The 123533-nt window shown below is 36.7% G+C and overlaps 8 protein-coding genes across 9 annotated transcripts; all 8 read left to right on the top strand.

Annotated features, from left to right (window-relative positions):
• Positions 1-2012: 2012 nt before the first annotated feature.
• Positions 2013-4862, top strand: hoxc11a (homeobox C11a). The gene is made up of 2 exons (XM_067447194.1): positions 2013-2706; positions 4063-4862. The coding sequence occupies exons 1-2, from the start codon at positions 2013-2015 to the stop codon at positions 4293-4295; spliced, it is 927 nt and encodes a 308-aa protein (XP_067303295.1). The 3' UTR covers positions 4296-4862.
• Positions 4863-10574: 5712 nt separating this feature from the next.
• Positions 10575-13923, top strand: hoxc10a (homeobox C10a). Its single transcript, XM_067447192.1, has 2 exons — positions 10575-11514; positions 13175-13923. Exons 1-2 carry the CDS (start codon positions 10773-10775, stop codon positions 13447-13449), a joined length of 1017 nt encoding a protein of 338 aa, XP_067303293.1. The 5' UTR covers positions 10575-10772; the 3' UTR covers positions 13450-13923.
• A 7454-nt stretch (positions 13924-21377) lies between these two features.
• On the top strand, positions 21378-23692 carry hoxc9a (homeobox C9a). The gene is made up of 2 exons (XM_067447191.1): positions 21378-21973; positions 23046-23692. Exons 1-2 carry the CDS (start codon positions 21406-21408, stop codon positions 23288-23290), a joined length of 813 nt encoding a protein of 270 aa, XP_067303292.1. The 5' UTR covers positions 21378-21405; the 3' UTR covers positions 23291-23692.
• Positions 23693-27328: 3636 nt separating this feature from the next.
• hoxc8a (homeobox C8a) lies at positions 27329-30797 on the top strand. The gene is made up of 2 exons (XM_067447190.1): positions 27329-28009; positions 29222-30797. The coding sequence occupies exons 1-2, from the start codon at positions 27574-27576 to the stop codon at positions 29536-29538; spliced, it is 753 nt and encodes a 250-aa protein (XP_067303291.1). The 5' UTR covers positions 27329-27573; the 3' UTR covers positions 29539-30797.
• A 3906-nt stretch (positions 30798-34703) lies between these two features.
• LOC137078441 (homeobox protein Hox-C4a) lies at positions 34704-73092 on the top strand. 2 transcript variants are annotated; one of them, XM_067445719.1, is made up of 4 exons: positions 34704-35131; positions 52091-52142; positions 69992-70253; positions 71787-73092. In XM_067445719.1, the coding sequence occupies exons 1-4, from the start codon at positions 35073-35075 to the stop codon at positions 72233-72235; spliced, it is 822 nt and encodes a 273-aa protein (XP_067301820.1). In that variant the 5' UTR covers positions 34704-35072; the 3' UTR covers positions 72236-73092. The 2 variants fall into 2 exon arrangements, with proteins under 2 accessions (XP_067301820.1, XP_067301819.1); XM_067445718.1 differs by lacking the exons at positions 34704-35131; positions 52091-52142 and adding exons at positions 55865-56507; positions 57037-57403 and having other exon boundaries at positions 71787-71925.
• Positions 40553-43114, top strand: hoxc6a (homeobox C6a). Its single transcript, XM_067445722.1, has 2 exons — positions 40553-41442; positions 42033-43114. Exons 1-2 carry the CDS (start codon positions 41040-41042, stop codon positions 42332-42334), a joined length of 705 nt encoding a protein of 234 aa, XP_067301823.1. The 5' UTR covers positions 40553-41039; the 3' UTR covers positions 42335-43114.
• On the top strand, positions 44267-46648 carry hoxc5a (homeobox C5a). Its single transcript, XM_067445720.1, has 2 exons — positions 44267-44886; positions 45701-46648. The coding sequence occupies exons 1-2, from the start codon at positions 44397-44399 to the stop codon at positions 45913-45915; spliced, it is 705 nt and encodes a 234-aa protein (XP_067301821.1). The 5' UTR covers positions 44267-44396; the 3' UTR covers positions 45916-46648.
• Positions 73093-99921: 26829 nt separating the features above from the next.
• Positions 99922-106931, top strand: hoxc1a (homeobox C1a). The gene is made up of 2 exons (XM_067447189.1): positions 99922-100526; positions 104989-106931. The coding sequence occupies exons 1-2, from the start codon at positions 99956-99958 to the stop codon at positions 105336-105338; spliced, it is 921 nt and encodes a 306-aa protein (XP_067303290.1). The 5' UTR covers positions 99922-99955; the 3' UTR covers positions 105339-106931.
• The last annotated feature ends 16602 nt before the right edge of the window (positions 106932-123533 follow it).

Genomic DNA, 123533 nt, shown 5'->3' with positions numbered 1-123533 from the left:
TGAATGCAGCTTTCGTCAATCATTGTATTGCATATCTTACTAGTTAGATATTTCATTCTATGAGCCTTTTTAATTGTTTACCTTGTGTTTGTTTTCTGTAGAACAAAGCATTTCTTGCTTTTCCGCCGTTCGGCCTTTTATGGCGGCTGCAGTGAGAATTTTAGTGGTCAAATTCAAGTGCTGGGTCTGGGCAGCTGTCTGCTTTCTTTGTACTTGGTTGAAGGCATATTGCACACCAACCTTTTGTCAATTTTGAGAGGGCTCAGTTCAGAGAGGACTCATAAAGTCATTACCACATAGCTCTTACACAAATACGCAAGCAATCTAGCTTTATTTATTTTTTTAAATACAACTTATTTTTTTAGTTGCGGTGTGCAGTGCAAATTATAGGAATATTTTTCAACAATCGATCATAGTTTGTTAATATGGACACTGAAAAGCTGCTTTGAATAAATAATAGACCTATAAAATAATCCTTCTGAAGAGAAACTATTAAAAACAATTGGTATCATAAACAATTCTACATGTTATTAGTTTATACTCTGTGAAATGTTTCGATGACCGGTCAGTAAAGGTCTTCAGACATCTCCACATATCTTTAGGCCTACATAAAATTAAAAAAAACTAAATAAAAAAAAATCAATATTTTAAAATGAGTGCTACATACTGACTTCCGTTTATAATTATTGTTTATTTCGCGAATTAGATTGTTAAATAAATTTCAGATGATTAGCATGCTCTGCAGTGTTAGTATAGAGCGTTACTATGGATGTATATCTTCACCATTAAAATGAGTTTTAAATGAAAAGCATTATTTTTCATAAACACTTAGTATTTATCTGAATTCTGCAACAAAAAGAAAACATTTTTAGGCTTATTTTAATAGACGCTGGAGGGTGCATATTGAAACTGGATAGTATGTTTTTCCTTAAACAGATGCCTCTCATAAAATGGTCTGAGATTTAAAATATCCATGGGATCATTTTTAACGTACTTTGCACATGTTAAATGCCAAAACGTGTAGTGCTGGGTGTAAGGAAGGTCGAACACAATAGTATGTTGCACATAATTTTTATTTTATTTTATTCATTTGATAAAAGACAGTGTTTTACATTCACGAAATAGTCATTTTTTTATTATAAGTGGCATAGCATTTTAAGTTTAAGTTTCGTTGATTAAAACCAAGAGAAAAGTTTTCCCTCGGTTTAAAATTAAACCACACCTAAATACAAACATAAAGCATTAGCATTCATTTTGTGTTTATGCAAGCAATAACTGAAATCTCTGGGTGGATGTATCGTTCTCATCTAAAAAGGGGAAAAAAGACACTCACAAATGTTCTATTACTATATTCTAGAATTGGGTGGAGCTGACACGTGACATCTATAAGGCATATTTGCTTACTATATAATGTATAAATATATATGCTTTATATGTTTAACGCACATATATTTATATATAATATAAAATAGAATGTCATAAAAATTCGACAGTGCGCTAAAACTCGACATTTGAATATAAGCAGTGCAGCAATCAACACTATAATAAATCATACCAGCTATATTTAACAATCGTTTCTTTAAAGTTTTAATAGTTTTGTTACAAGCTAAAGTCATAGATTAGAACACGTATGTAAAATAAAACATATGATTGTGTTGCCTCAGACTCATAAAATCAGCGTTACTCAATACCTATACAGGCTCCGACACGTACACATAAATAGAAAATAATTATCTTCGTTCTTGCAAAAACAACAAACAAACAAAAGATGTTACTGTTTTACATGGTCTTGCACGATTTGAAAACTAATCGTTTGAATTTCACAGATCTTACCCAACTGAACCACTCCTACGCATCCATGTGTTCCAAATTGATATATGACAATATCTACTTTCGATCACGTGTTGCGGGGCGACTTAGACGGATTGCGCGTCATCTCGCCTTCCCAAATTTTCTCCTTCTGCAGCTCGAATCCAAAACATCATATCTGTAGCACGGACTACAGGAGAAAGATGTTTAACTCGGTTAATCTGGGCAACTTCTGCTCCCAGACGCGTAAAGACCGGACATCCGAGTTTGGGGACAGGACGGGCTGTGCCTCCAACATCTACCTCCCCAGCTGCACCTACTACGTTCCAGAATTTTCCGCCGTCTCTTCGTTCCTTCCACAGGGGCCCTCGCGACAAATCACATACCCCTATTCCACAAATCTATCTCAAGTGCAACCAGTGCGAGATGTTTCCTATGGTCTGGACCCGTCCAGCAAATGGCACCACAGAACCAACTATGCATCTTGCTACTCAGGAGAAGACCTGGTGCACAGAGACTGTCTTCCGCCATCCACCATGACAGAAATGCTCATGAAAAACGAGAGTGTGTACAGCCACCACCACCACCACCAGCATCATCCGAACTCTAGCCACCCTTCCTCCGGCTTCTACGCCGGCGTTGGGAAAAACAACGTGCTCCCTCAAGGTTTTGACCGCTTTTTTGAAACCGCTTATTGTAGCACGGACAATCAGTCAGAACATTGTTTACAAAAGAGCGAGATGAACAAATTAGAGACTTCGTCCCAACAACCCACAGCTGTTTCCGCAGCGCAGGAGCCGGAAAAGGACCCAGAAGATGAGGAGGAACATACCAATTCGGGCTCGTGCACTTCAGCAGCTACTAAGGACGGGAACGCAAGCAAGAGCAGCCATTCGAGTAGGTACCGAAGCTGTAAATGGGGAGAAAGGTTAAGGGACTAGCCCGGTGTTTTGTCGGTCAGATTTTATGTGGAGTTTTATAAGCATTCAAAGGATTTTATTATAACCTACAAAGCTCTTTCCTCCAACGAAAAGAATTTTTACGATGGGAAAGCGCTTTGAAAAAAGGGGATGTTATACACAGACGCTACTATCCCAGAGTCTGTGAAATTTTAAGAGCGCGCTATTGTGACAAATGCTAACTTTGATCATGAACTTGCGTTGAGCATTGCGAGGGATTTTCTCGTTTAGCTGTCGGGGGTAAAAACCAATTGGGCAGAACATTACTTTTGGCATACTGTGAATTTTGTTTTAGCAGCTCGAATGTAAACTAGCTAAATCCTTATTAGCTTTTAAACGTGCTGTGACTTGAGTTACCGTGGGGTTGATGTAGGCTATATAGTCAATGACCACAATGTTAATGCTTGCCCAGTGCTAATGGCTTATCTATCTATCTATCTATCTATCTATCTATCTATCTATCTATCTATCTATCTATCTATCTATCTATCTATCTATCTATCTATCTATCTATCTATCTATCTATCTATCTATCTATCTATCTATCTATCTATCTATCTATCTATCTATCTATCTATCTATCTTTCTTCTTTTTTGGAATGAAAGGTATGCCACAAAATATATCTTAAGGCCAATCAGAACTGTCGTAATTAGCTTTTCAAAAGAATTTTTAGATTTCTGCTATTTGTTTTTGCTGCGCTTCTCAAACTGCAAGTAGGTTATAGCTTGCAGAAGACAAACTGACATTCACGGCCATTTACAGGAGACAGTACCTCAGGCCCATAGTAAGATTCATTTGTTTGTATAATTAAAAATAACAAACAAAGAAACCTTTTACTGTCATATGTTCTATAATTTCTATAACGGCTTTATTAATTAACCCAATGTGATGCTAAAACAGGAAAAATGCATAGACCGATAAAAAAATAACTTCAAAATGTAACAAAGTTTTTTTTAATTCAAGAACTTTCGTTTGTTTAGGTTTTTACCAAGTGTGACATATTACTTTATTTATATATTATTACATATGTATATGTGTGTGTTGTTTTTTATCCACGGCTTTGGATATTATAGTTTTGCATCGGAGTGACATTACTTGTGTCTGTTTCCTCATATCAGTAATCTTAGATGCAATCCATGAGGCATGGTGACACTGGAGATTAAAAATTATCCTCTCGATAAAATAAAATAAAGATAAAAATGTTTTGTGCATTTTTGAACTCCTCATTCAGATTTTGCTGGAAAAAAGTTTTATACGGTAATCATTTAAGATGTTTTTTTTTATTATCCCAAGGTACCCCGCGAACAAGAAAGAAGAGATGTCCATACTCCAAGTTTCAGATTCGTGAACTGGAGCGAGAATTTTTCTTTAACGTTTACATCAACAAGGAGAAAAGGCTGCAGCTGTCCAGAATGTTAAACCTTACTGACAGACAAGTCAAAATATGGTTTCAGAATCGTAGAATGAAAGAAAAGAAATTAAGTAGAGATCGCCTACAGTATTTCTCTGGGAATCCATTGCTGTAATTGTTGAAAAGGCGTTGCCTATTATTTAATGTTTCTGCAAACTCAAATTACGTATTTCTAAATATCCCTATACATCTAATTAAAACATGAGAATGTTTGTTTTTCAAGGCCAGCAATAGTATTAAAAACTGTAACACTTATTTGAAGGTTAACATGATTGTAATGGCTGAAGCTGGGGACAAATAATGCTAATTTTCTTAGTGTCATTTAAAACTGGCATTTCTAGTTTGTGAATCGCAAACTAAAACGTACACTTCTCAAAAAATAGATCTTTTTCTAAATGTGTGACATGTCTCTTAAGTGAAATGTTTGAAATCTTCACTTTGACAATGGTCACAAAATAGCCTACTATAATATATTATAAAATTGTATCCTTTATCCTTTTATGATTGTATATATGTACATTAAAACATATACACTCGACTCTGGTTCAAATCTGGAGATGTCATACTTTTTTATGTTTTCACCATTTAGAACTGTGACTTGTACAATCTGTAATATTGTATTCCTTGTACAGAGATTATGCATTGTGCATTCGTGAATGTAAATATAATGTTATCTTGAGTAACCTCACCCTATCCCTGCTGCTATTTTTTTCTTTACATTGCCTTTGCAGCCTTGTGAGCTTTGTTGTTCGATTCTTTAAATTATTTGCTGTACGCTTTAAAGTTCTCATTTTTCGAAAGGATAGCTCAGCGATCCGAATTGGCCTGTGTACTATATATTAATAATAAAAAACGCGAATAAAGATAAACTGTTATATGTCAATTGTGACTTGATTTTAAAAACACACAAAGACACACAATACGGTGAAGTAAAACATTTTTTGGGAATGTGTATAACATCACTGCAGTCAAAAAAAGAGATCTGAGAGATGCAATAAACTGACCACTGCCAAGAAATGAAACCTCTCTCTCTCAATTCGTCGTCTCCCTTCCACACGTTCGTTCAAGTGTATTAATATTAAGCTGTATCTGTTGTGTTTCCAAATGAAAATGGCAAATATCAAAATATTCAACATTTACAGGTGTCTTATCAGAATATTAGGATCGTGTGTATTTGTCAAATACAAGTATTTCTCAAAAGTGAAAGGGATGCATGAAATTGCTCTTGAGCACGTCAAAAAATTTAGAGAGCATTTCAGCAACGTCTTTTAGTGCCTTCTAAATGGAATCGCCACTCTTGTAGTCTAGACACTGCAATAAAGTCAGAGCCCTAAATTGCCTTTTTTCTAACTTAATTGCACCGTCTGTTCGAGGGGAATTCTGTTCACTTCCGCAGTAAATAGTAAACAAGAAAGTCCGGCTGCTAAGACTAAAACTGAGATGTTTAAAAATGAACACTAATTGTCTATAGGTGCAAGAAACCTATATCAAATGATATCGCCAACATGGAAAGATCTGTTCAGAAGAAGCTGAGTTGCATGCATCTTGAAAACCCCACCAGAGGTGAGATGTTTATTTTGCGGGTCGGGGTAGCCTATTGCATGTTGTCCCCATGTGCAGTTTTATATGTGATCACACTACATGGATTTTGTCACAACATGTGGGCTCATAAGGCGTGCAAGTGTGCTGTTGGCACTTATGCGTATGAAGGAAAAGATATAATTAAAAGTTGTCTTTGAACTTCAATAATGTCAAGGCCTTCACCTTTAACCTATTGTAATAAAGCGGAATCAAGGAGCCCCTTTTGTCAGGAAACGTGGTGAACAGAACAGAACCAATCAGCGCAAGTGGGAAAGGACCAAGGAATGTCTAAGAAGCAACACTTTGACCTCTCACATTAAACTACAGCAGGTAACTTTTCCAGTTTTAGCACTCCCATTAAATACACTTTATTGTCTCTGTAAAATGTAATATTTTCATGCTTGAAATATTTTATGACATTTTGGCATGTTCTTGACTATTTAAGCTGGCTTGGTTGTGACTTTTCCCGGGTAACAGGAAATAGATTTCTGACATATTTAAAACAGAGATCGGAGTGTAGGCTTGATGCATTGATGCTTGAGCGTGAATAGATAACGGAGGCGAGGTCCCTTGCGCACTGAATTGGTGTACTGGTTTATTTCCGATGTTTAAACACAATTTACAGTATTAAAACACAACACATTCGTTCCTTTGTAAATTCCTAATGTAGTGACTTTACAATGTAGAGGATACATTGCCAGTGATCTTTCCTTGTAGAACTATGGGAGAGAAATGGCGGGCGGGTTGGGTGGGAGGGAGGGATTGGGGATAGCATAGCCAAGGATCAAGGCTGGAAGGCTTGTCTTCTTGTCACACCCACCAACCTTGGCCCTGGCTCAGTGACGTAGTTAATTTGCTGAATTCCATTCTCTTGCGTCGCCACACTGAGGAGCAGGAACTTGGACCGTCCACCTATCAAACGCCGGAGATAGTGTCGCCACAAAAACAAAAGCAATCCGCGCGTAGACTTATGAACAATGACTATAAAATCTGCATTTCGTTCCGTGGTTCGATTTAATTCATAAATGTGGCTTTCCAAAAGACATTGTTTTTGTTGTAAAACGTGTTCTGTTGTGAGGGTATGGTAATAATGCATATTAGAATGTAGTAATATCTGCAAAGCGGAAACTGGGCGAAATGGAACACTTTCGAATGCGCTCTTAGCTGGCAACAAGGAAAATGGCGGAGGTTTCAGAGGCAACAGCATAAAGACTGTGGACTGAGTTACCACTGGATGTAAATACAGCCTGGATTCAATTTTGCTTTTAAGTCACCAGAATGCAACAATCTATCCAAAACATATGATAACTAGTTTTACAAGGATAATTTAACATATTTGCATGAAATGTCAAAATAATGTCAAGTCTATTTTGTTAGGCCTATAACGTTAATTTGTTCCAATTGATAATTCCAATAACATAATGGGGGATACCATTTCGGAATGTTGGAAGTGACAACACATACCGTTTCCAATATGTGTGGTCTGAAAGATCGCCGTTTCCTTTAATTCGTACAGTTGCGGACTTTGGACAGAGCCTATTATCACTCATCGTGCTTATACTTACTTCCGCACTCCTATATGTGATGAAAAGCTGTAAATACAAGCGCCACTAGTGCCCACTAGTCATTTGTATGATCTTTCGTGATATTAAAATTTAATATAATGCTGATGTGCTTTCCGATTACCACTCTCTGATTTATAAATGTCTTTAAAATGTTACATGCATCAACCATAAATTTCCATAGACCTCTCCGCGTGGACGCCTGTTTGGTGAGGGGAAACGGTTAAAAAGCGGGTCGCTTTAAATTGGAAATATGTTTTATGGGTGGTGTTAGTTCCCAAACAGGCACGGAACACCCTACCTTGTTTTTACTCGTTTCAGGGCTAACAGACATACGTCAAGGCCTAAAACTGGATGCGTTGTTTCACTTTTCAACGTCGTTTTGACAACTTTTCTATGATATTTTAGCTCAATTTACAGCACAGTTGTTAAAGGCCTTTAAAAAAATATCAGAAATCAATACTTACTCCGAGACATTTATCTCTGCAGGGTTAAACATCCATCGAGAAGACTCAAATATCAAAATGTTATTATTTTAAGATATAGGAATATTAACACTTTATTTTAGGGTTTCATTCTCGCTATTAACTAGCTGATTATTAGCATGCACATCACTAGGATATTGGCTGTGTATTAGTTGCCTACTTATAAAGCACATATTAATGCCTTATTATGCATGACCACATTCTACATCCCTTAGTCGTACCAAATACCTCAACTTAAACGCAACAAAAACTACCTCATTGTTAATATGCAGCAAATTAGCAGTTTGAAGCAAAAGTCGTAGTTAGTAGGCCTATAGTGAAAATGTGCTCCCCCAGTGTTACCATATGGATATGAAAAACTGTGTTTGTTTTTTTTTCTTTTACAGTCTACACACTTTCTTCTTTTCTGAAATTAACCCGAGTGTTGTGAAATTCAATACTCAATTCAATCCCCAAAAGAAATGGGGATTAGCTTTTTCTGTTTAACAGTAACAGCTGCATGTCGACATTTAATAGTATCACAAACGTCTGTCGAGTGTTTGAGAATATATTCTTAAAAAGCCTCAGATCCTTCCCCTGTGTTCCTGTCGGCATGCACACGGACAAAAAGAGAAATGATCAGACTGCCCCAGACTGTTTATTTTTTATTTACAGTTGTTTTTGTTTTCATCCTATGAATAAGCTGTTTTGAAATAAGAGACAAAACAACATTTGCTCTCACTCTTTACTTACAATTACAAGACAATAACGTTACATATTTAAGTGGGCCGTAATATGCGACAGTTTAATAGAATATTTGTTGATGAACTCTTTTCAAGAAAGTAGGCTTTTGCTGCAAAAAACAAAAACAAAAAACCATTACATTTAAATAATACACATCCGCCCATAATGCATAATGTACAGGCATTTTTAATATTTTTGTTTTCATTGTTTAGAAATATAATAGCCTACTCATCAGAACATAATGTAATGTATTATATGGAACAATATTTAAATGTATAACTTCTGGAATACGTTTCCATTGTCACCACATCTGGAATCAGAAGGTCACTGCGCAAGTGGTTACAGCATGACCTGTAATTCATGAAGACAATTTATTTTACATTTCAAATCCGTATATTCAACATTGATCTGATATACTTGATATTATATGTCTGTATGCAATTATACAATACAAATTATACAAGTTGTTTTAAAGATTAAGACAATATCAGAATACTACTTTGATAAATAGCCTACATATTTTCAAACACAGGTTATTAATTCCTTTGAAGAATGTTCATTTAATTTAGAAATGTGTCTTAACAAATGCATTTATATAGGCTACGTAAAATATAATGTTAACAATATTGCCGTGCATAAAAATTAGATCATACAATATATTGAATCAACTCTATACGTTTATATTGTGTCATGAGAGCGTGCATTTGTTTGTCTTAAAAGTCTGGGTGATAGACAAGAGAACAGACCAATCACAACAAAGCCCCATGTCTCTAGCCGGGTCTGACCTCGTCGAGAAAGGCATTGGCCAGCAAACACAAGTCCAAGGGTTAATACAAATGTTTAAAATTATATAAATTATAGTAAGCAATACCAAAAATGACCCACACAGAGTACATAAAAATACGTAGGCTCATTTTTACCGGGCTTTCCGCGAGTGTATTTTCATTCCTAGTTGATTCGATACAGTTTGGTAAAACGGCAAAATAATGAAATTGTCGATCACGAAGTGCGCCACTTTACCTTTTCCCTATTCCCTATTTTGAAATGTAGGCTAAAATCGGAAAACATATTTATGTAGTGTGTATATTTTGTGAAGAATCAGAGGAAAAAAGGTAGAATCCAGAAAAAAAGATTAGCCGCCGTTTAACGAAATTATTTTTCAGGAAAATGTTACAAATAAAACCAGATTTATATGTAGTCTATTGGCCTATATAATTTAGTACAAATTTACTAAAATTTAATTTAAGAAAAAAATCAACACGCTTAATAAAACTCAAACTATAACTGGCTGTGAAAAACAATTGCATGTAAATCAATTTGAATTATTTTTAAGTTTTCTTTTTGCTTTTTATGCAACGTCGACGTTTACATTTGAGATGAAAAGCTAATTATCAACATCACAGCGACCACAACTAAATTGATGCTTTTCTTGATCGTTTCTGTACAATTTACAAATACAATGTTTGCTATATTTTTGCGGCTTGGATATTCTAAATAAACCCTCAGTTCCATATATTGCATAACGTCAAGTACGCAGAAAAAGATAATGGAAAAAACAAGCAGCACAAAAAACAAAACCAATATACAATAAAATCGTATATATGATTAATAACCTAGCTTGCTAATTAATCCCCCTAATAGATTTTGTAAAAGAGCGAAAACAACTAAGAATGCATAGTAGTGTGTGAAAATAGGAAATAGAAAGACCATGTGAACAATGGCATTATTCTATAAAATTGCAGAGCCTATATGTAGCCTACAGACTTTTATAAGTTTGTGGTAGGCTATTAGCCATTCTCTGTATTGACTAATCTTGTGAAATTTGCCTTTAATTGCAATGAAGTGTTTCGATTACTTGCCTCTCTTTCTCCCACCCTCTCTCCCTCTCTTTCTTTCTTTTGCAGACGCATAAGCCACGTAACTGTATATCTGAAGACGATTGTTCTTTGTTCAGTTGTTGGTTTCCTTGTCTGTAAAAATCGGCTAGATGGCGCCATTGCTCCATGCTGTACCCCGTATATTCAACAACTTGACCCCGGTGACGTCAAGACGGTCTGGCGCATCAAGGCCACTTTCAAAACCCTATTGGTCTGAAAATCACATGACAAAGCGCCTTGAATCCATAATTATGTTGCTGATATTTTTCGCCCCCCCAAAAGATGTCAGCGTCCTACTGTCCTTTTCCTCTTCGGCATAAAGGAGATTGTTTTGAATCAAAAGAAAAACAAGCCGAGTTGCAAAATGTCATGCCCGAACAACGTGGCAGCCAACAACACATTCCTGATGGACTCGTTGGTGGGAGGAACATCTCAGTACAGAGGTGAGAGCTATTCAACTAACTCTGGAATGTATATGCAAACGTCTGCAGAATATGGGTGCTCCATGATGGGTAGTTTTGGAATTGTTGGTACTCCTCTCTCCAAACGGGATGACCTGCAGCCGAGTGGGATGCATCTTAGCAGTTACCAGCACTCACATTACCTGTCGCAGCGGGACGCTTGGATCGCAGGCTCTAAAACTTACAGAGGCTCGCAACCTGTTGCCCAGCCTTTGCACCCATGTTCCTTTCCAGCCAGCAATGTGAAAGAGGAAGCGATCCCTTGTCTTTACCAGCCTGATATCGACAGCGTCAAAGAGTCCGCTGAGAAATCCACCTACATCCGTTTGGGAGACAATAACAGCCACCCGAATCAAAGCGCCGTCTCCACCCCCGATTATTTCCGACGGAGCCAGGTGTACGCCAGTGAAAGGGGCCACCATGGAGACGAGTTCGGCTCGGACTTTAACACAGTACCCAGAATATCCACGCCTGTTGAGGCACTAGTAGCAGATTCATATGTCAAAAGCAGCAAAGCAAGGCAGGACCCAGAAGACAAGGGAGGGAATGCGCAGGAAGACGGCATGGATCAGAGACAGGCTAGAAAAGAGGAGTGTGTCGCAAAAACAGACAGTTGTACAGATGATTCCGAAAGCGAATTGAAAGGTGATAACTAATTCTTCTCTCTCTCTTATCTCTCTCTCTCGGCCACATGCACACGCACACACATATACAATAACAGCGCGCTCCCTTCTATATACAACATGGGAACTGACAACCAAGTTGCACGTCAAAATAGAAGACCTTTTTTGTTGCACAGAACAAGACTGTTCAGGCCCTTTCTTAGAGGCCCAGATCTGTTTTTTTTTAACAGAACAGCTGTCAATAAAACAGTATCATGTGTACTTAAAATTGAAACGTTAACACCGTTAAAAAATATAGATATATATAAATGGGTCTTGGCATTGATGTAAACAGGATCACTGTACGATTAACACGCGGTGTTAAAGTGCGCTCTAAAACACATCCATCCAAGCACAGCATTACAAAACAAAACAGTACACACGAATCAATTAAATTAGATTTTTTTTTATTACACTCCAGTTGGTAGTTTAGCGACAGGCACATAGTTCTGCCCGCAATAGTGTAGAGAAGTGAAAATGACGTTTTCCCGCATGCTAAAGTAGGCCTATATATGGAAGTATCTTCTGTACTATTATTTTTTTTACAGGTTTAAATAAAGAATCACAAATGACGTTACTTGATGATAGTAAATATTTGTATAAAATATTGCTGACATTTAACGAAAAATCAATAGCCGTTTCAGTAAATTAGCCTAAGTTTATCTAAAATATTTTAAAAGTTTAATTAATTGGATATGTCTTGCGCTTATTTTTTAATGTTGTTTTTGTTTGTTGTCGTAATGAAATTACAGTTGTAATTAAATTAATGTGGTTAAATAAATAAATGTGTAACTGATGTAATAAGATACGACAAGAATTCTGACATCTTCCTTTATCTTATTGAGCTCTGCATAGCTCTCACCTATAGGTAAGTTACATTTATATATATATATATATATATATATATATATATATATATATATATATATATATATATATATATATATATATATATATATATATATATATATATATATATATATAATGTGCGTATATATATATAATGATAATGTATATATTCTTTGCTTGATTGCTTAATCCCAGTTATTAAAATGCTTAGTAAGTAGCCCCCGAAATTTTCTGAAATCTGCAGCAATAGCAAAGATTATAAATAATAAAAAATGTTTTGTTAATTCAATGAGATAAGTCAGCCACACATTAAAATAAATACGTTTTATGATACTTTATATTATTTGCGGAGTAGGCAATTGTATTGCTGTTTTTGTCTTGGTAGATGACGTTTCAATTAAAAATAATTGCAGGTCGGTGACCGACTTCAATCACACAGTTGAAATTGTGAAATTGGACAGAAATGTAGGTCCGTCCAAATAAGAACACAAATACAGATAATAATTTAAAAGGCAAAAAAGAACATAATTTCAGATATGTTAAATTGAGGGAAACGGCCTCATACGAAAAAGATTAAACTATTAAATCATAGACTTTTTAGTACAATACATTAGACAGTCATTTATTCTGAAGATCAATATGAAATCTAGATATGAATATTTTGTGGGAAATATTTTGTTAATCCAACTAAACTAAATAACATAGTCAAATGAGGACCTGCAGCGCCCTGGGCAATAGTCATCTTGCAGTCATACTCCGGCATAATTCATTTTCTCTCTTGTTTACTTGTGCAGATGAATCTAAATTGGAAAAAACGACGGGAAACTGGCTAAAAGCGAAAAGTGGACGAAAGAAGAGATGTCCCTACACAAAGCATCAGACACTTGAGCTGGAGAAGGAGTTCTTGTTCAACATGTACTTGACTCGAGAGCGCCGTCTGGAGATCAGCAAGAGTATCAACCTCACAGACAGACAGGTCAAGATCTGGTTCCAAAACAGAAGGATGAAGCTAAAGAAGCTCAACAGAGAAAGTCGCGTCCGAGAGCTAACAGGCTATAGCTTCAACTGAGGGCTTAAGAAACAGACAGAAACAGAAATAATCAAATGCATAGTCTCTCGCGTTCCCCACGTTCAGCCCCTCATTTTATCTTTTTTCTCTTTCATTTATCCCTTTTCATTCACAGACTCGCATACACACATAAAAATATTAAATAGCACTGGTCCATGACTTTCATTTCAAAGGAACTGGAACATCTTGCAAACAATATTACATTTAGTTAACAATTACACCCGAGCCTAATTTATCATTGTTGAATAATTGTAAATATGGCATTAGCGGAAGAAAAGGATGCTTGATGCAAATATTCGTGGCAGATTTGTCATTTTGCAAATCCTTAACTCAGAATATAAAAGCGAGATTTCTATTTGATGTCTTAGCTTAGTTTGTTTGCTGTCAGTGCGCTTGTCGTATACAATGCGCGCTCTGTATTTTGCATGCTTTGTTCTTGACGTGTATTTGTCAATTTGATGTTTAACTCGAGAGGCTGATGAATAAAACAGGGGGTGGGAAAATATTATGTCCTGGTATGTCCTTCCCCTTGCATATTTTCTCCTGTATTCTGTTGACAGAAATTTTGGGTGAAGATAGGGAAGAGAGGCAGAGGGAGAAAGTGCATAGCATTTTCAGTATGAGTGGGAGACCCATAACGTTGATTTAAATATTATCCAGGTGACCACAGTAAGTCAAGGTCATAAAATTGTAATGTCATGACGGTCCTGGAAAGCGCTGGGGGTGGATTTTATGATCTGCAAATATAATGTGCTGCTGCAGTAAAGATGCATTAAAAGGTGAGTGGAGGAGGGCTAATTCACATACTCGGGACTGCAATGTGCTGGCCTCACTGACGCGCTCTGCGGTCTGCCGGGCTGTTTTGGAACCAGGAACCTTTCATTATGGAGTTATGGAACGCTATGATACGATGGACTGAACACGGAAGAAGGAAAGAACTACAGCAGCGACGAATGAATGAGTGGATCCTATGATGAGCTACGCTAATCAGACCGTGTGCAGAACGTTCAAGGTAGGATAACGTTTTCCTTATTTCCCCCCCGATTGAGCTGAGGGAGGCTATTCTGGATACCCTCAAGCGTTGACATGGATAACAGCTTTGATTTGAGCGAATTTCTTGACAAGTCGACTTTGCTCTCTGTGCTTCTGACAGTTGTTGTTAAGAGAGTACTGTTGTGGATGTGCCTCATGCTTCTTCCAGACACAAGTTAAAGTTGTGGAGATCTTACATTATGGTGTTATAAATTAAGTTAAACTATTTGCAGTCCCTCTGAGGGACAGTTTAACTCTTTTTACTACACATTTATTTTCGTTATATAACGATTTGTCCACAGGTGCGTTAAGGTCTGGAAAAAACAAAAACAAAAAACAGGAAACTCTTTTTGATAGTCTCAATCTTGCTGAAGATCTATACTTATTTGCGTGATAGTAATTTGTCTGTGTGTAGACATTTTTGTCTTAGAAATAGCTATAGGCCTACTGGTTGATAGAAGTGTCAATTGGTGTTCATTTCGGTGTTAATTTTTAAGACTATAAGCCATGGCCTTTCAGACGTCGGCTACAGACGAGGTTTAATTAAATTAACGCTCGAGGCTATGAGGAATGGAATAAAATCCTTACTTATCTGTGCAGTTTGTTGTTTGTCTCCTCCTGTGGATAACGCCGTTACGCGCGGCTGGTGCGTGGTTTAGGTAGTTTCATGTTGTTGGGATTGGCTTCCTGGCTCGACAACAAGAAACTGCCTTGATTACGTCAGTTCGTCTTCATCAAGGGCGACAATTGCCGTTAAATTACACCCTGTGCAATGAAGTTTCCGCAAATGGCATTGTAAATGAACTGAACGATTATAGCCACAGCGGGCTCTTTTTCTCTTTTGCTCTCCTTTGTGTCTCGGGCTGTAAAAGAGAATTTAGACTCTCGGAGGGAGAAAGGACTGTTAACATCATGGGGCAAAGTTAGACTGTTCCTTATTATGGCTTATTCTTTTATTCAAATATATGGCCCAAAGTGTTTTAGCCACTTTTTAACGATAGCTGAGGGGGTAGCAAGACATTACAGACGAAACTGAATTTTTTGGACTGACGGATAAAGAAAAGGAGCTTTTTTCCAGCTATTAATTATAAAATAGCTGTGTATTTCTTTATAGTTAATTGTAATTGTGTTTGCGTATGTATGAGAATAATCACCTTTACAAATTTGATCAAATTTGATTTTGTACTCTAAGAAACGTGATCCAACAATTAGTCAATTAAATTGTTTTGAGTTAGTGCCACGTTACTTTACACCCAAATGTGGGCCAACCACACCTTTTTTTCTTTTTCTTTTTTTGTAAGCTGTAAACGACCTGGCTCAAATAGCAAAACTGAATTTGTAAGATACCGTTTAAATGAGCAGTAGCAGTGGTCAGTAGTAACAAAAACGCGTTGTCACAACAGACTTAATGTGACTATCCAAGGAAAGCAATGTTTGCCCTGTAGCTTTCGTGCACTATAAACACTAAACCTGTGTGGTTCCTTCAAGGAAATTTTTCAACTTTTAAACTCATCAGACCTTTCAAAAATTTCGTTACTTGAACCTATGTTTATTCTCCTATCTATCTATCTATCTATCTATCTATCTATCTATCTATCTATCTATCTATCTATCTATCTATCTATCTATCTATCTATCTATCTATCTATCTATCTGGTCGCAACTTGTTTGAAATGTATACTCATTATAATAATACTAAATTCTACAGGTATTACTACATGTGTGGTTATTAATAATTAAAACCGTTAGAATAATATGTTTTATTAGCTACAAAAAAGCAGTGAAAGAGAAGAAGAATTTAGGCAGTGAACGTGGCTTTTTCGGTTTTTTTTTCTTTGTTCTTTTTTTGTAGATTAGTTAAATGCTTTGAAGATGATGTCATTAGCATTTTTTTTTTTAAAGTTTTGAACACTTTTTATTAGCATTTTTTTAATCCGTCAAAATGTGTGGGTTACTCCCAATCAGCCAGCGGGAAATCTCAGTAGGCTATTTGTGCTGTGACTTTATTTACACTGTACAGTAAGGAGACAATGTCTCCTAAAACCATATAAACAATATGTGGAAATAATAGGCTAAATAATTTAAGGTAGTAGTTTTGGGAAAGTTGCTAGTTGTAAAGTTGGGAATCAGCGATTTGTCCTTTTTCCTGGGAGAGTAAAGTCTTTGGATTTCACCATATATGCTTGTTTTCTTAACCCCCTCCCCTCCCTTCAGCTGTTTTGCGACGGGAGGAGACAGTCTGGAATCCAAAGTCATTTTCATTCAGTTAAGTGAATGGGGTTCTCCTCTGGAATGCGTCACCAACAAAGAGTTTACAGCATGCGTAATAGCCCCACAGGACACTGCCGCCATAGCATGCGAATATAGCGGCAATATCCTCAAATAGCCTGAGGATTGGAAGACATCAAAACACATACTTCTGCTCAATAAATAAATACGGAATTAATGTAATATGCTGAATTGTTTGCAGGCAGTCAGAAGCATACTGTATGTGTGACACATTGTGCATTAGGCTTCTGTAGTAGCATTAGCAATGGCCTACCCCTGTGGTGAAGACATTTATGAGTAAGCATTTGAATAGATGTTCACACAGATACTGGGACGAAAATTTAACACAGACTATGGTTGCTGCTTAGTTTCCACTGGACTTGAATGAGGATATTGATTAGCTGTTGTATATTTGTTCTTGGATTTCAGATTTTGCATACACTGTTATATTGTATTTTCAGCTAATGAACCTAAAGTCCAGATTCAGTACACGTGGACAATTTGAACGAATGAATCCTTTAAAATTAATGTAGGTTTTATTTTTGTTATGTAGCTATACTGCATTCATGCTGTTAACCTGCATTTCGCTCTCATTCTCTGCGTTTTACGGAACGAGTTAGTAACAGGTTTGATTGCTGCTGGACCTAAATTGAGAGAGAATTTCTCATTCAAAGCAAGATACTTGGCTAAATAAAGGGATTTTACTCGCCTTTTTAACACACAGTATGAATTCATTGTAATGCCTCAAAATAATTTATTTCTATATTAGCTGGTGTTTTCTTTCGGTCAAGCAATTACTTATTAAGCTATATTATTTGAGCTAGTTTGCACTTTTGCTCTCCGGAAAAAAAACAAAAATATGATACTGTATGGTAGTGTTATGTCTACCAATTCTGATTACAATATGATGAGCTATGAACATTTTGCGTTATTATACTCTCTCGTAACATTACAAAGGCATCTAAACACAACATAGTAAACACGGACACTATTTTTGTATATAGGCTAGTCTTAAAGTTTTATAAAGTAAAGACATTAAACGAAACGTATAGTTTATGATGATGTTCACGTTGACCATGGCCCGCATAAAGTCGTTTAAATATAAAAACTAGAAGACTAAAAAAAGAAGAATGTATTTACAATATAACATATCGAAGTTATGTGTGGTGATTTTGAGAAGATACCAATCTTCTATACTGATAGCCGACCTCTGTCTTTTAACATTGTTGTGCGCTTTGGCGCTAGTAATGGGCCACATGTGGGTCTAGGTATATATTGCAATATTTAAACTATACTCAATATACTTCACTCCAAAAAATAAACAACACACACACACACACACACACACACACACACACACACACAAACATAAATGAATAAATAACAAATCTAGAGCTGGAAATAAATTAAGAAAAAATCAAATTGATTTTAAACTGACTTTTAGGTGTGTTTTTTTTTCAGCTATTATGCAGTATTAAAACAAATAATGAAGTCGATCAGAGAGTAGCCTAATTTTTAAAACAGACAGGAAGCTGGAGATTAATGTCGAGATATCTCCCCGTAAATCAAAGTGCATTAGCAATGATAATGCCGTGCTGTTGTCTGAGAAAGGAAAGTACTCTGATGTTTTTTAATGTCAACTTAATATCCATTTGGAGGATTAATTTAAGCTAATACACGAAAAGGGTTTTGGATATTCTGAAGCTACATTGTTTATTATAGTCACACGAGACTATGAAATGCATCATTGTAGGGTCATGGGTGAATAACTAGCTCCTTGTAGCTACCATATAAACAAGAAACATGTTCCGTAAAGTGCTATATTTGAGATATGCTATGACATATCAGTATCTTGTACATTTCAGTATCTTATAAAGATGTGTAAAAATCCTGTGATCTTCTAAATGCTAGGATGGATAGAAGAGTTTAGTGAGCTCGTATCCGCATGTGCAGTGTGCACCGCAGTCTCAGTTTTATCCTGCGTCACCCTACACAGTTTAAGTGCCAAGACTGCAGCGAATACTTTATTCTGCAGATTTGTGCACTGTTAAATCACAAGGTCTTTATCAATACAAGTGTAAATAAATGCGAGCAGATATAGCAAGCATCTCTCTTCGAGGTGTTTATATCTCCGTGTTCCACTGAGAGTGCGTAATAAAAGTGGTATTCTGTCTATATGAAACTGACTGATATAGGTGAAGAAGAAAAAAAACATCCTTGTTAATCACCGAATTATTGTTAACCTCTATATAGTTCATTTGCTATCACACCTGGCAGAAATTATAGATACAACTAGGACTTAAAGATTGCAATTCTAGTTAGAATTTTCAAAGACATTCATAGAACAGTCAAACAATTAAACAGGATTTATTTTTTTATTTTTCTTGATAATGCTTCATTTATTTAAAACAACAACAGCAACATTATATTACCAAACAAACAGCGTTATACATGTATCATTAACAACATTCGAACACCATAATAAGACATTGGTTTAGAAATAAACGACAGTGAGTAAACTGCGACTTTAGTATCAGGTACCACGCCCTCGGAAACACGACAAAGGCTTTTAAACTGCACCGAGCCAATGTTTTGATATGATACCGTTATTTACAAATGTGGTTGAAGAATGTTTTATAATATGTTGTTGGTTCTGTACATGCCACAATGTAATTATTCTAAGAATTAGATGCATTGAAACGCTGCAGCCTCCCATCAATGCAATAAATTATTTACACATAAGATTTTACTTTCATTTTGGTTCAGCGTATCTAAATCATATTGCTTCCGCAGTCTATTGCAAGAAGATGCAATCAGATCCACGACATAATCAAGCTGTCACGCCTTCCTATAAAACACAAAATGATTATAGAAAACGGCATAAAAACATACATTTAGTATATCTTGCTTTTATTTGATTTGAGTTATTTTGATGAATCAAGAACTTTAGTCGTTTTACAAATTAAAAGAGGAACGTAATGGGATTTAGTTTCACTTGGGGTCGAGTCGCAGTAAACAGTTTAATTAGCCTAATAGTATAACAGCCTAAAATGATTTAATAGTTATTTTTGTTGTAGTGTAAAATGAGGAGTCTGTATTACCCACGTAGCCTATTATTATTTGGTGTGTCTGTATTTTGATAATGTCTGGTGTTCCCAAAGAAAATAGGGCGGAAAAAAGCCTGACCTCATGTGGCCGGTTTCATACTGGGCCTAACACTGACAATGACTGCAGACCAAAATCAACATATTTCCCAATTTCGCAATACGCTTGGAAGAAAAACTAAATCTAAAATATAGCTAATTACTCGCATATTAACTATAAAATATTTAAAAGGTGTCATTGTCTACACGACAAGAATATGTTGTTAAAGTATTTCATAGATTTATGGAATTAAATAGACTAATGTGTTTTGCTTATGTGCAAGCCAATATTAATAATTCGAAATTACGAAACCAAATGAATCTAAATAAATATTTCAAATTGCTTTTATTTTTAGTAGGCTATAATTGTATTTTCTGTTAACACTACTATTTGCCTCGTATTACAACAACCAGAATTAAGTTAGAAAGAATCGCAAAAAAATACAAAATAAAAAACAAAAAAAGGTTAACGAAATGGAAGCCATATAGATTTAGCAAAACTTCTGTAGAATATGTTTTGCATTCGCCGTTTCAAAAATATTGCAATAAAATTACTATGAAAAGCTTTTTCAAACCTTTATCTTAATTTTAAGAGCTAAAGGAGTTTGTGAACAGTCCCTCGTCTTTCTTCTGTATATTCGACAGAGGTTTGATGAGACTTCTTTCACAAGGCTAGTGTTGGTTTTACGTTATAGCAGGAACTCAACTGCAGTTTTATTAACGACACGTTTATGAACAATCAAATGGTCCTCGTAAAAATTTATTGAAGGACATAAAAGCATGCACGACCACTTGACGAATATAGCCGCAGTTGTGGTGCGTTTTCAGGCGTCTTACTATTCCCACCGCCCCGATTTGTTTAAAACTCCTTTTTATGAGGGATATCCCAATTGTATTTATTTGAAACTAGTGGAAAATAGGACTTCAGTGCATAAAAACAACCCTCTAGACAGCACAACAGCCGTACATTTGTCAAAAATTATTCTATTGGGTCCTATCCAATTATATAGAATTAATAGTGAAGCTAAGAAAGAAATGTGCAACCGTTGTTTTCGTTTTTTTTTCTATTTGTTTTAATAAATAACATTTCTCAGTGAGGGATGCACAAGGCTAGCCACAGCACAGTAGCATTCGCTCGACAGAGATTGATTGCACCAACAAATAGTGCCATTTTTAAGACCGTTAACACACTATGATCTTCTGTAAGTCTACAAATAACTATCTACATTAATCGGTTGTATCATAATATATTAGAAAACGTATCATCATCATATATTTAGGCTTTATGCAAAAAACAACATTAGTATAAGCAACCTACTGCAAGCTCGAAGTGCATTGCTGTTCCAGGAGAACGCGCGCATTGATCTGGTGTGCAGTTTTTTCAGGGGGTAAATGCAATCACGTGTTCCTTAAGCGTCCAATCCCAGCTGGGGAAGCTTTCTGAAATAATTACCTGTCTTGATTGTTCTACGGTCAGATAAAAAAGTACACATACACTCCATATAATAATCGGATGCATGTAAAAGAGAAGGGAAACATCGCCATGTCGGCTACGGGTCCCATAAGTAATTATTATGTGGATTCCTTGATCAACCATGAAAGCGAGGATGTTCTGGCGACTCGTTTCACAGCCACTGGTCCGATATCCTCCAGCTCACGCCCGACGCCTTTGGTACCGGAATGCGCGGATTACCCGTCTTGCAGCTTTGCCCCGAAACCACCAGTCTTTACTACCTCGTGGGCCCCTGTTCACTCCCAATCGTCAGTGGTTTACCATCCATACACTCACCAACCTCACCTAGGCACAGACTCAAGGTACGTTCGCTCTTGGCTGGAGCCTATTCCCGGTACCGTGTCTTTTCCAGGATATGCAGGGAATAGCAGGCACTACGGGCTGAAGCCCGACACCTTCCAGGATCCCCGTACTGGGGACTGTTTGGGCTCGAACGGACGCACTTACACGGATTATCTCTACTGCTCCGCCGTCGACATTAGAGAAAAGCAGCAGAACACACCATCGCCTGAGACGGAGAGTCTGTCTTCCGGAAAGCACAAAGACGACAAGGCTGAATTAGACCCAAGTAAGTTAGTGCTATTCTTGTTTACAACCGGGTATGGGATGCTTCTCAGTTTATTGCGTTCGCTTGGCGGTTGGCTGTTGTCCGTCGTAAAACCAAGTTCTATACTCTTTCATCCTCTGTGCTGTTCTCGGCCGACTCAAGTCTGCTTTGGGGCTATCCATTGATGACAAACGCCATAGGATTGGGTTGTAAAACGAGCTATAAAAATGGTCTCCTAAAAAGCCAAGTCTGGCAAGGAAGGTAGCATGAGATGTTTACAAATAGCTGTATGCGATTATCATTAATACTAATAAGATACCGTTACATTACTGTGTTTTGTTTAATGTGGAAATTTGTCATTTTAGCCTGCCGTTGGTTCAACAACTCAGGCGTTTGGAAAAAGCAAGGATGCGTATTACGCTTTCAAATTAAGAATTCGTATACCTAATTTTGGGTTTCAACTGTAGGCTTATGCATTTTATTATGACCTAATAAAAAATAGTTAATAACTATTATGACTTGTTTTTAATTGTGCTTGTCATGGACTGTTACAACAGTCATATTTTTAAAATGTACAAATGGGAACTGGTGTTTTGAACTAGGCCTACTTAATTAAATATAATTTACGTTAAAAATAAAGCCTAGCATTTACCTCGAGAAACAGCACGTGGAATGTTCACAGTGCATTCACTGCATAGCAGAACTTTGAGCGTAGACTTGTGAAGGCTTGAGTCACAAGCCTTTGCTTTTTTATGGGCCTATAAAGCAAATAGGTACATTCACCAGTTTACAGCGCCATTTCTCTCCTAAGAGTTTGCGAAGCTATTTCAATTAGACAGAGATAGGGGGACTTCATATGAAATGACTTGGTATTTACACTTATTAAGCCTGACTATTTAATTGAAGATTAATCTTGCCAAAATGAGTAGTGTAGTTAGGTGCTACATTTCATAAATTGTAGTATAATGCATTATACACAAGTTATGGTTGTCATAATCAAGAAAGAAAAGACTTGCATCAATTATCATCTGTTTTGGACAGCGTATTTGTTTACAGCAGCACCTAATCACACTATTTATGCATTGTTTTTCAGATAATCCTGTGGCAAACTGGATCCATGCGCGCTCAACTCGAAAGAAGCGTTGTCCATACACCAAGTATCAAACACTCGAACTCGAAAAGGAATTTTTATTCAATATGTACCTCACAAGAGACCGGCGATATGAGGTAGCAAGGGTGCTGAACCTAACGGAGCGACAAGTCAAAATCTGGTTCCAGAACCGACGGATGAAGATGAAGAAAATGAACAAGGAAAAAAACGACAGTAAAGAACAATAGACCAAAAGTCATTAATCGGACACAGACTGAAGGAAAATCATCATTTAGCATCATCACGAGTCTTAACAGTTGCACCTTCGGCCTATTAAAGGAACATAGAAAGCGAATATTATCTTATATGGATATCCTTTTAAAGTATGATTTAATATAAGCGTAATTTTACCACCCTGGATTGAGTCATATTAGTATTATATGTAGTCTGGATTTACATAACGTTTCTTTACTCACAAAAACAAACAATGGCCCGAAGTTTCAGAAAGAAAATACTTGAACTACTTTATTTTCAATTTCCTAATTTATGCTCTCTACGTGGTTGTTTTTTTTTTCTATGCTTCCATTACTTGTAGATTTCAAAGCCGAGTATTTTATAAAGAATAACAATTCTGTAGTTAAATATATACGTGTTTGCGTCGATGTGATTAGTTTGTTTCTGATGTACCTGTTTGTGTATTTTACATTCTTTTAACTGTAAATGAGTTTCATCATAGATTGTAGATATATCCAAATATATACAACCATGTTAATATGACTTGTGTGTCTCATTTTATTCATTTGGCCGCACAATGAAGATATATTTGCAAAAGCCTTTCAGGAATTAGTTAAGTTTATGATATCCAGTTATTTGGCCTGCACATAGTGTTCTCACATAAAAAGTATCGAGGTTGGAGTAAGTACACAATGGCAAGGCCATTGTAAAGAGGTAGTTAATGTGACCGTCAAAATATCAAATTCACACATCCCACAATGAACAAATAGCGAAAAGCCTGTGGTAGGCCTCATCCAATGCCGTGCCTTATTTATATTGTCATATTTTGGTATTTAATCGCAAACCTGTTTCCAAGCACTTACAATATTTTTTAAATAAATTAAATGGCATATTTTAACTTTTGAATAAAAATATAAATATTTTAGTTATCATTATTGTTTAAAATTGTGCGTGCAATAGGGTAATATGACAATTTTCGCAGGGAAAATTATATATAGGCCTACTGATAACGTCCCAAAGCCACATAACACACAAATGTTTTATGGAAATGTCAACAACCTTGAGCAAATAAATAAAAATATCAATTACAACAATAATGCCTCTATATATTTTTTTTAATCTGGCCGAGTGGTTCCGTAAAGTTTCATTTTAAAAGTTATATAAGCTATGCGTTTTTGGGGTATGAACTTAAATTTAAATCTTTTAAAAGGACATGTCCTGTAATTTGAGAGCTCTTTATTTATGACTAAATTGTTTTAGTCGCCTTTGTATTCCCCCCCCCCCCCCCCCTCTTGTTTTAGGAATACGGTAACCGCAGGCGTAATCTTAAACACATCTGATGTTAATATTTTGTTCTTTTGCATAGGCGATACGAGCAGTAGGCCCTAGTTGTGGTATAGATAGGCTATAGCTAATTAAAGTTCATATGTTTAGCGTCCTACACTGGACTGAAATTGCCTTTTTGTGACCCTTAACAATACGAACAGGATGCGGTGATTTCAAAGCCCGATCGACCACGTTTCCGCCTTAGAACAAAAATGCTAGTTTTACAACCCTGTTGGAGCTTGGTGTTGTTTGTCTCAGATGCAGACGAACAAAGCCAACCTGGCTAACTGGCTAGACGTCTGGGCTAAATTACTTTATGGTTTAATGGACGTTGGTGGACCCTCTCAGAGTGTTTTGCAGAGCCATTTAGTGCTTTGGTCTAACTAGAGGCAAAAACATTTTGCAAAGACGCATTCAGAACTCACGCCAAGCCTTTAAACGACGTTAAACTGAAAAAGCTTAGTTTTCACTTAACACATGCTTGTAAAGCTAATTTACAGTGTCCGTACTGGTGTTGTACAACTTTAAATCATGTTTTCAGCACTGTTAAGTGTTATGTGTTTTCACAGTCCACATTTTCCTAGAGGCTAAAGGTACATTTAAATAGGCTTTTTGTCATTGTCCTAATTTATTTGGATCACTGTATGTTTTGTCAATGATAATTTGTCGATGATAATTTGTAAAAGTTACCCCTTAGCACACTAGATGGCGCTATTGGCTCACAGTTAATGCATTTTGGGTTGCTAAAGCCTGTAGTGTGCTACAAGAAAAGTGCTGAAAAAATGGCTCTCTGTTATTAATCACAATTATAGCTTTAAATAAAACAAAAAAAAATGTCAACAGACTAACGTAATAAACTTTACATGCACCATCTTGATCCTATTCTTAAAACTTTTTTTTATTATTATTTAGTATTTTTTATGTTGTCTCGAATGTAGGCCTACTACGGTGTTTTTTCACACACAAAACAGTGTCTGTCTGTCTGTCTGTCTGTGTCTTTTGTTTTGTCAAAATCCGTAACTCACTGATGCTTTTTAAAAGCACAGTGTCGGTTTTTATGCTGTTGTATATGCTGACATAATTTATTGAAGGCACTGGGAAATCGAGGCCGAATTTCGGTCTCTTGTGAGACCTGATTTACAAATGCCGTCGATATGCTTTCCATTTATTCCTTCATTTTTGGATACCTTTTTATTTTGATGCGGCATGTTTGTCTGTCTGTGTAACTTGTTTGATATTCTCACATATGGCGCTTTAAAGAGGACATTGATTTTATAATCAGGGCCTTCAGTTTAATTGTCCCTTTCAAACACTAGCCTACTTTTTTAAATACGTGTTAAATGTATGATCTTTGTTGTTATTATAAAAAAGATAATGATGATGATGATAATAATAATAATAATAATAATAATAATAATAATAATAATAATAATAATAATAAAATAGGCCTGTATTCGATTTTCTAAACGAAATGCATTTAACTTTTATTATTATTATTATTATTATTATTATTATTATTATTATTATTATTATTATTATTATTATATTATGCTATTATTATTATTCATAATCATCATCATAATCATCATCATCGTTACACAAAAAGCCTACTCATTTGTAACCATGTTCCTGTAACTGACACAATAACCCAGAATCTGCATCTTTATAGACTGTGAGATGTCTATAAATTTCCTGTGTGTGCCTTTCCCGTTTAGCAGCGAAGTGTAAAAATTGTCAAGTAACGACACAAAACCACATGCTCATATTTTGGGAAGGACTTTAAATGAGCAAAGCCGAAATAAACAACAAGCCATTAATGTGTCTAGTAAAATAACGGGACATCTATTGCGCAATTTTATTGTGTCAGTGCGGCAGATTTACAACTTTTTAGTATGGTTTAGGAGGGCCAAGTGAGGCTTGCGTGTTCAGCTTTCTCTCTCGCGCTCTCTTTCTGTGTGTGTGTTAGCAGTCAAACACAAATAATCAGAGTAGGCGTCACAATTACTCGTCATAAACTTTAAATATAGCAACAGCAGCAGGAATAATAATAATATTAATAATAATAATAAATATTTTCCATTATTATTATTGATCTGTGTTTTAGATGTTAGCCTATGCGGTGCCAATCGTTGTAGCCGCTTCTTAGCCTAATGTTCGTAATATTGAGTAATTTAGCCCTTGTGGGTTATGGCTTGATACACAACCTTTACAAATTATAATCAGAATAGATGTGTAATGGTCGGAGCATATATGGCCTTTTAAAAGAAAATTATATCGAGTTATATCACAAACGAAATACCAGACAAATTGTTTCAACGTGACCGCAGGACTAACCCATATACAGCCAAAATGAAGCTACCGTATAACCTGCGGATTTGTTGTAAAGAAGCCATCAAAAACTTCAGTGATTCATTCATTTAATACGTAGAGCCGTTTCTTCTTCTTCAATAAAACAAAAACAAAACACACACACACACACACACACACACACACACACACACACACACACGCACACAACTGTGTTTCCCCTTCAAGGTAGACGCCTGTGGACGCTTTGGAAAGATGAGGAGCCAAAGGGTGGGGTGTAGGGGACAAGGGGTGGGGGGTGAGGGGTCTCATTGTAGTGGGGGTGGCTGGTGGGAGGCAAAAAAAGTACGAGCTTGTGACTGAGCCGTCGGAGCTAGCCAGCTTTAACCTTAACACACATCCACCGTGCACGCCATGATTTGAGGTTGCAAAAGGAAAAGGCTGGCGATATAGAGAGAGAGAAAGAGAGAGAGAGAAAGAGAGAGAGAGAGACTAAGCGAGAGGATCTGAAGTGGGAGCTGCCTCAGATTGTCCGAAGGGGCAGCATTTCTCCATCTAGTTCCGGTTGCTCTGTCTGCGTTGCATGCCATTTGGAACGGCAACAATAGTTTGCCACCATTTAGAGAGGAGAATTTATTTTATCTCTTTTTAATGCTAGATAAACATGAGCTCTTATTTTGTTAACCCTCTTTTTTCCAAGTACAAAGGCGGCGAAACATTAGAGCCAACTTACTACGACTGCAGGTTTCCACAGAGCGTTGCCCGAAGCCACACGCTCGTGTACGGACATGGAGCAGCTGCGCCGGGGTTTCAACACCCGTCGCATCACGTACAGGACTTTTTCCATCACGGAACCACAGGTATCTCCAACCCTGGTTATCAACAGAACCCCTGTGCATTGGCATGTCACGGAGACGCTACGAAATTTTATGGATATGAAGCCCTTCCGAGGCAACCGCTTTATGGTACCCAGCAAGAGGCCAGTTTAGCGCAATACCCAGACTGTAAATCGTCCAATAGCACTAACCCTGGAGAAGGACAAGGCCACTTAAGTCAGACCTCCTCTCCGAGCCTCATGTTCCCATGGATGCGGCCTCACGGTTAGAACACTTACTATTTCACATTCTGTTCAATTACTGCGTGTGAGTTTGTCTGTGTGACTGCGTCAGTGTGTCAAGAGCGTACAGTGTTCATAAACAGGGATCAAAATACAGGTGGGTTATGCTTTTGCGAAACTGTACTTAATAGGCATTGCAGCGTTTCGTATTTGTTCACTTCACTGGACCAACACTGTGTATTTGTAAAAACGAATGTAGTAGTGTTTAAAATTGGCTAGATTGTGTAGAGACAGGGCTGGATGGATGTTATCTGAACTCTATCTAACGCCATAGTTAGAAATGATCACCTGTCTTAACCCCTTTATGATGACTAAAAGAACAGAGGGGAGATTTGTGATTGTAATGTGTAGTGGTAAACAATACTGGCAACATATAAAATAAAAAATCTGAAGGTCAATAGTTAGTCTAAAATAGTTTCAATATAAATTGTTGTCAGTCAAATTATATTCTAAAATAAATTGTACTAATTAAACTAATTACAGATTGCAAGTGTATTTGAAGCTGATTGAGAAGATCCATTTTTAAAACTACCTGGTAATGAATCTGAATGAGGAAAGGTTTTCAATCTATTTAGTTTGTTCGAGTAACAGATACTAATGACTGGCTGTGTGTGTGTGTGTGTGTGTGTGTGTGTGTGTGTGTGTGTTTGTCTGTCTGTCTGTCTGTCTGTCTGTCTGTCTGTCTGTGTGTGTGTGTGTGTGTGTGCGCGCGCGATTGTGTGTGTGTGCGCGCGCGCGCTCCCGCGCAATAGGTTATGTAGAATTATGTGCGTTAGTGACCTGAATTAAAGCTGCTGTTACTCAGACATAGAAACAACGCAATTATGGAATAAATCAATGTATTTAGATATGAACGCCATTGTATAGGCGTGAAAGTTAAATCCCCAATAAAACGGCAATGACTGCCCACAGTTGATAGCCTATAGTCTACCTGAATTTGCTCTGGACATTAGACTAAAGGGGCACACACAAAAATGATGTGTGTGTGTGTGTGTGTGTGTGTGTGTGTTTGGGGAAAAAAAGATATTTCGATTTGTAAACAATTCAACTGTGTTCATTTTTGTTTACACATTTAAATAGCCAGCAACACAAGTGTCCTTTATGCTTTTGTAACTACATCACATAAAATGTAAATAAAAAGAGAGTGAAGCAATGAAGACATGCAACTGATAGATATTTTTGTTTCACTCCAAAGCTCCAGGGAGACGCAATGGAAGGCAAACATACAGCCGTTACCAGACTCTTGAGCTGGAGAAAGAGTTCCTCTTCAACCCATACCTCACACGCAAGCGCCGCATTGAAGTGTCCCACGCGCTGAGCTTAACCGAACGGCAGGTGAAGATCTGGTTTCAGAATCGCCGAATGAAGTGGAAAAAAGAAAATAACAAAGACAAATTTCCGGGCCAGAGAGGAGAGGCTGAGGCAGAGGCCGAAGAAGAGGGCAACGAGGACGGTGAGGTGGAGGAAGGAGAAGACAAGGAAACGGAAGAGAAAGAGGAAAGCAAGGAGTGATTTTATGGTCTTTTTTTATGGTTATATGGCAGATTTTGAAGAGGTCTCGCGAATGGGCAAAGAAAGAGAAGACGCGCCAATTTTATTACAAACAGTTGGGTCAAAAAGTGAGAAAATCCCCCTCCATACAAAAGTACCCTGAAACCTGCCCAAAGAAAAAGAAGCATTTTTTTTTACCAACACACGAGGACTCTTACCATTAGCGAAAAGTGGATCTGTGTAGGCTATTTGACAAATTGACAAACAAACAGGAACACAATAAACCATCGTTTTTTAGGGGAATTTAAGAAGCATGATAAGCATATAAAGGAGTTTAACATTTATTTCATACTTAATGAGGATGCCTGGAGGATAAATATGACTAAGATGCAACCAATTAAAATACTGAAATAATTGCATCAACTTGTCACTTTTAAAAACGGTTGGTCTTGTATATAAAATCGAGCCACAATATGCTGACATTACAAATGAAATCGACAGAAGAATAGTTCGGTGTAACACTATTTCTGCAATCCGAATATGGCAATATTGCATTAGAGCTGTGTGTACTGAGAAAGGTGATGGCAAGTGTAGAAAATTCATTATGTATTACATACTTTATCGATTACTTAACTGTTCTTTATTGTTATTATATGTGAGGCTACAGTTTGTATTTTTTTTTATGTCTCACCAGAGATTGCAATCGTTTGAAAATCTCGAGAGAAGCTACCTAATCATGGGAAATTTGCAATATACATTTCTACCTAGAGATTTCATAGACTCTTGTTTTGTAGTATTAAACCTAAGTTATGTAATTTACCCTTTTAATCACTTATTATGATTATTGAGCTTTTTGAAGTCTTTGGAAGACACGAATAGCTCAAAGCCAATCTTAACTATGTTAAAAGATTGTATACCACGGCACTACCTAATAACAAAGTTTTGCTTGCAAGAATGAATTATTAATTTATTCTACATGCTGCTTTGTTGAAATTATTTAGACATTTCCCCCAACAACTTAAACTGCCTATAGAAAATGCACATTTATGTGTAGATTAACAAACACGTTAATTACTACCCTACCTTATCCAAGGGAAGAGAGTCATTTATCGTGCTGGTGTTATAGCGTAGATTTTGAATTGCACTGAGTATAACCTTCATGTACGTCTTGTAATATCTTGCTGTTATCAATATGCTCGTTTTACTTGTGTTCCTCGTGTGAATATAGACAAATTTGTGTGTGTCCACGCCATTGTTGAAATCAACAGAAGAATAAACAAGATGGCTCATTCTATCACGTCTCATTTATTTATTTATTTGCCTGAATGCACTTGTCGACAAGACAACTCAAGTTACAAAATACCAAAACCTGCTTCTTTTTCTTAGATACATGCTAAACACGACAAGACTTAATGCCTATGTATATAGTTCATGTCATTGAGGTGTCTGAAATGGCAAATGAAACCAACAATGCTCCACCATTATGATCTGTTTGTATAATCGAAAACTCTTCTAGCTTTGAAAGATTGTCTCCACATAACGAAAACCCAGTCTCTGTAGCAAACAATCAACGACGGACTTTAATGGTTTTATTGGGTTGATCTTTAAAATCCCTGTTTAATAGTACATTTTGTCCTATTTGTGCAAATAAATATCATGCCTTTATCGTTTAACCATTTTTTGGTTTTACTTAGCATGTCAAATTTCAACATGAACAAAATATTTTTTTCTCAGTTTCAATTATTCATGTTGTACAATTCTACCTCAATAACCATATCTGACACAAATATTTACGTCAGTACCAGTAACATTTCCAAATGATGGCACAGTGTATTATCTCTTGTCAAATGTAAAAAATCTCTTTAAAAGTAAATTTTGTTTTCTCTTGTTTTAAGAAAGATTTACTCACAGCAAAATAACAACACTGGGAAACATAAGCAGACAGGTCGCAGGTCTCGGCCTTGCTAGAAGACATTTAGAGGATCTGCTATATTAAATTACTGATATAGTTTATTGAAATCATTTAAATGTAGCCCATTTTCTCAACAATACTACTCTTTATACATTCTTATAATGAAGCCTACATTATTCCCTTGTCCAGCAAACAGACTCATTTGTTGTCCAAAAAGACATGAATCTTCCAGTGGTCGAGGATCTCTGTATTTTATACTTTTTACAACAATAACAAAAAACACAATTGAAAACCATAATTAGTGCAACTTTGGATGTTTACCGAAGACGCCTTTTGCGACACGCGAGCTTGAATATTGCCGATGTCAATGCCTGTCTTATTCAAAGACGAAAGGCATGAGCAATATTTACATGTGTCTTGCACTGCATTCTTTTAGCAGAAAACAAATCTGAGAGAATATGTTGTAGGAACGGGTTAGTAGCTTTACATTATGTGTTTAATGCAGGTTTATGATAAATGTATTAAAATATTACTAGCGCCATTAAAATCCTAGTGTGGCCTACCTTATGTGCGAGTGTTCAAAAGTGTTGTCTCTTTTACAACTTTTAATGGCAGGCCATAACAGTAGTCTAGTGCCCAATAAAGAAGCCGCAATTAGGTTGATGATGACATCACAAAGGCTAGGCTAATATAAACAGAATATGGACATAATAATAGAAAATCTATTATATATAGAAAAAATATTGTAAACACCAACGAGATTTATTGGGTAGAATATGCAAATAATTTTCAATTTACCAAACCACAACCAAGGCATTTCATGTGCAATATTTCTTTATTACGTTTGTAAAGTTTGTTGATTCAAACGATTATTAAAAATCGGGATCTTAAAACAGATAGGAATGATTAAAGTGTAGCTATACCTCTTAAGATATCGAGACAGGCAAGATACACGTATTCTGATACAATAATACTGATGTAAAGTGTTTTTATGCTTAGATTCGTGAACTTTTTTTTAGCGTTTGCATGTAGGCTATTGCCGCTGCTGATAATAATAACGTAATTGTTTATTTCACTCTCCTTTTGTTTTTGTGGTGTTGGATGGTCCCCTGTTGTAAAAAAAGAAATTTTAGTTAAGGCATAGACCTTTTCAGGAAGTTCCGGTGGTAGTGACAATTGCAGTGGTCATTGTCCATCCGCCTTGCCTTTGTATTGCACTGCTGTTACATTCCAAATGAGGCTTTACTATACCTGCAGTAAACTTTATTGGTGGTGTAAACCCGACAGTGTCGCATCCGGGCAGACGTTTTTGCCTTTTGATTTCTGTGCAGTGCAGACAGGCTAGAACAAGACAAGACACAGGGAAAGCGACGTGGACGTGGGACTGCTTTAAGTGTATGTATGCAAGGGTGCATGTATATGTTTGTGTGATACTTTATTTTATTTTTTGTACCTATTATAAGAGTGGAAGTTGTCATATTTGTACACATATTGACATTATTTGTTATGATTGTGCTATTAAATTAGGGGAAATAGTAGTGAAAAGGAACGAATTAAGGGGGAAAGTGTACCCGCTTGGCTGTTAGTATAAGTATTAGTGCATGCACTATTTTATTTTTTTTAATTATTATTATTATAAGAGTGCAGTATTCAATATGTGTACATCCATTTGCATTATGTTTGTATTTGTGGTGTGAAATAGGAGTAAAATAAATTAATTAAAGGAAAAAACTTGCACCGCTTATATAGAGTTCGTTAACTTGTGTCGATTGGTTTAGCCAAAAAATAATTTAGTTATGTATTATTGTCATAAAATAGCTTTGGCCATATTGTCTTGGTTTGGTTTGGGTTTTGCTCAGTTGCAACTGTTTCCATTCATTACATGTTACAAATAACTTTTTGAAGAATACCTCATGCAATTTTCTTATCAATTTGCCAATAATGATTCTGATACCTATCAATTAGGCTAACCAATCAAGATCATATAACGAATTTCGTTTAAAGAAAAAAAAAGACCAGCAAATACGTTGATACAGCGTTAACTATTGAAGAATAAGATGATGCTTTAGCAAAAAAAAAAAAAAAAACTTGCCTGCACCACAACACTGAACTGTACCTATCTGAACTTTGACATTTTTTAGACGTATTAGTGTTAAGCTTGAACATCACCGACTCAACAACATTGTTAAAAAAAATCTAATATGATTATTGATTCAATTATTTGATAAAGCAATTTTGTGTGACAGAGAGGAGTGTTAATTTAGCATTGGTTATCCAGGCATTTGACAACACAAGCAATCTAACTTTTACGGTTGTTTTAAAAAAGTTTTTTGTAAATACATATAATTAGAAATATGTGCAATATAGCATTATTTTTGTAAACTTTTTTTATTCACTTTTACAAGTGTCTCTATAGGCCTACACAATGATTAAGTACGAATGTAACTATGATGATTTTGTGAAATAAGACTTTGCTTTGCTCTTACAAATGCTTTTGACATGATCATGTGATTATTAAAAGGATTATAAAAAGGATAATTAAAAGGATTAAGGATTATTAAAAAAATCTGGATTATAAAAAGTGCCTGTTAGGAGAAAAATCTGTCTCCCAATTATTCTGAGTTATAATGCGTCCCGAACTGCTGCAGACATAAACACAACCAGCTTCGACCAGCCCAAAACAAAATCTCTGATGGGTCAAATGGGGTAAATATCATAATAGTTTGATCATGATTCAAACATATTTGCTGCATGAAGATTTTTACACATTTAAATATGACAATGTATACTTTCTCTTTTTTGTTGAAAATGTCATTGTGGGTAACAGGACAATGGGTATTTCCATTTTATATTTACACATTCTGATGAGCAAAATGGGCTTGCACATGTTTATTAACTTGCACCTAATAGGCTACAGTTTTGCCCATTATAGCCTATTTATTCTGTTTACAAATTTCATAACACCCAGTATCGAAAAATATTAATGGTATTATTAAGCTTTTAATAGTAACCTATTGGAGTAATTTGATTCGTTTTTCACAATATTCTATAACGAATATAAAACTGGTTTATAAGTGCCATCAACTTAGGACATAAAAAAGGGAAAAAGAAGGAAGAAAATTGGAAATGCGATCTTTGAGAGAGGGTGAAACGTAACACATTCCTAGTTGTTTAGAGGGGGAATTTACAGCTAAGTAATAAAAGTTTACGACTGAATACACGCGGTCATTGGTTGCGTCAGACCACGTGGTACTCACTCTATGAACATGAACTTTGTGCTGTTGTCTTCCACTGGATATCCCCATCTATCGACTTGCGAGCTCGCTGTGGTGTTGAAATGATCTTAGCACCAGATATTTTTCCCGTTTTCTGTTTACTCAATATCTCAGGCGGATTTTTACAACGCTCTATAATATAACACCATCTTGGCTCGTCTGCTTCATCGCTAGTAATGACTGACTGTCCTCAGACGTCGCCGCCTCCCCAGTCTCTTACCTATCTGATCCCCTAGAGGGGAAAACAGCATTGTTAGCTGGAGCTTTGAGGTGTTTAGCGTGTGTAAATATGATAATTTCTCCTCGAAAGATTAACATTTTTAAGAGTACGGGGGAATGGGATCTAGATCCTAGTGCCGTTGCCTAGCATGATGTGCTGCTATCGAACACCATCGAACGTGCGTCACACAGACAACAGTGAACGCTGGTAAGTAAAGATTCTACGCTGCTTATTGTCTTCTTAAAGATGTGTAGCTACACAATACACGGATATTTGACAGTACTGTATACGGATGTTCAAGGGGGGACATACAACATAAATGTAATTTTATTGTGTCGTTGCCTCTAATACTTATGGATTGTGAACGCACAGCCTCGTTGACAAGTGACTTGTGTTGTTGCTTTCTGGTAGCCTACTATTGTTGATTATTAATTGTCTCGGCGAAAATGAATGTACACTTTTTTAGTTTAGTTAAGTTGCCCAAGCGGGTGTGGTTTGGGGGTTAATTAGTTTACTTTCAAATAGTTAAATAGCCTACATGTTTTGTCAGGTATGTGTTTGATTGTAATTTGTGGTTATTTGATACTGATATAGCATACTGGATACTGGAGCCGACTAATATTTGCATTTTTTTCTTTACGAATGTTTTCGTAGTATAATAATAATGTGCAAATTAGAGAACACCCACGAATGTAAGGCCTTTTACAATTTTTATTTTATTTTTATAAAATATTGGTATTGGTAGTTATTGTCACATTTCCTTTCTGGATTGCATCATTGCTCGTTATTATATGTATATTATTATATATTATTATGTGTTTGTGTGTATATGTGTGTATATTATATATATATATATATATATATATATATATATATATATATATATATATATATATATATATATATATATATATATATGTATATGTGTGTGTGTGTATATATATATATATATATATACATATATATATACATATATATATACATATATATATACATATATACATATATATATATATATATATATATATATATATATATATATATATATATATATATATATATATATATATATATATATATATATATATATATATCACTAGAAAATGTGAAGTATTTACAAGTGAGATATTCATGAGTGAGAGAGCCTATATTTTGATAGACAGTGTTATAATGTAACAAGTCTCGTTAACTTGTATTCAAACTGATGTATTCTGGGTTGTGTCCGTCTGATGACAAACGGGTGTCGTAGGCTAATCATTTACACTTGCTCAACTACTCATATAAAGCGTAAACTGCTTGTGTTACATAGCAAACAACTGATTACACACTCTAGACACATCTTAATATTGGTTACGGAATCAGGATCAACATCAACAACAACGTCTCCCTCTACACACACACACACACACACACACACACACACACACACACACACACACACACACACACACACACACACACACACACACACACACACACACACACACACACACACAGAGTCATCCACCACTGTCGTTCCGTGGGACTAAATCAAACAACACTGCCACCTTGTGCCTGCTCCATATGCAAGGCATTATACAGAGCCTAAATCATCACATATAAAACCCAGATCTTAATGATCATGTGGGAATGTGCCTGGCATTTGCTGGTAATTATTTGTTAACTTTTAATTGCTAGAAATGCATCATAGATATATGTCAAAAGCATTGTTTTACTAGGGTTATCATTGCCTACAGGTTAATATTAATATGGCCTTCTAATTAGCAAAATATTTAAAGTAAAATATTTTTAATATTGTGTGGGGGGGGGGGGGGGCTCTTAGCAATTGATATTAATAATCAAAAATGTAAATAATAAAGTCATTTCAAAACACAAATACAGAAGCAGTCCGTCTACTTTTTAAAAATGTATTTATTAGTTTTATAGTTGTGAGACAGTATTGACAAACATGAAGCTTAAAATGTAATATCCAGTGAGTTATGTTATTATGGGGTAGCATGTTAATAAAATCCGTTGGTCCTCCACTGACCAAAAAAAAAAAAAAAACTGCGACCTTCCGTCATGGGCCTCTTGAAATCCACGTGCGGCTGGACTGGGGAGGGAAAAAAAGGTGTCAATATTAAAATAAGTTGTTATGAACTTGCAGCTGCTGGTAAGGACAAACTTTTTTTTAAATAATGGAACTGGAAAAGTTTTACTTAAGCTGTGTTTATTTGTGAAAGACGTGTATGGTGTATGAACAGTTTTTTTTTTCTATAAGGAAACAAATAATCTCTTACAGAGCTATGTTTGTATGAACTCATTTGCTCCATTTTTTAAAATCTGGATTGGTAATTTATTAAGGCTGAATGCTTCTGTGTGGGCTCGCATATGGTTCCTCGATGTGCATATGTGTATTTGTGTGTAAGTGAGAGAGAGAACGCCAGTGGAGGGCGGGGTTCTTCTACTGTGAGCCTCTGGATAATGCTTGTCTTTTGTTTGCCATTAAAATGGAGTCTATTCAACTAATCCTTATGCCTGTACGTATATAAGGTGCATGAGATTTATTCATTTGTGTATTGCAGTTATTCTTGACGTTAATAGCAAAGTTCTAAACAGGTTTGTGAAATTGACACATTTATTGCCATCTGACTATCATTTGTGTAAACTTTGGGCCAATCTCGTGTCTGCCACCGCTATTGCATTTGAATCATAGAAGGCATAATTCAGTTGCCACGAAAATGAAAACAAATTCCAGGCGAACTTTCAATTCCAAACATTTCCTTACAAGAACCGCAGGGCAATGTGAGTTCGCTCTACTTCAAAACGTCTTATTCATGGCGGTCATTACGCGGCCACATAATTTCACAGAATTTTCTTGTGCTAGTTAAAAACCATAATGCCCCTTCGGGTCGCGTGTTGTTATAAGTGCTTAGCTGCACATGAGAGCTCTGTTACAGCTGTCACGTTACTATTATGGATTTTGTTTTCGCATAGATACATCGACACAGATGACAGGGTAGGAAAGTTGGGCTTGGATAAGAAAGCTAGAAGACTCATCACTGGAATTTGCTATTGTGAACATCCGTTACAAATAAATAGGCCAATGATAACATTCATTTAACTCTGGAGAATGTGCAGACTATGCCATTACCGAGCATAGTTAGGATGTGCATAGCTTGCCTTTTTCCAGATCATCATATCACTTAAATTACGCATTAGAATAAGGACGATTTTGGCGGACGTTAGCGCGTAGTTTCGTCGAGTGTAAAGAGAATACAGGCCAAACGGGATGTCTATTTATTGCCTCTTCAAACGCTAAAACACAACCGTGCGATTTGTCTTAAGGGCTGCAATAAAACACTTAAAGCTCTTTCTCTCCAGTCACATCAACATACCAACTGCAGACTGAGTGTGGTGTGTTTTACTCGCTACTTCATTCACAAGACTGATGCTGTAAAATAGATCACGATATTAAAAATCTCCCATCAAAGGCTTTCAGTTCAAAGTCGTTGGAGCAATATTGAACATCAAAGAGTCAGATATATAGATACAACCTACATCTTAGAATGTGATCTAAATTCCGCCGAACTACACGCAAGATAGCCTAGTGAAAACAATTAAATGATTTAGGAATTGACAATGCATCTCTGATTTGTTTTCAGCATCGCGCTTTCCGGTTTCGAAATATTTTAGCTTATCCAGTGGCATAGCCTATTAGCTTAATAAAAATACAATTGAAATGTATATATTTTTCCAAATGTAATTAAAAATATAATTATTGTTGTGAAAATATTTCATTTCATATATTTGAACTGGCAACGGTTCAATTTCCACAATCTAAAATAGGCTATATGAATGAAATATGGGTAAAACGTGGTCGCATGCTTTTCACGCAATAAATATATTTTGTATTACTGTTATACATTACCTTTATAAGTTTCTTTTCACAGTATGCATGGTGTAATATTTTATAAATTAAAAGTAATAGGCTACGTTAAATTCCACACCGACATATTTTATTCATTTAGCGGCAATTCGTGTTTTTATTACTTTTATTGCAGACCGGTTAAAACTTCTAGGCTGCTGCTACTAGGCTACTACTACTACTACTATTATTATTATTATTATTATTATTATTATTATTATTATCAAAAATTATTATTATTATTATTATTATTATTATTATTATTATTATTATTATTATAAACATTAATGAATTAACTAAAAGATAAAAGATTATTAAATCATATTCGTAGCCGAAAACTGATCAAATAGCACTTACCATATTGATGTTTAGATACTCCTAGCAGAGATAGCCTATGCCTAGTAGACTGACTTAGTGTCGAACTCAAATATTGTCCAAAATATGACAAGCCATCAAAAACATGAATCCTTAATATTGATTATACAGAATACAAAGAAAAAGTGTATGCATTTAATCAATCGTTAAGCAGATTAGCCTGCTTTATAGCTGTTAAATGCCTTTTCTCACTGTCGTTCTGGAAGTAAATTTTACTGTTCTGTCAATCTCGTGTTTTGCGCACCTCTTTCTAAACCACTGTTTTTGGCCTCACACGTTCCGTCATGTGGCCTGCATTAAGGTCATGAAGCATACCCTAACCATTCGGTTAAAACTAGTCCTTTTCCCACTATTGATTCTTTAAACATGAAAATATATAAATTGATCATTCCATTAATATAGCTACAAGTATTTAATAAAGGGAAACAGTTATACGTGTATTGGTAATATCGTTAACAAATGTAAGAAATTGTGGGAAAAAAGGTTAATTTTATCCTTATTATTAAATGAATACAGTCAACAGAGTAGCTACTTAGTTTTATAAAGATGTCTCATAGCATTAATTTTTTATTCATAATCATTCTACATACACTAGAAAGTTAAATGCTAAAAACAATAGCAGCTTTCTGTCCACACGATAAGAGACTCGCTGCACAGCCCCCATACATTCAAAGGGGTAATTGCCTCAGAGCTGGAAGTCCTCAGTTGGGTTTGTGACTTTTATGGCACCAAGGCGCGTTTGACGCATTCTTTAGTAAGATGCCCCTTCCCCCCTCCTTACTCGGGTTCTTTTAACCATTGAAATTATCAATACATTACAAATGGGGAAAGGAAAAGAACAGACGTTTCCCCTTCAGCGCAATGAAAGCCCGAGGAAATGGAGATAGAGAAACAAACGTTATAGGGATATATTTACTGAATAACAAAAGAATAGTGTGGTCCTTTCACTTGGTGACTGACGATAATGCAGTGAAATATGTCTTAATATGATGTAACGTGTGATTTTATTATTATTATTTTTTTATTAGATTGTGATATACTAAATCTGCGTAGATAACGCGTGAAGAGCCCTTGGCAATTTTCCTATTTAAAACAGAGTTATATTAATCTAATTGTAACGGTTACAATTTTGTTAATCTACCCAGTAGTTGTAATTAAGTAGCTAATAAAGTTGTCCCGCCAAGAAGAGGTGAATATAGTTATGATTATTAGCCTATTGTCATATTATAAAATATAAAAATATAGGACATTAAGTCTACGTCAATGACAGTAAGCAACTGTAAAAACCCATCTTCCAAGTAATTACCTGAGATGAAAATTAGCTCATTGTAAAATGCATGATTCACGAGGATAAGTCTAGATTTACCTTCACAATACACGTGGAGAAGCTTTATATAGAACAGATCAACTCGCTGATTAATGCACAAAAAGACGTAATTTATTGTTCGTGTGAGTGCGTATTCTGTATTTGTGTGTGTGTTTACTTAAACTTTATCAACTGAAGCCACAAGGATAAGAAGCTACAAGCTCGATATTCCTCCGTACACAGCGCATTCAATTGGCTGAAAGTGGTCAGGTGACGCTGTCATATTGTCCTTCCATGAGCCAAGCCTTGGCTATAACACTTGCTTTGCGCGTCTTAACCGGAGACTGGAAATTAATATTATTGAAATCCTTCTGAAGTTCATTTGAAAGAGAGTTAGGAAAGCAGGCGGGAGACGTGTGTGTGTGACAGAAGGAAGCAGACCCCATAGCACAAAGAAAGAAAGTGTGAGATTAAGAGAGGGGAAATAAGATAGGAGGGTGAGTTGATGAGAGGGCGATAGGAAAGGTATGAATTCGTATTTCGCGAACCCGTCGCTCTCGTGCCATTTATCTGGTGGGCAAGAGGTTTTGCCCAACATGCCACTGAACACGACCACATATGATTCAGTCAGACATTTTTCGTCGTATGGCACAACAGTGACCCAAAATCGGATTTATGCGTCCCCCTTCTATTCACCTCAAGATAACGTTGTGTTTGGATCAAGTCGAGGACCGTACGAGTATGGATCTAACGTGTTTCTTCAAGATAAGGACGTGCTTCCCAGTTGCAGGCAAACTAGTATGGGACTCAGTGCGCAGAGCCACGTTGCCCAGGAGTACAACCTGGAACAAGCTCGTGCAGGAGCACAGGAACAGAAAGGGAACAACATTCAGATCTACCCGTGGATGCAGCGCATGAACTCGCACAGCGGTGAGTTTTTACAGCGACTTGGGACATACCCTGGTGGAATTGGTCTGTTTTACGATACGTCCTATCAACAGAGTAGCTACATTTTATGGCCCCATAAACCACTACTAAATCATCAGACTATAAAAGCCCCCTTTTCCAGAGAGGGAATCCCATTTGGCTACCTCCTTTAATCCTCGAGTGCCAAAATTATTTCAGAAACTTGTGCAATAAGTGTGAGCGCGTTAGAAAAATATACAACGAAAGGTACATTTTGAACCATTTTAAGAGCATGCACTACTATGTTAAAAATGTGACTGAACTCGTCCGAAAACACACGATTGCAAAGATGGTTGAAAGAAATGTTTAGGAACACTGAAATTCGAAAAAAAGTTTCGCGTTGCTTTGTGACTGTAATATGGGTTAAATGCTGCGTATATAGGCTAGGCTACATTCTTTTGTCAAATTGTTATATTAGTTACCTTATAAAAACTGCACTAAGTTGATTATTCCACCAGGATCCCAGACGTGTTTTATTTAGCATTTGATTAAGAATGTATCTGTGCAAATCTATAATCTGTGTTTAAATATATTTTCACTTTTCCCCACAACAGGAGTTGGGTACGGGTCAGACAGAAGAAGAGGTCGCCAGATTTACTCCAGATACCAAACGTTGGAACTGGAAAAAGAATTTCACTTCAATCGGTATTTAACCAGACGCAGACGCATCGAGATCGCCAACGCTCTGTGTCTAACCGAGCGCCAAATCAAAATCTGGTTCCAGAATAGGCGCATGAAATGGAAGAAAGAGACCAATCTAACTTCTACTGTACCGGGGACCGAGTCAACGGGTACTCCTCAAGACACCGAAAAGGAGACCGAGGAGGAAACCGAGGAAGCTAAAAAAAAAGATTAGGAAGTCCATTTGTCGTTCTCGAACGCCTGTTAACTGCAACGTAACTACCTAAACGGAGAATTTGCAAATATTAATGCATGGACTGTATACTCTGCTATTCCTTTTGACTGCCCCCTCCTCCTCCTCCGACCTGAACACCATACACAAGCTCTACTACCACCACCACACCACTAACATACCCACACGTAGAAGCAAATGGAGAGATTAAGAGAGAGAAAGACGCACATGTTATCCACCATAAAGCAATTCACTTCTCTTTGTATGGAAAATAGCTCCTTATTGGCTGCGTGATGACAATGCCACAGCTGAAATATTTGTGTGGTTCTAGTATTATCATGTTGCTATAGGCTAGTAGAAAATTACATTAGATGAAAAATGTATTCGAATTTGATTAGTAGGCTACGTCTCCAAACTATTAAGCCTCTAAACTGTACCCTAAGCATTCCAGAAGTGAAGGAAACTTCTTATATGCACATTCAGTTTTTTTGTGGATGCATATTTGTACAATAAAACAAACACTGACGGGATGAACTATACTACCTAAATCCTCAAATACATTTTCTTTACTTTTTTTCTTCTTTTTTTGTTAATGTTGCTTTTGCCCCGTCAGTGTTCTGTTGTTCTAAATGCCGCTGTACTGGCACATTAGTTATCGAGAGTACTTCAAAAAATACATTTCATCATACTTGTAGTTGTGTGCATATAAACTTGTCTTAAAGTGAGAATCACACCCATATGAAAACAAACATATACCTTGGTACGCAATTATATTGTTTGTGTAAACTGTGTATTATTTAATAAAATTCTTGAAAACGAAAACCTTGTCTTAATTTTGACTCCAGTTTTGCGCTCTTCGCGCATCATAAAGGGTTTTAGAATTGAGTAATCTTAGAAGACTTATACTACTCTTATTATTCGTATTGAAGCAGCTTTTATTTACGAAATTTTATTTAGGCCCGCATATTTGAGTTTGTGAGCAATTCAAATCCATATAACTAATTAAATGCACGGTTACATTGGAGTTTGGTGTATTGTTCGAATGTGTACTCCGATTAACTAAAGTTTAATCTACCCAATTATTTGAATGGAATAATGCAACCAAATTATTATTAATACCTAATGACTAAAGTATTTGATGACTTAGGCAAAGCTTTATTTTTTGAATGAAACTCCTCTATTTCATGACGGCGACAATGCTTAATTGAGAAAATTCTTCTAACCACATTTGCTTTGCATTTAGTGGCACAACTCTAAATTAGGTTTTGGGATGCCGCTTCAATGCACATACTACATTGACACAGTTAAGAGTCATATTATAATCATAATGGGGATTCATTTCGCAAATGAAAAAAGCAACACACCCACGAAATAATCAGAAACAATTAGGCTGAGAAAACATTACTTGTGAATCGGGAGAAAAACACGTAGTCTAACTAATGCGATAATCACGTACTCCATATTCTATTTATATCGCCTTGACATTTGATTTTTCATAACATCGTATCGCATAGGCGTGTGTGTGTGTGTGTGTGTGTGTGTGTGTGTGTGTGTGTGTGTGTGTGTGTGTGTGTGTGTGTGTGTGTGTGTGTGTGTGTGTGTGTGTGTGTGTGTGTGTGTGTGTGTGTGTGTGTGGCCGCTTTGTCCAGTATTAGACGCCAGATGACGCTCTTGTCTAACGGTCTCGCCCTTTTTAGCCCAGACCCTTAGATGATTTCCATACCGAGAAGTTATCGGACACGTTTCACTGTCTATCAATAACCTCCTGGGGATCAAGCCAATTTATGACTGGCCAAGAGCTGCACGTGATTCTATTTAAACATTCCATATTTGGGCATTGCACGTCGTATCAAGAAAAAAAGAAAATGATTTCCTCCACCTATAAATCCTGCTCTTTTTTAGGACAAGCCTAACGTCCTCTAGAAATACAAATAAAGTCTAATAAACAAATAAAACTTCTAAATAACTTATGTATACTTTATTAGCTGGTTCAATCTCTGTCGCGACCGGGTGCTTTTTGTGACTCTCTCTCTCTCTAAGGTTACTATATTGTTTTGGAAATAGAATGAGCTCATACGTTGGAAAGTCTTTTTCTAAGCAAACGCAAGACGCCTCCTCTTGTAGAATGCACACTTTTGGCAACTATGGAGCTCACTCTGAGTTCCACCAGTCCAATTACGCGTACGAAGGACTTGATCTCGGCGGATCCTTCAGTTCTCAAATCCCCTCCAACTCTTTGAGACGGGAGGCGATAAACACAACCGACCGTGCAAGGACCAGTGCAGCAGTCCAGCGAACACAGTCCTGTTCAGCTCTGGGCTCTCGTAGCTTCGTAAGCTCTCACGGGTACAACCCCCTCAGTCACGGACTGTTGAGCCAAAAAGCCGAGGGGAATATGGAAGTTATGGAGAAGCCCAGCGGCAAGAGCCGCACAGACGATATCAAAATGGAGACTACTTCAGCCATAAAGCAACAACAAACTAACTCGACTCAGCGTCAGAACCAGTCGCAGCCGCAGATATATCCGTGGATGACAAAGCTACACATGAGCCACGGTAAAGTTACGTTTAAAGTTTGTTTTAGAAGAGAGGGGAAACTGCACGCATCTCATCCTCGTCATTGCATCTCCTTCCTACGTTTTGTCGCTCCATATTTTTCCTCTTGAGTTTTATAGGCCAAACGCAGGAAATAATAAAACTAGCGGCCGTAAATTTTATGACAAAGGCATCTATTGCTCGTAAACCTGTCCTGTTACTGTGAAGAGGTGATCTCCGGTCAAATTTATGGAGAAATAATTGGTTAAGAAAAGCACAAAAAAAAGATTACATATAAATTTACGTATTGTTTCTTGCTTTAAGCATTTAAGGGAGTTTGCATGTTATTCGAGTAAAATGAGATTACGAGCGAATCATTGCATGCACATACTTTATCTGGCAGTAGCTATGGCTACTCATGTTTGCACCGCTGGAGTAGTAAAGCAAAGAACAAAAGTATAATGTCAGTTTGCTTCCTCTAAGTAGTGAGGCAATGTCTTTTTATTTGTATTTATTTATTTATTTTTGTGGGTCAGGGCATGTTAGGAAGCTCGTGGCCTTCACACATTTATGATTGTTTCATCACGTTTGTGTTATTTCTGTGCATGACACTTCCTAATTTCAGAATAAATAAATATTAGCGACACACCACCTGTCCACTGTTTTCATTTTGGCTTCCATAATGCTTGATGTATCCATATTACATTTTATGGATTGTGTTTGGTGGCAACCTCATCAGTGATAATGAAAATACATTTCATACTAATATGCATGAGGACGACAGTCGATACATTTTACATATAGGTAACCCAATATCTTTCTGATGCCACCTCAGAATCTGACGGTAAAAGGTCACGAACCAGTTACACCCGGTACCAGACTCTGGAGTTGGAGAAAGAGTTCCATTTCAACCGATACCTCACACGTCGCAGACGTATCGAGATTGCCAATAACCTCTGCTTGAACGAGCGGCAAATTAAAATTTGGTTCCAGAACCGTCGCATGAAGTGGAAGAAGGACTCAAAGTTGAAAGTGAAAGGAGGACTTTAAATAATGTGCTGCACGGCTTCAATTGAAACAGCCTGAAAATAAAGTCAATGCTAACGAAAACGACAAAGGATTTAAAAATAGATTTTGTTGTTGACAGCAGTTTATGTATTTCATTTGTCTACAATATCATGTTGTGTGAATATGTCCATATTTTCCATATTTATTGATAGTGCTCCCTCCCGAGGGGTGGTTATTTGAATAATGTATAAGCTTAAACTTTTTGAATGCTTTACTAAAATCACTTGTATCAATAACCATATACCAAGGCCTGCATCCAGTTACGTTGACTTAAATGTAAGTGCAAATAATGTGGTGCTGTGCTTGAACATTCATCAATCTCTCCATTGCATATTGAATTTTGATGGAACGTGTCTATTTATCCATTGTACTGTCTGTCGTAAATACATCTATAATACCCACACAAGGATGGTAAACCACACTTAATGATAATAATGCAACAAATGTAGTGTCATATTAAACGCTGTCTATCATATTGTCTGTCAGCCAGCAGCCAAATGGTAATTTAATCTTGAGGATTATGTCTATTGAAATACTGTGCAATCAGAACATTTTGCTCTTTAAAGGAATATGTTTTGGGGCTAATTTTACAGACAGGTACCTTGGTATTTCTTAATGTACACGCTCTTGATTTTTCTTTATGCATTCTGTAACGACTGTAAGGAGTGGCTTATTGATACCCCTCATACAAATACACGACCTACTTTTGTGTGAACCGCATTTGTATGATCCATTATTTTTGTTGATTCAAACCGTTTGTTTTCGAAGTTTCACTGTTAAGCCACAACTATATACTTTTCCAGTTAGTAATTAATTACAGTAACAAGACTGCCAAACATATGAGGAAGTTGTCAACTCTGGGGTAAAAGCATATTGTCCTTCATTGAGGTTTAGTTGTAAATGAACACGATGGAATGTAAGTGTCCATTTGTCTGTTAAAACAACATTGATAAAGAAAAGTATTTCTTAAAACATGCACTTTTTTCATTCATGGCCTGTTTGATAGCTCGTGTAAGAGAAGAAAACGTTCTGCGCGAAATAATATGATTTTGGTAAAATATTGGTGTATTAATCGAGGATCAAGTGTGCATGTGTATACTTCTAGTGATGAGACATGATTGAACTTTAACGCTCTGGTCACTTATTTACAGTAGCCCTTAAACGGAGGCACATAAAACTTTATGACCCCAATAAACTTTTACAGCACTTCCTCTCACCCATCAGACACTGACAACTGTTTCCTTTTTTAACAAATCGGCGGAAGTTTACACAAACATTTCAAAGTGACGTTTTGGTGTACAAAACCCTTACAAACAATAAGATGGTTTGCACATTTAATTAAATACTACGTGATACTAAATTATAAATAGGCGTTTTTTTCTTTCGTAAATTCATTGGAAATATGATACTAAACCATTCGACCTGCGTAAAGCATATACTTAAAGATGAAACCTTATTGTTGAAATTTGTCATTTAGATAAGGAGACATGATGTTAGCCAATGTGCGGAAATCACATAACCCAGGCCCATGTCAAACAAAGGACGTAAGAGCGTTGACTCGTGAACAAAATGCTAATTTTCGACTGACTTGTTCTACGCTTTGCTGTTGGTTTGACATATGATATAGTTTTCCTTTATGTATGCCTTCTTGGTGCTCTCGATGTATTTGAAAAGCTACCGAACATTTTAATCTCAATGTTTCTGAAGTTTATGAATGCTAACATTATATACACACACTAAGCTAAAAATAAAAACAGTCCGCTAGTCAATTTATATACTACTGTTTAAAAAGTGCTTTCATTTTAGAATCGTCTCACTCACCTATATTGGAGATTCAATGTAAATTTCCGTGCTTCTTTCAATTTCTAAACTCGCTATCTTGACCACATTGCGAGTTACTGTGGTTACTATGTTGCTTTTTACACAAACCCCTCTTTTTTTAGCTCTCTTGCCACGTATTTTGAAGTTTTGAGGGTTATTTATGCCAATTGCCCAAAGCAGGACCAGTGAGTGGTGCAGGGAGAGCACGTGGGGTCATTAAAGTGGGTTTTATGGCCTGCAAGACCTGACAAACCCTCAATATATTTACATCATATATAATGTTAACTGTCCGTAATCGCAGCTGTTGGCTAGTCTTATCTCTGAGAGAACGGCTTAGAGCCTGTTAGTGCAGGTTACTCGCGTCAGGGTCTGTAGAAGTTCGACTCTCCCAAATGGATCCCATGCGGTTGCAGTAAGTTAATAATCTTGTTTTCCTCCTTTTAATTAAATATGTACTTTTCTCCGCAACACCCTCGGGAATTAATCAAGGATGTAATTCAATAGTTCATGGAGAAATTGTGTCAAGTGGTTCGCAAATGTGTCCTCATCTGTTCAGTTTTGATCAATTTCAAAGTCTAGAATTATTGTTTTGGCAGCAGCTTCCAATCTAATTGTGCACATCATGACTCATGTATTTAAAAGCATTTTGTAAGCATCTTAAAAGGATTGTGCATGTATGAAGAGCTTTGCCTTGGAGAGTAATTATTGTTCACTTACATATTTGCGTTGTAGTGTTACAGAATGTGCATATATCAGTATACTGGTGTAAAATGCATATGTAGCCTATGTGTATGTTGTGGTAAAAGTGACGGTGAAGGACTGAGAAGCCAAGTAATCTTGTATTGGTTTGCAGATGAGAGCGCAGGACATAGATCTTTAGATCGGACATAATGTGGGGTCATGTGCAGGTCAGAGAAGATGTGGTGTTGTGTGGTGGGGTCATGTACAGGGCAGTGTGGATGGAAAGTCCCACCATTAACTAAACAAAAAACAAAATAAAATAAAAACTGAAATTACTCGCAAATGATTCAGTCCCATGAAAAAGAATACATTTTATACAAAGCAAATTACATTTTTTGACCACTGTTATTTGTCGGTTTTCAACACCGGATATTCAGTGGTTTTTATTTGACAGATGAGGCTCCACTTGACCATTATAATCATGGTATGAAAAGTTTAAGCCATATCTTGCTTTATGATGTTGTGCTTGGAAACAGAATAAGTCAGACTCTGTTCATCCACAATGTTCTCTTTAATCTGTGCACAGCGATCTTGGCTGAACAGGGACTCCACTGCCATCATCATATTCCGTTTCTATTTAGTGATGGCCTGTGATATATTCTTGGGGTTATTGAAAATTAAAAGAACCAATGCCTCAGTTTTGGCATTATGAACTAATCCATGCCCTTTTGCTGTGCAAAGGTAATGCATGTTTTTCAAAAATAATTATGAAAAAAAGAAAGGTTATTGACCTCGCAAACAGTTATAGGTGATGTTTTATGGTTTAATAAATATACATTTGAGTTGCAGATACAAATACAACTGTCTGCTGTATAAGGGTCTGAAATGTAGTATTTTTTTGCCATTCAGATTAGAAAAGAATCTTTGTTTCCAGTTGTAAGATGGCTTTATTTCCAAACTCTCAAGGGTTTTAATAAAGAAAACTGTGGATTTCGATTTGTGCTATAATTTTATGTCTTTAACCATTTCAGTTCTGTTTACACCGTTTTGAATATCATTCGAATGCCTTTCAAATGCCATTACTTCAGCAGAAAGTGAAAAAACACACCGTGACATGACATGACATGACTCTGAGATGTTAAGATATAATCTCAGATTTTCAAACATTTCACTAACAGCTTTGCAGTTTGCTCAGTCACTGCAATTTGTGGGGTCCAAACATTTATAGAAATCAATATGGTGTAAAATAAAGACATATTCATTGGTTCTGTCTTGTAAGTCTGCGTCTGGTTGCAAATACTGCTGAGTTGTAAATTCCATGGCTTGCCAAAGTTCTTTCCTCCAGGCTTACTGTTAAAGAAATGCTTTTTTTGTTTTCATTTTTTTTTTTATAAAGAAAAGTGGGAGGACAGTTTTAGCAGATATCAAAACAGTAACACCAGTTAGTTAAGTTGAAAAATGCTGACTTGCTTATACAAGCACTAAGTGTAGTCTAAATGTATCTTATGTGATAATCTAACATAAACGTTGGCCAAAACCAATCCATTGCTCGTAATCAATAATTACTGATGCGAATTATACACAAATGTATGAGTGTTCATAATATAGAATGCTACACAGCACTTGAAATACTACATTTTAGTTCAGTCATGCAATTACACAATCAATTTTATACAATAAAACAAATATAAAAGATATCCATGTCCGTTTTTTATCCCAGAAATCAGAAAATTCACTCCATCTATAGACAACTTTATTTAAGTTTTTTTTTTTACAGCTTTCCTCAAATTATATTGTGTTTATTTATGTGTTTGTTATTTATGTTCATTATTATAGGAAGAACAACAAAGCTGACAATGACACCATATTATGAATGTACTCCACAGGCTATATTACATCAAAGCAGAAAGTGTATAGATGATACCTGTTGATAACATTTTGGCTTGGCGCAAGGGCAGGTTTTACTCACTCAAGGTTGACTGAAGTGGATACAATTCCATATTGTATATGCTGACTAGAATAATCATCAGTGTAGTGCTAAATTTACAGCATTTTACATTGTAACATTTTTGTGGGGTATTGGAAATTGATTAGTCATTGAGAGAATAAATGGGTCGTGTGTGTGCATTGTGATGCAACCAACATCAAATTCACTATTGAAACACTTTCAGTAAAGGCCCAGTTAAGATTTATTTAATAACAATTGTTGTACCTGCGTGATGGTAAACGGCAAATTCAAATTAATTTGTTTTTGGCTTTTTTAATTAAAAATCATTTTAACTTCACAATTTCAGTGAATCAATATGTGCATCCTTTAATTTTATCACAAGTCTTTGAATACAGTGTCAAATGCATTAACTGCCAATAGGGGGCAATAGTTTTATATTGCTCTGTTTTCTTCTCTCTGAGTGCAGGTTACACTGGGTTCAACATATTCTTTTGTCATTTACCAGATCACTAATTGACTGGCCATACAAGGAATATGGCAGTAATTTCCTTCAAAGAAGGAATAAATGAGTTAGAAATGCATGCAATGCAAAGAAATGCTTTAGATGCTAGATTGTTAACAATCCACATTCTATTTGTAGAAGTTCCTGTTTAGACAATTACTTTAAAATATCCAATACAGAATCTTTATTCTTTATGCGGATAAACTTCTTCATTCAGCATTGGATGAGGTGAATGAATGGAAGAAAAAAAGGCAGTTGGTATTTGGACTAGTGGATACATTAATAAACCAATGTCTTGATTAGGATTTATTAAGAAAATGGATGGTCATGACAACAGCTGTTTTTGCTACAATGAAACGATAGTGTGTAATAGAAAATATTTAGACTGTAATCCAAGAATTGACTGAACACCATTTATATTTGTTTGATATTTTAGTGTTTAGATGTGTTGAGCCGAAACATAATTGTTGAACTGAGTATATATGTATTATGTTTCTCTTTCTGTGTAGCCTATATAATATTAAATTAATTAAATTACTCTTATATTTTTCCCTTGCTTTCGGTATTAATGTTAATATTCAGGTAAAAAACTCAAAACTCATTACAGCTCAATGACAAACAGTTGCTCAACACTGCATGTGAATTCACTGCACATATGCAAACTCTAGGGCTGTAAACCTGAAAGAAGCAAACATACCACTTTTTTTTTTTTTTTAACAATCCTGAATTGCCATGTTAACCTAGCCAAGTAATTCGTTTTAGGTCCTCTGTTGTTGCAAAAATAACTACATTCATCAAGGAAATAGTTCTGAAAATAACCTGTGCTAAATACATAGCCTTGTCCTACTTTAAAGGATCATGCCTCTGGACAGTTCATCCTCAATGAGAGACAAAGGGAAGTTGTACTAAAAACATTAAACATAATTAACAGTAAGGAATTGAAATGCAACTAACAGATTATTATGACTATTACTAAAGACATATGTATGCATTATTAGATATTTATAGCTTTTAACCAATTATATAAACTTCAGATATTCATTCATATATTGATATTAATTTTCAGTGTATTGAAAGAGTGCAAGATTTGCATCACCATATCTATATCAACCCCTTTACAGCGTTAAATGGGACATCCCTATACATACCTGGAAAGAAACATTTTTATTTATTTTTATTTTCTAAATGGCTTTCTTTCTTTTTAGCGCATGGGGGAATTATGAACTTGAGGGCAAGGTGGACCTCGTCGTTGTACTGGTAAGTCTACCGTTATTTTCTTTTTCCAGCTGTATATTCTTGTCCCATCTTGTTTCGCTGCGTATAAACACAGAGGGCAGTGTTCCCTGACAATAGGCGAACAACTACAGCACATGGCCATGTGTTCGAGGCAAGAGGTGTACGGTGTTAAAGATGTTTGTTGTGGGTCCAATAAGCTCTTACATAAATATATAATATATATTATATATATATATATATATATATATATATATATATATATATATATATATATATATATATATATATATATATATATATATATATAATATATAATATAATATATATATATATATATATATATATATATATAAATAAAATATATTTATATAAAATATATTTAATTAAATATAAATACTATTATTTAGTTGATTACATATCAAATATTTGCATACAATCTAACTGCATCTTTTTTTATATATAAATTAATGAACTACATCTACATATAAATTTGGTAATCCAGCGCCCCTTAACTGTTCTGAGCATTTTAAGGGTTGGTTGATTAATATAAAAGTGTAAATAAATATAAAGCATATATAAAAATATAATGTAAAAAGTAATGTAAAAAATAATGTAAAAAGAAAAAAAGCTTATATTATATATATATATATATATATATATATATATATATATATATATATATATATATATATATATATATATATATATATATATATATATAAATATAGGCCTACATACAATTTTGTTCGTAAAGCTTTTTTTCTTTTTACATTATTTTTTACATTACTTTTTACATATATATATATATATATAGTATAGTAACAAGCTTATCAAGCTTATATAGTATAGTAACAAGCTTAAATCAGACGTTAAACATGTCAGACTGCAAAAGAGAGGAAAAATAGCTAAAATTAGAAATGCCTTGTCCTTTTTATATTGTAGAACAGGTTAGGCGATATTTAAAAAATATTAACTAATTTAAAATGATTGTAAAGGTCAAACATGTTATACAATGTTATTCGTTTCAAGCATACAAACAATAGATCCTGGTTATGGACAGCTGACATATCCATATAGAATTTTCAAGTCAACCCTCTATCTGTCTGTCTATCTCTCCATCTCTCTATCTATCTCTCTATCTCTCTCTCTATCTCTCTCTCTATCTCTCTCTCTATCTATCTATCTCTCTATCTCTCTCTCTATCTCTCTCTCTATCTCTCTCTATCTCTCTCTCTATCTATCTATCTCTCTATCTATCTATCTATCTATCTATCTATCTATCTATCTATCTATCTATCTATCTATCTATCTATCTATCTATCTATCTATCTATCTATCTATCTATCTATCGTGTCTAGGGGGAATCACCTATACAAATGAATCATCAAGCAAATTCGCCGGCGGTTATAGCTTTTTGGAAGTCTCTACATTATAACTAGTTATTGAGCTGGTGCAGGATCCGAGGCCATTTATGTGCAGAGGGAATTCATCGCTTTTCGTTCATCAATAACTCCTTGGCAGTGAACTATTGGAACGAGTCGAACGCGAGGGGTGAAATGCGGGTCAGGCTGTCTAACTAATATTAAAATGCGTCCGCAACACTAGAGCAGTGCCGAGTGGGTGGATGGGGGCGGTTTCAGGCTGGTGGGGGTGGACAAAAAAATCCCTATCGCATCTGTAGGGTCTCGAAGTAAAATAAAAGGCTTGAGATAAGGCAAAACGGCTGTTTCATAGGATTTCGTTTGTTAAAGAGTTATGTCCTGTCGGTTTGTTTGGTTTTGTTATATTTAAGGGGGAAAATCTTATTTTTCTCTGGTGGTTTGAAAATTGGATTTGAAAATGGGCTCTGTTGCTTAGGCTATATATAGCCATATGTTTTCTTAAAAAGTTTTGCTTCTTAACTTAACCTGTTTTCCACTTTTTCTTTGCTTTGTTTATTTCATTGTTTATTTCGTATCTGTTTCCCGTTTAGATAGATAGCTAAACTGGAGAGAGAAATTCAGGGCACGGTCTTGCAGGTTACCGGGCGGTCATATGGTAATAACGTGCACAATAAACCCCAAGGAACAAAAGAAACTTATTTTTCATCAGTGCTGTCACGTGTCCGCTTTGTGAATGTTTGAGACGGAATATTCAAGTGGGTGCTTCTTTTCGAGATTTAATAGAATTGGATAGTAAAATTATTTCTCGTTTGTCCCTCTCATGCCCACTCACTCTTTCTTTTATGCTTTCGGTTTCATTTACTCTGCTTTTTGGAGTGTTTAGGGATGACATGAAAAATAAGAAAAAATTAGGGATGATAAGAAAAATAAGAAAAAGGCAGAACACGTCAAAACACATTTAACCTCAAAGAATAAAGTAATTATTTTTAAATTAATTCTGTTGTAGCATAACATAAATCATTTGTTTTTAAATGGAACTATTTGTTGTGTATGAGAGTCATTTAATTGAAAAGGCTAATAAATTAAGTTTTCAAACTAACTAATAAATAAAGCATTTACAAATCTTTAAAATGTTGTGTGTTAGTCTTACTACTAATGATTAAATCTCATCACCTCAGGTGTGTTGCCATATTTTTTTACGAGCAATTAAATAAATATACAAATATTTAAATTATAAATGAATCGAACATAATCAATTGCTTCCTTTTGTAAAACATTTTAATAATGGCAAACAAATAATACTCTACCTTTTTTTTTTTTTACTGATTCCCACTTCTGACCCTGTTAATTCTGACTAAACATTCTAGAATCCAGGCAAAAACCTCTTAACAGAAAATGATTTAGCCCTTTTCAAGATGATATTGAGGTCAAAGCCTACAACCTGCCTTACAGTTTGTACTTTGAATTCTGCTTTAAAAAAAAAAGAATTCAATAGCCTAGAAGAAAGGCCTCTCAGTAGTCGTCTATATGTACCCTGTAGAACCGAATTTGTGTCCAAAACATGAAAATCGCAAATACGTCTCTACAGGAATACATGGGCGACGTAAAAGCCACGAACGCCAAGTTGGGTTTGTATTCGTCTCGGTCCTGAGGCACGTGACTTTGCATGAAAGTCGTGTGTAGCCTACTTGCTACCATAAGGAGTTTGGAAAGAAAAGAAAAAAGTACTTCGGCTACATTTATTTAAAAAAAATAAAATAAAATAAATGTAGAAGCTCAAATATGAAATATCTCTGCCACCCAATGTTTTATTTAATATCTTAATTAAACACAGACTATGCTCTCCAATAGCTACATTTTCCCTGAGTTAATCGAATCACAAATAAACTCTAAAAACAGAATTTCTAACAGTTTTTATTGGTTCTGCTAGGCCTATTAATTATATATCATAACGACAAATAAGAATGAAAGAAGACTTTTTAATGGCATAAATGCGCTAAGAGATGTGATAAGGCTGTGATATTTCCCTCCACGTTTAAAAAAAAGTTTAAATGAGATACTTTTTATTTTATTTTACTACTAATAATAATAATAAGCCTATTTTTATTGTATATTTACATAAATGAATTAGTAAACCCCATATAGGTAAACACGCACATTTAACGGAGAAACCATAAAGTCCTTTGGCATGATACGAGAAGATTTGGCCATTGTGTATGTGTTAGAGAGAGTGGGGGGAGGGGGGTGTAAAGGAAAGAGAGAGAGAGAGAGAGAGAGAGAGAGAGAGAGAGAGAGAGAGAGAGAGAGAGAGAGAGAGAGAGAGAGAGAGAGAGAGAGAAGAAAAAGAGAGAGAGAGGGATAGAGAGACTGAGACTTCGCGGACAATGGCGGAAAATTGAAGGTATATTTGCAAAAGCTGTGGTTCCTTATCCGGGGACTACATCGCCCCATGCCATTGGGCCATCGTATCACGTGGTAAAAGTAACTTTACAGGGTTGCTCGCTAGTAGGAGGGCTTTATGGAGCAGAAAAACGACAAAGCTAGAAAAATTATTTTCCACTCCAGAAATTAATGATCATGAGCTCGTATTTGATGGACTCTAACTACATCGATCCGAAATTTCCTCCTTGCGAGGAATATTCGCAAAATAGCTACATTCCCGAACATAGCCCCGAATATTACAGCCGTGCAAGGGACAGTGGCTACCAGCATCACCACCAGGAGTTATACCCTCCGCGGGCAAGCTACCAGGAGCGTCAGTATAACTGTGCAAGCATCCCTGAGCCTGATACTCAAAGAGGACATGGACTTCCTCACGCGGGGCACCTGCTCGGAAAAGGGCAATCTGCCTCATGTGAGCCCCCACCGTTACCCCTGTCTCCTGCCACCCCTCCGGCTGCATCCTCCGCCTGCAATCAAGCCACCCCGGAGCATCCCAACAGCTCAGCCTCTGCCAAACAACCCGTGGTGTACCCATGGATGAAGAAAATTCACGTCAGCACCGGTAGGCAACTTGAGTGTATTTCTCTTAAGCACTATAAAGCTCGCCCCTCATCCTAACTCTCTCTCTCCGTCTGCCTCACTCCTTTTTACACTCATCCCCTGGCCAGCCTCTGCTACGATAGGATAGAAGCCTTTGAAATGGCACAATTGAGGCGGATTTACGACTAGGCATTGGTAATTACACCCACCATAAATTTTATAGCCGAGGTATACTCTGGGCAGTCGTATCACCATGTGGCTTCTCTTGTTATGAGTGTGCGAGAGAGTGAGGGAGATCTGGGACCAGAGGAAAAACTAAGCTTTATAATGTTGCATTAATAATTCAGTGCTGAGTCCAATGTGATTTTAGCCTTATTATAGAAAGCTAACTTTAAGATATTTTAGCCCACCCTCATTTGCTCTGTCGCCACCATTTCTCAATGAAAGACACGCTTGTTTACCCTATCCTTCCCTCGCTGCTTCTTTTCCTTTCTTTCCTATTCTACTCTTTTCTTTCTTCCTTCCTTTCCCTTTGCTTCTCCTCTTTCCAGTGAACTCTAGTTACAATGGAGCGGAACCCAAGCGGTCTAGAACTGCTTACACTCGCCAGCAAGTCTTAGAATTGGAGAAGGAATTCCACTATAATCGCTATTTAACACGGCGAAGACGTATCGAGATTGCTCATTCCTTGGTCCTCTCGGAGAGGCAAATCAAAATTTGGTTTCAGAACCGCAGGATGAAGTGGAAAAAAGACCATAGGCTGCCAAACACCAAAGTCAGATCCTCGTCCTCCACGGGCATTTCCTCCGGGTCCAACACAAGCTCCGCGGCTGGCGTTGTGGCGGCAGCTTCCACCACTAACACCATGTCAGCCTCCGAGGACCTCTCCGGACCCGAGCGTGCCGAGGATATTACAAGGTTATAAGAGAACTATTTCGAGGAGAGGAGAGAATGGAAGATCAAATGACTGATTATTTATAAAATATAATATATTTTGTTTTCGTAGGTATCTTGTGCGTAAAGGGGGTTCCTTTAAGTCCACAGTTATATAAAATGCATGTTATATAGCATGGATTATTGCGAATACCTATGGATTATTTTTTACGCGAAACAGGGTTTAATTTATCTAAAAACTGAATCGATATGATGAATTTTTTTTGTTTTGTTTTTTTGTTTTTTCCCAAGAGAAATGTTTTGGGCGAAGCAGGTTAAGGACATTTTATTCAAATGTTATTTGAGGGCCTTTCTTTGCCCAGCTGCCAAGGTGAAGTGCACAACGAATCTATTTATTTCTCACTTGAGAGAGCTGGTACGTTTTTTTGTACTGTAAATGAAAAAAAAAAAAAAAAAAAACACTATCGTGGGTATCGATAGAAAAAAATATCTTAAACGTATTTGTTTTCTTTAAAAGTAAATCATGCTGTGGGTTATCTGTCGTATGGAAAGGTTAAGAATTTAAATTATCATTTAGTTTTTGTTGTGATGGCGTTGTGTTTAGGCTATTAACAGCAGATTGTTGTGAGATGCAATAAAAACCAGTTTAGTGTATTTGTGCTAATTATATTGGTCAATAAAACGTAAGTGTCTATTAGTTTTACCTAGACTTGCGTGGGTGAATTTTATTAATATGCAATCTAGATTCAATTTCCGCGCAATAAATAGCCAGACGTTTTATTTATATTTTTTGACAGGGGCTGCAGAGACTTTCATTTTAGTCAAATGTATAGGCCCAAAAGTAAAATCAACCTTTCAATGCATTTAAAAATACACCAGTGGTGTCGATTGTGTTTGCAGCGTTCTTTAATGCAAGAAATTAATTAGCGTTGTAGATATTATGGCAGAAATAAAATGGCTCTCTCATATTTGAGGTGTGAGGGTTGTGTAGGGGTTAGTATGGGTTCTGTATACACATCACTTTCTCACCTATTCGATTAAAGTTGCACATAATTCGGGCCTTTTCAGAAGGGACCTTATCGCTCCTCATTCCAGAAGATTTATTTCTTTTTTCAACATGGCTAAAAATGTCTCTGAAAATCAATTCCAGTGTTTAAAAATGCCCTGCCCTGCGTTGCTTCTGTTTCTTTCCAGTGTTCATTTCAAGCGTTATCAAGCTGACAAACAGATTTAACCATTTCGTGTTATTTTAAAGAGAAACAAAATTGGATGATATTCAGATGTATCAAGAACGGATGTCGAACATATTTATAATGTTCGTTTAGCTGAATTTAAAGGAAATCTAATTTGTAATTCATTATTATTTAAAATGCATGCTAATTAATCTTGAACTATTCAAATGCAATAGAGAATCAATCAAACGACTCACCTTTACTACTAAAACATTGCAAAAATGCGTGTTGTGGGATAAATGTTTAAAAAGGCAAAGGCTCGGAAATCGCTCAATTATGTCCATATTATTTTTATTTAATTTTTTTAATGAAGCAATTTGCATATGGTGAAATATTACCCTATGTTTTTGAAAGTTCAGATTTAAGCCACTCCTCTTTGTGTGCCATATTGCTATTTTTAAAAAGTGGCGCTAGATCCTGTTCGAAGCAACGTCATCTCCAAAGCAGATAGGCTACTTGGAGCTATAGACACACAGGATCAAAATCTGCACGCTGTGGCCTTGCCAGTTAGCTACAATGCTGCATAGGACGCTACATGCAAATTAGCTTTACTTCTTTTGGAACGTTTTTGTATTTTTTTAAATTCACAAGAATATATTAGATTTTAAACATAAAAAAACACATCGTTTCTATTGAAATAAATTATTTTAAAAAACGTGCAGAAAATAAGGAATGTGTTTGATTAATTGTAAATCGGCATGACTTGAATGAAGATTACACAACGGCTTGCTAAGTGGGGGGCTGAGAAGCACAAAGGAGTGAGTCATTTTACACCATCAATCAAGTCCGGCAGCAATAGTCAATTGTACTATAATGTATTAAGTTGTACAGGCACTAAATAGTACACAAAAGCGTCACTGCAAAATATGTTTCAGCGGATAGTTTATCCAAACCTAAATGAGAAGAAAGGCACTGGCCATCGTCTCAGCCTGGCCATGACTTTGGAAGTCACTTGAAAAGAGTAGGTGCAGAACTGCACTCAGAGACCATTATGTGGCTAAACAGCAGAGAGAAATGAATGTGCACGCCTAAATCGTAGCATCCCGGCAGCCTCCTTCGAGATGCTGTCGCCTCCATGTCGCGAGGCTGAAAAGATACTTTATTGAAGTTTTTGGCAACTAAGAGAAGTCGAGTTCAATTTGGGGACACATTTTCTGTCCCATTAGTTTCATTTCAGCCGGGTCGGCCGACCTCTCCCACCCCTTGACCCCACTGGCTCTCTCAACGTGTACCTTCTGTGTGCACCCTCACAGGCTTCCTGGGGTTCCACCGGTGCCGTTGCTTTCATTGTGGGCTTTTGCTTATATTGATGTGGCGATAGAAGAAGGGCATCTGAATGTGGTTCTCCTTTGTTGCCTTGCACCGTATGACCTACGAGATCGGTGAACTCTAGGCCAAGGCTCTTATAACGTGCGACCTTGTAACTTTTTCGAGCTGTCATAGTGTTGGTCAGTCTTTAAGTCATGTTTCTACCGTTTACCTAAATGGAAAAAAAACACTCTGTTTTTGTTCTTAACAATTAAGGCAATGTAGCTGTACAATTAACATCTAAGAAACGTGCTTAAAATAGCTTTTTTATTGGCTTCTAACTTAATTGCAGGCTCTGTAACATCCAAACAGGCATGACAACTTTTAAAACACACACACACAAAAAAACTTGCTTCAACAGGAGTGGAATTTTGAGAATTCTTTCCTCTGAGGGGGAGCGCTGCTACTCCTGACTTACTGACTGACATTAAAATGCAGATGTAAAGCAACTTTTCGATTACTAAAATGCAAGCTAAAAGAAAAACGAGAACATGTTGTTGCACTAAACTATAAACCAAAAACTGTATTGTTCAGGGGACAAGGCGCGCATAGGAAATCATCGCACGTGGCTTCTTGTCAGCAAATAAACTTTCATACAGGTTTCAATTTTGCATGTATAAATATTTACTAGCTATACTGAGTAGGCTACTGTTATACCAAAAAAAAAAAAAAAAAAAATGTGCTGGCCCTTATAATTAACTTTTATTGTTGCAACCTAATTTAGTTGGTTGATTCAGTCGTATTCAATATTTTGTACTAAATAAATAACATTTAGATGAACTGATTAGAATAAAAAAAACAAAGCTTTTTTTCTTTTTTATAACGAGCGGTGGCTGTTCGGGGCAAACTTGCAGATAAAAAATTTTTATTTTAACTTTTTGGTTAATCGTTTTTAATGTCGTATTTAATGAAAAAGTTATCTTTAGACAAGGTACTTTAGTGTTCTGTGCTGCAATGCCATTTTAGTTACTGATAAGGTTACAAGCGAAAATCACGAATATGCTAACTTTTCTAAATATTTAGCAAAGTTGCCAAGACAGCTATTATAGGATTAGACATTTTCCCACAATATTTGTAATTTAATAAATCCATCGACAGTTGCAACACATAGGTTTTCTGCAATAACTCATAATTGATCCCAATAACTTAATGTATGCAGGATGAACAACACGACGCCAGCTTTTGCACTATAAGCCCTGTTTTTCAATAGTGTCAAATCACTATCTAAAATTCGTCTTATGTCGTGCATTATTTAATGATGGTTGTGTACCGTTTCCAAAACCAGCACAGAGGTCGTTTGCCATAAAATAAATGTACTACATTAAATAAATATAAAATCTACAATGTGGCAGAATAGAAAGAAAGAGTCGTCCTATCATAAATAAAATTCAAATTTCATATTTATAGGGAAATTGTTTAGTGTTATATTATGTGCATTTATATTATGTTGTATAAATAGATAGCCTACATAATTCCTTAAATAATTTTAAATATAAGTAGGCTGTTCAGTAGATATAATTATAGTATAATTAGATTAATATGAGCATTACCAGATGCGCCCTGGCAGTGAAACTAAAACACTATATTTGTTAACGGGAACAATGGAGGACTACAATGATGGCCATCCGCACCATAGTCAACTACAGCGTATAGGGAGGTGGGAATTTCTTCACATGCGTCCATAAATCAAAACGATGATTGAAAGTTTGCCCTGCGATACAAGTAGCGCGTGCCATACTGCACAATAACTGTTGTGTTTAGACCATTTTTTGAACCAGCCACTGTAGGAAGAAGAGGAGGAAGAGACAAGCAGGAAGAGCACGAAGATCATCACCTGTCTGCAGAAGCGTGCATTTACCAAGCGCCTGATCACAAATTGCTTCTTTAACTTATTTAATATTGAAATTTGTCGTCTGTAGACCGATATTGTTAGGTATTATGCAAAAAAAATGTAATCGTCTGAATACTGCAGGTAGAAGTGTTTATGCCTTTATTATTGTTTCATATTGGCTGAAGTTTGCAGTTCACAGTAATGCACATTATTTTACTGTCAGTTTTTTTTTTTTTTTTTTTTTTTGTAAACTGGGGCTGAATAGATTCTATTTATTACCTTGCATGTTACTGTTCTATGAGTGGTTTTAAGTTCAAGGTAACGAGGCTTTCGGGGAACATATACTTTAATATTAAAGTAGCCTATCCTTACATAGCACACGTGTAAGATTTCGAGCAACCAGTGCAGAAACAACTCTTCATTCACACGGGAAGTGAAGAATAACACTTTGCTTGTGTTTGTACTGAACCTGACACTGACCCGCTGTAAATCATACATGTTCCACTATATTAATTACTCCAGGAGACATCACACATAGAACAGATTATTGTTTCTGTCATAAAGAGACTATATATAGGTGAATTGTGCAAAGGCAGGACTTTTTAGCATTGTTGAGCAACTTTTGCCTTATTCGTTTATCTATTCTAATTTTTTCTGATACATTTCTTATTATAAGTTTTTCGCGTGCATATGATACGCACTTTTTAGGCAATTTATACGTACGAACCCCCCACCCCACCAGCCTAATCCTAGTCAAGAGCGTGCCATATGCACGCCATAAAGTGCGTATCATATGCACGCGAAAAACTGCGTAGCATTTGCACGGCAAAACTCATTTTGGAGTATACATTCCACGAGATTTCGCACTCGTACTATTGATAGCCTACACATTGCCACGAGATCGTGTTGGATTAGTCACATTATCTTTAATAAATTAACAATAGGGACCTTTACTCGGTAAATTAACCATAAGAAAATGATCACTAACACGATCTGATGTAGGCCTAAGCTACTGAAAGCGTTGTCATTTTGCCTTTTTATTTAAAAATGTTGTCAACTCCTTTTGTAAGATAAGTCTTCTCAAATCAATCTTAATTGGTATAGCTGTGAACATCGTAAAAATGTTTAGGTTTGAATCGGGGGGTTACCATGTTATTTTCCAGAAATGTGGCAGTTATATCCGCTCGACACAAACCTGTTTTTTTTAATGAGATAAACGTCATATGTGAGAGCCTAACCATGCCATTGACATCTGCATTTGTCAAATGCAATTTTTTTTTTAATTTTAAATTCTTTGAAATTTGTGCATGTTTTGTGCACATATACCCCCCCCCCGCCACCACCACACACACACATACACAACTATGCAAAACTGTGAGCGAAGAAGAGTGTCTGCATTGCGCTCAACATATCTCCATAATCTTTGTTCTGATTACTTGCCCCTTAACCTTTACACTCAATATGACCCCAAATGCTATGGCTAATGGCCACCCAAACTAAAGCAGACTGGGAGAGGAGACACACGACAAAAAAATAAAATGGTTAGATACTTGTCAAACCAGAATTCTATAAGGTATAGGCTAATCAAATGATTGTTCAAGTCTTCATGCCGGGGCAAAATTAAATTAGGCCTACCTAAAATATTTAATATGTCTGAATGAACCTAAATCGAAAGTAATTTTTACTCTTATGACTGGGTAGAAATAGCATTGTCAAGTAACTGCCCGTGGTCACTATTTAAATTGTAGGTTGTGATTTATTAGTAAGAAAGAGACGTTAGACTGTGCGGTCATTTTATCCTACACTGTAAAAAAAAGTGTTGGTTTTTGTTGGTTTAACTTAAAAAAGTAACCAACCTGGTTGCCTTAAAACTTTAAGTTGATTGAAATTAAAAATTTGAGTTGATACAATGAAGGAAATGTGTTTAATAAATAGAAACTCAAAATATTATTGTATCTGAACCACATAAAAAAATTGATAAATCATAAAAATAGCACAATTTGACATGTTTCACTGCATCATCGGAAATAAAACACAATTATCCAATATGTTTACAAAAGCTTTTAATAATCTTTTAATAAAGGTTGTCAAATCTCAAAAAATGTTCATTAACTCAAAATTTTGACTTCATGGAAATTAAAATTAAGGCAACCAGGTAACTTTTTTTCTCAATATTTTTTTACAGTGTACACCACCAATGTTTGTGCGCTCAAAATGATTTGTCTCAAAAACACTAGGCCTACTTAATTTCTACAATAAGCCTACTTTCCTAATGCAGTCACGCGCAAAGCATGCTGGGAACTCGATATCCACGAGAAAGCCCATGAGATTTGAGTGACCATGTGCTAAATGAGAACACGCCTTAACTCCAGATTAAGTGTCAAACAAACAATCATAAGTGGTAAATGAAGAAACCCCTTTAACGTCTTGGGGGCGTTTTGGGATTTCCCAAAGCAACGCACGCCTGAGTAGATTTTACGAATCCTTTTAGAATTACGGAATGTTTCCCCAAAGCATCATAAATAGTAACCTGGAAGTCGTCGTAGGAATCGGGGCACTAAGTGCATCGTTGAAGTCATGAAATCACCTACAGGACAACCACGAAATTACAGCTTGATAGCTTCAGCAACATATAGCGGAACAACACTTATATCAGGATATTATATATGTGCGTCTATCTATCTATCTATCTATCTATCTATCTATCTATCTATCTATCTATCTATCTATCTATCTATCTATCTATCTATCTATCTACATTGTAGGGAAAAATATAGTCAAGCTCGATGTATTTGAGTTTATTATAAAAATAGCCATATATATATATATATATATATATATATATATATATATATATATATATATATATATATATATATATATATATATATATATATATATATATATATATATACATACACACACATACATATGTATGTATATATACATATATATATCTATATCCATATATATAGGCTATTTTTATAATAAACTCAAATCGAGCTTGACTATTTTTCCCTACAAGAAACACAAAACTTTTTTTTTCTTTAAACCAAAACAAATGCAATATGAAAAAGCAACAAAAAAAAAAAAAAAAAAAAAGTAAATATAGCCTACATTTAAACGTTTAAAAATATACACGTGGATAATCCGTTGAGTTAATGAAATTATGAAATTTACGTTATTTAGGCATAAGTTTCTTGATGGGGACATGTACCCTACTGGTGAACGGTTGGGTGTTTGTTCAAAATCTTTGGTTCTGCATCACCTGCCTGTTGAACGGAGCACGGAAGTTCTAAGCACGATCTGCTTGCTGTTCGAAAAGAGGCGTTGCACACACAAGACGTAATTTGAAATTATTTGAACAGCGTGGGAAACCCATCGATATGTTTTTTATTGCTGGATTTTTTTAAAATAAATAAATATATATATATTAAAAAAAAATATATATATATATATATATAGTATATATTCATGCTGGATTACTCTGTTACGATAGATACGTGTCTTGATGAAAGAGATGAGTGATGATCGGTTCAAGTTGCCAGGCAACAAGCTATACTAGAGTCACTCACAGAATAGTAGCTAGAACATCCATTATCACTAAAAGTTCCTCATTTTACCGAGTTACCGATTGAAGTACAATGGGTATCCTTACATTTGTATTGAATTAAGCTGTAGTCTGTCTATAAAGTCTCGTTACAAAAAATAATCCATCGCATAGCCTATAATGGCACAGGGGCAGTTTGCTAATAATGCGAGACTGAGAAGGGTCATGAATGAAGGGCCACCTGTGAACATCTCCGTTCCTCTGTATCTGTTTGTCAGGCTTCCACAACTTATCTCTTTAGCTTTTATAAACGCTTAGGCCTACGTGAGATGTCATAATCAATATAGATATAAGAGCTAAAGGACACCTATGTCAGAGACTGTGCTCACAGACGTCAATGCAGGTCCCAAGGCACGTTTGCAACAAGATAGAATATTCGTCTGTAAAATCCATACTAATCATTCTCACAAACAAATAGCACATATACGTGGAGATAAATGTGCCGTTACCAAGACTCTCTGAAAAAAGTGTTAAAGCTCACCCAGTTAGCACATTTGAACTCACAAACAAACAATAAATAAATAGTTGAAAAGTTATAAATGCAGTTATATGAGTGCGTTATTTTCACTGTCATTTCACATTGGTTGACTTATAGCATAAAAGAAAGATTCCCTTGCTGCAACTGAGAAGTTCCCAGTGTCACGGTATAGATGTAGAATTGTGTATTGAGGCTTTTGTCCAGTCCTCCGGGGTGTCTGCAATGTGTCTAAACATATGCGGTCATGAGGAGGTCACTAGACGTGCTGCTGCGCCGCAATGATTAATGTCAACGGTTCTATAGAGAAATGGCATTCGTAGATGAACGTTTTTTGTACAACATGGTGAGTGGTTTAAACAGGCATGTACTGTCACTGAATATAAATTCTCGCAAAATACGGTAGATTACATTTTTTAAGTAAGCTAAATAAAGACAAGCTTGTTATTAAATCATTGCAATCACTAACTTTTTAGAGAATAATTCAGGTGTTTCGCTAAAACTACGCATTTCAACAAGAATGCAAATAAGATCTTCAAGTGAAAACCATTACTGTCAACAAGGCGGCTATAAAGAAATCATCATCTCACAGTATTCCTCTTTCAGGTTTCCTTTATATTTTACTTATAATGGACTGAATTCACCTGGCATGAATTGGCATGACTCTATCAAGTCGAGTTAATTTCAGGAATAGGCTACTTGAGAGTTCTTTCAAAATTTCACTCTTTTTATTTAGGTTCAGATTGTTTAGAAGATATAAAACAAGAAAGGCCATTTGTAGCCTTTATCTTTATAACCGACGTCCTCTGCTCATCAAAATCCTTTCCTGGATGTACTTTTATTTGTCCTAAAACAAATAAGAGCCCATTTGGGATATTAATGTTTATGGGGAAAAATAATCCATTACGCTGTGCAGAAACAATGAAAAGTTTATGATAATTTTATGAAATCCAAACAGTTTACTTGTGTGTTAAATTTCAATAAACATAGGCTAGCACATAGCACAGAAAAAGAAAGAAAGAAAGAAAGAAAGAAAGAAAGAAAGAAAGAAAGAAAGAAAGAAAGAAAGAAAGAAAGAAAGAATATTAAATAAAAATAAATAAATAAAATTTTCATAGAAACTTGTCTCCGCCAATATGGTTTTAAAATCTGGTGGTTCTCCAAAATTTTGGGTAATTTTCTCACCGATTGGAGTTATGGTAAAGACAGCTCTTGTCTCATTCTCGTTTTTATCCTCTTTAGGGAGCATATCTTTGCATGAAATGGTTAAAGCGATGTTATTATCGATGTTTTATGCATCTGTTTGTGTCAGCAACCACAAGAGCGCAGAAGGTAGGGAGGAATTATAAAAGGGTTGACACCCAGAGCGACCGGCGCGCTTTTGTGAGAGAAAGAAAAATGATTTATTGCCAGCAACGTGGTTCAAACAGAGTTCACTGAGAATTGTAGTGTACCGGCGGAGGCGCTGAGTTATGGTCTTGCTGAGCCACTACATCAAAGATTCCTTTTCAGATTTAGTGAATGGACCCAGCGGCATGAGACAAGGGAACAAACTTACTTTAATTAGAAAATTCCCAAGATCACAAGCGACTTTCAAACAATAAGGCAAGACTTTGAGATGTATGAAAGGCACAAGGGGACCCATAAAAACCTGCAGAATAATAATAATAATAAAAACTCTCCATAACCTCCACCAACACCACCAATTCCAAAAATATTAATAAAATAGAAAATGCATCGAAATAGTTTAAATAGCATTTATTGAATATCTAATTCATATGTGGTTATAGAATGAATACACTCGCATTCCCTGCACACTCGGGCGCAGTAATATTTCATGCTAATAGCGCTGCAGCTCGGCAGAAGCCGGACTTGTATATGCATAGTGAATGCTTCTATTTGACAAGGCTTGTGACAGCAATTCACTGAACTCAAAATAACAAATCGTTCTTTAAAAAAAAAAGAAAAGAAAAAAAAAAGATTGATTTTAGCGTTACAACCGGAGAGGATAGCTCCATGCCTCTTTAATTTTCTTATTTAATAAACAGTATATGCATGCTTATGATTTGACTAGTTTAACAGTTCAAAATGAAAGACAAGGCTTTTAAGTGGCTGTCATTATGCTGCCACTTTTCCTCGTCATTGTTTTAATGCAGTCCAAAGAGTGCGAAGATGGAGCTGACTATTATTTAAACACAAACCTGGCCATACTGGCTGGCCTTTCCTGGCGTCTTAGAAACTCCTTTAACGGTGTATCATTATAAACATTCCCTGAACAAAAACTATCCCTGCAGGAGAAAGAGAGTGAGTCGTGGAGGCTATCAGTCTTTGTCTTCGAAAATACGTCAGACATGTTATTGACAGTACTGAGTGTCTGAGTAAATACTCAAACAAGACACTGTGGAGAGTAAATGAAAAGGGACTAGTCCTTGGGTTTCAGTCCTTGTGCACAATTAATCACTTGTGCGAGACAACTGCTGTCCACATGCAGCTTATGTAAAGGAAGGGTGATGTCTTTTATGTTCATTTCAGTCTGGATATAGCTACTAACTTAGCCTACTTCAACCCAACTGCTTTATGTAGTAGCTATAATGTTATCGGCACGCAGTCGTTTTAATTAGCAATTGGCTAAACACGAATCCTACAGTGTAGATAGGTGTCTGAACAACAGCGACGGGGGCTGGTTGAGTGCCAAATAGACAGCGTTCCGTAAGACTCTCTTCATTCAGCCTGGCTAGGCTATATGACGTCAGAGAGGACAAAGACGAATTCTGTTGCGAAAACAAAGGTTGTGTGATCAATTTGTAATCATTTAAAATGACTTTAGAAACTTGTTGGAGTCGGGTAACTTGTTGTTTTTAAAAGACTACCGTTGCCCTAAAATGTCGTCCTTATACGCCAAATCTGGGCTGTCCCCACTTTGTTCATCAAGACAGTTTTAAATATTATTAGTAGGCTACTGCAGACGATCAACTTAAAAAAATAATGGGTTATCAGAGACTAGCAGATAACCACCTCAGCGACTTTTATTTTTAACAATCCCAGTTAATAAATAAAAAAACCTCCATCATTCCACTAAGATTTTTTTTGTCATGCATTGTCAGTACAGCAATGACAGTCAAAATCCCTTTGTTTGACCACACCCATTGATTCTCTTGACGTCTTTTTCAGTAAAAATGCGCAGAAATCAAAACACGTCTGGGAAGAAATAAATAGGCTAAAAACGCCATCAGTATTCGACATATCAAATGAACCTTTGTTGCAATTTCTTTCACACATCAGAAACGTTGTTTGTTAGCCTAACCCTTTTTGCAAAACAAAACGATGGAGAAAGACAAACATCACTTTATTTACAAAGTAGCATTGCTAAAGCACCTATAGGCTATATGACTGTTTGCGATGAATTGAAAAAGATAAAAAGTAGCTATATATATTTAAAAAACAATCTTAAGACACGTGGAGCTGTTACAACTGCAAACCGTTACATGAATAATAATTCTTTAACTAGAAGGCAAACATTTCGATTGTTCTTAAATACCTACCACAAGAGGACTGAAAAAATAGGCTACGTCAAGGTTTCAAATACTATAAGCTACTAAACATTGTCACGGAAATGAAGTCTGTATTCTGCAATCCATTGTGGTAAAACTAAGGAGACGCGATCCCAGACATGCATCTTTTCTCTGTCCACGTGAGTCTCCTACTCCCTCCCACCTCTCAATCACGCTCTCTGAACTCTTGTGAGCTCTGTAACAGGGTAATGTATGAGCCCTGCTCATGGCTTTTCGTCTGTCCACGGGATATCGAAATTGCAAAATAGTTGAAGAATGCAGAGGAAACTGGAATCGTCGTTTGGTTGCTTTCGAGCACTTTACAACTCAAACAGCGAGTGCGCGGAGCTATTGGAGGAGGCCATCACGTGACTACATTGTTTACCCTTGTTGGCAAACAATTAAAGACGCGAGTGAGCGTACTTTTATGTCTTAACATTGTGTTCAGTTACTCAATTACTCAACCCGGGTGATCAAGACGGTTAGAGATGCACAGTAGTTCGTTTAAGGAATTTCACATTAACAATGCATACTTGCGCAAGATATGTTGCAAAACATCTCATGTTTATTCTATGGAGCAAAATTTCTCCCCTTGTGCTCTACAGGAGAGCAGTTCTGCGTGGAGTCAACACGCCGAAGAAAATTCATCCAAACCTTATGAAGGCCATATTTGGAACTTTCAAAAACTCTCTCATAGCCAACATCCCTATTCATCCTCTGCTGATGTCAACTACCCTTCGAATGAAACGACAAACTCCCTGGACCGGGCGAATTCTGCGGAAAGAGACAAGAGATGCAAGAAGTACCCTTGGATGAGAGACACACATACACCTATAAACTTCAGCTCCATTAACGTCATGGAGTCAGGTGAGAAAGCTATTTTTTTGGAGTAAATGAGGTATATTGATTTTGTATTGCTTAGAAACTCTTAATCTAATCAGCTAGTCATATTTTAGTCGATAATGAATAACATCTGTGTCAAGTTTGGTTCTATGTAAACGTGATTCGTCAATTAGACACTGATGTCAATGACTGACATCATTGAGAAGTACAGTTATTAATCAATTATTAGTGTTTTCCTTCCTCCTCATATAGAAAATGAGCCTATAATTACAGGCAACATTTCAATCTTGACTAATAAAGATGGTGTTTATTTCTAGTAAATTCATGTAAGAATGTAAGAATTTAAATGAAAAATGAAAATAAAGATAATTTAAAATGAAAGATAATTTAAATGTTTTTATCAGTCTGGTCCATCAAGAACGCAAAAATTAAAGAGTCAACGATGAATGTGGAAAAAAAGGCTATGGAAAAAGAGTGGGGCAAATATAATCTATGCTTATTGCTCATTGACAAAAATACAGTTATATATTTTAAGTGTAAGGATTTGAGATGGTGTCTAACAGTATTATAATGCTTCACTGTGTGAAGAGAATTTCTAAGGAAAGTAATATTTTCTAGAGACCGCCAGTTGTTCTGTGAACTTGATTAAGTTTAAACTTTTACTAAGGAGCAGAATAATAAAAAAAAAAGTCTACAGTGGAAATTTTATATTGTCTGAGGCTATGCTTTTCTGGGTCACAGATAAAACTGTTTCACTTGTTTTAGCCCAAGCAAAATTCTAACATTCACACTAGTGAATAAGTTCTACAAAACATATACAATTATTAGTGAGATGATACAGGGAATATAATGTGGTGGGTGTCAGCTTACATGTACAGTAATGAAAAGATGGCACTGAGGTCACTACTTGAACAACTTTTTTGATAAGTACAATGGATTTAAAAAAAATACACACACAAATCATTAGGAATCTAACAGTAGAAATCACACTATATGGATAATTAACTTGGTGATTAGTCGACCACGTGTTCAGTGCTCTAAATTCTAAGGACACCGCTTTATCACTGGGGGTTTAAAACTGCCGCTGAGCATATTCAAAGATGTCATGTAACATTTTCATTATCATAGTTTAGGCTTCAGAGAGATTATGCATTTCAACATGGGCAAAGAAATAGTTCACCCAAAAATAAAAAAATTCTGTCATCATTTACTCACCCTCAAGTTGTTCCAATCTGTATGAATTTATTTCTTCTGCTGAACACAAAATATGATATTTTTAAGAATGTCTGTAACCAAACAGTGGAAGTCAATGGTGCCCCACAACTGTTCAGTTACCCATATTCTTCAAAATATCATCTTTTGTGTTCAGCTATTCATTTGATAGGTTTGGATCAAATTTAGGGTGAGTAAATGATGACAGAATAATCATTTTTGAGTGAACTATCCCTTTAATAAATGTAGGATGAGAGTTCTGTTCACTGTCTTAACCTGAGAATCAGCCTATTTTTGACAAATTTAGTGAACTTCAACACTTCTATCTATCTCCATGTTTTCCAGGTGATTCCAGGTACAGCAGTGGTGAAGCAGGAGTACGGGATAGCGGCTGTTCTAACAGTAAACGGGCACGTGCAGCATTCACCTCCGCCCAGCTGCTTGAGCTGGAGAAGGAGTTTCACTTCAGCGCTTACCTGTGCCGCCCACGGAGACTTGAAATGGCTGCGCTGCTGAAGCTCACTGACCGGCAGATTAAAATCTGGTTCCAAAACCGTCGCATGAAGTATAAGAAAGATCATAGGGAAAAGTCAATGGCAAAGACCTCTTCCTCCTGCCTGGAAAGAGGTAACCAGCCCTTTGTGATGAGTGGCAGAGCATTGGATACTCCAATGCCATTCAAATTACAGTACCACTACGAGAGACCATCAATGTCTGTAATGAGCTGTCCTCAGAGCCACTGGACTACAGGAAATCTGGAAACTAGGTCTTCTTCTTTCAGAATCCAACACTAAAGAATGATTCACATGATTACAGTGACCTCTGTCAACCTCTTTGATAACTGAAATACAAATTCTCCACAAAATATGTAGCTGTTCTGTTGCTGATCAGCTATGTTCACCATTGTAACTCTCTCTGACATGATTTATATATAAGGAAATTGAAGATTTATTGCCCCTAGATGATTTATATGAAGCGTTAACTTGGAAGAGTTCAATAACCAAGTTCGCTTTGAACCAGATTACATGTTATCAGCTTGTACATGGTAAATCAGAGTTAGTCTCCATTGTGCATAAACTGCTGTAGTAATATCTTTGCAAAGTGCTGAGATTTATTGCACACCGATGCAAGCCCACTTGTACAAGTTTATCTCTTGGGCACAGAAAATACTATTTTAAAAGGGCATTCAAGACTTTGAATGGTCATTAACATCCGCTCAACTTTTGCAAGTGCGCAGCATATTTTTATTGCTCTCAAAACAATTATATTTTTTCCAAGGCATGTGCTGAATCTTTTGTTGTTGATTATGGCCATGTTGAATCCAACTGACTTGTTCTCCTATTAACAATGCTCTGCTCCAAGTTAACTATGCACAATGGTTTTTTAACACTAGAATTGCTGGTCATTTAAAAACTGAATATGACTTACAAATGAATAAAGCAACAAAACAGGACTCATCCACTGTGTCACAATGTTATGTCAATCTCAGTGCTTTGATTTGTTTTTACCTATTCATGTAGACAAAAGTGTAAACATATTTTTAGTTCTTATACCACCTTTATTGTAACTTGGCCATATTGGTGTTCTGAAATTGAAAAGTGGTTGATATAAACTAATTAATCCCTCTGGGTAGTCAATAAAGGTGACTACATTGGATGTAAAATTACAATAATGTGATAATTCTGTTGTTTTTTAAAGATTTGTTTATTTCTTAGTTTGGTTAAAAAAAATAAAAAAAATATTAAGAACAACTAAGAGTGAATCTTAATTTAGCTTAAAAATGTTGTGAATTTTTCTTTGATACTTTTTGAATTAGGCAATAATGTACTTTGTATTCTTAATACATAACATTACATATATGCCTTCCTCCACCTCCGCCTCCCAACCTCACAACATTAATCATTTAGACAAGTCGCTCGCTCTCCCTCTCTCTCTCTCTCTCTCTCTCTCTCTCTCTAGCAGCTTCACAAGCGCTCAACCCGCTGGGCCTAATGACAGGCAGTGCACTTCTCTTCCAACCTTCCAACGCTTGTCTTCAGTATGGGAGCTGAAGCGCAACCAGAGAAAACAGATTTGGTTCTCATTTCTCCTAAAAACAGAGTACACTATTAAATTTGAGCAAAATTGGACTACAGCAATGTAACCGGTGAAGAAGCCAAGGCTTGTGGGCACCGCCCCTGGCAGGGTGGGCAATAACTCATTTTGATTAATTATGTTTAATTAGGACGTCTTCGTGTGTCATTTTATAAGCTAAGCACGGAACAGCAAAATCTACCTTTTCAAAAATATTAACTTCAGCTGAAATTTGAACTAATTGAGCAATTTCAGTTTGGCCAATCTCAGTCATTCTGCGTAAATCAATCTAGACCTAATATAATTAGTAGCCCAACTTAGTAACCTTGAGTGGTTTTCAACCCCATTCCTGGAGGGTTTCAGGACTATCGGCAACATAGCACAATTAATCATAGATTTAACTATATTCTCAACCTTGTTTCCGTTTATAGATTACAATGCAGCATTCGTAATCAAGAGGATGGAAATAGCCCTTTATTCCATTCATTCTGATTATAGGTACAAATGACTCTGTAATGAATTGTTGAGGCTAAATCTCAGATCTAAATAAATAATCGGATGCAGTAATTTGCAGATAAGTATGCAAACATATCTTTATACGAGTGGCCGCGAGAGAATGGAACACCGTCTGTGCTGTACTGCTGAACTTACCATTCATCACCACGTGGCACTGTTCCATATGCAAAATAGGAGTTGGCCTCCCGGTGGCCCCTTTAGTGCAACTAAACTGAATGTTGAGTGCTTTGCTGTATTTAAACTTGCAACTAACCTAGCCTTCTTGCTTAGTTACACAGAATATTACACTTCTAAACAGACAGACTAGTTTTCATAAATGATTAGGCTATCTAGTACATCTAAAAAAAAAAATTATTTATTTTTATATTATATATATATATATATATATATATATATATATATATATATATATATATATATATATATATATATATATATATATATATATTTTTTTTTTTTTTTTTTTTTTTTTTTTCCATTACACACAGACATATATTGCAAGTTATATTTCTTTTAATTTTGATGATTATAACTAGCCTGACAAGCCAGACCCACATCAAGATGTTTGGTCTGGAAACTCACCATTGACAGGGCTCAATCCGAGGGGCGGGATAAACGGTTGTTTTTCAAACTCCCTCTGCACGCGATAGGATAGCGCTACAACCAACCAGAGCAACGAAGGTGAAACAGAGCTTGTTGATAGATTAAACATTCGTCGGATGCGGTCAGCAAAACTCCGAACACATCTTCTCTTTTTAAGAATGACTTCAGTGCCGTTCTTTGTTCTTTTCTCAGAGAAACTCCAAGCCTTCCAGAGTCGCGGTCAGAGCTGATTCGAAAGACCGCCGTTCGCCATTTTCTGTTTTACTAGAAGCACTCAAACGCAACTCTGCCGTCGTCATTATGGCCCCGCCCACCGACTCTATACACGATGTGATTGGCCCGGCAAGAGTTAGGCGAATACAGCTCAGAAGGGTATTGAGAGTTGCTAGACGACAATCGCGGGCAGATTAAATTTGCTGCTGCTAGGGTGCGTCTAGATTTCCAGGCTAGATTATAAAAACAACTGACAACAATCAGAATTTAGTATTAGAATATTGTAAAAGGTTCAATATTGTGAAGACACCTGGTGACACACTAATCAATAAATTAGCTCAAAACACCTGAAAAGGCCTTTAAATGGTCTCAGTCTAGTTCTGTAGGCTACACAACCATGGGGAATTTTCAGTTGTCCAAAAGACGACCACTGACACCTTGAGGGCAAGACACAAAAGGTCATTGCAAAAGAGGCTGGCTGTTCACAGAGCTCTGTGTTCAAGCACATTAATAGATAGGCAAAGGGAAGGAAAAGATGTGGTAAAAATAAGTGCACAAACAATAGGGATAACCGCACCCTGGAAATTTGGGGGAGAATCACAAATAGTGGACTGCAGCTGGAGTCAGTGCTTCAAGAACCACTACGCACAGACTTGAGCTTGGAACATACTCTGCAAGAACAAAGAAATTTGTTTGTTTTCTCGAGGTGGCAAGAACAAGAACAAAGTTCGTTCTTGCCAGTACGTTCATAAAGCAGGTGCTGATCATCTCTCCAAATTAACCACGCCCACTTTAAATGTCTGACCAATCACACAATAGTTCTTGGACTACTACGTATTGAGTAATGTGCATGCTCATACTTTTCATTTTCATACTTTTCAGTTGGCCAAGATTTCTAAAAATCCTTTTTTGTATTGGTCTGAAGTAATAGTTCTAATTTTCTGAGATACTGAATTTTGGATTTTCCTTAGTTGTCAGTTCAAACATCAAAATTAAAATAAAAAAACATTTGATATATATCAGTGTGTAATGAATGAATATAATATACATGTTTCACTTTTTGAATGTAGTTAGTGAAATAAATGAACTTTTTTTATGATATTCTAATTATATGACCAGCATGTGTGTGTGTTTTATATATATATATATATATATATATATATATATATATATATATATATACATATATACACACACACCCACACGCACGTATGCACATACATACGCACGCACGCACTTGTTGAGGCACATGACTATTAACTAATTCAAAATTAATTCAAAACTCATAACCACAATTACATATTACTTAATTAGTTAATAGTCATGTGCCACAATAAGTCGTCATAATGACACCTTTGTAAATCATTAGCTAATTATTAATTAAAGCAAACAACAGGAAGTTGAAATGCATGGATTTGATCCGTTATGCTAATTAGCACGTTAATTTACATTATTAATAAATATATGTTAAGGAATTAATACATTATGACACATTTAACTAATAACAATTTAATGATTCCTTAATCTATTAATCATGTAGAATCTTCATTAGTTGATGATGCAGTAATCAATAATAAATGGGTTAGTTCACTATTTGTAATACATTAATTCATTATCTGAGCATTATTATGAATTGCTGCATTCTTGCCCGTATTGTAAATTGTTACCGAAAGAAATGGTATCTGTGAGGACTTTCAGTCAGGATTTAGACCATATCATAGTACTGAGAATGCTCTCATCAGAGTTACAAGTGATTTACTCTTATCATCTGATCGGTGTTGTATCTCTCTATTAGTGCTACTAGATCTTAGCGCTACATTCGATACTATCGACCACAATATTCTTTTTAATAGACTCGAAAATTATGTTGCCATTAGTTGAATTGCATTGGCATGGTTTAAATCGTACTTATCTGACTGTTATCAGTTTGTAGGAGTAAATGAAGAGATGTCACACCGATCACAAGTTCAGTATGGAGTACCGCAAGGCTCAGTGTTAAGACCGCTGCTCTTCACCCTGTATATGCTACCACTGGGAGATATCATTAGGAAGCATGGCGTTAGTTTTCATTGTTATGCTGATGATACTCAGCTCTATATTTCTTCACGTCCGGAAGAAATTTACCAATTCACAAGATTAACGGAATGCATAGCTGATATATAAAAAAATATATATTATTGGGGGGAAAAAAGAAAGAAAAAAAAAAACACTCATGCGTTCATGAGCTCAAGGCTAGATTATTGTAATTCCCTACATTGTAAAAGAAAATTGTTGGTTTTTGTTGGTTTAACTTAAAAAAAAGTAAGTAACCTGGTTGCCTTAAAATGTTGAGTTTATTGAAATTAAAAATTTCAGTTGATACAATGAGGAAATTTGTTTAATAAATAGAAACTCAAAATATTATTGTATCTAAACCACATAAAAAAATGGATAAATCATGAAATAGCACTATTTGGCATGTTTCACTGCATCATCAGAAATAAAACACACACAATTACACAATATGTTAACAAATAAATAATAATTAAATAATATTTTAATAAAGGTTGTCCAATCTCAAAAAATGTTCATTGTATCAACTCAAAATTTTAATTTCAATGAACTCAATTTTAAGGCAACCGGTAACTTTTTTTCTAAATATTTTTTTACAGTGTACTGGGTGGTTGCCCTGCTTGCTTAATAAACAAACACCAGCTGGTCCAAAACGCAGCAGCTCGAGTTCTTATAAGAACTAGGAAGTATGATCATATTAGCCCAATTTGGTCATCACTGCACTAGCTCCCTATTAAACATCGCATACATTTTAAAATCTTACTTATTACTTACAAAGCACTAAATGGTTTAGCTGCCAGTACTTAAGTGAGCTCAAACACATTATACTCCATCACGTCTATTGCGGTCTCAAAACTCTGGCCAGTTGATTAAACCTAATATCAAAATCAACTGCAGGCAGTCAATCCTTTTCCTATTTAACACAAACTCTGGAACAGTCTTCCTAGCATTGTTTGGGAAGCAGACACACTCTGTCAGTTTAAATCTAGACTAAAAACTCTACTATGGCCTATACATAGAATATTTTTAACTTGCATTAATCAATTGACTGATTGTTAGGCTGCATTAACTAGATCAGCTGGAACCAGGAATACATCCCATAACACCTGATGTACTCGTTACATCGTAAAAAGAATGGCATCTACGCTAATGTTAGTCTCTCTGTTTATCCCGAGGTTTACTGCAGTCGGCCGCATACAGGCCGTGTCCGGTTCGGATGGTGAGCCTGCGCCCAGACATGACCAGCAGATCACTGGAGTGTCTGCTGAGCACGTGTCAGTTGGGGTCTCCCCTGAATTTTATTCATCCTCAATAAACCTGTCTCTGGTGCGATGACTCAGATCTTTAAAATATTCTGCGTGCGCGCATACATAACCCTCAATCTATTCCCTGTGTTGATATCCTAGATAGACTGTTGATAGTAGATTAACTATAATGCCTAATGTGACCAGCAGAGGGAAATATCTAGGTAGGACGATGGGATAAAGTAACGTGAGGAAGAGAGGCAGGATGTTTTGGTGATGATGCATGCAATTGAGACAGAGCAGTCTGTCGCTGACCTAGGTGTGTGCGCGCCCGCCGATCTGTTTGTGACTTGTGTAGGTGAGTTTGTGTACACATGTATGTTTGAGTGTGTTTTAAGTACAATTACAAAGCAATTAATTTGTTTTGTTTAACTCTGAAACAATTTTCGAGTTGCGTTGTGGTAAAAATAGCAACGGGTAACGCCAGCTGATTGAGGAGTTCAACCACTCTACGTCATCAACCTAGAACGCAAACAAAATGGCGCCGCCCATGGTCCAAATATAAAATCGATTTTTTAAATAACGTAGATCTTTCATGGGTTTTCTACCACATAATTCAGTAAGAGACATCATTTATGTTATATTAAGCCATACAAGTCTCAACACCATGGGATCCCTTTAACATCGTATAAGGTATAAGATAACATGGTATAATCCTTTGTGGGGCTTGAAAGTGGTATAGTTGCGTAGGCTGTCAATGGAGAAACAGAAAGCTCTCAGATAAAAAAAATAAAATGAAAATAATAATAATAATTTGTATTTGTATTACAAAGATGAACGAAAGTCTTACAGGTTTGGAATGACATGAAGGGTGATTCATTAAATTAAATTTTTGCACTGCAAAATCCAATAGTTGTTCTTAGACTTTTTAATTAACTTTACTTAATGTCCAATAATTTGTTGAACTTACTTAAAAAAAAAATTGTAATCTGAACTATTTGCATGCTAATGCATTTGTTACTCAGAAATGCCAAGTAAACATTAATTGACTGGTTTGAGTACCATTTTGCCAAAAACAAAAAAACACACAAAAAAACATGGTGGATGGGCAAAAGGTTGAGGCGGGGCAATTCTAAATAGAATTTTCACTAATTTCCATTGTTCTTAGTTGCATTCACTCATTTTCCAGTAATCTTGAATGTTATTGAAAATATGGGATAGCATCACATAAGCTGACTTCATAAATGTATGTATATTTCCTAAAATTTCTCACCATAGAGTGTTCCCTTTGGTTGTGCATTTGGGACTTAACTAATATTACTTTAAGTCTCTTTCTATTGATGCAGCAATGCAACACAAAATCTGATTTCAAAGGAAGGGAAGCTATATATTATACATATACACACACTATATATATATATGGGCTGGCCAAGTTATCGCATTATTATCGCGTTAACGCATTAATTAATTAACGGCGACAATTATTTTATCGCGCATTAACGTAGTTTATTATTATATTGAAAGGGCGTATTATACAAACGAACCCCCTACCCCACCACCCTAAACCTACCAAAGCGCGTGTCATATACGCCATAAAGTGCGTATCATATGCACGCGAAAAACAGCGTATCATATGCACGCCAAAATGAGTTTTGGCGTATACATTCCACGTGTTCCAAGTGTTTTTCTATTATAACTGAATTTATTAATCAAATGAAAGAATTTAACATGAAAGATGATGCATACATTTAATACGATTTTTAAAAAATGGCCTTTATAAAATTAAATAACGCCCTGGGGTGAATATCACAAATATGCAGATTTAAGTCGGCCTATGTAAAAGCTGACAGAACACTGATGAGAATATAACTACAGAATCAATAGATGTATACCACCAATTTAATTTAATTTGATTAAATTAATGTTTAAGTTGATATTAACGAGAAATACTGTAACTGTTACCAACTTTTAACTGCTGTAAAAAGCACTTTATTTGTTTAAAGTGTTTGCAAACTATATGTTATTGCACTTTTGTTCATTTAGCAGCACTTTTGTATTCATTATTGAATTTTGCGCATACTGCGGTTAATCGCGGAAAATCATGCGATAATTCACGATTAAACATTTGAATCGTTGCCCTGCACTCATATATACATATACACACACACACACACACGCATAAATACATCCAAAATGTAATGGCAATTAATGATCTTTTAACATTTTATTGCTAACACTTATGACAAACTTTTAATTGTTGATATAATGCCTCTATATTTGTGACAATATCCAACAACTGACCATGGTTGAGTCAAACACAGACTTCAACATTCAGCATGCAAAACACAACATTAATGGTAACATTATTTTTTACACTTTATAAGACCATTACAAGTTCATTTGCTGTCATTATTTGGGTTATACTGACAAAAGACAGCAAATAAAATGGTAAAATAAAGCCAAAAATAATAAAACGTTACTTTTATGATTGCCCTGTGATTAATTTATTTGTGCTGCAATGCTTTCTGGGATTACACTTTCTCAGCTCACAGATAGAATTATGGCAACTTCAATGGTTTCAATGGTGAAGTAAGAACAACTTGATGCAAGTATAGGTGCTAAATTCTTAAGGGGGGGGGGGGTGCGGTTTCATGCATACTGAGCTTTTTACACTGTTAAAGACTTGGATTCCCATCCTAAACATAGACAAAGTTTCAAAAACTAATGTTGGACGTTTGATGGAGTATTTCTGTGTCAAACATACTCCTTCCGGTTTCTCACAAGTTTCGAAGAGTTTTTTTCGAGTATGGCTCGGCTTGACGTTACTGGGCCGTATGGGCTCTTCTCCCGGTAGGGTGCGTGCGCGTGTGACTAGAGCGAGAGAGGAAATGCACGCCCATAAACACTCCGCGCCGCGCTCCACTTTATTCCTATCTGTGACATCAAGCGACTTCAACGCTTCAGTACAGCAAGTCACTGCTGTCAGGACTTCACCAAATCATACCAAAGAAGTGTGTTTTTGACGGAGCGGTCCCAGCGATAAAGGTTCGGTCCTGCTTTGGAAGCAGACGGTGAGTAAAACTGCTTCAAATGTCTGTGCTGTTGGCTATCGTGAGTCAACATCAGTAAACGACACGATCGCGTGCTTCGTCATTCAAATGCGCTAACGGTTACTCCATTGCTGTTCTAGGTATAACGTTACACTAGTCTGACGTGCAAAACCGTTTTGCTTGCTACTGCTAAGGTTTAGTCGCATACAATAGTCCATAAACCGAATCATGTCCTCATAAACTGCGAGTAAAGACACACAAATGTTGACAGGCCATTAATACAGTACATACCACAGAGACGGACGTCCTGATGTTGCTGTTTCTCCTGTTCAATTTATTTCAGCGCGGATCATATATCTATTAGCTGAGCTCGATAGCTATGGGGTTCCTCCACGCTTGAGGACGTCATCACTTTACGTGCTCGTCATTCTTTAGCTCGGCCCAATCGATACGCCTCCAGGCGCTTGTTTTTTTCCGGAAAGACTCGGTACAGTCCATATTTCTTTTATAAATATAATAAAACTAAAGACTTTTCGGAGATATGAAGGATGCAATACTACTCTATAGGTACTCAAGATTGACTGAAACTGAGTGTTTCACCCCCCCTTTAACACTAAGTGTTAAGTACATTCATGTTAGGTGAACAACTAAAAATATGTGCACTTGAAGAAAATGTGGAAACCGATTAAGTAATAAATAAATGTGTTGAATGGAGTTCAGTTGTTGCTTTTTGTCTTCACTTATTTTATTAAGTTCAGCACTTGAGAATTTTAAGGCTTCCTATTCAGCATTGGTTTCCTAATATTTTCCTAGTAATGTGACCACTAATAACAAGTTAACACAACTAATAATTTTTAGCTAAGTATACTTCATTAACTGAAGTTTTCTGTACAAATTTTGCCAACAAATAAATAATACGCTATTTTATTTGAAAATTATGGCAATCAGTTTCCTCACTTTTTCTAATTAAAGTCAACTTATTACATTTTACAGTGTGGGTGAACCTTTTAATACATTTTGCATTTTTTTGAGAATTAGGAATATATGGATTTAAAAGAGCGTCCTACCCTACATTGGAGTAAATTGATAAAAATGGTCTCATTTTTCAGAAAAAACTCTAAATTTTAACACAGTGGTGGAATATTGCATATATTATATTGTATCTATTCACAATCTTATGATAAACATATATTAAAAAAATACATATTTTGATTTATTTTTTATAATTATATATAATTATGATTATATTTTTTATTTATTTAAAAATCTATATATATATATATTTTAAATCATTTTGGTCTCCAAGTTTTTTGGAAGTTTCTGTTGATTCTATATATTGGCACTAAACAGGGGAAAAAATCTCCTTGCAAATAAAAGTTATTGAGATTTATCTGACCAAAGTATCTAATAAGTCCTACTCATCTCCATTGACATAAACTGGCAACTAGGAAATAGAAAAGAAGGCTCCGCCTCTTCAACTTTGTAAAGGGAGATCTCGGGCTCTGATTGGTCTAGAATCATGATCCACAATGTAAACAGTTGAGATTCTCAGCTTTTCTCTGGCATGATGCAATGTGATGACATCATCAAAAATCATGGCTATCATCGACAATCAAAACTAGCAATAATAAGAGTATTTGTCTGCATCACGTTTTGATCTAGACATTGGTGACATATTACAGTGTCATTTGGCCATGCTTGCTCACAGACATGTAAAAATAGTCTCATTTTGAAGCAAACAACCTAAGGAACAAGCTGATATAGCGTTTGAGGCTAGTAGCTTTACAACGAGTTTGTGATCAGAACAAGAATATGACTCATGTGTTTGCTTGTCTTTAAAGGAGTCATTTCCATCTTTGTGTGATTCTTTTGATAATAAATTTACTAAATTATTGGATTGGTGAAATTAACTGCTCAGTGATATTTCTGAGGCCGATAGCTTTCATTTGATATAATGACTTGTCTATTTTAGGTGTGTTTGTGGTAGGCGTAGGTGTGTTTATTAAGAAAGCGGAGGTTCTAATCTTTCAAATGATACCACATATGTCTAGTTTTGTGGTGCACAAGTTATAGATTATTTAAAAAGATTATGATGATGCAATTTTGGACCCACGGGTGGGTCCAAGGGGGGGTGCAGAGCTGAAGTGGTTAATATAATATTAAAGAATATAGCAAGAGAAAAAGCCATACAAATAGCTGAAGTTCAAAGAGGAATGAGACGCTCACGCACTTATGATTAGACTGACCATTGAACAACATCAGCCCCAATTATTAAAATAGATATCCTGCAGTGTTATGGCGATTTAGCCACAGATGGCAAATCTGCCTGTAAACTAAGGATCAAGATCTAATTTAAAAATGGCACTGTATGAGCTTCAAGGTAAAGTGAACAGCTCAACGGCTCCACTACATTCCTAAATCCATCATTGAGCTCAGTATGTAATTAATTTGCAGAAAATCAGCTCCAGAGAAATTCCTCTTTGAGTGTTCAGGAGAAAAAAGATTTACTGTACTGACTTGAAGAGAAAAGAAGAGAGAGAGATAGATGGAGGCTGCGTTGGATTCTTTACATTCTTGTGTGCATGGGCTGACCAGCCATGATTTACGAGCACATTAAGGAGCATTACACGACCCCTGGCAAAGATCACAGAGGATGAGAGAGCTTGCTCTGACCACTCACACAATAAAAAGACCTATTTTTAAGCATTTAAAACCACACAGGGTGCACAACGCAAACTCTCCACATGACTGAATTGATCCAAAGCTGTCTTTGATATAATTCAAGTTCCTCTTCAACTTGATATATATGGGCTAACAATGACAGATATCCTTTGCTGATGCATAGAACATGTAAAGAAAAAAGAAAAAATTAAGCTATGATTATGTCACCAGTTTCTTAAAGTGATACTGCATGATATGAAGTTCTGCCCAATACCAGTCATTATATGGACAACAAATAATAAATGGCTAATATTAAAAATCTATATGAAATATTTGCGAAATCTAAAGTGAGTTTATGAATTATAGCTGAATCATTATAAAATAGTAATTAATTTTGAGATCTTATAAAGATTTCAATTTTAAATTGTAAGTGCTATTAAAGATAACATGAGGGTGATAAAAGTAATCTAAATGTAAAAAAAAAAAAATGAAATATACATTTTCAGCCTATACATATCCAGTGTAAACAATTTGTGATTCTAATTTTTGAAAACTGGTTTCTGTTTTAATTTATAATGCCGCTAAGTCTTAGATTTATTGGGAAATATAACAAAAAAGGTTAGTGTGTGGTGTCTTTATGAATACTAAGGTGATTTTATACACGAGTACACCAAGCCACACTTTCACACAGTTAGAGCAACCCATCAGCATCGATATCCCCATGAGGAAATCATCATTACAGCTATGCAACCTCATTATTGACATTAACTAATTACACTCATACACCTTGCAATTTTACCAGGCTAACTGGATATTGCTTTCTTTTTATTCGTATCTCAGTCCATTTCTTTTCATCTAAAGGTCAATTCTTCCAAATTCCCATTTTTTCCCCTTCAATGGGGTCACGCATTGATCCAAAGCCCTAACCTAGACTGAGTGCACTAACAGACTCCCATCAGTCGCTCATCATATTCACATCCCGATACAGCGCGGGGAATGAGATTACGGCATACGCTCCAAATAAGTTCATCCAGGGAATTTTTGAAAAATCGGCAGAAAAGCACCGCACAACACAGCCCACAGGACACCACACATACATCACATTCCAGATTTAGTTAGTAATCCCACAATCTAGTTAAGGATCTGGAAATTGGATCGAATCAATTAATTCTACAGTCAATTTGCATAAGAGATGGTCCACCGGCCATTAAAATTCACAATTTGTCTTCAAACATCTCATGGCCGACTACAATTTTAGAAATTAGAAGATACAACATTATTTATTATAATGAAATATAGGCCCTCTAACCAATTAAAAAGCAGAAGATCAACCTCTGTGACCACACTTTACCATACAGACTCTCATTAAGGATTTAAAAATGCTGGCCCTTATGCTTACATAGGTAATCACCACGTAGTAGATTCATAGTTCTCTTCCGAAGCATGAATCAATAGTCATTTAAAACGTTTTATTAAGTGGCTCAAACACAAGCTGTGCTCAGACCTCTTCTAATCATAAACAAGGTGCTGACTCTGTATGTGTGACCTTTGGCAAATCCAGTCCATTCTTTTCCATTAACCTTCCCAGCTTTGCCATTTCTCTCTCGCTCTTTGTCTCTCCGGGGGAGTTTTCCTCTCAGTCAAAGCCGCTCCTGGTGCTTGTTGCTTAGAGGGATTGTTAAGTATCAATTCCTAGTGTCACCTTTGTGGGTTTTATTTATTTGTCGGCCTGCTGGTATGGAACACAGCGCAGGCATCACTCAGGTAGATGGATTATAATTCACCTGCAAGCCCTCATCAATCTCCACAATTTGACTTCCTGCATCACGTACAACTGTTACTGTCATATTAAAGCACTGCATTATAAAGATCAATGGCTTTTTAAATACGCTCTAGCTAAAGGTGATTGGTGACATTAAATGGAGAGAAAAAAAGGCTGATACACAGATGAGAAGCCTCACAAACTTCATGAGGGTTTCCAACAAAACAATTACCATAACATACGCTCTGCTCAAATCAGGATTAATCAAATTGCATGTTTCCAACCTAATCAACACCTGATGATTTTCAGAAAAGTTGTTCCCAGGTCTGGACACCAAAGCAAAACATCTTCATATGGAGAAGTATTTCAAACAAGCTTTCTTTCGTTGTGCAATTGAGGAGAGGAGACATATGGCTGTGCAGTGACGAGTTTTCCTTCCTACCGACTGTTTAACCCTGCTAATGTGGCCCAGTAAGGAGCTCCGGAGGCACTGGAGACAGTGCAGCAGTCTACGCTCGTATGACAGATGGCTTATTGTCACTTTGTTTGGGCTGCTGCCTGCTGGGCTCAAGTAGGAAGCGAAGACCGGAAGCATTCGAATTCTTACAGCCATATACTACACTAAGCGAAGTACACGGGATAGATGCGGCGGAGACGTTTCTGCACATGCCTGCTGGGATCTCTGTGTGACTGTAAGAATCAGCAGTGCATCCCATTAACACACACCTGGTCACTATGTACTCTGTTTCTGTGCCAAAAAACAACAGTTTTGTTACAAGTGGTGACACTCCATATTGTTGTCTACTTGAAGATAATAAAATAAGCAGTTCATTAGAGAACACTAAGATTGACGCATTGAACGCATTAATTGCAAGTTTCTCTTCAACATGAAATACTTGGAACATTGATAGATATCCATGGTCAACGCATTTAAAAAAAAATAAAAAACTGAAGTGAAAAAAAGGGATATCAATGAATCTACATAAATTCTACTTTAAGGGGTACAGCAGCTTGTCACTGGGGCAGTACCCTTAAAATTACATCTTTGTATCTTTATTTACCACTAAAAGGTTAGCTACCAGAGGTGGACAAAGTACACAACTCCACTTCACTTACTTGAGTAACAGTAAAAGTACTACTGGTCAAAAAGTGAAAGTACAGAAGTATTTGTTTTCAAAAGTACTTAAGTATCAAAAGTAAATTTCTTTATCAACGCATTACTTTATCGTTGTTGTATAAATGCACATTATGCCACCATGGTTTTATCCAGCCAGTGATGCTCCATCTGACATACTAGCATACGACTTACTTAAACTAATTTAAGTACTTGTATAAAAGTTACAAAGCTGCTGTCACTTTAAGGCCAAAAGCACGGATCCAATACACTGATACACATCTGATACTCTCCCAACTGTTTACCTCCACTTAAGACATAATCAACTTTTTTATGTGAATACTCGAAAAAATGAGCATTTTGACATCAGTCTTCTTCCATTTTGCTATAAACTATAAATTAGTGTTTAAAAAACGCTGGGAAACCATTGAACTTCAAGTGACTCTACAAGAGTGATTCCTGAAAGGCGTTCTGCAAAAACCCAAACACCTTTCAAAGAAGAAAAAAAATCAATCCACTGAATTTCAAAGCTGCTACAGAAACGACTTTCGTCTTCGAAGACCTTGATAGAAATGTAGTGGATATTTCAAATGTAGTGAAGTTATAAGTTTCCAGAAAAAAATTATACTCAAGTAAAGCACAGATACTCAAAAAGTGTATTTAAGTACAGCACTCAAGTAAATGTACTTAATTACTGTCCACCTCTGGTAGCTACCATATTGCTACTTGTTGTCAAAGTGATCCTATTGACACAAAATCTATGAAAAAATATATGTTTTTGTAGTTTACACAGAGACGATAACGGTATAGTTTTCAAAATTTTACATTCTAAAGTTCCCAAAGCACTGCTGTCATAAATGAATGGCCAAAACAACAAAACAAAAAAAAATGTTGTCCATTTTTAGAAAATGGTGCTGTGTAGTACTAAGCAGGTACTAATATTCAACTGTTAAGCAGAAAGTATAGGTCTACTTCGTTTTTTTCAGTTTTGCCTTACTAAATGTACTTCTTTAGACTCGTATGCAGGTTCACAGGAATTCGATGCATGCTTATTTTGAGCAATCTCCTGCCACGGGTTACAACCCATGTAAATATTGCTAAAATAATGAAGTGCGGATGTGTGAACTGCGTGTACAAAGTATGCGCGGTTACAAAAGACAGGCGTCATGAGGAATCCTGTTGCCCTGTGAAACTGTGTCTGCTTAGGACCCCACGTGGTAGCGGTTTTAAATGCCTGATCAAAAGCTGTTATTGCGATCAAAAGCTGTAATACATTGTTTTGGACAAGGAATTGTTTAAAAATAAACTATGAATTCATTGGCATACTAAGTACACACAAACAACAATTATTTGAAATATGTAATATGTACATGCCTAACATGTAAATTATTTAAATTGATAAACTAAATAATACCAATACAAAATCATAACGTGTATAAACTAAGCTAATCGTGTAGCTGTATGCTATGAAAAAACACTAAGAATGAGATATGCTTGAATTCGCAACTTATAGCTTCAGTTATATACTGGTACTAGAATATGAAACATATGATTTGCAAAACGTTAAAGACTATTTTAACAATTTAAACAACAAAAACCAAAACGTAATTTTGTAAGATTGTAATCAGGCTAAATAATCGAAGAAAATAATCGCTCTGGGGTCCTAAGTACACTCTAATGACGAAATTTGCATCACGCCTTTAGAGGTTCAAAACAAAACTAAAACTAAAAAAAGGTACAATGATGTCCTTTTAAAGGCCCCATTGACAAGATGTTATACCCCTAAAATACATATGTGGGTCCAAAAAACCTGAATCTTTTCTTTATAAAAAAAAAAAAAAAAAAATTATTATAATGACAATTGATTAATGTAATTTTTAATTACTTGATATATACTATTGTTCAACATTTTAGGGTCATTAAAATGTTTGTGTAGGAAATGCTTTTATTCAGCAAGGACTGCAGAACTGAACTGCACTGTAATGTATATGAATATATATATGATCAATATGCTTGAACTCACTAAAATAAGCTATTTAAGTTATACAAGATTCAACTCATTTTAAAATAAAAAATAATTTAAGTTGAAATTACTTAAACATCCAAGTAGATTGTAGAAGGCAACATTTTTTATAATGTAATCAAAAGTGACAGTGTCATGCATTTATTATGATACGAAAAATTTATATTTCAAATAAATGCTGTTCTTTTAAATTTTCTATTCATTAAAAAATCCTGAAAAAATGGATAGTTTCCACAAAAATATTAAACAGCACAATTTTGATGATAAGACTTTCCTCAGCAAATCATCATATTAGAATGATTTCTGAAGGATCATGTGACACTGAAGACTGGAGGGATGATGCAGAAAATTCAGCTTTGATCACAGGAATAAATTACATTTTAAAATAGATTTTAAGTTGTAATATAATTTTACAGTATTACATTTCTACTGTATTTCTGATCAAAGAAATGCAAATAAATATATCTTTACTGAAAATGTTGTGGTGAAACTACTTTAATTGAATGGATTGCTTATCTGATTGCACATTACAAAGTACTGTGTACACACACACACACACACACATCATGCTATATGCAAATAACAGTTCACTTCAGTGGTAATGCTAATGGTGGGAAGCAAAATGTTCTGTTGAAAATTCTCTTTTCCCATATAGTGAATTATGTCTGAGATTTGCAGTTGCTCAATCCATGCGTCTCATCCATGATTGCTCACTCATGTGCAGACTGTATAGACGGAAGCTAAACCATGCGGGACTTTTGGATTAATTAACAAACAGAAGCATTTACACTTGACTGCATCTTGTACACATCTCTAACCGCCTACACCTCTCATATCGGTCTCAAATGCATCTTGCAAAGCACTTGGTTTTTAATGATTAGACTGATATTAGTAAAAACGCATTAAGTGACCAAGTCTAAAAACTCCCTAAAAGTGCTTGGTGTGCTCTGTTATCAAAGTCGTCTTGCTGCCGCTCGAGTAAAATGCACCACTGCAAGTTTAAACAATCACCTTGTCAGCAATGTGCTCAATCAATTACTGCTGTTGATGTTATCAATGGCTTCATCTTCCCTGTCGGTCTTCTATCACTCATTTTTTTTCTTTATTGCTCTCTCTAACTGCATCTCAGCCTTTCTTATTTGTCTGTCTATATAAATGTACTTTTTTTGTATTTGGCAGATGCTGTTATCCATTTGACACTACATTAAACATTTTCAGGTCATGCCATGGGAACTGAACCCATGACCTTGGAGTTGCTACTGCCATGCTCTACTGTTTGAGCTGCATTAATGCTTTCTATCCATCCATATGATCCATCCATATATTAAAATGATCGATTAATTACGAAGCATGCACACACAAAGCCGCCTCTCGGACAGCGGACAATCCAGAATTCAGTTCTCTTTAGCATCTTATTGCACCGTAACGGTTATATCAACCCGATCACACATAAATGCGTATAAATAGTACGAGTGTGCAATGTCGTGATGTATACGCCAAAATTCATTTTGGCGTGCATATGATACGCTGTTTTTCGCGTGCATATGATACGTACTTTATGGCGTATATATGACGCGCTTGGGTAGGTTTAGGGTAGCGGGGCGTATATATGACACGCGCTTGGGTAGGTTTAGGGTAGCGGCGCGTATACATGACACGCGCTTGGGTAGGTTTAGGGTGGTGGGGTGGGGGGTTCGTATGTATAATACGCCATAAAATGCGTCTCATATGCACGCGAAAAACAGCGTGCCATAGACACGCCAAAATGAGTTTTGGCGTATACATTCCACGACATTGCACACTCATACTATTATACGCATTTTTGTGAGAATACCCTGGTTATATAAACACATCTTGGTGGGTACTCATGTGAACACAGTCGTTTATGTCTTAAGTGAACGTAAACAGTTGGGAAAGAAATTGGATGTGTCAATAGAATCATTAAGTCTTAAAGTGACAAAAGCCTTATACAGCATACCTGCAGTCAAACAACGAAATACTTTTGTGGCTTCAATAGTATCAGATTTAATTCATGTGAAGACTGTACAGTTTCATTTTTACATAGTAGCACACTGAATAACATAGTTAAATAGATCCTATTGCCAAGTTAAGCAAAGAGTTTGTTGTATTTAAATTGTTTTTTGTTTTGTTTTTTGTTGTTGTGGTTTGTTTGTTTACATTGATGTTAAAGTGAATACTTTTTATGTAATGCTAATATACTGCGGTTAACTTTCAAAAGATGATGCTTTTTTAGAAAGAATGTGAAACATACAATATATTGGCAAACTACACAGTAGAAAATGGGGTTTTTGAATTTAACAACAAAAAAGGAGGGAAAAAACACAATTACCTCCCTACTGTGAGAAATTTAAGATAACAAAATAAAATATCTGATGTTCACAAGTAGAACTTAAATTAACTGAAAACTCTGCCCTGCTCAGAATGAGCTAAAGTCTCAGGAATGCAAACATTAGCTGGAACACTACACAGCTCAGATACAACAAAGTTAGCTGAAGCACACTTAACAGCTCAGATTGTTCTAAAGTAGGCTACTACACATCACGGTGGCCGAGGGAGCCCAACGCACTGCAATTGAAGAAAACCCATGCAAAAAGAAAACCACCAGCAAATACAGAAAACATCTTCATCAGTTTGACAACACATGCACTGCAAAAGTACACAAACACATGCAAATACAAAAACGCACCGCAAATAGGCCTGCTCAGAATGCACATACACATGATCATAATAAGATAAACGAACTCACCTTTCAGATGCACACCACTGAAGAGTAAACATTGAACAATCCCAGGCAGCAATCCCAGCCAGGTACGTCACTTTTTGTTGTTCCAAGACACTTTCATTGGGGTCTGTGTCAGTCACTTTAGATAATCTGAAGGCCACATGAAGTTGGGAGGTCTGTAGCTACTGACTCTGCAGAAAGTTGGTGACTTCTGCGCGTTAGCATGCGCTGTGATTTTTAGCATCCCACCACTCTGTTCTTCCCAATTTCTTCCACTTTATTAATACCACTAATAGTCGACTGTGTAATATTAAGTAGTGAGGAAATTTCATGAATGGACTTATTGCACAAAGGGCAACCTCTCATGGTACCACACTTGAATTCACTGAGCTCCTGAGAGCGACACATTCTTTCACAAACGTTTGTAGAAGCGTCTGCATGCCTATATGTGCTTGATTTTATACACCTGTGATCATGGAAGTGATTGGAACACCTGAAGTCAATGGGTTCGTTTACATGCACACCAGTAGCCTACGCAGATAACTCCAAAAAAATCAGCTTATTGAAATAATCCGTTTTCCCCGTTTACATGCAAACTGACAACGCAAGTACCTAAACCGCGTTAATATGACTATTAATAAACCGGGTTATTTCTTTGTAATGACGTCAAAAATAATAATGTTCGTATCTGACTGAGTTTTTCAAATGTTACGTCAGTTACGTCATGTTAAATAAAGCGTGCGCCGTGTCAGCGGGAGATTTACGGCTCATATGATCCCTCATGCAGTTATGCAGCGTTTTGACTGAACCTCTTCTACTTCTGCTGCATGAGATGAGAACGTCTTTACAATTTTCTGGGTTTTTAAAGAATCTGCGTTTGTGATATATGTCCTTATTCCACGCAAAACGCTAGCTCGCTCTGTCTGAATGCGTTTAGATCTGCCCTAAGTTTGCGTTTTTTGTCACCTATCACACATGCGCACTTCAAAAAGCCGACAGAAATTAAGCAGGTTAATTCGTTTACATGCCGTGCTAAACAGGGGTAAGAGGCAAAAAACTACCTGTCCCGACCGGTTTATGCTTATGCCGTTTATGAACTTACTCCGATAAAAGAAAAGATCGTACAGCGTTTACATGACCATGTTCATTGGGTGCGTTTACATGCACACCAGTAAGCTGATAACTCCAAAAAATCAGCTTATTGAAATAACCAGTTTTCCCCGTTTACATGCAAACCAGTAAACGAACAACGCAAGTAAACCCCATTTACATTGCTTTATTTATAAACCGGGTTATTCCTTGTAGTGACGTCAAACATAATAACGTCTGTATCTGACTGAGTACAAATGTTACGCTACGTCAGTTGTGATGTTAAATAAAGCGTGTGCCGTGTCAGCGGGAGATTTACGGCTCTTATTATCCCTCATGCAGTTATCACACATAAATGCGTATAAATAGTACGAGTGTGCAATGTCGTTGAATGTATACGCCAAAACTCATTTTGGCGTGCATATGATACGCTGTTTTTCGCGTGCATATGATACGCACTTTATGGCGTATATATGACACGCTCTTGGGTAGGTTTAGGGTTGTGGGGCGTATATATGACACGCGCTTGGGTAGGTTTAGGGTGGTGGGGTGGGGGGGTCGTATGTATAATACGCCATAAAACGCGTATCATATGCACGCGAAAAACAGCGAGCCATAGACACGCCAAAATAAATTTTGCCGTAGGCCTATATTGCACACTCGTACTATTTATACGCATTTTTGTGAGAATACTGCATGAGAAAAGAGAACACCTCTTTACAATTTTCTGGTTCTTAAACGAGTCTGCGTTTGTGATATATGTCCTTATTTTATGCAAAACGCTAGCTCGGTCTGTCTGGATGCATTTAAATCTGCTGTAAGTTTGCGTTTTTGTCACCTATCACACATGCGTACTCCAATAAGCCGAAAGAAAGCAGGCTAATGCGTTTATGCAGCGCGAAAGCGAGGAAGAAGAAAACTACCTGTCCCGACCGGTTTATGCTTACGCCGTTTATGACATTACTCCGATAAGAAAACGGATTACCGCGTTTACATGACCATGAAGGGATGACCCCCCTTTTTCCCCCTTTTCATTTTTTTTTTTTTTTTTTGGGGGGGGGGGGGGGGTACAACAGCTTACACAACATATACTTACATGTTTATCACTTGTGATAGACCTGTAGCAGTGTTTTATGTAATTTTAAAGGGTTTCCTATAAAATGACACCAACATTTTGATCCTAGACCACTGTATGTGTGTATGGGAAGCTTTTCAATTTGGGTAGGCCAAATCCAGGCGAAAATGGCACCAGAGTAATTTAGTGTAAATACATTACTTTGTGTAAAACAAATGCCAAAGTGATGCATATCTCCAGAAAGTAGAGACTCTAAACTTTCAAATGGTACCACATATGAAATCATAGCTCCTCCACCGACATTTAAAATGGAAAGTATATACATGATGATGTCATTCCCGTCCCTGTACAGGGTCCTCTGAGTTTAAGAGGCTGGAAGAGGTTCAGTCAAAACGCTGCATAACTGCATGAGGGATAATATGAGCCGTAAATCTCCTGCTGACAGGGTGCACGCTTTATTTAACACACAACTGACGTAACATTTGAAAAACTCTACGGACATTATTTTTGACGTCACTACAAGGAAATAACCCGGTTTATTAATAAAGTCATGTAGCCTGAAGGGGTTTACTTGCGTTGTCAGTGTATGCATGTAAACAGGGAAATCTGGTTATTAGTAATCAGCTTATGCATGTAAACGCAACCATTGTTGGTTTATTAGGCATAATCGGCTTAAGAACGTGCATGTAAACGCACCCAATGACTCACCCTAATGTCGTTCCACACCCGTAAGACCTCCGTTCATCTTCAGAACACAGTTTAAGATATTTTATATTTTAGTCCCAGAGCATATGCAGTCAATGCACACTATACTGTCCATGTCCAGAAAGCTAATAAAAACATCCTCAAAATAGTCAATATGTGACATCAGTGGGTTGATCGAAAATACATTTTGGTCCAAAAATAACGACTTTATTCAGCATTGTCTTCTCTTCCGCATTTGTTTTCAATCCTCAAATAAAGATTCAAACGGCCATGAATCAGTGAATCGATCAATGATTCGGATCGTCAATGTCACGTGATTTCAGCAGTTTGGATCACGTGTCAAACTGCTAAAATCACGTGACATTGGTGATCCGAATCATTGATCGATTCTTTGATTCATGGCCGTTTAAATCTTTATTTGAGGATTGAAAACAAACGCGGAAGAGAAGACAATGCTGAATAAAGTCGTAGTTTTTGTTATTTTTGGACCAAAATGTATTTTCGATGCTTCAAGAGTTTCTAATGAACTAACTGATGCCACACATGGACTACTTTGATGATGTTTTTATTCCCTTTCTGGACATGGACAGTATAGTGTGCATTGACTGCATATGTTTTGGGACTAAAATATAAAATATCTTAAAATGTGTTCTGATTATGAACAGAGGTCTTACGGGTGAGGGGTGAGTCATTAATGACATCAATTTTATTTTTGGGTGAACTAACCCTTTAAGAACGTGCACGTAAACGCACCCATTGATTATATAATTCATGTAATAATTCTTATAAGTTTTTAAATATATATTTAAATACCATTTATATTTTATAGACTTAAAGCTTTATTGCATTGCATATTGAATATCGCATTACATAAGTTATTGCATTTTTCTTTCTGCAGCCCTATTATCATAAATTGTTTGTTCTTTCTTGTTTTCTTTCTATCTATGTACATACACTGTAAAAAAATTGTTAGTTTTTTGTTGGTTTAACTTAAAAAAGTAAGTAACCTGGTTGCCTTAAAATTTTGAGTTTATTGAAATAAAATTGATACAATGATACAGAGTTGATACAATGAAGGAAATTTGCTTAATAAATAGAAACTCAAAATATTCTTGTATCTGAACCACATAAAAAATTGATAAATCATGAAATAGCACTATTTGGCATGTTTCACTGCATCATCGGAAATACAATTACCCAATATGCTTACAAAATCTTTTAATAATATTTTAATAAATGTTGTCAAATCTCAAAAAATTTCATTGTATCAACTCAAAATTTTGATTTCAATGAACTCAAAATTTTAAGGCAAACAGGTAACTTTTTTTCTAAATATTTTTTTACAGTGTATGTATGTATCTATCCATCTGTCTGTCTGTAAGGCCTATAAACATTCAAACTTCGAAATGGTCTTTTCAACTTTTTTTCAACATTTTCAAAACGGTCAATTCAAGATTCAGATCTGTCTTGACAAACTTTGCTTTTCAAGATGAAATTAGAATCATATGAATATTTTACTTCTTTAAAATTAACTTCAAATTGCAAGTTGCATCTTTTTTGCTACCTCAATTAAAATGCATTCCTAATTCAATTGTGAATGTAGCACAAGCTTAGTTTTTAGGCCAGAGTGCTTTGGGTATGTTCCCCAGTGATAAAGTAAGAGGTGTATGCAAGTGCATAGATTACCAGCCCTTAACCAATCATTTGAGACAGGCCCGCTCTGCATTAACAGCAATGACCTTACCGCCAGTGGTGACAGTCACCTGTCAGCAACGTCTCACTCCTGGCATATTCAGGGCTCAAAGATGAGAAATAATTAGGCCCGACAGTCCTCTAGGGTTAAACCAGGGCCACGAGTCATCATTCCAGAGCTCTGTCATAGGGGTCAGGGGTCAAAATCAGCCAATGATATGACCTCCACATCATGGCCAAGATCCCACAGCTTGGTGGGAGGCTCACCAAAGAGAGATCAGGTTATCAGAGCGAGCTTCCCCTCTGAGAAGAGTGATGCATTCAAATCATGATGAAACCTAACCTGTGCCACACTGGTATTTTCACCAGCCTCGTTATAAAGTCGGGGAGAGGTGAACATGCATGCAATTACTTCACAGAGAGAGGCTTGGCCAGGCCAGTGCATGTCATTCGCTTTGAATATGCACACATTACAGATGACAGGATGCGAACGGAAACGGCTCGGATGTGGCAAGCTGGTATTATTTGGTCTCTTTCCAGTCAATAAGGAAAATGAATGTTCCCTCACCTTATTACAAACATGAGCCGAGACTGATTTCCTGTCATCTGTCCTGGCAAAACACACGTGCTGATGGGAAGCAAGCTGTTGGGAACTGAGGGGGGACGTTTGCGATGACTTGTTTACCCAGAGCTGTTCAACTGAGGTCAGACGTCTGTAGAAAACACATGGAGGCATGTTGAACACCGCTTTCCTCATGATTTATACTAATCAAACATATGGCACGAAGAGAAACGAATAAACCCTTAATATTTGATCTCTATAAAATGAGAGTAAATAACATTAAAATTCAGTTTAAATCCATTGTAAATTCAGCCCAGAGCCAATTTATCTTATCTGGACTATAAAAAAAGTGTGTATAATCTTATTAAGGTGGAGCAGTGCACGCACCTGTTTTTTTTCTTACCCTGCAGTCAAACACTTCTGCAACTCCTGCCTCACACCCCACACCCCCCTGCCCCCATCCCCACCTCCTCATGCTGAAACCCATTACAGAAATACAATTTCTAATGCCTTCACACAGGCCCGCGATCGACTGCAAACAAATTTATATTCAGCCCGTAAACAGAGAGCAGCAGAGATTTATTTATTGAGCGGAGAGGAGAGAAACAAGCTAGCGCGTGAACCCTGGGTAACCCCACAGCTGACATGAAGATGGATAAGCGTACCATGCAAATGTACAGAGGGAAGGGATATATTGCACTCCGTCATTCAGTGCATTGCTGCCCGTAGAATTCCATTTATTCTTGCAGCTGGGACCAGATCTCTGGGGTTGTGAGTGCACAGTTATACATTGTTGATTATTTGAGATGGTTTTTTAATCACTGCAGAGCCCTAGTAAAACTCTTTATTGGTCATATAAGTGGAAATTCCTCCTTCTGTCCTGTGCAGCAGTTCAAATGTTTATAGTGTTAAAGTTTAAATGCAAGCATTATCATAACAATTAGATCTATAATCATCTTATTATTTTATTCACTTTGCTAATTAACATTTGTCATTTTATTTTACTAAAATACATTTTATGCATTGTAAAAAAAATAAAAATGGTCACCTCATTTTGCCAGAAACTGATTATTAATCTGATGTAATCAGCAACGCCAAACTGCTTCCGTTTCTTAGACCTAGGGAAAACAGACAGATACTTTTATAAAAATATAAAAATAAAATTTTATAAATATCAAATATTTTTTATAAATTTGATTCAATGCATATATTCTGTCTCCTAAAATGTAAACGTGATGAAAATTTGCTAAGCCAGTGGTTTCTGCGCATTGTCCATGTATTTTCTGAACTTGATCCAATGTTGAAATCATTTGACTCAATAAAACTTTTTAATGGTTGAGCCACTTACTAGGGAAAGACCAAGTGTGAAAGTAAAGGCCACATCTGTTACCAGGGAACTGTGCCTGCCACTTTTAAACAGATGTGAGTGTTGTAGCCTCTGAAAAGGGTATCTCTGGTGTTATCGGTCTAATGCTCTATGACTTTGGAGAAACTTTTTGGAATGTCACAAAATATAATGGAAGGCACATATTATGAAATATTTTAGACATGCAAACAGTCCTGATTCCAGTTTATCTAAGTTCAAATCATGTCTTAAAAGGCATTTTTTCTCTCTCGCATTTGGTGCATAATATGTAGTTATTTGAGGTATTTATGTATGTGTTGTTACTTATGCATGTATATGTATATATGTGGATATGTAGATATATATATGGTGACTATATCTCTTTGCCTCTGCTTCTTAGTTTTTTATTTTTTTATTTCATCTTTTATACTTTATGTACAATTTTCTTCAACCTGTTGTACAGCACTTTGGTTGGCCTTTGGCCATTTTTAAATGTGCTCTATAAATAAACCGAACTCGAACTCGATTAACGTTAAATGCATAATGTGACCTTATAAGGACATATTTATAAATATTTCCAGTAAATTAAGATGTTATACAAAAAAACGCACATTTAGGTTAACTTTGGGAAAAACATACTTGTACATAAATTATCATATTCCATACATATTTCAATAGGCTCATCCAATTGTTGTTTTAAAAGCAATTATACTGTTGTTATTTTTTATGCAATATATAAAAGGCAGCAAGTGTATATTAAAGTTTATCGATGGTTAAACTTTTCCTATAATACAACTGTTTATTTACTTTTTATTTGTTATGAAACGACTATAATGGAAGAATTAAATCATTTAAAGATATTGTCAGTTTAGCTTGTCATTTGTTTAAAAAAAATCTTAAAATGAAAGGTTAAATACCTTTTGTATGAAGCGGTTCATTATTGCAGGGGAGGCAGATGCTAATTATCATCTGACCGACGAATGACCTGCACCGACAGCTGTTTAGAGCACAGATAATCACTCAGAAATCTCATACAATGACTTTATGATTCCCTTTTAACATCATTTCAGCTGTTATGTTAGATTCCCTGTGGCCATAGAATTCTACGCAGAGTTTCAGTTTTTTCCAAAGTATGCGTTGAACAAATCTGTTTTATACGGGGAAAAAGTTATTCTATAATTGCACAAGGAGAAATGTTATCGTGTGTTTCCTAGGACAAAAGTCTCGAAGATTATTTTCAAAGTTTAAATGAACGTTTTATTTAATAGCCATGAACCACAAGATCCATGGCGTTCCCATTAACAACTATTGACAGTGCAGGCTTAAGACCTTCTTCGGGTAAGCTAAGGCTGCTATTCTGACTAAACAGTCATTGATTTTCTGTGCGTGTTAATCTGAAACGTGGATAAGGACTGGGCCTTCAGAAGAAAAGAAAAAAAAACATGAAGACTTGTGTGTCAAAATAATATTTGTATAGGGTAACTTAATCTTGAAACTCAGCCAGGTATGGAAATTAAAAAGGTTTTAAATGATTTGGATCTGAAATTAACAGAACAAAGAATCTATATTAATGTGACTTTTCACAGATGTTTTGACGTTTGTGCAAAATTCTCACTAGAAATCATCCAGCATAATGAAGTGCGCTTTGATTCAAATCAATATGCTCCATTATGAAATGTAGCACTGATGTTGACCCCTCTTCGCACACGCGCAAGCGCACACACTCAAGACCTTATTAGCAGGTCAAATAAGTCATTCAAACTTGCTTGCTTTGGTAAATTAACGCTCACTCAGATGAGGGAGATGTCCGGCTATTGGCCAAGAGTTAGAGGGCACGTCATCCCCATCCATCACCGATCGAATGTTTCTACAAGGCATGTCCCTGTCTAGATCTGTGCCTCTGTCCTTTTGCGCGCTATGTGTGGCATCTGTGGATGGCGTTTCTGTCGCGTCCAGCCTCGAATGAAAATCTGGAATATATGAGATGCAGTCATGAATTCTTATCAAGGGTTCAGGGACACAACGTCACTTTTCAAGGGCTATCATGCTACTGGAGTAATGCGTCTGCATCAGGACCACGGAGCTACTACTGACTTCCCAAGCAGAGAGGAGGGACATGTCAACAACACCGAGGCGGATTTTCTTCAGTATCATTTCACGAGTCTCAGTGCCACGGCCACAGGCGCGTGTTCAAAGCCCTGTGAGGACCCTGGTCCAGCTAACTCGACCAGACCCCCCTTCCCCCATAATCAAGATTTCTATAGACCAGTGCACCCTGTCCGACCCCAAGTCCCCTCCTTCCAAAGCTGTCGTGAGCAGGGTCTCTCCAGAACGGGCTTCTCGCCATCCTCAGACATTTTAAGAACATTCTCCGGCGCGCTTTGCGAACTCGGCCCTGTCAACAACACACACCTCGTTGTGCGCACATGCGACGGCCCAGTGCGTCACCCTCCAGTCAAGGACAATAGCACCAGACACGAGGCTCTAAACACGTTAAATGAGACATTGCAAAGTGAAAAGACATTCGACTGGATGAGAGTGAGGAGAAATCAGTCCCGCGCAGGTAAGTTGACTAGTTTTCTAGTACGACGAACTTTTCTGCGCCGAGTGGCCAAAATCTCTGCTTTCTCGGCCAATTTTCTTTGAAATCCCAGTGATGTGATTCAAAAATAACGCTATTATTCGGTTTTTAAATTATAAAGAGATTTTCCCAGAAGTAGCGTATCCAAACTTTTCAGCAAGCAGAAATTAATATTTGGAGGTGGAGTTATAGTGTGTACGTTTGGCTATACATGTGAAGGCCAGATATTTAAAAATGTTTAGTTAAAAATGTATTTGGTGGTCCTCACTATAAATCAGTCCTTACTTAAAATTCACCCACATCAACAGGTCTGTATTAAGATTTTGGGTTTAGCTAAGATTATCACCTAAAACGTGTATATCATACTCCCCTAAAAACAATAGTGGAACCATCATGTAGCCTATGTATTAAAAAAATTAAATGATACATGCTGAGGTCAAATAATCTGAGTCCATACACATTATATATGGTGTATATGGCTCAGGTTATTTGATGTTATTTGAAATCAGATTATTTGACATTATTTGATATAAGTAGTGAAAGTATTTAGATGATTATGAAACTTATCCTGATGCCAATCCTCTGCAGTCGTGGCACACATCAGGGGCAGGTAGTTCTTGCTTGACAAATCAGGCTGCTTGTTTTATGGAGAAGCCTTTTTAAAATGTATGGATAGTGTAATATATAAGATCAACTCTGGTGCCTCAGCAGCAACATGCCTGGCAGAATTCCTCCATTTTTATAAATAGCACATTCCATTCTATTCTCTATGTTCATCCCTTTAAAAATGCTCTCATTGACAAGAAGCAGCCCAGGCCATATTTAAAGGAGTCCAGCACCCCCTAGCTCTCTGTTCAGAGCCAAATAAACTTCAGAGGAACACTTTTCCTGGACAGAGCCCTAAATCTTAATAGAGACCAATGTTTATATGCTGCAATTAATTTTCTATATTAAATGTCGGAAAATGTCTGTCAGAATCTCAATGTAATCCTTAAGCAGAGTAATGATTGGATAGGTCTGTGTTTAATGCAGTTCAAATGTGAGTTACTTGACATGTGCTCATAAAATGTCACGCTCAATGACATTTGACCTGTATTATGTCAAAGTATTTCATGTTTGTTGTGAGAGCTGTGCGTTAAATTGTGAATCGCTCGTCCCCCTCAATAAATCACAATATATGTAATAGGTTGATGGTAAAACCAAGAAGAGCCCTGTTTGATTTGTCATTTCCTACGAATCAGTAATACAGCATTCATATGGTTTCCAGACTGTCAGGGAGAAGAATGTCTGGCCAGGCCACACTGGTGATCTAAAATAACTCACAGGCAAATATGTCAGTGAAAAGGTCATTTCGGGCTATATCGCCCAGTGTAAGAACAACAGCTGCGGTCAGGAAATAGGATAGAAAGGCCTGCTATATCAAATCCCAAATGCTTGAATGGTGGCAAGGCCAGGAGTTCATAATTTGTTATCTGTTTTGTTTGCTTTTTGTTTTTCTGCCACCTGTGCACCAATAGAAAAGCCTACCACGTTTTGCACTCATTCTTATCTAGGTTTGAACTTCACTGTCTCTTTAAGCACGTAGGCTTAAAGGGATAGCCCCCCCCCCCCCCCCCCAAAAAAAAAAAAACACAACAACAACAAAAAACATTGGTCATAATTTACTCACCCTCATGTCTTTTGCACGTATTTCTTGTGTGGACCACAAAAGATGATACTTAGAATAATGGTGTGTTCCAAACCATTGGATCCCATTGACTTCTTTATTCTATTAAGACATGCATACAGGTTTGACATGAAGCTGAGTAAATGATGATTTAATTTTTGGGTGAAGAGGAGTATAAAATGATCACTATAAGTCCTGGCACTCCCTCTGTGCTTAATGTCTTGGTTTTATCACAAGCCTTATGGAGAAATTGTTGTATGATGATATATGAGAGGTCTGTCAACAAGTGCTTAAGATAGAGCTCACATCAACACAGCAGCCAAAGTCAAATGTTAAATGGTAGGGCCAATGTTTATTGTCGGCTGCTTTACTTAAGTTCATTATAAACTTATGAAAAAAAATAGAAAAGGAATATTATTAAAGGGAAAAAACATTAAAGGGATAGTTCGCCTGTATGACTTTCATTTTTTGCACATAAAAGAAGATATTATGAAGAACATTGGACCCCACTGAATTTGGCTGACAAGACATTTTTCACAGTATCTTCTTTTGTGTTCCGCAGGAGAAAGAAAGTCAAATGGGTTTGGAATGACATGCGGCTGCATAAAAAATGGTTGGATTTTCATTTTTGGGTGAACTATCCCTTTAAGTCAGAGATTCCATGCATTGTGAGGGTTATTGTTCTAACTGGGCAACACTAAAATGTTTCCAATACTCAACATGAATAAAAGCTTATACAGAGTGTCTGACTGGATCCCCCAGTACAGTGCACATAGTCCCCGTGCGTCATTCTTTAATTATACCCTGACAGCACCTGAATTACTGTGGGCTGGATGCCCAGATGACCGAGGCAATCTGTATCGATCCCCCACCCCCCATTCCCCTGCTCTCTTTTAGGCTTAGTGGGGCACGTCATCCCTCTGGCTGGTTGGCCATTTCCAAGTTTGCAAGTCATTCCTCAAATGTTTAGTTTTGATTCCTTTATGCCTTCTGGCGACTGCCAATTCTATTATCCAGTAACTCATTCATCAGTGTTTTCATGCACACTTTTTATTTCCTTAGGAAATTGCTTAATTACTTCATATTTGTCAGTAAATGCACTGATTGTTAGAACGTCCCTTGTGAATATTAGAGGTGACCCTAGGATTGCTTTTTTTCTTCTTCATCTCTCTGTTTACTTTTATTTGCACAGCACGACCGAGATAAAGATCGGAGCCAAGCGCTCTCAAAATCAACTGTGTAATCAACTGTTTGTGCTCCAAGATAAAGGGCGAGGGATGCTATTAGTGACATGTAGAGTTTATTCAGCTTATTAAGAAGTGTTTTAATCGAAAATTCCCATGGACCTCATACAAAAACATGTCAAATTTCAATGTTTTAGTTGCAATAACAAAAGGATAGATAATAGTTTTTTTTGTTATTGCCACCAAAACATTGTGCATTTATTTGACTTTTGTCTTTGTATATCCTGCATGTGTTCAAACAGTATGTCCATGACTGCAATGACATGACACAGACACACACACACCCACAAAGTCATACACATGGTGTGCAGATGGCACAGAGGTTAGAGAGACACTTGCAACTGTAGCAGTGTGTGAGGGCTCAGTGCGTCTGTATCACTCCAGGGGATTTTCCCATCCGACCCCACTGTGTGTGTGCCGTAAAGGAATGTGCAACTTCCTGTGTGCTTCCAAAAGCAAACAACACAAGCAAACAACAAAACATGACTTTGATTTCCATTAAAACAGTGGTTAGTTGACTAGCTTGGTTAAACTGCAGATTTAACGCTATTTAAAAATGAACAAACAAATTTAGATGCACTTTGTTTTCACTTAATTTACAGGGCTATAGGTCAGGCAAAGTAGTCATATGGATAGCAGGAACTTTGCAATATTTTTATGACAGGCTGTGATGGACAGTGCATCTGACCCCTGACCTACAGTCTGTGGTGCAAACAGACAGAATCTATTTAGCATAGACCCATTAAAGTCACGCAATCAAAAACTAAATATTTAAGTCACAAACCAGCATGCAGGGAACCTGGCGAATATCATTTCTGCTTTTGAAAAATAAAAATGTTTATTCACAAATATGTAAGTGGTAGCCTATCAATTGAAGAAAAAGTTTTGTGTGTGTGTGTGTCATATTACAGTTTGGAGTTTAATTGCATATAGCTAATTGATCTCTCTTACTTTTGTACAAAAATCATAAAATTCCCATCTCCTCCTAAAAGCAGATGCACAAACTGGTTCAAATGTCATTGTTAAACTCACTTTTAATCAGTCTAAATATATATTAAATATATAGTTATTTTTAAATCTCAAATTATCATAAGACAACAGAGCAATATATTAATATAATAGGATATTGTACCCTATGCACTGTTTTTGTACACATAAGGTAGGCGTGTTATGAATATAAAATCGTAGTGCATAAGCAATATATGATATAATAAAATAGTATTATATTCATATCGTGCCATGTTTTCTAAATCAAATTAGTTTCCAATTGTTCGCGGCTTGAAAAGCATCCCTAATAAATGCCAATACTGTTTTAGATATCAGTTGTATAACGGAATGTATTAGCAGGTAAAAGTGTTTAACGTGTTTTTTTTTAACACAATTGCAGCTAACATTTGATTCGATCCGATATTATAAAATAAATATGATTTTGCTGTTGTTGTTGTTGTAAAATGTGCAAGGATGTTTAGCGCTGAATTTAACATTATAAAGACCTATGTGTTTTTAATGAATATTTATTGCATTGCCTTTCCAGCCAAGGCACAACTGGGGAGATTCTCGGACCCGGAGCTGAAGACGGAGCACGGACGAGATCCTGACGAGGACCCCTCGAGTGGAGCCCCGCGAACTAATTTTAACACCAAACAACTCACAGAACTGGAAAAAGAGTTTCATTTCAACAAATATCTGACTCGAGCTAGACGGATAGAGATCGCAAACACTCTCCACCTCAGCGAAGCGCAAGTGAAGATCTGGTTTCAAAACAGACGCATGAAACAGAAGAAAATGCTGCGGGAAGGCCTCGTTCCAGGATTAATCCTGATTCCTGGCTGTGATGAGGACTCGAATAAAACAGACACTTGTTCATCTCCTGACAAAAGATAATTTCGGTAGGGTAAGATTGATGGAACGGCTGCTATATAGGCTCCACTAAAATGTTAACAATCACGTGAATATCATTATACGTCTGTTGAACGACCACAATGTATTTACACACCCCAAAATGAAATTTGAGTATAAGCATAAATAGTTCTTTACCTACTCAATTATATTGTTTAAGAAATGAACTCTCTGTGATAAGTGAAGTTTTCTCACCTGTTGAGACAAGCGGAGAAATCATGAATTAATCAAAATGCACTTTATAGTCGTCCAATCCTTTTAATATCTTAAAATTGCTTCAATTGCTGTATGTTTTATCAATATGAATTTGCGGCTGTTATTAAATATTAGAAAATGAATCGTTAAAATTAACACATTTCATCAAAGTCAGAAATTAATCAGGGGACATTAATTTAAAATAAAATAAAAAGTGAGGGATAATGCAAGAAGAAAAAAAATAACTATTTGGATTTTATATTTTATAGGCCTACAAGCCTATATTATTCCGTTATATTCTAGACCTAGCCAGTGTAGGCTACATTTAAAATATTTTACTAAAACGCACAGAAGGCATATATGTTTTATATACGATAAGAAAAATGGGTAGGGTAACACTTTATTTTACAGTGTCATCTAGCCTACTTAATAACCGTCAATTACGCATAATTACATGCAACTAACCCTCAACCAAACCTTAATCCTACCCATAACCCTATAATAATAAGTACATGTAGTTAATCAATATGACTCAGTACTTAAATATATAATTGCACGGTAACAGTGACACCTTAAAATAAAGTGTAACCGAAACATTTCCTTACAAAGATAAAAATGCCCAGGGGTCGATTATTGCTTCTTAATAAAAAGAAAACATTATTTCTGACACTGATCTCATCTGATTATTATTGCTGGCTCTAAAACAAACCCGTGTTGATTGGTTAAAAGGCATATAGCCTATAAAATCACTTTATTTTTAACAAGCAGCGAACTGAATATCTGAGAAAATGTAGGCCTAGCTATATTTGAAGTAGCCTATTATTTTAAAAATGTAATTATGTTTGGGAATAAAACCTTAACGTGCATGCATGTGCAAGAGCATATCTGACGCGGACAGATTTAGTCTGTTAAAAAAAATCTAAAAATGCACATTTAACATTTAAACGCGCACACGAGAGCAGGCTGCGCGCATTTAGAAACACTCAACAGGTTTGCTGCTGTTTCGCAGGCATACTGTGTCTGTCATATTCATGCTGCTTGTGCTTTTATCTGCAAATAAAGAGCGCCGCACGATGATCGGTGATACTCGTCTTTCTAAATAATGGCGAAAAGCTGTCAACGTACAAAGTGCCTCCACTTAGCCGTGTATTTTCACCAATTTATTGCTGGAAGAGGTTAAATCGAGTGCCACGGGTTGAACCTTCTGATACCAACTCCTCATTCTGATATAGCATCAAAGCAGTGCAGTGAGCGCCAGAAGAACGGTGACGAATAAAGCCAGACCTCCTTGTGAATTTGTTTTCCTTTACATTTCGAATGCATAGACTCGGGGTGCATCTATCAGATATACTTTATCATTTGAACATGTTTTGGAGAAGTCATTTGCCCTACCGTTTCTCCTCTTTTGTCACTATGCTCATTCGATGGACATAAGAGAGGGGATTACACGATCGATTTATCGATGTGCTGTGGATTTAAGCTGATTGACTTTTAATTGATTTTTTTTCCTTGATGGGTTGAATAATTTACAGCATTAAAATTAGAATATTTGCATCACTCATTTATTGTTTTCAGTGTGCAATCATTCAAATTAAGATAATGCACAGTAAAACAAAAAAGCTAGAAAAAAGTTAGATTCTTCACAATATCAAGGTAGGCTATTTAAGGTATTTTTTACCTTAAAAATTAAATTTTTGTTTTGGACATCAATTGTTAAATATTTTAATTTGATAGTTTTGGCATATTACACCCTCTATATAAAAGCAAATTCTCTAACAAAAGAACTACAGTCTAGGGAAGAGATAAATTATCTGATAAAGTATGGAAACGAGTCTTCTTAAATTATATTAAATGCTCTTAACAGCATTAAAACAGAGATGCGTTAATCAAACAATATACCAGCGAATAAAATTAATAAAAATGAGGGTTCCTCGAGAAGGCTTGTTCTAAATATTTTTTGAGTTATTACCACTGAAAACATGTAATTTCATCATGTTAGGAACCTTATATGCACGAAGCACGCCTCGCATGCCTGAGCCTGCTAATATATGCAGTTACTCCAGAGTTCACCTTTCACCTCTTGACCTTTGTTTTGCCTCGAGACAGCAGTGACCCGGTCAATGGCTCACAGAGAAAGGGCTGCATTATTAATGTTTTTAAACTTCTTTCAACTAAAATGTTTGTTCTCATGTTACAGTGTGGCTTAGTTCATTCATTAAGTGATAAAATATTTAAATATTTGAAGCAGTGCAAAATTATATAATTAACGTAGCCTATCGTTTCAATTTAATAAAGTTAATAATAATACTCTTTTATTCATCTATACGTTTTCTTTATACTATTTGATCCATAGTCAAAGTTTTTTGAAGGTAGAAAAAAAACCTAAAAGCTGACAGTAAAACCAAGACGATTATCATTATTTTTTTATGACCAATGACAATTCTTAACCCTCCCAGTATTTTATTTTTAAATCATATTATTAACTAGATATATGACTATTATTTTTGCGCGCTTTTAGGCGTGAATGCGGATTAATGTTGCCAGGTTTAGGAGATAAAAGCATAGGCTTGTTTACGATGCTGTAGATTCTTTCTCGCAACGTTTGACGCATAAATATGTAGCGATCGGGAAGGAAGCTTTCTTATAGCTCATTAGATTTCACCTTCACAAACTGATGTGCATTCTAGCTCAGTTACATCCGCATGCAGGGGCTTAATGCCCACGTTATGGCATGTGGGTGCAGAAACGGATAACGTGATAGAATCAAGTATGATCCTCACTGCACTGTTGCATTTTACTCAGTAATTGAGAGGAAACGATATTACCTGGCTTATAGCCATGCTTTTAGGATGATGACAAAAGCCATACGTTATTTTATGTATTAGAGGCCTAATATAAGTTGAGTCTGAGTGAGCAATGGCTCTAGATGCAAATACAGAGAAAAATCTGCTACAAGTGTCAGCCACACACATTTTAAAGTTACTTTTATTATACCTTTACAACTTACTGAATGTGTTAATCAGTTAACACAAGTTAAATACTGTTTTTACTTTAAATAACCTTTTATTTTACATAAGCTTACATGTGTTAATCAGCTAATAAAATTAGTAAAAGGAAATAATAATAATTATGATTAGCCTCATTAATTCACACCATTCCTATACTGCAAAACAATGTCATATGCAAAAGACAATGCTGTTTAGATTCCAATATGAACACTATATATTAAAAATAACTGTGACTATGCATTTTAAAATAAGCAATACACACACTGTAAAAAAAAAAAAAGTTATTTCAACATATGTTTCTACATTGATTTAACTCACCAAATAAGTTAATTTTTTTTGAAGATTCATCCCGATTCAACTTTTTTTAAAGTCAGTTTAATGTAATTTAAGCTGAAATGACTTAAATATACAAGTTGATTTTACTTAAATTAAGGACGCACTTTTTTTTTACAGTGATATATCATTTTACAGTTTATATATAATTAGGTAAATCTGGGTTTATTTTTTATATAAAGCTCTGGAAAAAATAAAGAGACCACTTAACATTGAAAAAACAAAATATCACTCTATATATATATATATATATATATATATATATATATATATATATATATATATATATATATATATGTATATATATATATATATATAGAGTGATATTTTGCTTTTATATATATATATATAATATACACATACAAGGGGTAAAAATGATTTTATTCATGTATATGTATTTAATATAGCTATGTCAATTGACTATTTTTAAAATATAGTCGTCTTCATTTTGTCCATTTATGTGGCGGCCTCTGATGGCGGCTGATTCTGATGGGTGGTCCTTAAAATGGCTGGTTACTGTAGTACACTAACAAAAGGAGACACAGCTTCCAACACCTCTTCACATCCCATACACACTCCCCGTTACATACAGACATTGTATCAGTTCTTTTTCATTGCAAGCAGTAAAATAAAGAACTGACACTCGTTCGTTTGCTTGTCAACGACACACATAAAAGGCGGAAGGTAGAGGGAAGGTCTTAAGGCACCTTGCATATATATAATGCACAGGGGCGTGCACGCCGACCATTTTCTAGCCCTCGTTTCTCCTACCATTTACGACTCCCGAGAACAGATGTTTGGGGACAGCTTACAGCCTCAGCGAATTTCTGTGTACAAAGCAAACAGCAGCACTCAGCACTTCTAGCCAGCTAAGAAATTGCGCTCTCTGAGAAGGGGGAGGGGGAGAACTGGAGCCCAGGGTCTAGGAATCCGAATGAGGCGGAGAACGGGCGACGCTTACCGAGGTGAAACTGTGTCAAGGTTATGTTCAGGGGGTTTTGCATTCAGATCAGTGCAGTACACTATTAAAAAGATGGGCTCTTGGCATCTATGGTTCTATGAAGAACCTTTAACATCCAGCGAATGTTTCCATTGCACAATAATTCTTTATAATGCAAAAAAGGTACTTCATAATGTCACATACATTCTTTTAAAAACTGATCAATGAAAGGTTCTTCCATAGCATCGCTGTGAAAACACTCTTTTGGACGTTTACTTGACAGAGCGTAGGTGATGTCAATGTGACAGTGCAACTCATATGGATCTACAAGCTCTTCCTCTGTAAGTGTCTCTGGCATATAAAGGCGGCCTTTATGTGTGGATCCTGGGAAACAAGCACTGACCTCTATGGTGTATCACTGCAGACTCTCAAGGTTTGGATTGCCCTTTGAAAAGTTGCAGACAAGCACTACTGGGACCTAAAAGCAAGACAACGAGAGAGCATGTATATTTTGCTGATGCAGATATTTGATGCAGACAAAAACAAAGGGAAAAAAAATACTACATTTATTGCACAAAAGCAAGTGGCATATTCTTCATAAAACAAAGTGCAATGTGGAAAAAATTAATAGCAATACTTCAAGGCTTTCTGTTAACAGAAAACAAGGCGCAATTTCGATGCCATATGTTTTGTTCCGTTTCATCATTCACCAAAACAATCCTTATCTTTCATACCTTCCATATTGAACGTGTGCTATAAACAAAAGTGCAAAACAAATATGCAAACGCAAGCATATTTGACCTTTCATGTTCACATTTTCGGCTAACCAAAAATGAATAAATGAGCCCTGCAATGCTTATTTGTCTGAACTACGCCAACCCCCCAAACACACACACACACACACACACACACACACACACACACACACTTCCCTTCTGCCTTCGGTGAGGTTGCCATAGTGATAGCCTCACAGACACACAAGGAAGAGAATGAGGAGGTGGAGGGGGAGATGAAAGGAGCAGAGGACGCTGTCTTTCTGTCTATCTTCCAGATAAGACATTGTGCTCAATCTTCCGATCCATGTTGAACGGGGAACAGAACCTTCTGGGCCATTATCAGAGCGACGCACCTGAAAGTCATGAATTAGGTTCATTTAGTAAATGAATAAAACAATTGCATAATGATAATCAATTTTGCAACGTATTTGCATGCAGTCATTGTATCGTAATAAAATTGAATTAAGGAAAACAAAAAGGTTTCGTGACCTAAAAATGCATTTGCAGAAGAGCTAAACTGCTCAATAATGATGTGCATTTCTACTGGCCAGTGTGTACACACACACACACACACACTTAAAATGCTAATAAAACAATCTCAAATAATTCAAATTCAATGTGATACAATAATCATGATAAAATACTTAAAATGTGGTATCCCTATACTGCATAATAATGATGCATTTCTATTGGTCAGTCAGTGCATAGGGGAAAACCCTTGGTGCTCAATCAACCCACTGTTTTATTTTTCATCTTAACCGCCTTCCATCTTCCCCCTCTCTCCTATTCATCCATCCCTCCGCCATTCCTCTCCTCCACCGTGCCATTTATCTTTCCCTCCCTCTGCATCGCTCGCTACCCAGCCGATATCAAGGCGTGATCCTGAGCCCTTCAAAGGTCAAGTGATACAAGGTCATTGGCGGGTCAGGCCTGCTGACTGGCTGACCCCCGCAAGGACTTCTGCCAGCAGCCAATCGCACGCCGACGTCTCCCACAGCAGCCTGCCTCCATCCCTGGCGGGCCCTCGGCGGCACGTCACGTGATCGTTAACGGACTGAAGCATCATGATGGAAATGATTAATGATGCTTTTAGTACCTGTTTAGAATGAAGCTGTCCACACTGCACTGTAATTACCCACTCCCAGGCGGCAGCTGCCTAACATAATTGCTTTTTGTTTGTTGACCTGGTTTACCAGAGAGAAAGATGGCTTTAGGTAGGTGAAGTGTGAGCGTTTGTGCATGTTGGCATTTTATAGAAGCAAGAAAGGTGCATGATCATACGTGATGTCAGATTTAGCTCCATCCTTAAAAGGCTCGGCTGACCCATGTGATATTTTTTTTCCTGTTTCAGCCAGAAAGGAATTTTGTTTTATTTTTGAAAGTGCATTTGATAATTCCTCATTTTTATGTGGCACTCTGGCCACTGAGAGGTAAACACGAGACGTGTAAATCTGCAATAAAGTTTCGGAATCAACAGCTGTGATTGTAATAAGTAATTCGAAATAAACTGTGACATTAGTGAATGAAACACTCCTTCCTCTAATTTCTGTCCATACGTCTTAAAACCAACCAATATTTCAGCAGAAAGCACTTAAACTGTTATACAACTATAAACATTACTTGCATTTGGTCACACATGAATCAAATGATGGTCTCCAAAGAGCTTCAAAGAATGTTCATATTCTCAGTGACAGTATTAAACAGGAATCACGATGGGCTGATTTCAGAGTCTGAGTTGGGAATATGGAGTTTAAGTGTTTCCCAAATTTATTTTTGCTTTACTTTTAAAGTAAGAACAATCAATAAAGTCACAAACATAATGTTATGTCAGGCATAACATTATGACCACTGACAGGTGCATCTCTTACCTGGGGAACACATGGCACCAGGGTGCACTATGGGAAGATGGCAGGCTGGCTGAGGCAGTGTGATGCTTTGGGCAACGTTCTGCTGGGAAACCTATGGTCCCGCCATCCATGTGAATGTTACTTTGACACGTACCACCTACCTAAGCATTGTTGCAGACTATGTACACCCTTTCATAAAAACAGTATTCCCTGGTGGTTGTGACCTCTTTCAGCAAGATAATGTGCCCTGACACAAAGCAAACGAGTTTGAGGTGTTGACTTGGCCTCCATATTCCCTAGATCTCAATCCAACAACAGATCCACAAGTCAGTTTGACGCCCCTGCACAACCTGAAGCTCCATTTTCCCATTGAAGGAAAAAGCACCCCAGATCATGATGGAGCCTCCTCCACTGTGCCGCGTAGAAAACATCTCAGGTGGGATCTCCTTGTCATGCCAGTAACGTTGGAAGCCATGGGGACCGTCCAGGTTAAATTTTTTCTCATCAGAGAATAAAACTTTCTTCCACTTTTCAATGTCCCATGTTTGGTGCTCCCTAGCAAATTCTAAATGGGCAAGTTTGTGTCGTGGGAGGAGACGTTTTTTGTTCTTGAAGCCCTTCTCTAGCAGATGACATCTTATGGTTATTGGGCTCCAGTCAGCATCAGTAAGGGCCTTAATTTGGGTTGAGGATCGACCTGTGTCTTCACGGACAACCCGTCGGATCCTGGGCTCAGTGCAGGTGAAATCTTTTTGGGCCTACCACTTGACTTTTTTGTCCCATAACTCTCAGGATTTTTGACTGTCTTACTGCGTCCAACCTCAGCAGCGATGGCGCATTGCGAAAGGCTTGTGCAGCTCAACAATCCTGCCACGTTCGAAGAGAGAAAGCCTTTTTGCCTTTGCCATCAGGAGATCTTGACAGTATGACTGCTTGAAGGACAATGCCATGAAAGCCATATTTTTGTGCAAATTTGACCTTTTTATGGCTATGGTCTTAAACTTTTGATCAGCTGATGAACGGCCTGTTTCAGTTTAAATGCAGTTTTCAATAAATTGCCTACTCTCTATTTTTCGTCTCTTGCTCCTGTTTCTTCTTTTGGCATTTTGAAGCAGCACTTACAACCCGGTTATGATCCACAAGTGCGAAATGTGTAAAACTTGCAATGAATCCCCTGGTCTTAAGATTTTGTTCAGGAGTGTATATATTCACCATTTTAATATTTGCACCAAACATTGGTTAATATTTGCACCAAATATTGGTTAATATTTGCACCAAAAAGGGTTTCAAGAGGCTGGAATTTTGCAAAAACACTCTCAGAAAAAAGGTAAATCTTTGTACCTTTTTAGTTTTGTACCTTAGGGTACCGCCCCAGTGACAGCACTGTACCTTTTTTCTGACAGTGAATAATAAATCTACACAAAAATGATTATATTATATACATACATTCCACTGGTCCAATTTCTTTTCACATTTTCAGATCCCTACTTTAACAATAAATTGTATTCACAGCTTACATTTGTGATGTATTTTCAAGAGCAACAGGACAATCAATGTTCAGGTTAATGGTGGGCAGGGGGTAAAAAGAGTGCTTGGTGACATCAGATTAAAAAACAAAAAAAATATTTGGAATAACATTCACTTCTAAATGGAGCTAAAAAAAACAGGAATGCGCATGAAGAAAGAAAATAGGGTCAATTTGGCTTCTGCAGAGCTGGCATTGGGATTTACAGCTCATATTTCACATTGATCCACAGCCCTTATTATTAATGAGCAAGTGGCGATAAGAGTAAATTAACTGAAGGAAAACAAAGCAAATAAATAGTGCTTTTCCACACAGGTATAAAAACAATATGGTTGAAAACAAAAAGGTCTGTGACCCCTTTTATCTAACCTTTCCAAAATATTAGCAAGTAATATTTAAAACATGAATTTATACAAATAAATCACAACCATAAGTCAATGCTCACTCCCACAGGTCCTGCATTATATGCACATCTGCATCCTTCTAGCACACAGTATCATATTTGTCATTGAACTTTCGCATCTGCTCTGCATAGCGCCATTGATCCCTGACCATAGCGACGACAGCGAGACCCAGATAAACAGGCCATGGTTGACCTATAGGCTGGCACGGACCGACTGTCCATAAATTTGCAGCTCTTTTCAGCCGGGTACGTCACACCCCGTTTCCTGCGCCAAGGCGAGGGGACAGAGGCAGGCTGCTATCAGCCCTCTCAGTGTGAGCAGCTTTCATCCTCAGGCTGGTTCTCACATAACTCAGCCACAGTGTCTCTCCCTCTGCCTCATAAATAACATCCCTATCGTCTGATAATGCCCACTTAATGCTTAGTCAATAAACCCCACAGTGCCATGGTTTCTCCCCTCTCTCTTTCGTACATAAATATAAATAGTACACTCGGATTGATGTGACACGCGGGTCTCGCTCCATCTGGGCAAAGAGGAGAAGGCCGAAGGGCCCGGAGAGGAGCGATGGAGGAGAGGAAGCAAGAACCACAGGTGTTGGTATGAGATAGCGGCCGGAATGGCGGGATGGGAGCACCGCGGCACTGACTGATCACCTGAGAGAAGCGGCTGCTAATGTAATAATTAATTATTAACTTATTGCTTTCTTCCGTTCACACGGCGGGGCTTATTTGACCCATTTGGATTATCGCCTTCTTAAAGGAATACTACAGGTTGATTACCATTGAAAAAATCATTTCCGTTTGTCCCTAGTTTTCTTTGAAAAAAGCAAAAAACAAAGTTACAGTGAGGCACTTGCAAAGGAAGTCAAACCAGGTCAATGAGGTCACTTATAAACCCTTTTTGTGTAAAGTTAAGGCTCTGATATACTCATGTCAAAGTTCTTTTTGGTTCTTTGCTTAGGGGTAACACAATATACTCCGATATACTGTTATCGAGCGCAAAGGTTAGATGAATATGTAAATATGTGCTGCATGCTATCCTCTCAATAGCAAAATAAACTAAATTGAGAAAACAGCAAGCATTTTTAAATAAAGCATAAGAAAAACATCTAGCAACATGGATATATTTTTCACAAACTCTGCCATTCGGCATTCTATTATACAGTAGATTACTCAAAATCAGGCCGCTTTATCATTTTAAACATAAAATACAGTTTCATGGTCTCGTTTCATCAGAAGTACAACTTCTTTTTTTACTATGGTTCATGTTTTATCTCACGGACATCTGATCTCTATGTACACAATGAGAGAAATTAACCAGAAAAGATTATGTTGTGAAATAAGGCAGAGCGTGGCATGCACCAATGGTAGTACAAAGGTATTTACCCGTCAGTTTTCTGGAAATTTCATTTTGGTAAGCTGTTTTGAACTCCCAAAACGAACTCCAAACGAAGTTTGTTTTGGTCTGATTTTGGTTCGAAATGGCGTCACTTCAGTTTGTTCTTGATTTCTTTCCATGACAACATATCGTTGTATAGTCATTCTAAAATTATGATGTCACTGACATATTTTAAGGTATGACAGTCCAAGTTCCTTTAAATTTAAACAGCTCAAACATGCATTTTAAACCAGGGGTTAATACATTAATTATAAGCTTTGCATTTCTAAATTGAAATGCTACTATTACTGGCCCCATTCACTTCCATTGTAAGTGTATCATTTCTCTTTTCTTTTTGTAAAGAAATATGTCAAAATATTTTTTTAAAGTAAATCAAAATGATGCCACAAATGCTGTCGATTGAGATTAATATGCACTGAACTCATAATATTCCTTTAATGCAGAACATACTCACTTGACTTGACTGTCAAATATAAAAAGAGAAAAATAAGGTTAAAGAGGTTTATTTCAAAAATATTAGCTGCAAGCCAAGTTTTATCTTAGCGGAAGATAAAAATGGTGTGGAAAAAAGGATATGAGCTGTGAATGACTGAACTCTGGGGTTAGGTTCCCATTTAATGACCGTCAGCCTTACAGTGGCCGCACACTGAGATGACACGCATAAATGAGAGTGAACATGTTGGTCAAAGGGAGTGGCTGGTAATTAAGGGCCATGTTTGGCGCGTTTCCTAAAATTTGTTGTGTTTGTCTTTCAGATGTTAAGAGGGTTGAGTAAGAGATTTTGAGGTTAAGAGTCTCTCTTACATTATGGGAGTGACCATGAGACAACAACTTGGATCATATTAATCTCGAACACAGTTATCCTTCTAAGTGTTCTGGCTCTCTTCCTGAAGACCTCGAGTAAATGTTTTGTCTACCGCAACAATGATCCAGACTTTCATTTAAGTGGCGGAACGACAGAACGCAGATGGTGTGGGATCACTTGCCAAAAGAGGGCAAGTTAAAGCAACAAGCACTCGCAACTGAAATGTGAGAAAGACAACTGGATAGCCAGGGCTCCAGACTAAATAAAATGTCTTTTTCCCAAACAAAAGTTTCCTCACTATACTAAACAATAACCAAATATAAACTTTTTGCATGTATTATTTTGTTTATTTTAATATATTTTAATATTTAGATTTTTGAAAATATATTTTTTAATACACTGTTCAAAATGCATATTTAATTATGTGTTAAGCAATCAGTACTGTAAATAAGTATCACAAATACATCATAGTATCGGCCATAGTTCAAGAGGGAGTTGGTTGTGAACTTTGCCACGACTCTGACAGTATTTCAGATGCAGCAAAAAAATATTTTGATTTGAATCATTCAGCAAGTGAATTGTTCTGATATTTGAACTTACGTTGTGACCGTTGTAGTTAGTATGACTATATGGGTAGGTAGTATGAATGAAATTCGGACGTACAACATTTACCATGTTGCTACTGTCACATGACCTACAGCATCAGTTTCGTAACTTCACTGCCATTCATAAATCCTCTCCTGTAGCCTCATGGGACTGTAAAGTGTCCATGAATGCACACTCTAGAATCTTGGTGGCAGTAGGTCATCCGGGGACTTTTCGCTTACTGTTTTTCAAATGCCGATAATATGTATCCGGACATACTACTCTTTTGACTCATTTGTTTGTAAATAGGAAATAATGGCTTGTTTTCACAAGCTTCCAATATTTACGACAAACTCTACAGTGTAAAAAATAAATCGGTAAAATAATAGAAAACTGTCACTAGTACTGGCAGCTTTTTACCTGGACATTATCCAGTAATTTTACGGACAAGTACGTTAATCCTAACACACAACGCAATGAAGAGCAAAATCTAAATCCATGTAAAACACTTGTAAAAAATAAATTATATTTTTTTTCTTCAGTCTAGTCATTATTGGCAATCTCATGATTCATAAAAATGCTGTTATGTACATCTTCAGAAAGCATTCAGGTGTTTTTGCCGTAGTTTTCGACCATTTTATCTCGGTACAAAACCCGGCAAGTACAACTTAAGTGTGAGCATTCATCAAAACGAGGCAGTTGGGCTACGTCTGAAATCTCATACTCTCTTGAATAGGTACTTATTTTGAATATATGTAAAGTACGAGTATGTTAATTCGAGCGCACTACATTCACCATCGTTGCAATTATTATATGACCACCAGCCTCAGTTTAGTCGCTTCACTACCATTCATAAACCTTCTCCCGTGGCCTCATGGGATAGTAGTGTCCATCAGAAACTGGCCAGAAATAGTAGTTCAGCAGGTTTTGCCTACATTTTTATGAGTACTGTGAACTCTTACTTCACATATTGTTTCTCGCCTACTATAGTCTTAATCAACTTATAATGATCTAGATTTTAAATGGCAGTACGGATCCCTATGGTAAGTTTGCATAAATATGCAAATATTCATATAATTAAGGAAAACTAGAAAAGGGTGGTAAGGAGAGGAAGGTGAGCTGAATATCTCCATGTTCTCTGGAGCAAAGTAAAGAAACTGAAGCAGATGAATCCTCCAGTAATAGAGACAGAGTCTTTCCAAAATTTGTAGAGATGTTAACTGGGGTATCAATAAATAAAGCACTAATTAGAAAAAAGCAACAGCCTCTCTGTGGGCTCGGTAGCGGGTGAGGAGAGAATACGAATAGCGAGCAGCATCCTCATCTGTAGTCATGGCGGCATCTCACGAAGGGGCCGGCCAAGCACCCGCTCCTCCAATCACCCTCTCTCCTCGCACACTGTGACTGTGCAGTGAACCCACCGGCTGGCCCGTTCCACACATCGCCCGCGTACGTGGATGTTGGTGCGTCTGCCTGCATGAGTATGCACAGCCGCTGGGCTTTGAGACTTCACCATGATTAATAGCAGTAGGGGGTCTTCCCCTCCCTCTGTGCTGGAGAAAATGGAGGGAAAAGAAGGAGAACGAAAGAGTGCAGAGAAGTCAGAGAAGGAGAAGGGGACGACTTTAAGGTGAGAGGAGGAGAGAAAGTGACCAGCAGGGGGAATCAGTACAAGGCTCATTGATGGGCTCTTGTATCTCTGACCGCTCCCCAACCTTCCCTCGTTCTATCGCTCTCTCTCTTTCCTCTCCCTGGAGGATAATAAAGACGGATGACACTGATGCTGTGCCATCCGGCACTACAGCCCTCGACTGCAGAGCCATTTGCACCATCATTTATCGCCCTCCTCCAAACCCGCCCTCCTCCCCGTGCCCCCCGCTCTAATTCTGCTTTAATAACCAGCCCCTCCATTCATCACAGTATTGACATCTCTGACAGACAGTGCGGCATACACTAACTCCCTGCCCTTTACTCGCACACCAGCGGGGTCGTGCCGAGTTCACCCAGTCAATAATCACACAGGCAGCGCGCAGCTGTCACCTTGGTGATGCCGAGAGCCATATAGAGACGTATGATGCGAGAGAGCGAGTGTCTCAACTCCACGCCAACACGCTGCCATTAGCATTATCGCAGCCGCCAGGATCAGACTGCAAGCAGGATGCGGCTTGAATGCCAATTTATCCAGACAAGACCCAAATGGCCCACCACACGTGTTGACGCTCTGATGCTGGACCAATAAAGATGCAGCCCCGCTTCCAAATCTAAAAATGTACTCTGATCCAACCCCAGGGAAGTGGTTCTCTCATTTTGAGCTCGCCTGGCTAGATGCGATTGCAAAAAAACAAGCAATTTCCAAACACCCCAACTGTCACTTGCCTTTCGGACAATTTGCCCTAATTTCCAATTTCAATCGGAATGCCTGGAAGAGTTAGTGAATTTTTTATTTTTAGTGAATTGACACAGGTAATGCATTCTGGGAAATTAAGTTTTCCTCCATCCTAATCCAAAAAAATGAATAAATATGATAAAATATATAAATACAAAGTGTAATAATTTCAAATACCTTTCTGTTTTAGGTTTCAAGGGATTTTAGTCAAACACTTTCAAACAAGGCTATTACTTGCATTCACTTGCATGCATGAGCTCCCAAAAAACCCACATTAGTCAATGTCGACCCCTCACATTTAAGGAATGCAAACATATTTTAAATAAAATAAAAACACCTTTATTCTCCAACCATACTGTCTTCTTTGTGTGCAAAAACGAGTCTCCTTGTCATCATCTGGCAGCACAGATTGCTTGCATGCCCAGATTTTGTCTTCATTCCATTCTGACAATGACATTTATGTTAATTTGTTCCATGCCACTGCCAGGCATCTGGAGAGGCCAGTCCCACTCTCTTTCACACTTTCTTTTCATTTTGACCAGCGCAAATGTATGTGCCATGAGCACCGGGCCTTAGATAAACAGATTGATTCGATGGGAGGGCAAGGAGACACCATCTCCTGCAGTCACACGTAGAGGAGAGATTTCAATCACAATCAGGTGGGTGACAGGACTATCCTTTGTCACATGTGAACAGGAAAGACAGTACTGTGAAAGTGAGCACAGTATATATATATACGTTCATATGCTCACATATTATCTCATAGACGCATGTACACATGCTGCATTCTGCTTTCTCACTATCTCTCTGTTACACACACCTGGTTCCCATGGGCTCTGAGAGTGATACTGGCTGCAGTGCCCAGGTTCTCCAGAGACACGCAGTGCACGGTCCTGTCCCTCTTCACCTTTCCGACAGTGGCAGCCGCGGGCGTGTGCCGGGGGGCTCTAATCCTCCGCCCAGGTCCCATCGGCAAGGATCATTGAGCTAATTAATAACGTGGCACGGAGAGGGATGGGAGTCATTAAGGAGCCACGGCTGTGCTCTCTTTGGCACTCTCCTCTCACTGCTGAGTGCGCTGGGGTTGCTGGGAAAGGGGGGAGGGGGACTGCAGATGCAGGGTCTTGCTTGCTCGCACAACCCTCCCAGACATAATTCACTACAATGAAGTTTAACAGGGGAAAAAAAAAATCTAACACACAAACACAAGATGCAAGCAGGCACACTAAATAAGAGTGGGCTGAGGCTCAGAGGAAATGAGAGTAAGTCTTCTTGACTTCCTGTCCTCATTAGCAGGCGGTAAGGATTTGTTCGGAGTGGACTCATTAAATAGAAGAAATGTTAACCCCTCGCACAAAGGCCTTTATGTCCACTTCAATTTAAAATTGACTCTACTTAATGCACGTCTCTTGTTCTATTTTGCACAATTCATTGGTGTGGGTTATTCCAAGAAAATACTTTATTAAAATGTATCTTTCAGTCACTTCTATCAGTTTCCAATGGGAATCAAACTCATGACATTGGGGTGGCTAGCTCTATGGTCTAGCTCTCTTGAGCTACAGGAATACATTTGTGAGATTAAAATAAGAATTAAAGTCACACAATGAAATATTGCAACAATTATGAGAGATACATTAACAGTCAAAAAGTTAAATAAGTCACTATTATGAGAAATAAAACAAAAAATAAGGTGGCATTGCCAGATATGTGATGTAAGAAAAGTCACAATTACCTTTATTTATTTATCCTCTGAGGCAGAAACAAGATTTCATGTTATGGATGTTATGGTTATTAATTCACATTAACCGTTAACCAGTTAGCAGGAGCATCACAGACTGTACAACAGTGCCCACTGCGCATGCAAATAATCCACACTATTTTCTGTCCTCTTTCAGCAAGTCAATGAACGTGGCAAAGAGAAAATATCAATGACTTGGCACAACCACTGATACCTTGAAACTGATATACAAGGTTAAATTCAAGTTGCATTTGTGGCCATTTTGAGTTGCAAATTCTCTATATTATTGATATAGGTTTAGATATTTCCTTACAAAGTCCTGCAGTATGCAACAAAACAGTCTGAACCGTCTACAGCCAGCTCTCTCTATCCAGTCCCTGCACACCAAACAAAATAAGCACTTAGTGTTCCAGACAACCCAATATCTCAGCTCCTCCTAATGAAAGGAAGCAGCAGGAATAATTAGTTGTGCAAACAAACAGATCAGAGAGCAAAGACCAGGATCTACTATCACTCCCCTGACGTCATGGCCACTAACAGGCTTGAATGGAGGTAATTGGGGGAGCTGGAAGTTGAGACAAAATCAATGGAAACTCAGGCATACTAGCAGGGAGATTACTCACCGGTTCACACCATCACTCTGGGGACTCAAAGATTGCCAGGAACATGATGCAGGACTGTATACCAGGATTGCAGAACAGGACAGAGACTCATGAACAGGACTGTGAAATAGGATTGCGGGAAAGGATTATGGAACAGGACTGTGGAATACGGGTAATGAGAGGGGAAAAAAACAAAGACGTTGCTAATTTATCATTTAGATAATGCTTTTATCCTTAGCAACTCTCAGTATACTTATTACAGGGACAATCCCCCTGAAGAAACATGAGGTTAAGTGTCTTGCTCGAATGCACAATGAGAAAAGATCATGGGTCGCTTCCTGCTGGGTTGGTGCCTACATCCTTTCAGTTACTAGTTCTTTAAATCTATAGGCTACACCACCCAAAAGGCGTGGAACAAAAGTTGGGATCAAGATTACATAACAGGGATGTGAAAAAAGGGGTGCTTAACCAGACAAAACCATCACTTGCCCTTCTAGGCCAATATCTTAGGGTGTGTCTCAATCAGCCCCAAGCTCATGAATCAGTATTGGTAAGGACAGTAAAGGACACTGGCTCACTACACATTGCAAGACTAATGACAAACAGCAGAGCTGATATCTTTCTGACATTACTTGCAATCAGGGTTACCAGGTCTGTGCAACAAAAGTAGCCCAATGGCCAGTCAAAAATATCCCAAAAATATCCCAAAAATATCCCAATGCGATTTTCTCCATCAGGCAGCTGAATTGCAGCTAAATTGGTACGTCTGGGTTGTGTTGGGGAAATTGAAGTGCTGAAATTGTACTTACAGGGGTGGAAATCAACATATGGATTTTTTTAACTTAAAGGGTTAGTTCACTCAAAAATATAAATTAGCCCATGATTTACTCACCCTCAAGTCATCCTAGGTATATGATATTCTCCTTTCAGACAAATAAAATAAAATCTGAGTTATATTAAAAAAGTCCTGGCTAATCCAAGCATTATCATGGCAGTGAATTGTTGCCTCAATTATGAAGTCCAAAAAAATATCATCTATCCATCATATAACTGCTCCACACAGGGGGTTAAATAAAGGCCTTATGAAGCGAAGTGGTGTGCTTGTGTAAGAAAATTATCCATATTTACAACTTTATAGACAAAAATAACCAACTTCCGGAGGATTGCCTTTGCATCAATTTACAGCGAAAGAGTAACCCTTGCCCCTTGAACCCTTGATGCATGGCAGAAGCACAGAGGATGAAGCAAAACAAAACAGGGATTACTATTTTGCTGTAAGTTCGAATTGCATGGCTTTCCACCGGAAGTTAGTTATTTTAGTTTATAAAGTTTTAAATATGGTTATTTTTCTTACGGCACTTTGCTTCAGAAGGCCTTTATTAATAAAACAAGTATAGTAGGCTATGCTACAGTACAGAGATATGTCATGTCGAAACAGGATTTGATCGAACGCCATTTTACCGCTGAGCCCAAGCCGTTCATGAGTGGAGCGTTTACTTGGGCTGTGAGCGATTGAGTGAAGCGTGCTGGCATAGAGCAGAATATTGAGCTGAGCGTCCGTTACACTGCTCAGCTTCGGTCATTACAGGCTCGAACTCATCAAAACCCAAAACAGAATTTAGCTTTTGGTTATGCTAC

Source organism: Pseudorasbora parva, chromosome 6 (genome assembly GCF_024679245.1).
Source record: "Pseudorasbora parva isolate DD20220531a chromosome 6, ASM2467924v1, whole genome shotgun sequence".
NCBI lineage: Eukaryota > Metazoa > Chordata > Actinopteri > Cypriniformes > Gobionidae > Pseudorasbora > Pseudorasbora parva.
This window is presented reverse-complemented; position numbering and strand designations above follow the sequence as displayed.

What these genes read in the sequence shown, in the direction of transcription:
- hoxc11a (XM_067447194.1), top strand. Translation starts at nt 2,013, where the DNA reads ATGTTTAACTCGGTTAATCTGGGCAACTTCTGCTCCCAGACGCGTAAA. An exon ending in AAGCAAGAGCAGCCATTCGA is followed by an intron (nt 2,707 to 4,062) that starts GTAGGTACCGAA and finishes TATTATCCCAAG; the next exon opens with GTACCCCGCGAACAAGAAAG.
- hoxc10a (XM_067447192.1), top strand. Translation starts at nt 10,773, where the DNA reads ATGTCATGCCCGAACAACGTGGCAGCCAACAACACATTCCTGATGGAC. An exon ending in TTCCGAAAGCGAATTGAAAG is followed by an intron (nt 11,515 to 13,174) that starts GTGATAACTAAT and finishes TTACTTGTGCAG; the next exon opens with ATGAATCTAAATTGGAAAAA.
- hoxc9a (XM_067447191.1), top strand. Translation starts at nt 21,406, where the DNA reads ATGCATGTAAAAGAGAAGGGAAACATCGCCATGTCGGCTACGGGTCCC. An exon ending in CAAGGCTGAATTAGACCCAA is followed by an intron (nt 21,974 to 23,045) that starts GTAAGTTAGTGC and finishes ATTGTTTTTCAG; the next exon opens with ATAATCCTGTGGCAAACTGG.
- hoxc8a (XM_067447190.1), top strand. Translation starts at nt 27,574, where the DNA reads ATGAGCTCTTATTTTGTTAACCCTCTTTTTTCCAAGTACAAAGGCGGC. An exon ending in CCCATGGATGCGGCCTCACG is followed by an intron (nt 28,010 to 29,221) that starts GTTAGAACACTT and finishes TTCACTCCAAAG; the next exon opens with CTCCAGGGAGACGCAATGGA.
- hoxc6a (XM_067445722.1), top strand. Translation starts at nt 41,040, where the DNA reads ATGAATTCGTATTTCGCGAACCCGTCGCTCTCGTGCCATTTATCTGGT. An exon ending in GCGCATGAACTCGCACAGCG is followed by an intron (nt 41,443 to 42,032) that starts GTGAGTTTTTAC and finishes TCCCCACAACAG; the next exon opens with GAGTTGGGTACGGGTCAGAC.
- hoxc5a (XM_067445720.1), top strand. Translation starts at nt 44,397, where the DNA reads ATGAGCTCATACGTTGGAAAGTCTTTTTCTAAGCAAACGCAAGACGCC. An exon ending in AAAGCTACACATGAGCCACG is followed by an intron (nt 44,887 to 45,700) that starts GTAAAGTTACGT and finishes ATGCCACCTCAG; the next exon opens with AATCTGACGGTAAAAGGTCA.
- LOC137078441 (XM_067445718.1), top strand. Translation starts at nt 56,075, where the DNA reads ATGATCATGAGCTCGTATTTGATGGACTCTAACTACATCGATCCGAAA. An exon ending in GAAAATTCACGTCAGCACCG is followed by an intron (nt 56,508 to 57,036) that starts GTAGGCAACTTG and finishes TCCTCTTTCCAG; the next exon opens with TGAACTCTAGTTACAATGGA. An exon ending in CGTGCCGAGGATATTACAAG is followed by an intron (nt 57,404 to 69,991) that starts GTTATAAGAGAA and finishes TGTGCTCTACAG; the next exon opens with GAGAGCAGTTCTGCGTGGAG.
- hoxc1a (XM_067447189.1), top strand. Translation starts at nt 99,956, where the DNA reads ATGAATTCTTATCAAGGGTTCAGGGACACAACGTCACTTTTCAAGGGC. An exon ending in GAGAAATCAGTCCCGCGCAG is followed by an intron (nt 100,527 to 104,988) that starts GTAAGTTGACTA and finishes TTGCCTTTCCAG; the next exon opens with CCAAGGCACAACTGGGGAGA.